Source organism: Cryptomeria japonica, chromosome 10, assembly GCF_030272615.1.
Source record: "Cryptomeria japonica chromosome 10, Sugi_1.0, whole genome shotgun sequence".
NCBI lineage: Eukaryota > Viridiplantae > Streptophyta > Pinopsida > Cupressales > Cupressaceae > Cryptomeria > Cryptomeria japonica.
In genome coordinates this window covers 880,001,178-880,145,356 of record NC_081414.1, presented here as the reverse complement: position 1 = coordinate 880,145,356, position 144,179 = coordinate 880,001,178, and the positions used below count along the sequence as shown (strand labels likewise).

The 144,179-nt window shown below is 36.7% G+C and overlaps 1 protein-coding gene across 1 annotated transcript; it reads left to right on the top strand.

The window, feature by feature from the left end:
• Positions 1-29,183: 29,183 nt before the first annotated feature.
• LOC131026716 (protein PLANT CADMIUM RESISTANCE 10) lies at positions 29,184-126,285 on the top strand. The gene is made up of 4 exons (XM_057956648.2): positions 29,184-29,509; positions 61,522-61,702; positions 84,654-84,880; positions 125,814-126,285. Exons 2-4 carry the CDS (start codon positions 61,543-61,545, stop codon positions 125,967-125,969), a joined length of 543 nt encoding a protein of 180 aa, XP_057812631.1. The 5' UTR covers positions 29,184-29,509; positions 61,522-61,542; the 3' UTR covers positions 125,970-126,285.
• The last annotated feature ends 17,894 nt before the right edge of the window (positions 126,286-144,179 follow it).

Genomic DNA, 144,179 nt, shown 5'->3' with positions numbered 1-144,179 from the left:
AATAGTAACTTTACCAAATGAATGTCCAAACTTCGGGTTGAGACTTCATTTAAAGTTATTATTATTATTGTTGGAGTAGACATTTTTTGTGTCGTTGTCGAGGATTGTGTCAAACTAAGAACCTCTTATGGTTATTACTCTTTTCAATTTTTAGTTAATTGTTTTGGTATACCTAATCATTTGAAAAAAATTCATGAATCTGCATGCATAGAAGAAGAAGAGATGCCATAGGTAGATTCCTGCCCACTCATTCTAATCATGTAGAAGATAATTTCCTAGGTGTAAATCCTTTTTCTGAAGTTTACCAAGCCCCACAGAATTTGAACCACCCTGAATCTGAATTTCTGGAAGATAGTCTTCAGTTCCTTTTTGGTCTTCAAGAATAAGAATTTCCTACAATAACAACCCCCACAAGTCCAATGCAAGGGAACCCACCTCCTGGTGAGAATAATCCACCACCACCACCAGGTCCAATGTTTGAGTTTCCCATATCTGATCAAAATGATAATGCTAATCTCAAGAACATTCCAGCATCTTCACTCCCTAAATTCTATGGATTGGTGACAGAGGATCTGGACACATTTTTGTTTGAGTTTGATGTTCTCTGTAAGAGTTTTGACTATACTACATATGCCCATAGACTCAAAATTTTTCCTGCCACTTTGAAGGAGTCATCCTTGAGATGGTTTATGAGCTTGGGTAGTAGCACAATCAATACATGGGATGAGATGAAATGGTTGTTTCTTGCAAAATACAAAGATTATTGTAGAGGTATTGATCATCATGGTGATGATATCTTTAGAATGACACAAACTGAAGATGAGAGTCTTGAAGATTATCTGGAAAGGTTCCTGTTTAGTGTCAAAAAGTCCAAGCATAGTAATCTCAATGAAGATTCCCTCAAGTTGATATTTTTGAGGGGAATCAGTGATGAATGCACTGATTCTTTGGATCTTATGGGAGGAGGTGATATTACACAATCCACTTGGGCTGAAATAGGATAAATTTGCAAGTATTCCAGATCTGCTTCTAAGAAGAATAGGAGATTTAAACCAGGAGTACCATTATCAGCATCTGGAACTGGAGTTTCTAGATTAAAACTTAGTAATCTATTAAAGGACTTCAAGGAGGGCATTATAAACAATATGGCTACCCAGTTGGATACACTGGCAGCTAAGAAGAAGCATGAGGAAGCTGATGCATTTCTTGCAGAATTATGTCCTCATTGTAAACAACGAAAGAAGGATTGTAGATGTAAAATGGTTGCAAATGTGGAGGTACCTAACTTCAAGCCAATTCAAGGTGAGGATGAGCAAGTCTTCTATGTTTCTCAAAGAAGACCAAATTTCCAATGACAAGGTATGCCTCTAGATCCACTTTCTTTTTTTGGTTATAGTGGAAATTCTTATGCACCGAATAACCAATGGCAATCACCATATTCTCAAAATTTTGGTAATTATCAAAATTGGTATGGTTCTCAAGGCCAAGGGCAGCATTTTGGTAATCAAATGCCACAGTGGCAGTAGCCACAAGGGAACTGGTACCCATCTCAGGGCCAAGGAAACCAATTTCAAGGGAATTGGCAACCTACTTCTCAATGGAGGGGGAGCCAGTCATGGAATGCCCAATCTTCTAGTTATCAGCCACCTATCCAGCAGCCACAACCTCCTACGCTAATGCCTCCTCCTGCAACCACTGATGTGCCTCCTAAACCAACGCAGTTGCCTACTCAATCATTGCTAAATCTTAATATTAAGTCTCAGCAACAACCACAAGCTTATTCAGCTAATCTGAATCAATACCTAGCCTATTCTTTATCTCTAAATGATATTCACCTCTGATCTGGGACAACGCTGCCTAATCCCTCTCATCCAGTTATCACTGAGGTACAAGAGGAGCAAGAAATCTCTCATCCAATAGATACAATACCTCAGAACCAAATATTGCCACCATTCCCCCACAGATTGTAAGAAAAGGAAGTTCCCACAGAACAATAGCAAAGCTTTGATATTATTGATCAACTGAAGCATATTTGTGTTAAAATTTCATTGTTGCAAGCAATAAAAGATGTTCCCATATATGGTAAGGCACCGAGAGAAGCATGTCTAAAAAAACTTGTCAGGAAGAAAAAGGATCCACAAACAGTGCATGTTATGGGTCAACTGGCAGATATTATGTTAGGCAAAATTGCCATTCCAAAGTATTCTGATCCAGGTAGTCCTGTTGTGAGTATAGTCATTAATGGCAGTCAAATAAAAAATGTTTTGATTGATTTAAGGGCAACCGTTAATGTAATGACAAGGGAAGTAATGAAACAACTTGAGATCAATAGTTTAAGGCCTACACCCACAGTTCTACAGCTTGCTGATAGCTCTACAGTGAGACCTAATGGTATCATTGAAGATGTAGTAGTTATTTTGGATTCTTGGGAATATCCTACAGACTTTATGATTTTATCTCCAAAAGCAACATCGAGAGGATGTCCAGTGATTTTGGGTAGACCTTGGCTTGCCACAGCTGATGCATATATTGGATGTAGATCGAGGGATATGACTATTTCAGATGGGAGTTCTACAAAAACATTAGCCTTGTATTCTCCAGCATGACCCCAACTTGAACAACAAGAAGTCATTTGGCCTATTTTGGGAGAAGAATATGAGGAAGTTGACCCTATTAATGATGATTAATCGAGGGCCATTCATGCAATTACACAATGAGGACTCAATTCTTTATAAAATTCTGATAAATGAATTAATAGAAGAACAAGAATTGCAAGAATTGGTTCTGAATGTTGCAGGTTTGGACTTTCCTGTAGCCACTGATATACTGCATACTCTGTTGTCACAAGAATTATCTTCTTCTCATTTTTTTGAGATGAACCAGATTGATCTTACTATTAAGATAGAAGTGGAGTTGAATAAATGTTTGAATATCAATAGAGATCTATCAGATACTCAAAAAGAGGCCCTTGTGGACTTGCTGAAAATTCATAAAAATGCTTTTGCATGGGATTACAAGGATATGCATGGGATAGATCCAGCATGCACCCACCGTATTTATATAAAGGAAGAGTGTTGCCCACTCAAACAGTCTTAAAGAAGAATCAATCTTGCCTTGAAAGAGATAGTTAAAGAAGAATTACAGAAGTTATTAAAAGTTGGGTTTATCTATCCTATCTCTGATAGCCAATGGGTATCACCTCTAATCATAGTCCCTAAAAAAGGAGAAAAATGGAGGGTATGTGAACTTAGCAACAAGAAAAGATCATTTTCCATTACCATTTGTGGATTAGGTATTGGATTCTCTAGCTAGTAAAAGATATTTTTCATTCTTTGATGGATTCAGTGGCTACAATCAAATCCAGATAGCCCTCGAGGATCAAGAGAAGACAACATTTACTTGTCCATGGGGCACGTATGCATATTCTGTTCTTCCTTTTGGGTTGTGTAATGCTCCAGCCACTTTTCAAAGAGCAGTAATCAATATCTTTTATGATATTTCTCAAGACATTATGGAAATTTATATGGATGACTTTACAACTTATAGTTCTGAATTTGAGCAAGCATTGGGTAATCTAAAAAAAGTTTTGCAACGATGTGAAGACTACAATTTGTCATTAAATAGTGAGAAATGTTTCATCATGATGGAAGAAGGAATAGTCCTTGGTCATCATATTTCTGTAGAAGGCATCCAGGTGGATCCAGCAAAAATTGAGGTCATTCAGCATATCAATGACCCTGTGAAACAAAAAGATGTAAGAAGTTTTCTTGGTCATGCCGGATACTACAGACGGTTTATCAAAGATTTCAGTAAAATTGCAAGTCCCTTATATTCACTGCTTACTAAAGATATGGAATTTAAATGGACCCCAGCATGCAATGAAACTTTTTTAAAGCTTAAGCATGCTTTGACTCAAGCACCAGTTCTTAAAGGCCCAAATTGGTCTCTACCATTCCCAATCCATATAGATGCATCTGATTATGCAATAGGAGCAGTGTTAGGACAAAAAATTGACAAATTGGAAAATGCAATATATTATATTAGCAAGAACTTGCAGGGACCTGAGTTGAATTACACAGTCACTGAAAAGGAAATGCTAGCTGTCATATATGCACTTAACAAATTTAGACATTATATCATAGGATATCCCATATTTGTGCATACAAATCATACTACAATTAGATATCTCATGAATAAGCCATCAATCACTGGTAGATTAGCTCGCTGGTTATTGTTGATGCAAGAATTTGATATCACAGTTGTTGATAAACCAGGGAAGTCTAATGTGGCTGCAGATTATCTTTCAAGACTTTAATTACAAGAAGATTCTACAGTGATAAATGACGCTTTTTCAGATAAACATTTGTTTCTCATTCAAGCTCACAGTCCTTGGTATGCTGATATTGCCAACTATTTAGCCACTACTAAGATGCCAATTTATTTCTCTCCTAAGGAAAGAAGGTTGCTAGTTGAAAAAAAGTTTTAACTTCTCATGGATTGCTGATTGTCTATTTTACATTGGACCTATCCAAGTCATGAGAAGATGAGTTAGAGAAGAAGAAACATATGACATCCTGCATGCATGTCATGATGAGCCATGTGGAGGTCATTTTGCTGCCAAAAGAACAACACTGAAAATACTCAATACAGGATACTATTGGCCCACATTACATAAGGATGCATCACAGTACACACGGAAATGTGACAGATGTCAGCAAATGGGAAAACCTACAAAATCTGATGACATGTCACTATATCCACAAATATCACTTGCACCATTTGATAAGTGGGGATTAAATTTTGTTGGCTCAATTGATCCACCTTCTAATGGGAGATCATATATTTTGGTATGTATAGACTATGTAAAAAAATGGGTAGAAGCTCGTTCCATGACACATGCAAGAGATAATAAGGTAGCTGAGTTTCTTTATGAAGAGATATTTACAAGATATGGAGTACCAAGGGAAATTGTCTCAGACCAGGGACCTCAATTTACTTCAACATTGATAACAACTTTGGTCAATGAATACAATATAAGGCATAAAAAATCTACTCCATATCATCCACAAGCTAATTGACAAGTAGAAGTTACAAATAAAGAGCTTGAGGCTATTCTTACAAAAATAGTATATGTTCATAAAAAAGACTGGTCTCATAGGCTTTCAGAAGCAATTTGGGCATACATGACAACTTGGAAGACACCAATTGGTTTTACACCTTTTGAGATGGTTTACGGCAAAACAACAATGATGCCTATTGAATTTGAGCATAAAAATTTGAGGACAACTTTGCAATTAAATATGACATTATCTGTAGCATAGAAAGAACGCATTCAACAATTAAATGCTCTAGATGAATGAGGAAAATAGATGTTCAACAGACAGAATTGATTCAAAATCAAATAGCAAAGTGGCATGATAAATATATCAAGGACAAGAAATTCAAAGCTGGTGACTGGGCACTACTGTATGATTTCAGATATAAAGATGCTATGGGAAAACTTCAAATCAGGTGGTTAGGTCCGTATGAGATAGAAGAAGTTTTCCATAATGGAGCTGTTCGTTTGTCCACAATTGATCTATTTGATTCAAACTCTTAGTAAATGGTCACCAACTGCATCTATATCATAAGCCGACCACTAAACAAGAGTTCCTGCAGTAATTTGCTCGACAGGATGAAACAAAGGTTCCTGCAGCAATAGACAAGGTTCCTGCAGCAACTGATAATGATCTTGCAGCAACTCATTAGCTTCCTGCTGCAGTTGAGCAAGGTAATAAAGGTAAAGTTCCTGTAGCCTCTGCAGTGAACATGTTTGCCGCTTCATAATAAAATATTTCCATATCTTATGGGAATATTCTTCTCCATAAAGAAAATTCCATCCATGTCATTCCATCCCACACTCTTACCTGTCATTTCACTATCATTTTTCGTACAACTGCAGGTATGTGTATATTGTGTTTTGTTTTAATTATGCATTTATTAGTTCATTATGATTACATCCTTTTTAAATCCGCTTCACTCCTCGAAATCTCGTTAGCTTGTGTGGACACGTGCTAGGTTAAATTGGGGGGGTGCTTTATGGTTTAGTTTCAAAGTGATTGATTATCCGTCCTTTTTGGTACTCTGAATTGATTTCTTTCCATCATTGCTTATCATGCTATTATTTCACGCAAGGGAATAATAAATTCTATTGCCAAAATTGAGATATGTATGGGAATTTCAATTTAGCAAGTCTGTCAGATATTCTGGTCTTTTGTTTCTCAGTTGCAGAGTAAAAGATGGGTGGTGATCCAATTCGCCATGAACCAACGGTTCATGAAGTGTTGTTGCAAGATGCTCTTTGTGAGCATTATTTTAGACACCATGGTTGGCTGGATTACTTCTTGAAAATTAGAGATTATAATGAAGAAATTGCTCTAGAATTTATGCATTCCTTTAATGAAGGAGAAGCTATAGTTAAAGGCTTGAGAGTTATTGCTACGGAGCAGCGAATAGCAGAAGTAACATGGTTGCCGTAGGAAGGAGAACTATTTCCAGAATCAAAAGATGCAAGGAGCGCCAGGGTAGAGTTCACAATTCCCACAGATGGACCCCTAATGGTGGACAAATAAGGAACTAGAAGGGTTTCTCTACCAGCAGAGTGGCCTCGGGTAGCTTTGTATGTTATGAAATACATCACATGTGAGGGGCGATATTCAAATCTGCATTCACCTCATTTTTACAAGTGCTAAGGAGACACGAAAAAATGGAAATCGCTTCGTTAGCCATCATGGATTGGTTAAGCTACTTGTACAATGGTCCCTAAGAGACATTTCACAAATGGAATGGGACGTATTTGAGGATATACTGCAATTTAGGGTTCAAGTTGCCCCTGTTGCAGAGAATCCATTGGTTGAAGAAGAAAATGTTGCGAAATCCTCTTCCCCTGTAGTTGTTGAAGACGAGGATTTGCTTGTTGCTGAAGGAGCCGTGGTTATTATGGAGGAAGAGACTACGGAGGCAAATGTGGAACAACCCTCTACTTCTCTTCAAAGAGATTCATCAGTTTCTCGAAGAAAAGGGAAGGAGTTGGAAAGGGATGAAACAGATGAAGAACCCATGGCCCAGTCGCAGGTAACTCAGATTCCTCCTGCAGCCAAGAGGTGTAGGACAAAAAGAAAAACTCCTGCAGCCACTCCAAAGGTTTATGTGAGAAGAACACATAGTAAGACACGAAAGGCTCATCCTGAGGGTAATCCGACATAGGTTATTACAATGGAAACTTCAAAAGAAGGAAGCCCTGCAGATATTGAAATTCAAGAAGAAGGAAGCCCTGCGAATGATGAAATCAAAGTAAAAGTTGATGAGGATAGACTAGCAAATCTTGCTTTTGTGGCACATCAACTTGATGAAACTGTTGGAAATATTTCTCAGTAGCCTAAAGAAATTGTTGGAGATATTCATGAGCAGTTTGAAGAGATTGTTAGAGACATTCTTCAGCAACATGAGGAAAATATTAGAGAGATGCCAGCATAGATTGAGGAGTTTATTGAGGAAATCCCACGGTCTAAGGTAGCACCTATTAGACCTCCTTCATCCCTAAGTAGTTTATCCATTGCTTTAACATTTTATAGACAATGGGAAATAGAGAGGGCTAGGTTGCAAGGGATTATTGATAAACAACAAAAAGAAATTGAAAAGAGAGATAATAGAATTGAGGAATTAGAGGCTAAGGTAGAAATAATTGCTGGTATGGTTCTTGAGTTGATGCAGTGTAGGTCACCTCCAAGGGTTTATGCAGTGCACTTGAAGGAGCGGTATTTGAACTTCAAATTGAACCGCATTATTAGGGACCTTAGCCCCTCCTTAGAAACACCTGAAGAATTCTTTTATGTTTACCAAACCTCTCCACCAGCTGTGAAGAATTTGCTATGCGAATTGTACTTACATAACTATGTTGTACCCTCAAACAGTGAGTGGAACCCTTTATTGTATATTGGGGATATCCATATCAAAGCTTTAATGTCATGGATCCAAAATGAGATCATCATGGGGGCACAAGCCAAGGAATATGAAAAATTAGAGTTTGACTATCCATTACCATTAAGGAGAGAATCAAAAGCACCAAGAGTTCTTTATTATAAGTGACAGAAATTACTGGTAAGAGATGATGTTAGAAAATTAGTGCTTCCAATGAGAGAAAAAATCTATCAGGCATATGAGCATTTAGTTCAGACTGATAGGACAACTGCAATAGAAGGGTTAACTCAGCGCTAGAATAATTTACCAAAACAGTTAAAGCAAGGAGAACCTTATCCACTACATAATTTTCAAGGAGCCATGCAAAGAGCCTCCAGATATATACAGTTAGGTAGGGAGAAAGCCAACAATTTGCTACCATTGATCTTTCAGCCCCAATCCTTATGTGGCCGCTTTTGACATGTTAGCCTACAGAATAGAACTATGATGCAGTCACAGAAGAATCAACTAGATGCTCCAGTCTGGAAAAAATGAAAGGATTTTATTGGAACTTGGCTTCAGGGGGGATAGGTCAGGGCACCATTGGTGATTTGAGAGTTACTGCAAGAGTCAGAAATTTTCCTTTTTCTATAGGATCATCAAGCTCTTAAAGTTGGGGGGCATGATAAGTTGAGACTTTGTCATATTTTTATCATCAAAACTCTTAGGTTTTTTACATCTTTTGGTTTGCATAGTAGCAGTGATGTATTGTAAATTGACTATATGTATTCTATGTGTTAAACCCGAACTTATGAAATTATGTTTGAACTTTGCTAGTCTATTCCTTTAGCCATGTGATTTGTTCATGTTGCTATGCAGATTATTTAGGGTAATATCATATGTGAATTAATAGATGTGTTAATTAAATAAAATGTGTATGTATGCCCTTGTATGTTTTTTATTAAGAAAAAATAGGTTTCAAGGGACCTGAAACCCGCTTACATTACGAAAGATGAGCATTAAAGAAACAAGACAAAACAGCTGCAAAAGACCAGCACAAAAACCAGCAGCAAAGACAAAAAGACAGCAAGGAGCCAACAAGAAATTGGTCTCCCAAACCCAGCATTACATATCAATTGAATACTTTTATAGACTCCTCAACATTCTGAACCAGAAGCATCATCACCTTGGTCGCTTCCCTCGAGTCATTGCTCTCCTGTCTCAGCTGGATATCTTTTGATTTGGTCTCCATCTCAATAGTGTTCTGCCTAGTCCTTCGCTTGGAAATCTGATGAGTGGAGCTGGAAGTTGGTACATTTTCAATGATTACCAAATTCTTATCTTGATTTTTCCTCTCCAAGTGATCCACTAGAGCATTCATATTATGTGACGAAACTTTTAGGACCTGAAGACTGTGGTTCATGAAACTTTTCAGAGCCTTTTCAGTGCGGGCAACCCGGGTATTGATATTGTATTTATCCTCCTTAGTTTGTTCTTTAAAAATTCTGATAACATCCTCCACATGTTTCAGATCCCCTTTGATAAGGTCTTTTTCCATCCAATCCTCCATCTCGATTTCCTCCTCGGCTTCACTGGTTTCTATCTCCTCATTCTTTTTCCCAGAATTTGTATCCTTAATCAAATTATTTATCTTATTTATGTATGCCCTTGTATGTTGTTTTTGTTGTAGTGCAGGTAATAAATGATGTCACGGTGGATATTCTCCTTTTGCACCTGAAGAAGGAAAGATCACGTAAGAGATAATTGAAGATCAAACTGAAGAGGAGTTGAGCGAGAGCAAGGTACGACATAGGTGGAGCAACCAAGAAACACTACTGAAGTCCAACTTTAGTGGGCATTGAATTTGCAAAACACCACCACACCATGCAAAGACTGTGGTTCGGTTTAGATCCACGTTTCCTGTAGCCAAGCTCTAGTTATCTTTTTTATCAGTCAATCATCTGCCTCTTCTTATGGGCATGATTTGTGTTGTCTATTGTAGTTTATCTTCTCTTTATTAATAAGCTCTTCCTTTTTCTTGGAGTTTAGACAAAAGAGAAAGGAATAGAGCAGAGGATTTTTAATAAGCATTCTTAAGTTTCTTTTCAAAATATGTAATCATTTTCAAGAAGCAATGAATAAAACTTATGTTGTTTTGATATATTAAAAGTAGTTTTCTGGAAGCTTGATATCACTCATCCAAGGGGGCCCACTTGGTGAGTGATCCTGTGTGTGCTCATTGAAATTAGTTTTTCTTTAGTTGCAGTAGAAGTTCTTGCTTTGACTGTTCCTGCAGCCACTGGAAACAGATCCACTGACTGTTCTTGCAGCCAAGCCAAAACAGAGTAATTTTTGTTATCTATATTAAATCTTTCCAGCATTATTTTTATAAGTTTTTCCTGTAGCATTTCATAATTTCCATTCTTGCCTTTCCTTTTTGCATAATGTTAGTTGTTGCAGTAATGCATGATAGCCATTGAAGGAACTTAGTGCATATATAGTGCAAACCCATTCAAAGTACTACGCCCCTGGGTTGATAACTAAATGAGCACTAGCCATGAAAATAGTAACTTTACCAGATGAATGTCCAAACTTCGGGTTGAGAATTCAATTAGAGTTATTATTATTATTGTTGGAGTAGACAACCATTAACGAAGCAACTCATGAAAATTAAATTTTATAAGCCTTGAATGTGATTGACTAGTTTTTCAAGATTTGTCTCTAGTATTTACAAACTATTCAGGTATTTGATGGAGTTTGGTAAGAACACTAAAAAATCCCCATAAGAATTAAGGACAAACTAAACTAACAATTTTTTGACAATAATATATCAACTAGTTTCATCATGAGATTATAGACACCACCAATATCATTGGACTACTTCTTTTTGCAAGTGGAAGGATGCAATAGGAACATTGTTTGTTGTATAAGTATTATGGATGTTAAAATATTGTTATTCTCTTTTAAGCCAACTAGTAGGACTAATCTTATCAAATCTAGGAAATTATAATTTTGGACCACATGGTACATATCTAGATGAAGTGCTACTCAAAGAGTTGCTTAATATTGCATTTGTTGGAGTGTTGAATTATGAGCATTAAGACCATGAATTTGTATAAAATCTAAAATTTAGGTTGAACCAAGGGAAAACTAGGTTGAAGATAAATGGTACATTTAAGCATAAATAAACATGAAACACTTAATAAAATACCATTATACCTTCATAGTCCTCATTTGTTCCTCTGATTGAGCATGATGCGGTTGGAATAGTGCCCTTCTCCAACCTGATTGGATTTTCTCTTTGGTTAGATGTGGTTGGCTCTCCAAATGTGCACAAGATGATTGATGGGAGGATGAAATGGATGGATAAATGGATAAGTGATAGATGAGTATGGATTTGGCTATAGTTTGGGTGTTTTGGATGATTTTCTAAACTCAAATGGGCAACATGAACTTACTTGATTTGGAGATGGATAATGAAGGAGTGGAGTATCCAATTTATAGAAAAAGGAGAGGAAATGGAGGGCTAGGATTGATTCAATATGGAGGGTCAAGATTGCATGTGAGCCCACACGTGGATCAAGTGGAGTTGACAAGACAAGTGTGGAGTCCAAGAGATATGCCATAAAGACATTTCTTGTCTCCACACTCCTCAAAGTTCATTGGGAAGGCTTCCCAATGCACCTAGGGAAGACACAAGGAATAAAAATATTCCTTGGATGATGAGAAGGAGAATTAAAAATTCTCCAAAAAGGGAGCATGGGGATTGGAGAAATAAAAAGGAATTAAAAATTCCTTGGGTGAAGGGATACCTAGAGGGATGTGAGATTTTCAAAAATCTCACATTCACCTAGGAAAAGAGCATTTAAGGAAGGTGGTTGAGTGAAGGGACAAGGAGTTGACTTTGTGGCTAATCATGAGGATTAGCCACTAGCAACACATTAGAAGAGAGATTAGAAGAATGATTAGGTGAGATTAGGGCAAGTGGGATTTGTAGGAAGATTTGACTAGGAGAGATAATGAGTGGAGACAATTAAAAATTAGAGAAATAATAGTAAGTGGGATCATGAGGACTTCTAGAAGAATTAATTAGGTTAATGATGGATTAGGAAAAGGTGATTTGTAGGAATCACCTGGGTTAATTAATTAATTTGGATTAATTAATTAAAGGGGAGATTTAAGAAGAATTAATTTTGAATACCTTAGGAGAATGGGGGAGAATTGATTTATTAAATAAATCAATTATTGGACTATAGTGATAATGTTAGTTAAATTAAATTCAATTAATATTGGGAAGAATAAAGATTAACATAATTAAATAAATTAACTATGTGGGGGAGTTAAATTAATTAAAATAATTAATTTAAGTGTCTACATAGGTCTCTAGAGTGTTCAAATATGTGTTTCATGTCATGGGTTTTAGAGCAAATCAATGTAATCGCGAGAAGGGTGGCAACAAAAGTGATTTGGAATTGTACCTCAAAATGATTATCATGGTAATATAGTTTCAATAGAACAATTAGTTGGATACAATTTTTTCCTGAAGTTTTTATTTTATTTTATTTAGGTTTTTATTCTGGATCCATTCAAAGAAATTCTTTAGATCAATTTCTTATGTGGTTCTTGGATTGAGAAATACTAGTTACATCTTGTTTATATTGTTCAAACCTTACTAAATATATTATCATTGCAACTCATTCTCTACTATTTTTTAAGATAATAACCATTGGTAGTGGTTTTCTTTTGTTTCTAAATATACTACTGTAGGGTCAGAGACAACAAGTGAAAATGAGTGTATCGATAAAAAAAAGAAGTGAAAATGAGTGTTTGTCAAAGGGAGTATTTGATTTATGAGTCTCAATACACACACACACACACACACACACACACACACACATAGACACATTCCGATGGATCTAATACAATGTGAGTACCTTCTTGGCGCTAAGTATCTATTGATGCATCACAAGTGATTGACTAATGAATTCTTAGGTCCATGTTTCAAAAATGCCTATCAGGTATTTTGATACACCTAAAGGTACGTGGAAACATAATACTATATATAAATATTATGTCATGGTGTGTTGTGAAAGGGTAATCGCTTGACCTTCATTATAACTTATATGGGGAATCTAGTTTTGTCTAGAACTAGCTTTTCTATGATATTTAAAACCTTAAAATATTAAAAAAATATTAGCATAAAAAATGACAATCTTTTAGATAAAATCTGTGTCGTTACTTTTTATAAACACTTCTTTATCACCAAGATTTGGGGAAGGTGAGAACATATGATGGATAATTTAATAAGACCCTAAATATGAAAAAAACAAAAAATTATAGGACTTGAACATAAAAAGAGATTTGATACTAAATAATATGAACCTTCTTCTAGAAGATTAGTATAATAATAATGTAAAAATTATATGATGCAAACAAAAACACAAGAATTATATTAGATTAAAAATTACAAATTTATACTATAATAAATTATTAACTTCTTCAAGGGGACAATCTCTCATAGCAATGCTTTTCCAAAAGTTTATACATCATATTTTTACTAGTTCTAGTCAAGCTAACTACTAATTTTGAAGCACACGAAATCATTCTTAATAGCTTTTTGAATGACTTAAAAATACATGCATCCAAAGTCATTATTGTAATATTAATTATAAGGAAAGAGTTAGGGTGAAGACCACTCTATAGGAGCATATATAAATCAAGAAGGAATTTATATGAGTTATTTAAAGCTATGTTCACATTAAGAAGAATACCCATAGTTTGCTTTAATTCCAATGTATTTGCAAAAGGAAAATAAACTTTCCTTAAGGTCAATATATAAGATCTAAGCAGATGGGTATATATATATATGAAATAATAAATGTTAAAGTATGAAAAATAAAGGTAATATAAAAGTAAGGTTTGTGATGAAATAATGAGTATAATTTGATACAATATAAAATTTGAATGTCTTGGAATTAAGGAAGGATCATGTTAGTCTATAACTCACCTCAAAATCGAAATATTCTATCTACACTCTAGAGGGTCAAGTCCATAATTGTGGAAATGTTTTGGACTCATGGACTTGATCTAGTATATGCACAAGCATACTTTTTCTTTTACTCAATTCACCTCCAATCCTTACACCTTTTCCAATACTTGAGGATTGGTGGTATTTAAGAATAATATTAGAGGATTGTCATTAGTGTCTCAAGGAGACATGTTCTCTTATACCAATCCTTGGAAAACTTGAGTAAATGATAAAAAATAACACTCTCCAATCATGCACATGGACCTTATAATTACGTAGATCTATGTTCTTTTTATTGTGCCAAATTTAAATCTACAACTTTTTAATATGAGATTGGATGAGAAGATACTTGAGGATTCTTAGTTAATTAGAATAAATACACTAATTTTAAATACTAGCACATACCATCAAATTTAGAAAAGTGTACTCAAACAATTTTGGGTGAGGAAATAAAAGAAAACAATCAATTAAATTCTAAATTTGGTCAAGTCTATGATCATAGGGGTCAATCTCCAACTGAAGAAATGATCAAAGACATAAATATAATCAAATATAGACCTCTAATAACATAAAATGGGTGTACAAATAAATGTCATAATGTAAGAATTAACTGAATTTATTAGAGTATGTGTATTTAAAGATAAAATAAAGACTAAATGTACATAATTAGCCGATAGGCTTTGTTTTAAGTGGACTTGTATGTCCATATCTGTCTAGCAAACCTGTCTCATGCCTGAAAACAAGCTTAACCCATCGTTTAACCATCTTTCGGTCATCGAAAAAGTTGAGACTGCACGTCTTAGGCTTGAGTTTTCTTGTCAGAATTTTTCGGCTGTCAAATTTTATCGGATAGCAGTTGGCTGTTGTCCCCATTCAAACACGACGTGAGGGTGTTTTCCGTTTCATTGCAAAATTTCACGAGTATATTCGTAGCGGCCTGAAAATTTGTGACCTTTTCCAATGTTCGAAAGTTTGAACGAAAGAAAAAGCCTTACCCAAAAAATTATAAATGTAGTTTGACATTTTTATGTTTGCCCATTCTCGAAGTTCGTGCATATTGAGTTTATGAAGTTTCAGAGTAATATTTGAAGTGTAAAGAGATTTTAATGAATGGTGAAAAGACATTTTGCATTCAATTATTATTTTATTAGTATTGATATATGTATATTCAGTACTGTAAAGAACATAAAAGTTTTAGAATCTATAATATTATTTTAAATGTTTTATAATTTGATTATATTTTTAAAAAAAATTTAGAGTTTGTGATATATTTTTAAATATTTTTTGATTTAATTTTTTCTAAAATAGTAATATAATAATAATAATTTTATACTAATTTTAAAATACTATAATAATAATAATAAAAATATGTGATATATTAAAAATAATTTAATATCAATAGAAAAATAATATAAGATGGTATAATAATATTGTAATTTTAATTATTATAGTATTTTTTATTATTATATTATTTTATATAATGTATTTTTGTTATTATTTCGAAATAATTTATAATTTTAATTTTAAAAAAGGTATTACAATTCTATTTAATATTTTTTTAACGAATACTTCAATTTTAATTTTTGGGACAAGGAGGAAAGCTTATTATATAAATTAAAATAAAAGATTATATATGATAAAATGTGATAAAATTAAAAAAATTTAATTCTTATATAAACAACCTTTTTATTTATTAAATATTTATTTCATTGAAGGGCGATCTACAATGGGATCAATGTTGTCTGTAAACAAAAAGTCTTTTTGAAAAAAATTTGACATGCTGATTTGACAGTACAGTGAAGCTGACGAAAGAATGGGTAGAAACGTTACACATTCCTAACAGAACAACCACATGGTACATGAAAAAAAAATTGCACATTCTTTACAAACATCCGATTTATTCACAATGATCACAATATTGTATTTTGAATTTAAAATCTGCCAATATTGCGCCAAAAATTTGTCCCCAGATTAGCTCCGCTCTACATTTAATTAGCATTCATAATTTCAAAGTTCGAATATGCGGATGAAGGAATTTGAAATATTTGAAAATCAGAATATTGATTATCACGTCCATGCACTACACGACTCTTCGTTGGCATTAATTATTGTCTGGAATTATAGCCTACGGTGAAGAGCCTAAGCTTGCCCTATTTAAGATAATAAATTCAATTGTAAACAACGCCAAAATAATTAAAAGTAAGGAAAGTCCTTAATAAAGTTGGTAGATGTGTCAAATAGCTCTATTATAGAGAAGAGGGTTTAAGTAGCCTATTAATAGTCCACCACTACCAATGCTCAGAGTTGAATTTCAGTCTACAGAGGGGTCACCAAATATTTAAAAAAAACATGTTTACAGACATTGCAGAGACTCTAATTTCTTATCCGTCGGTTATAAGTTACAAATATTGACTATGCATGTTTGCCAATAAAGCAAAGGTGATAGCAGTGAGTTGGCAGAGTAATGCTTGTCTAACAATAAATGAAATACGCAAGGTGAGTAAGGCATAAGGTGAGTTGGCAGGGTACAATGGCACTGGTGAAAGAGAGAATAAATCTGTCAAAACCGTTACAGAAGAGTGCACATTAATATGTCAGAAAAGTGGATGCCAAGGAAAGAGTTGTGGTATTGCATCTTTAAAAGCAAACAGAATGGAGCTTACAACATTTCTCTAAAAAAATTATATTTGGCATCATTGAGAGAAAGGCACCGCTGTATAGAATCTTCAGGTATGTAAACACAGTAGATTTTGAAGCTTCCATATAGCAATTTTAACATAAAATTTTTTTCTGTATATCTCTGTGGCCATGATATGTTGTGAGAGAAAGAAAGTTTATTTGAGGCCCTCAATTGAATACTGTATTGACCTCTGCATCCTTAAAATCCTTATTGCTGGAATCAAAATCAAAATTATCTGATTTTGCCTTTGGCCTTTGATTCAACCCAATTCAAATTTGTTTCAGAGCAATATCCAATTTGAAAAAATGTCCATTCAATATAGGACTAGATTTTGACTTGCATGAAAATCATTCATGATCACAAGTTTTCTTTAATATGACGTTCTCTACCGACGAACATGACTTTTGAGCAATACTTGCCTAATGCAGGGTGGAGAAAGAGTACGTAGGCTACAATTTCCTTTTGGTTTGTATGGACTAAATCACAAGCTTCAACTGCATATTCTTGTTACTTACAGGTATGTTCTTATAAAAATAATTGATCTTTAGTAGAGTTGTATTTGAAAATTAAAGAAATGTACTGTATGGAAAGACAGTGGTGTGCCAGACTGTTATGACGGGGAAGTTTTGGAAGTGATGATTCACGTAAAGCTTTGGAGTGATTAGCAAATAACAAAATATTTTTATGAACTTAAAGATTTTTAGGAGCGGCCGGTGCAATTCAACAACCCATAGGAAGGGCTTCGACGTCCTTCTCAAACAAACATAAAATGATAACACAGGCAAATTGAAAAAAGCATAAATAAGAGCTGAATTCATGCAGTTTTTAAACGATAATATATTGAATAACAACCATTTTCTCCATGCATGGGTTCAGAGCCGTTGGCGTGTGCTTCCCTCTGGGATGAGGTCAAAATTTGAAAAAAAAAGCATACGCGCACCTCCTCTTTCAAAAATTTATTCAGAATACTAATTTAATAATTAAAATGCATAGATTTGAATAATATGATATTTAATTTAATTCCTAAATTGACATGACTATTTCCAAAAATTAAAAGAATCCGAATATCCACACTGCTAGAGAAAACATGTAAAGGGCTTAACCATTTGTCATTAAAGGAACTCTATTAAATTTTGCCCTCTTGAAATGAAAAACTCGATTTTTGCAAAAAATTAAATTTATCTAACAACAGTGGCAATATCCAGCATAGAGTACTGAATAAAACAATAACATTTAGAGTAAAGATGATCAATTTGTGTTACATTTATTTTTAACAGCATTTAAGCTAGTTTATACAAGAGAATGATAAGTAAAAGTGTAGACAGGCAAGAATAGTGATTCAAGAAGAATGTGGGCTTAGCTTGATGGGAACCATACACGAGTGAACTTGTGTAAATCAGTCATTTAGCACTTTATGAAGAATCAAAATGAACTCAACACATAAAGAGCCAGATAGTTTGTGGATTAGATTGAAATATGCCAACAAAACCTAAGAAGCCAAGTCATTTCATAGAAAAAAGAAGAGAAAATTAGTGATCAATGGACAACACAAATTGAAAAGCATGGAAGGATAATGATATCTTCCCACAACTGAAAACTGTAACCAATAGTGCAGTTGTTAGCTACGAAGGTCTGATTAGAACAGTAACCACAATTAACAATTCCAATTTCATGGAGGTAGCAGCAAAATCGTTCAAGAAAAATGTCATGGGGAGTGGAAACACCAATTTGGTGAAGGAGACCCTGAGCTTAAAAGGGGACATTTTTGCCATCTATTTCATACATTGTTGAATTCAAAGTGCAGATAAATAAACTCAGAATTAAGCAGGGAAAAAATATTATATTATAATATTTTATTACATATAATATCTAGAAATTCTGTTTTTTAATAAATTATGGACCATTAGAAAGTTAAAATCAAACTGTAAAGCTATAAATTTTAGAAAGTTGCATATCATAGAATATATTTAGAATAATATATTTAGAATTTTAATTTAAAAAAAAATAGAAATCATGAAAAAATTAGAAATTTTTGTTTGAAATGTTAATTTAGAAAAAATCTGTTCAAAATAGAAACTTTCATTTTGTTTCATATTTTACATTCTAAATTTACTATTAGTTGATACTTTTTTCTTTCAAATTTGAAGATAAATATTATATTTCAAATAAAAAATAGAATATTATCCTAACATGAAACTCTAAAACTATAAGGTGCACTTTATAGGAAATATAATATTTTTTCAAATTCGAAAGTTGCATATCATAGAATATATTTTTGGGGAGAGGCGATCTATAGTGGAATCAATACTATTCGTAAACAAAAATACATTAAAAAAAAAAATTGACATGCTGACTTGGCCATATAGTGGCAGTGGCATAAACGTTACACAAATCTGACAAGGTAGTGGAGATGAAATGAATCCACATGAAACTGTGGTATTGGAGGTAATACATTCCCTTCAAGAGCGTGGGCGGCTACTGTTGTTGATATTAGCTTCCACATTTATGCAGCAACAGGGAAATCTTGGCTATTGAAAGCATTATGTTGTCTATTGATAGTACTTTTGTGCAAAAGTCATTTAAAGAACATGCAAATTCTTAATGAGGTGGTAATGGAGCTGAATTAAAATGTCTCCCGAAATGGCTGGATTGACTGCTCACTTTCTCTAGATAGAAAATTGTTAGCTACTGGTATAAATTTTCATTGCCTCCAACTCAAATTTGTTAGAAGAAAACCGAAGGCAATACATGCAACATTTAGTCAAGTAAATGGTGAAACTAAAAATAGAAAATAAAAGAGCATGCACCATAAAGGCCAGTAACAAAATGTTTTTCGAGGAAGATTCAAATAAGCTATATTGTAGTTGCATGTATTTCAAAAAAAAATTGAAATCTTTGAGCAATTTGTCTAACCCCAAATTTGTAGCTTGGCTTTGGAAGAGATAGAGTTGTTCGCAGTTTAGGTGTCTTAACCAATTCTTCAGTGACATTCAAGGTTGTTATCATCTATAGTTCAATCATTTAAATCTTGCATTTACATTTGCATGAGTTCTTTTGTATCCACTTGAATTTGTTCTTAAGCTTACCTATCTGAAGATGAACTGTATATTCTTGACTCTGCAATTGATTATGCTAGTCTGGTTGTGAATTTACGGGAAAGGAGAGCAACTGAGGTGAAAAGAAGGACAAGGGATGTTGGAAAGGTTGTGGTTACATTGGCAAGGGGAAAATCTGCAGGCTCGTTTTGTTTATTTATTGTTATATTGAGCCGATTTCAAGATTCTTTTGGAGTACTTAAATATACAACGATACCATGGATGTAGGAGCATTGATTGTTATATTGATTGAATGTACAATACATAAATGTATTGAGACTAGCATTAATAACACGACTGATAACTTACCTCCATGGATGGAGAAGCATAGGATTGAAATACATGCAATCAGGAAAACATTCATCTGCCCATCGAAAACTTCCCAACGCAAAGGTGATACAAGGAAAAACATGGGGCAAAGTTCTTATATAAGGAGCTTGATGAGTCTACCAGGACTGGTTCAACAATCAAATTATAGATTACATCTAGGGTCTTTAGACGGAAAGGAGATATGAAGAGACACTTGGGAGTTTAATGAGTTTATCCATATTTCCATTAGGTAGACTTCTTATGCTCGGTGTGTTTTTATTCTTGTGATTTTAAGCATTAATATCTAAATGATTCTAATTATCGAACCTACTTTTGGGTGGCGGTCCTTCCTATGACATCCATTGACATAGGTTTGTCCCTTCAATTTAAGAATTTTGCATTCAAGATATGCTGAATTTCTCCGCAAGTGTCAACTATCAGATCATAAGCATGTGAAGATTTTTGTCCATCACTTAATTGCATATTCATCCTTTAACTATTGAATCTCATGCTATCATTTTAGACAATTAAGTGTTTTCTTATTCTAATTGTTTCAGTGACTGGTAATTTCAATGATAGGTGATCTACAATGGAATCAATGTTGCCCGTAAACCAAAAATAAAAAATAAAAAAAAATTGATGTGCATTCTTTGGTCATAAGTCTCACCCAATAGAGTAGTGGCCTACATTGGTATTTAATTTTATCAGAATCCCCGAGCAAGTAGTGGAAGAGGACAACGCACTATGAGCAACTGACATGAAGTAACGTAAATATTTAAAGCATGGCATGTTGTAGTGTGAAGCTGCTTATAGAAATGAACTTGGGAAAGCTAAATGGTATGGCCCAAACCCTCCCTGAGTTTTGCATGGGAGAATGATGGCAATGGAGGAAGGATTGGAAGAACATGCGATGTTGCTACCCCCAAATCCTCTACACCACCAACACCAGCAATAGCAAGGGGTACCCACGAGATGATATGCATTTTGCATCAAATTGTAACGTTCCATATTGAAGTGATTTTATCATTTTTTCCTTTAAAACTTTTTTCCTAGCTTTTGAATTTTTGTCATTGTTTTCTAAGGCATCCCTAATGCCAAAATGTGCAACACTATATTTCTTTGCAACACCCAAGGCAACGCGAGACTTTGTTGGAGCCTTATCATTTGTTACTAGAAATTGGCCAAAAAAGATTTGGCAAGCAAAGCGCAACCAATCAACATTAATGTTTTGCTCCATATTCATAGGAAGAGGTTTGCACCATTAGTTGCAGACAAAATATCCTACTCCATGTCAAAGTGAGCATAATCTGATCTGTTTGCCTGAGCATTGTTGTGTTTTGAAATGCCCACCAGCAAGGTTTCTGCAAAATTTATGTCATTTTATTTCATTTATGATCTCTTTATTTGGACTTCATTTTTAAATTTTACTCATTTACATGTTTGTAATGCACCTACTTTGATCTTGTTAATGCACTCTAATATCAGCTGATCTATACTTATCTTTTTTATAATTTTTTCATTCATTTACAAATTTTAGGGCTTTTATTGTAACTTCAAAATTTTGTTGTTTTCATGCCTGCCATCTTTAACTTTTTGCTCTAATCTAGAGTTAGGCAAAACTGTTGAGCATCCTTTAAAACAAGGTGCTCTTTATAGGTTCATATAAACTTATTGTTGGGATTTCCTCCTGCAAGAGCATGCATCCAATATTTGAAGATTTTGTATTTAAAACATGGATAAATATTGAACATTCATCTTTTACAAGCATTGGAAACTTTTACAAAATTGCTATGGACAATGTTGCTGAAATTTATGCTTCTCATTTTATTTTAGTTATTTCCAAGTTTATAAAAAGAACATTCAATCTCGGGATTTCTTTGGAGTTGTGGTTGTTGTCTGTTTCAGGTAATAAAGGAGTAGTTTGAACACCACTTCACTGAGAAACGAGATCTTGCATTGCATTTCTGCATCTAGCAGGGGAATGGAGGGCGATTATGGATGCAGTCTAGGAAAAAATGTACAGGATTCGAACAAAGAAAGAAATAGAGTCACAAGAGGAGACAAGGTGCTAAATAGGGGGTTTGAAAGGACTAACTCAGGGGGTACTGGTTACATGGAAAGATGCCAACTGGAGAGGGAGGTGGGACGACATTGCCAATGCTTGATAGCATGGTGTCTCCATGCCAATCTCCAAATATTTTTCATTACTAAGCTTTATTATTATTTATTATTTTTCCCTTTTCAGATAGATCTCTTTAAATTTAGAAATGAATTTCAAATCTTCACGTTTAGTGGTATGTGCTTCTGTATTTGTGAATTGAATAGAGAAAATTCAACATCTTATATTTTAATATATAATTAATAAATATGTTTAATTTTAACTCAATTTTCAGGACTTAGATATAGTAAAAAAAAAAAAAACCTACATCGTATGAATAATGAAAGGAAAGATGGTGGTATTTTTTTGTTTTCTTTATATTCTGACTATTGCCTTAAAAATGTCCATGAACTTGCATATTGACTCTTACATTTGATAGTTATAAATAAACTAGATCATGAGAAATTACGGACAACATCATTTTGGCGGCAAAAACGATCCACTCAATGTATTCTTCCAAGTTCCAAGGTATGGTCGTTAAACTAGACGTTTCCAAAGCTTATGATCGAGTGAAATGGGGCTTTCTATTGGAGGTTCTTAGAAAGTTCGAATTTGACACTAAATGGCTTAGGTGTTTTGTCTATTGTATTACCTCTATTAATTTATCAATATTGGTCAATGGGTCTGCATGTGGTTTTTTTCAAGCTTCTAATGGGCTTCAACAAGGAGATCCTTTGTCGCCTTTTCTTTTTGTTCTTATGGCAGAAGTTCTTGGTAGGCTTATCAAGAACAAGGTTGGGCTAGGTTCCTGGAAAGGATTTCTTATAGATGACAGACTACCACTGATCTCCCATTCACAATTTACAAACGAAACAATTCTTTTTGGTGCAGCATCAGAACGAGAAGCTCTCATCATCCGGAAGGTGTTAGAAGATTATGAAACAGATTCAGGTCAAAGTATGAACAGACAAAAGTTAAGGATTTATTTCCTCAATACAAACAAGAGAAATCAGGAAAAGATAATAAGGGTATTGCAATTTGGCTAGGGTTCCTTTCCTATTCAGTATCTGGGGGTCCCTCTATTCGCAGACATATTGGATAATAGACTTTGGGAGGAAGTAGTCAACAAATGCAAAATTAAAACTGCCCTTTGGAAGAATAAGTGGCTCTCATAGGCGGGTCGTATCCAGATGATTAAATCGGTGTTAGTTGCGGTGCCCATTTATTATATGTCATGCTATAGGGCTCCACACAAGGCCTTGTCGGCATTGGAAGACTTACTAAGAAGCTTCATTTGGGAAGGCTCGCAAGAGGAAAGAAAAATCCCTTTGATAAGCTGGGACACAACTTGCTTGCTCAAGGTGGATGGAGGAATAGGTCTTAGGAAGATGAATCTACAGAACCTGGCTCTTGGTGCGAAACTAGCATGGAAGATGTACATCGACCCACAAAAAGGATGGTGTAAGTTGATGTCACTTTGTTGTCCTTGATTTTAGCGTGGCTAAAATCGTGAGGCAACCCTACGAAATTGGTTCGTTTCGTGCCTCGCGTCCTCCGAGAAAGGTTGATTGACTCCGTCAGTTAGCCTCTTTTTCTTTTCATCTTTTATTTTTCTCGTTTTTTAAGTTTTTTAGATTTTGCAGTTTTGCCTGTAGGTTGGACTTTAAAGTCCGACCTGCAGGGTGTTTCTTAAATAGAAATGCACATTAGACTTTAAAGTTCGATGTGCAATGTTTTGGCAATCTTCTCTGCAGATCGGACTTTAAAGTTTGACCTGCAAGTTTTTTCTTTGTTAGAATTGCACATCAGACTTTAAAGTCCGATGTGCAATGTTTTGGTTCTTTCCCTGCAGATCAGACTTTAAAGTCCGACCTACAGGCAGTTCTTTTCCTGCAGAGCGGACTTTAAAGTCCGACCTGCAAGGACTTTTCCCTTGCAAAGTCCGATGTGCAGTTTAGCAAGAAGGAAGTTGCATGTCGGACTTTAAAGTCCGACTTGCAAGGAGTCTTTTCCTGCATGATTATTTTTGTTTCAATTTGCCAAAATCCATGTGCAGGTCGGAGAATTTTTCCCGACCTGCCAATCCATGTGCAGGTCGGAGAATTTTTCCTGACCTGCCAATCCATATGCAGGTCGGGGAATTTTTCCCGACCTGCCAATCCATGTGCAAGTCGGGGAATTTTTCCCGACCTGTAGGTCTATGTGCAGGTCAGGGAATTTTTCCTGACTTGCAAGTTTGCCTATGTGCAGGTCCGGGAATTTTTCTCGACCTGCAAGTTAAGTTTTGCCCTTCTCGCATATCAAACTTTAAAGTCCGATATGCAATCTTTGCTTGATTTTCCTTGCACATCGGACTTTAAATTCCGATGTGCGAATTTTGAGTTTCCTTCCCAGGTTGCAGATCGGACTTTAAAGTCTGACATGCAGTTGCTTGTCAAGTTTTTCCCTTGCAGATCGGACTTTAAAGTCCAACCAGCGTATGATGTTGTTTGAACTTGCAGTTCGGACTTTAAAGTCTGACCTGCAAGTTTTTCCATTTTTGTCTCCTAAGTCATTTCTGACTCCTGTTTCTTGTTCTGATTGATGAAATTTGTTGGTCTGATGGTGATCATTTTCAAAACACTAGTGATCCATGTTGAAATGTCTGAGCCCTCTCCCAACAAATCAACAGAGAAAAGAAGATGCGCTGATGAGATTGTTGATATGGCGCTAGAAAAAGCTAAAAATGCAAGTTGCTTTAGCTCGATTTGCAGAATTTTAGAAAACCAATGAGGAGGAGAAAGATGAATAACGTGTCCTCTTTTTGACACTTTCTTTTCATGTAGTTGCATTGTTAGATGTTGCAAGTTTTCTCACAGCTGCATATTTTCTTTCTGCTGAAGTTGTAGTAAAGTGGGACTGTGCAGTTGAATTAGTCAACTATGCCCACATTTTTCTCCAACATTTTCCTATATAAGGAGGACCCTCATTTGTAAATAAGGATCTTTTTGGCAATGCAACAAAATTCTACCAATTTGTATGTGCACTCTAAGACTTTGAGTTTAGATGTAAATCAAATTGTTTTCAATAAAAGAGGCAAGTTGTGTTGAGACTTTGTGCCAATTCAAGTTTTTATGTGACGACATTTTCTAGAGTTGATTGTGAGTTTTGTTCTATTGTGAAAGAGGGATTTAAATTCAATCTTGCAGACTTTGAGCTGCTAATTGTATTTAGAGTTATATGTTTGGTTTTCAGATTTGGTCTTGTAGACTTTGAGTTGCTTATCATATCTGAAACTAGTGTGGAAAGCTAAAGTGGGAAGATAGCTTGTAGACTTTGTGTTGCTTCTATTTTTAAGACTTGTGCATGTGAGTTGAAGTGCATCATGTAGTTAGACTTTGAGTTGCTACATATTGTGTTTAGTTAGCAGAAAATCATCTAAAAAGGTTGATAGGAGAATAGATAGTTGAAGACTTTGAGTTTTCTTTCTGTTTTCTCGTCCCGGGGAAGTGATAGAGGTCTTTGTGCCTTCATGGAAACTTTGCTTCCCTTTATGTTCCAAAAATCCTACAAAGAATTCTCGTTTCTGTATTTGTTGTTATTTATTTCCAATTGCTATTACTTTTATGAGAAGAGAAAAGAGTATAGTTTTTCTTGAAAGAAGAAGAAAGACTGTTGTCCCACCATATTAGATTAGTTTAGTTTGTAGATAGGGGGAGCCTTCCCTTAACTAGGAGAGTTTTACTCACACACTGTGGTTGAAGCCATAATTTTGTATATTTCCCCAAGTATACAAAATTTTCAACCAACACACTTAAATATATGGATTCGAACGAGCCAGAAAGGATCTTCACCTTGGCTAACTCGACTGGTGGATCTCCTATTTGGAAGTTCATTTGGGAGAGCTGGAGGATCATAACAGAGCACCTGTCATGGAATTTAGGTGATGGCCGCAAGGCTAAATTCTGGAGGGATTCATGGAACGGAGATAAGGCTCTGGAGGAAGAGTTCGATGATCAAGATTGGATTAATGAAGTGGAAGCTTCTATGGGTGTCTTGGTGGTAGACTATGTTGAGGAGGGCAGCCCACATAAACCAATCAATTGGAAAAGGGTTGGTGAAAGTCAGAACACAAATAGTATGAAGTTGGTTGAAATACTAAAAAGTAGGGTAGTACATTTGGCAGGCGGTAAAGACACCCTCATCTGGATAGCGGCAAAATCAGGTTCATATAAGGTAAACCTAGGATACGAGTTACAAAGGAACATGCAGGAAGATAGAAGTTGGCCGACTCTTTTATGCTAGGACAAATGGGTGTTACCGAAGGCAGGGGCGTTCCTTTCGATTGCTCTGCATGGAAGAATCTTGATGAGCGACAGGTTGAAAATAGTAGGCATTGCAGGGCCTAGTAGATGCTACCTATGTAAAGGTGAGGAAGAAACAACGGATCACCTTTTATTCAATTGTTCTTATGCAAGAAAGTGTTGGGAATGGCTGAATAGGAAGCTTCAGAATTATATGGCTTATAACCATACATTCAAAGATTTCATTTCAACTTGGCCGACGAGGGGTAAGCATTCGAAGTGGGGAAGCTTATGGATCACTAGCCCTTCACTGATAGTTTGGCACGTGTGGAAGGAGAGGAATAAGAGGATTTTTAGGGAGGAAGAGATGGATGTCGATATCCTGCTCAATAAAATTCAAGTGGCTATAGAAGAAATAATTAACGGCAAGATCTTCGGTAACAAATTCAAATTTTATTCCAAATGGGATAAGGACATGGAATTAGTATAGATTTTTAAACAAAGCAGTAGTTATTCACAAGGAGGAAAGTCCATTGATAGAAGCAAGGTCAAGTGGAACCCCCCCCCCCCCCCCCAAGCGGTTGGAACAAACTGAATTTTGATGGTGCAAGTAAGGGTAACCCAGGTGAGTCTGGGTACAGAGCGATTGTAAGGGATGAGGAAGGCTCACTAGTGGGGGCAGTAAGTGGCCACACAGGGATAGTCTCTAATAACATACCAGAGATCACAACCTTAGATGAAGGTCTAAAATGGACATCAACAAATGGCATCCAAAAGGTGGTGATAGAAGGAGATTCCAAAGTCATTTTAAATGGGATCATCAATAAACGATTCACAAATTGGCGTCTCAACAATTGGGTTCCTAGAATATACGGGCACCTTCAAAAGCTCACGGATTATAAAACACAACACACATACCATGAAGGAAACCAAGTGGCGGACCTACTAGCTAATCACAGGGTAGCTAATTCTCTACCAGCAGTCATATCGCTTGCAAATGTAGGGAACAAAGATATCCAACAAAGATTGCTTGAGGACAGAGCCCACATTCCTAGGACCAGAATAGGATGAAATCAAGGGCCACTGTTTGTTATCGGGATAGGAGAGGCATGCTCTTATCCTTTTTCACGTGGGCGGACAATCATTTACGACATCCTTCCCCTGGTTTTAAATCCAGTGTAGGTTGAATTTGGAAAGGATAGGATCGGGAGTCCAACAAACTTAGGCCTATTTATATCAAGAGAGGGAAACATAGTGTGTGGTTTTTCGATCTAGCAAAATGGTGCACAGATTTGGGCTTAGTTGCCTCTGTCGTGAGGAGACATTGGAAGCACAATGCGAGTGCCTATTTGATATAGACATTGAGGGGCAAAGAGCTGTTCAGGGTGTGCTCGACGATGCCTTCAGTGAAGACAGACATTGGTGCGATGGATATATCTATGAGATCATATTGTGTCTGCTGGTTGACATCCTCCCATTGAAGGAAGCCTGTGTGGAGAAATTGGAAGGCTTTGTGCGGGAAGAGGATGTGGAAGCGGTGGCAGGTGCGGTGCTCGAAGTGGAGGAGGAGTGGGCCAGCATACTCGGCCCTTATTTCAACCCAACAGCCACTCTCTCGGATGTCGAGTGTTCAGACCCAGAAGATGAAATCCGACTAGCAGCTGGAGCTCTCAAAATGAGGAAAGCCGAATTTATGGTAGAAGCATGGGAGGTTTTCAGGGTTGGAGTTAGGAATGCAAACATGGGGTCGTTCAGAAGGATGATGTCACAGGAGTATGGGTGGCTGTCTGTAGGTAGTATCGACAAGGTGGAGACCATAGGTTTGCGGACGACCACCATACTTAGGCTCATGTAGCCTGAGAATATGTATCTATTTAAGTTTGTTAGTTTGGACTGTTTTTTGGATGAAAATATGTAAGCACTATTTCAGATGAATATAGGGTGCTATCCCCATCTTGATAGTACTTGTTGATAAAAAAAAATAAAAATAAAATATTAAATTTAGGAAAAGATATTCTTGAAATTCTTATATTCTCACACATTAAAGTTGAATAAGTGCTTAGAGAAAGATATCTTTCGACGAATTATATATATATATATTATTAAATTAAATATATATAGACTAGTCTTATTTTAGTTTTGAATTTTTAAAATTATTTAAGATTTTTATTATAGATGTTTCATTTGCTAAAGAGTTAGTTTAGTAAATAATTTCTTTTTTAAAGAAAATAAAATAAAATAATTTTTAAGTGAGTAAAATAACTATAAATAATAGTAATTTTTGACTAAACAATGTAAATAAATTAAAATTATTTTTCAAAAATTGTAAAGTAAAAACATTAAATCCAAGTAAAGTAAAATATATCTATTCTATAATTAAAAGAACTTTCAATGAATAAATAATTATTTGTTAACATGGACAAAGTTGATTTAAAAAACAGTCTAGGAGTAAAAAAAAACAAGACTAAAATTTGGATTACATTTAGAATTAGGGCTAGACTAAAATTAAACTTTAGAGTTAGGGTTAGAATTAGGATTAGTGTTAGAATTAGCATTATAATTTTAATTAGGGTTAAAGTTTTAATTGGGTATAGTTAGAACTAGGGCTAAGATGAAGGTTATTTAGGGTTGAATTAGAGAAAAAAGAGAGTTGAAACCAATCAATTAGTTCTATCTATATTTTTAATAATCAATGTAACAACTTCTTTATCTCAATTTTACTATGGCTTAACCTTCCTTCCACCGATTTTGATGCAAGTGCTAGTAATATATGAATGAATGAATAAAGATTAGGAAAACTAACCCAAATTCAACCATGTTATCAGTTGAATAAATATTTATCTGAATATGTGCATATATTAAAAAAAAATAGCATGGATATCTAAATTTCCCGATTACACCATCCAGGGATAAAATAAAAGCTTTTAAAACATTAACTATATGCTCAGCTGGATTTAAAATAGAAAGCGAATGTCCTCGGTCTCCGCGATCGAAATTTTCGTTGTTAAAATTGGATTCCAGTTATTTGCCAGGAAAACTTCGGTCCCTGTCAGATTTTTCTGCTCCTGCGATTTGTGGGTAAGTAACTTTGATCTCAGCTTACTTTCGTTATATAAGATGTAATATACTTAAAACACTCAATTTAAGCTGAAGCTGTAGAGGGTTTGAAAAGTACCGTGGCTACTCTCTTGTTTCTATATTTCGCTGGGGAGGGTTTGAGTTTCTTTAATTTTATCTTTTAGGCTTCCACACCTTTTAAGCTAATTTTTTTTCAATGTTTCATAAGGAATGACTAAAATTTGTTCTAAAATATCGGCCAGAAGAAATGTTTATGCAATACCTCCATTTTTGTAGCGCGACATTTTAGGGAAACTGCCTTTGGTCAAGACGTGCGACTAGAGATGTTGGATTAAAATAGCAAATGCATTTATTCATAAGCATCGAAGATTTGTATTAGTTAATTTGTTTCTAGAAATGATGGGTGCCCTGTATTGTGGTGTTAAATAAGGGCAGGTCACAAAGGTTTGTAAACACGGTTAACACTACATTGTATTTTATATATGCAGCATCGCAACATATGTTTGCTGAGGTTCTGGGCCACATTATTGCGGCTGGGAGATTTGAACCTCGGTCTCATTATAAGGAATGCTGCTGTTTCCATAATTTGACAACCGTTTGATTTTTTTTGAATTTTTTTATTTTAATATAAGATACTTTTGCCCTTAAATCCCATGGTTTTTTAGTATTAATTTTAATTTAAAATACCATATGAATATCTTTATTATTATAATTTCAGAACTCCTTGGATTTTGTAAATATTTTTTTAAGCTTAAGGTACAGTAATCAGACTGCATGGATGCTTCCTGTAGACAGGGTTTTTAGGAAGGCACCTCCTTTCCACTGCACCGGAAACCTTGTTGTTTATAAGACAGGTTCAAAAATTCAGTGGGGTCGCAAATAGAGGCCCCAGTTTCCCCGGTGTGTAGGTCGTGTTAACACGAAGGACTTATAAAGCCGTGTGCTTATAGTGTCCCGTGGGCTGTAGGCAGACGCAATGCTGTGTGGGGATTCGAACTTAGTTCCTCTGTGTACAGTATACCCTTCTAGTCGTTACACAACAACACTTTGGACTTGAGATGATTAATAGTGAACAAGTACTTCCAATTATTAACTTGATCATTGAGTTTTGGGCACCAGTTCAATAATTCTCACTGTTGACATAACCTTTTATATTTTCAACACACGATCCAAGTCTCTGTTTAGGAAGGTGCTTTTAACATCTATTTGGTACACCTTTCGACCAAACTGAGTAGCTATGGAGAGAAACAATTGAAATTTAACCATGTTTTTAGTGGGAGCAATAGTTCTTTTATAGTCTATCCTGGCATGTCGCAAAAATCCCTTAGCAATAAGATGTGTTTTCTATTTGTCCAAGGAATCATCAACTTTGCACTTTACCTCATAAACCCATTTGCACTCAATGGACATTTTCCTTGGAGGCGATTTTACAATATCCAAACTATGATTTTTCAACAATGCATCATACTCAACCTTTATAGTAGCTTCCTATTCTGGGTTTCTTTAGGTGTTAGAGATTTTTTGTGGTTCAATAACAAGAAAAAGATTAGAAGAAAGAGAAAAACCAATAGGCTCAATAGTTGAACTGGAACTTGATTGTATTTTTCTGAGGTTTGTCATCTAGTTGAGGGAGTTCATTTTCATGTGCTTCTTCCAAAGTGGAATGGTACCATTTAGGCCTCTTACGCGCTTCAAGCAAATGCTGTGAAGTAAAGGATCATTTGGAACCTTACGTGACGTGGAAATTGTCATTGATATACAAGTGGAGAAGTTCACACGCTGACCTAATGAATTGGGAAATTCAACCTTCAACAGTAATTTAAGACTAGATTTAGGAATCGGCTGACCTGTTGTTGAACTCAAGAAAAATATGACTATATTTCATTTATATCAACATCTCAACTAACAATGATTTTGTTAGTAGAAATATCAATAAGCCTGTGTGCCTTAGATAGTTGACTAGCCAACAAAGAAATAATCGACACATTAGGAATCTAGCTTATATCATTTCTATTTGAGAATCAATGTGTAAGTAGTTGAAAAACATGAAAAAATGTAGCTTTGGTTTGTGATCGGACCAAGCCTCCTTAGGTGTGATGTTTTGCAAGGCTTTGCAAGGACTTTTGTTGAGGAGAAAATCCACTATGAACATAACAAAACAAAAAAAGTTACAAATTTAAAACTTATGAAAAAAAATTGAAAATAAATGAAAAATGTTGAAAAAATTATAAGATTCACTCACTTTTCATAGATAGTCTTCACACATTTGGGAGTCTTTATGTTTCTAAAAATGTAAAAAAAATGTTAAAAGTTTTTTATTTTTTCGACAGGCAGGACTGAGTTGTAGACTCTGGGCAACCGTAGAGCCGTCCTATTCCTCAATCCAGCCCTGAACCAGACCCATATAGGTACCGGTAGGTGGGTGGGGAGGGGGGCGTGGTTGGTAGAACCTGATAACATAGTCCCAATTGATACTCAAAACATCAATGAATTTCTTAACATATTATTGTAAATCATTTTTGCAATATTTTTATGGTTTTCCTTTATAAAAATGTCTAATCACTAATTTGAATGCTCATAAGATATATGAATATGGAGATAATCAATGCAATATTGCTGCCACATCAACTATACATGAAGGAAATAGATCAACTATATTTGAATGCATTGTGGGCCAAGATCAAGTTTACTGATACCAAACAGTATGGAATGTGATGCGCAACAGAAGAATAAGCACTGACTATGAGAATAAAATGATGAAAACTTACACTCCAGTAATCAATGCTGCATATTGTTACAAATGGCAGTGATCCAAAAATCTTTTATGAAAATCCCTATGTGAATTGAATGCATGCCAATGTTGAAAGTCACCATGATAATGTTGAGAATTAAGAGCAAGAAATACAAAATCAGATATAAACAAACAATTGTTGCATAGAAACTAAACACACAACACTGTAATTAGGTGGTTCACCATTAATGGCTACATCCACAAGAAAAACAGGGCAATCTCTGTTTTTATTATGTTAGCTTCATCAGCTTATAAAACTCCATACATATTACAGTGTCCAGTTATTTTGAAGTCTTCAAAATATGAAGAGACAAGAATTGAAGAGGCAGAGAAGAGTAATGGTACAAGACCATTGGATTTCACACTCAACAATCTCCCACTTGAAGTCCAATGACTGCTGCAAGTAATTATGCTCAGAGATATCCCCACTTTTCCAGGCTTATTGTCACATCTTGACGAGGCTAAGAGAAGCTCTGCAAAACTCAAGCTGCTCCTTTCTGACTATCTTCGTAATTACATCAGCAGGATTCACACTAATACGTACCTTTTCCAACTTCAGCTTGCCCTCTTTATGAACACTCTGGATGAAATGATGTCTCAGTTTATGTGCTTTGTTCTATTGTGAAAAGTGGCATTTATGGCCAGATTTATATCACTATTGCTGTCACCAGTGAAGACTTGTCGTTTGCTCCCTAATTCACCTAATAAATGCTTCAATCATAACATTTCCTTAGCACCTTTGGTGAGAACAATGTATTCTGCTTTGGCAGTAGAGAACAACAAACTATATTTCTTCTTAGAGCAAATGCCTCTTACTCATTATTATTTCTCAGTGTTCCAAAGGTTAAACATAGTATAACTTAACATAGGCATCAGGAACATAGACTTAAGCCATAGTCTCTGTTTGTTAACAGAGATATCATAGGCATCAAGCTCAGGACAATAATCTTAGATTATCTGATGAATCACAATGTCATACAGAAGTCTCAATTCAGAACAGAGAGGGCACATAAATACTGATTATTACAAAATGCTCCAATATTCAGGTGATGGGAGTTTGTGAGAACTCAATGACTCATTTTAGACTCAGGATTCTGATATGATCAGAGTTCCTCCAACTTCCAACATGGCGTCCTGAGGGTTCTGGGAACGAAATCTTTATGCCGTGTGGAAACCTATTCTGTAATGTAATGTCCCTTTCCTGAAATAGGATTTAATAATTAAATAATAATAATAAAATTAAATATAATAAATAAATAATTATAATATAATATAATTACAAGTTAATTAAGTTTAATGAAAGGTCAAGAGGCATGTCATGAAGAGTAATGACTCCCTCAAGCATGAGATAAAAATGGGGAAGAATTCATTTAAGAAAAGGATAAGGAGGAAGTGAAAAAAGAGTGGAGCATAGGAATTAAGGAAAGATAAATGGAAGGAGGAATAGGAAGGAAATGAGGAAATGACTCTCTCAAAGGGCAGAAATGATTAAGGGTTATGACTCATTTGAAGGGTGATAAATATGAAAGGTTGTGACTCTTTCGAAGAGTGATAATTATGAAAGATTGTGACCCTTGCAAAGGGTGGACATGATGAAGAGATGTGACTCTCTCTCACATTGGAAGTTATAAAGGGGAGAAGGTTTCATTTGAGGAGGACATCCAAGGGAGATTAACTTGGGGAAAGATTTATTATTCTCAAAGGTATCAATGAAAGGTGGCATCTCAATTCTAATGAAGGGTGGTGACTCAATTCTTATGAAAGGTGGTGACCCTTTCACCAATGAAGTATAAAGAGATCATTTTAAATCATTCAAGGATCACTTATCAACCATCATTTCAATCAAGAAAATAATTAATCAACAAATTACTCTATCAGATAAGCATTCATTCAATCACCATTCTCCAATTTATCAAAACAGCACATCATTACATTATTACTCACCAGTACCTGAAATCATCAATCCAAGGAATTCATTCAATCGATCTGACTCTGGATATATTGGATAATGAATTGAGTATACAGCAGAGAAATTAACGAAAACAGTGTGGTATGGGTTCTCTATGCATACATATTGAGCAATGTGACTGTGTATTTATATTTTTGCTTATTTGTTGTTATTATTGATATACTGCTGTCATAATCGATTATACATACTTGTGTGATTTACATAAATCCGCAATCTATAAGAGAAGAGTTGCCCACACCTTTTTATAAGTTTGTCTCAATCTATAGAAACCTACAATCCTCGCTTAGACTGCAGCAAGACTTGTTGACAAACACCATAGCTGCGCGAGAAAAAATTGAGCCGACGCATAGGACAAACCATTGCGATTTTCACAAAAAATCAGCGTGATTTCAAACTCTTAGCATGCAAAAACCAACCGGATTCAAAAAATGCAAAAAAAACAAGCGATTTTGAAGAAACTCTTCTACAATTTCCAAAAAAAAAAATATCATTCGATTTTAAAAAAAAATCGAACAAAAAATCTTCTGAAAAAAATCTTCACAAAATTTTCCAAGAAAAACCATGATTTTTCATAAAAAATCATTTAAAAAACTTTTGGAAATAAATTCTAGGTAATGAAACCTAGAATTAGAAATTCGTGAAACAATTATGTTGTGACCTTTTCACACATCACCCCATTGCAAATGGGGCCCCCCTCTTTTTGCCAGTAGTTTTAGGTCTTACCATCTCAGGCAGTTCAGCAGTAGTCAAGTCTCTCTTTAGGTTAGATTGAAATCATTTTAGCTCTCAATGCTTAAGTAATGAATAGAGCTCAAGATGATCATTAAGTGACGCTTCACAGAAACATCTTTAGGTCAAGTCAAGGTATAGGTCATAAGTGTGATGAGCAATCAAGCAAACAAGTAGACTTCCTCAGGTTAGACAATGGAGGCAAGAAACGATCAAGAAGTGATGATCAAATGAATAAGATGAAGTGTTGGATGAAGATCGATCAAGGTCTAGGTGATGTTGAAAGGAAAGAAAACACCAAGTCAACCCTTTGAGCGAATCATTGTACACTTGGTGAAAGCATTGAAGTGATCAACTTAGGCAAGTAGCAAAGTGGTTAACTCAAAGTGCAAGTCATGATTTTTCCTTCACTTTCTCAAATCCTGGACCTAGGTCATGAAATGATGATTGTGTCCTTGACTTGCTAAAATCCACGACTTGTGGAGGCTCAAAGATTGAAGAAATTGAAAGCAATGAGTGAGCAATGCTAACCCAATGCCTTGATGAATGATGATGAAGTTGCCTTGATGAATTGAATGAAGAGATTTTAATGTTGAAAGTGATGACGACGTTAACCCATGACGAGCATTTCCTTGACTTGCCAAAGTCCACGCCTCAAGCATGAAGGTAGCAAGATAAATCCATGAAGTGAAGAAGAAGGATGAGCTCATTCAATTCTTGCTTGGAGAGTAAAGATTAGCATCATATTGAGGGCGAAGTAATTGGCTAAGTGTTGGAGTTGGCGAAATTGAGTCGTGATCAAATCCTCCTTCACTTGCCCAAATCCATGATCAAGGAAGAAATCTTCCTTCAGTTGCCAAAATCCACGATCAAGGTGAGATCTTTCCTTTTCTTGCCAAAATCCACAATCAAGGAAGATTCTTCCCTCGCTTAAATCCCTGATCTTGATCATGATCTTTCCCTTGCTTGCTAAAATCCACGACAATGATCAATTTTCCTTTACCTGATAGGATCCGTGATCAAGGAAAGGCTTTTCCTTGGGTTGCTAAAATCTGCGACCCAAGGTGATGAGGTAGCATGTTAGGTGCCAAAGCAAGGATAGGTCAGCATTTAGAAAATAACCGTTGTAATTCGAATTTGAAAGACAAAAAACATGACGGCTATGCATAAGAATTTGAAAAGTTGCAAAATATTAAATGTGAAGTGTTGGCCTTCATGGGGAGTTGAATTGCCAAAGGACATGTCCCAAAGCAGCTATAAGAGGAAGTTGATGATCATTGCATTTGATCATCAACTTAAAGTGATTTCTCCTTCTTCAAGTAGTTTTCTCTTTCAAACAATAGCGAATTTCCTTCTTCAGTTAGTGGCTTTGATCCTGCAATCAGCAATCACCAAGCTCAAAATAGCAAGGAAAGGTGAGTTTAATATCATTGGGCAGCGATTTTGATCTACATCACAAAGAGGCTTCAGTGAACTTCTTTATATCTGCAAATTTTGTGTTGTCACAGCAACCAATAATCAGCATCCAAGCAAATTTAGCAGCATTGAAAGACAAATTTTGAGTATCAGCATTATTTAAACATCAATTAATGCTCATACCAGTTCCGATCTTAGTGATTTTGAAGCATTTTATTTGAATTAGGTCTGATTTTGGGTTGGCACAGTCCCAAATCAGGGTTATAAGGGGTCTTAAAATTTTGAAATTCCTTGAACATCATTTATTTTCAAACCATTGATTGTTGATTTTTTGCTTAATCGAATATCAAAGCATTTTATGATCCTTTTAAGGTGAATTTCAGTCAAGTAGAGGGTTAGGGTTTGAATTGAAGCCAGGGTTATAGCAATTCATTAGGGTTTTTTAATTGATTTTCAAGTTCTATACTTTAATATCCTTTCAAAACCTTAACTTAGACAATTCTCACAGGTGAAAGCTGTAAGCCCCGAAGGCCGAAGGAGTTTCAAGGGAAACTCTCATCAAGGAAGATTTGAAAGGAGTGCTACTAGAGTCTAAGATTGTATCACTATGGGCTAATGTTGGAGATACCAATCTAGGCAAGATTGACATGAGGAAATTCCAAGGACCTCTCTACAAGAGCAAACCCTCTAGAGTGTCAAAGAAGATGATTGAGAGCGGAATTGTGCGAGCAGATGGCTTTGCTCCGACCATTCGATGCAACGAGCTAATATTTGATTATGCCAAGCACTACGATGGCAACACTAGATGAATAGTGGCACCTGATGGTAAGGTGCTAGCATTCGTATTAGAAGCCACCATCCGTGAAGCATTCAACGCACTTGATCACAAGGACATGATATATAAGAATAAGGAAGGAGCACAAGCAATCTTTGATGACGACCCTGAGAAATCCTTGGGCATCATCAATAAATACTGGATGTAGGCTAGACCTCACCTCTAAAAAGTGCTTAATAGATTTCACCAATTCGACTTCAAAGACGAGTACAGTGACTTGATTGCCTTGCTCAATTGGATCATGGGAAGTCCTCAAGCCTCCCCATTTGAGAATTGGATGTTTTACTACATGCAGGCAGTGACAATAGGTGGAGATGTTGGTGTGTGTTTTATGACATACCAAACACAGAATAAAGACGCCTAAAAGACACTCTTTCCTCTCTTGAATAAAATCACCACGTATGCTAAGATTGCAAAGAAGATCATATGGCGATTCCAATGTTTTTACTGCGAACTAGCGACTTTAACATTGGATATAGCTCGTTTGGTGATGTATGTTGGTAATCCAAGGGGGACTTGCAAATTTCATTCATAATGAAAACTTTCAGCTTTATTTTTGGGATTTTTGATTTTTGATTTCAAAAAAAGGAAAAAAGGAAAAGGATTAAGGAATTCTATACTATTTCGAGGAATTTAAGAGACAATAGTGATTGGGTGAAATTAAACCATGCTTTGGTTCGCCAACTTAAACAACTAAACAAAGTGGGTGCAATCTTCAAGGGTTGTGTTTAAAATTTTCATACCATGAATAGTACCGTCAGAATGAACAATACTTATTCGAAAATAGAAGTTAAACATCCATAAAATATGCTCATGCTAATTTTGCACAATGAACAAAAATCATCTGTTCATCAAAAGTATGAGCAATGATTTCACCAACCAATACTATAAAATCTTGCATTCATTTAACAACTTTTATAAAGCAAATTCTATTCTCTGTTGAAGAAAATATGAAACCAATCAACTATGAGATAACATTGAAATTCAAAGCAATGCAAATGAACTTTATTATCATAATAGTGTTTAGCAACAATTTCACCAATCTCTTCAATACAAATGAGAGAAGAGGGGTTTATATAGTGTTTTCAAAATGAACTAAAGGCCCAAATCAAACAGAGATCAATGGCCAAGATCAAAACACAGATACCCTGAATAGGGGTTACAAGAGTTATCCAACAAGAGCAAATAAAAGAAAGACAAGTGTCATAGGAATCTTTCTTCTAGAAGAATGCTTCCTTATCCCCTTTCCGTGGCAGCATATTCGATGAACCTGGACACAAGAGGATTAACCTCTTCCATTGTGACATGTGGCAGCATGTTTATCTCGAATTCAATCACGTCCAAGTCATCAACATAGGTGGCAAAAGTATTCTCCCAATCCAATTCCTGTTTTTGAATGGCATCCCTGATGGAAAAGAAGGTGGATGCCTTAGTCAAATTTTGCTTAAAGATCGATCCTGTGAAAGTGAAGAAATTCTCTTGAGTTTTGACCTTCAGATTTTCCATGTTCATTTCATTTTCTCGAATTGCTTCCTTTCCAACTACATTAGCGGCCACAAGGAAAACCTTATTTTGAATTTCTTTAATCATCTCTTCAATTTTGACACCATCAACCGTTACCTTCTCCAAAACTTCATTTCTTGCTATCAATGCCCAATACCATGTGTTGAAATCATAGATATCCCTAGCTGCAGTTACTTGCCCATCTATTAATTCCTACTTGGGAATTCCTTTCAAAACCTTCAAGCATGGGATTACTTTATCTTGAATATTTTGAAGATCCTCCCACACTTATGCCATGTCTTGAATTTTAGATAGTGATGATGAAGTTTGCGCATATGCTAACATCAATCCTTCCTCGAATGTGACAACTTCTTTATTGATGTCTACCATCCATTCCTTAGTTTCTTTAGCTATCACCTTTATTTCTTCAAAGTGTCTGACTGTTTCCCGTGGAAGAGCCAAGAGCGGAGGGGTTGCTGTATCTCCTTGAGCAATAGGATTGATCAAGTGCTGGATATAACTTCTTAGCTGGTCAACCTCTATTTTTAATTCCTCTTTTTTGTCTACTTCTTTCTTCGATCTATCCTTGATTGTCTTAACTAAATCATTCAGTTCTTGAACTTCTTGCTCTTTAGTGGTTGGGCCCAAGTTGATAGCTTTTACTTCATACTCTTTGTGAGTAATATCTTCTTTTGCCTTATCAACTTTTGGCACAACTACTTGAACTGAACGAAATCCTGCATCGTTCTTTTGGATCAAGGAATACTTTTTGGCTGTTTTCTTTATCGTCACCTTTTCTAATCTGGCCAGGAAATCTGCTGTATCATCTTCTTGCTGATTTTTCACAGGTGCCTTTACTTTCGTTTTCTCCTTTAGCCAATTAGGAATTGTGTGCTGCTCAATATCTTTGTCTTCTTGATTGTTCTCATGACATGGATTATTCTCAACTCCTCGAAAAGTGAAAATCATTCCCTCTTGAAATTCTCCATCTAGGATATCCATCTCATCATTTTCCAATTCTATTATTTCTGTGTTTGAAGCAGATGGTTGCTCTTGAACTTCCTGTTGAATAGATTCCACATTTCTTTCTTCATGGATTGGAGAAGGGATTTTAATCTCACCTAGTGGTTCGTTCTTAGGAATTGATATATTATTCAAACTTCTGGATGTAGCGCTGATGGAGGAATGAGATTGACTTGACTTTTGCTTCTTTCCAATAGCTCCTCCATTTACAATTTTCTTTCCTTTTGATTTTGCAGAACTTTTAGCTGTTTCCTTTCTCTTCCTTGATTTTATACTTTCTGGTGGCTCAACAATTTGAGATGCTTCATCATTATTGGAAGAATATGACTTCATAATGCCCATCAAATTGTAAGTAAGAGGCATATTTCTTCGTTTCATCTCTTGGACTTGTTGATCAACCCACCATTGTGTATATTTAACAACTTGCCTCATTAGGGTAGCCAAATCTGCGAGTTCAGGATCAGACCATCTTATTGTGGAAAGAGGTTTGTTCTCATCATATCGTGGTTGTGTATATTCTCCATCATCTTCTAACTAGTCAGTTGTTCAGTTGTCTTGATCAAATTCATAGGTAATCTTGACCACATTCTTTTTTTGATGTCAAATTCATCTGTTGCATTGGCCCAAAAGTTTTCGATATCCATACTATGTTTGTATTTTTCTCCATTCACTTATCCAATATGGTTATGAGGATCAAAGTTAGCTCTAAATCGGTGGAAGATAAAAGGATACCATTGCATCTCTACCCTTGCACCTTTAGTTGCTTGTGCTGTTGAACAAGATTCTAGCATTTTTGAAAAGAAATTCCAGCCTTGTGTTTTGTTCTCTGGAAGCTTTCATATGTCTCTAACTGTCTTAAAACTTCAAGCAGTATCATTCTGTTGGTGGGATAAATTGGAAGTCTGTAAGGACATCCAATAAATCCCTGAATTCTTAAATATGTGAATCTTGGATACTGAATAAACTAGGATCCAAATTTGTTTATCAAGTCCTTAGCTTCTTGAGTTAGTCTCTGATGAGTTCCTTCTTGTAATATTCTAGTGATATACATCAAGAATGCATCATTTACTTGCTTGAAATGAGATTTCTCATGAAATTATAGTTGCAGGTAACAATCATGCACATTGATTTCATTTTCACCATTAACCACTCTACCTCTACAAATTAATCCTCTATACTTATAATATCTATCAAGTAGGTCAATAACATAAGAACTTGTGTAGAAATGTTTTGTTCTTTCCAAGTTTTTTAATTGTTCATCTATAGCATTGCTAATTATTCTTGCCCAATTGAACATTTTAACTCTTGTAGTAATTTCATCAACGAAATAATACATCTAGGCTTCAAATGGTGCACCTTGAGGGCTGCCCATTGTTGATTACTCTATTGAGTAGCAAGATGATATCACCATAATCCTCTTTAAAATCTGTGTGAAGAAGTTTCTTTGGCATCTTTTTGTAGGTAGGCCTTGGTTTCTCCAACCCTAGCTTGTTGATAGTTGTTGCACAAGGTTCAAGTTGTGCTTCATAAAGCCTTGTGGTTTCTTCTTTGGTTTTGAATGTGTTTGTGTGGTAGTTGGGAATCCTGAATGCGTTTTGGATAGCAAGTTCTCCAAGATATACCAATACTCTTCCATCAGGTGCAATATCTGCCTTTCCTAGTTATTGAAGTGTATGGCACATTCTACAATTAATTCACTACACTCTACTGCCGGTGGAAATCCAGCTGCTTGGACAATACCATTTCCCATCATCCTTTGAGTGATTGTTGTAGGAAGATACCCGTCTTGTCCGTACATCCTTCTGTTTAAGTCTTTGAAATCAACATGGCCAAAGTTGGTGTCTCCAACTTTCCTCCATTTCGAAGTGATTTTAGATTCTGGCTGTGTTCCCTTGCTGGCAAACTTCATTTGAACTTTCCTTGAAAGTCCTCCTTGAGTGGTCATCTATTGCCTGAAAAAGACAAAGAAATTAAATTAATATCACTTTCAATATGCGAATTCCAAGTCTAATGGGATTTTATTCCTGATTTCGAACTTTGTTGTCTCAACTTTTCACCTTCAACCTGTCATAAAGTTGAAACTCTGAAAAAATCAGACTGTGTATGAAAAGATTCTGTTCAACACTTTAGTAAAATTTGTGAAATTTAGCCTTTGAGACAGAAAAATGATGAAAAAAAATCAGTCTACAACTCAAATTCTGGACTGAAAATTATACTTTTAACTCTCAATTTGATGGAAAATCTGTCTTCACTTCTGAAAGAAGATGCAATCCTTTGACCAATTCTTTCACAAAACTCATAAATTCTCTTGTTGCTCTTCAAAATTTTTCTTTCTTCATGAATTTGGGAGAGAGAGAGAGCTCTTCAATTTCGAACTTGAGATGGAATGAAAGTGAAATGAAATATCGAATTGAATATAAGGCTAAGAAGTTCGAACTTCTTTAGCATCTTCTTGTTTTTTTTGGATTCAATGAACTTGGTCTCTTTCTCATCTCTCCTTGTTTTTCTCTCCTGAAGATGGCGACTTTATCCTTCTAGAAGATTCATAAAGAATATCCCATCCTTCTTCCTTAGCGTGACTTCACACTTAGCCAATTTTATCTTAATCTTGTCCATGTAATTATCTTTACGTTGTCCATGTAAGTTGATGTGTTGGCAAGGAATCTTCCCTAGATTCTCTCTTCTTGGGCAAACTTGGCATGTGTTGAGAAATTTTCCTAATTTTTGGGTGGAGTTAATGTTTTGTCAAGACATTTTTGCTAAGTGTTGGTTGGAGTTCATGTGTTGCTAAGACATTTTCCAAACTTTCCTAGGTGGACTTGGATGAATCCAAGAAATTTATGCCATGCTAGAGGGCAGACTTCACTAGCACTTGGGAAACATTTCATTTAACTTGGGGGACTTGAGCATGGTTCAAGACATTTATTCACGAGGCTTGGCGGATTTCACTTTGATTCAAGACATTTCTTCACATGCCTTGGCAGACTTTGCCTTCTTCCAGGATTTTCTTTCTCATGCCTTGGCGGACTTTGCCTTGGTTTAGGTGGTTTTTTTACCTTGATGGGCAGAGTTCACCATGCTTCAAGACATTTTCTCAAGGCTTGAGCGGACTTGATGTTGTTCAAAGACATTTTATCTTTGCCATGAACACTTAGTGAATTTTCTTGCTCATCACCATGTTTATCTGGAACTTTCTGGATCAATGCCTTGTCTAGAGAATTTTCTCTTAATTTTTCACCTTGGAGATACAAACTTTTCATTTGAAGACAAGAACCTCATTGTCTTAACCTGAATGACCTAATCCTAGGTCAATTTTCAAAAAAGTTGAAAAAAGCAAAAAGCAAAAAGCAAAAAAGCAGGCAAAAAAATTGCTTCCCTAATGGGTCCCAAAGTGCCAAAAATGAAAAAGCAAAAAACAAAAAAGCGAAATTCCACAAAAATAGGAAGTTGTTAGAATTGACCCTAAGCAGTTGCGTTTTTCATCCTTTAGCTTGCCTTAACATTTTTGAGATGTCAAAATGCCCATCTATTCATGATTGGTCCAATTGGCCCGAGGCCTTAGAAAAACTCTTTGGAAACCCCTAACTCTAGACTTGTGAAGATTGGCAACCCAAAAACCCTAAAGAAAAAATTTGGGGGTCCCCATTTGCAATGGGTCGATGTGTGGAAAAGGTCACAACAGGAGAGAAGGTCAATTGGGCGAGGATCATAAGCAATAACATTGATTTGCAGTTGAGAAGACTTGAGCGCATTAAGCAATTCTACATGAGTTCCTACAACATCTACTCACTTGCAAAGAGCTTATGAATATAAAGGACTAACATATAGAGGCCCAATTGGAAACGAAGGAGAGACAAGGGTGTGTGAGTGCTACACGTACCTGCACTTCCACAACAAGGCACACTTCAAGAGGGTGAATGGTGCCTTCTCCATGCATATAGCGAGAACATTGCAAGGTGGCATCCATCAAAGGCTATCCTTGCAAGCGAAGGTTAGTGAAGAGATATGGAGCTTGGTTCATTCAATACCCCAAGTTCACCTACATAAGAGCTCAAGTATGCTCATCTCCACCATACAAGCTTCCATGGTATCCTACAAACAAAATGGTATTATTAGAATTTTTGAGGCAGTCGGTCGCTTATGACAAGATTCAAAAGAACATGCATAAGGCTGGAATTTCCTTTCCTATCTTAGTTCGACAGTTAGTGGAAGTATGCCCATCAATACAAGCAGTCGAGAGGTCAGAAGAGGAGATGAAATTCTATGATCCCCTTGTTGAATATCCTACATGAACCAACTTCAATCCATATGGTAACAAAGGAAGATAAATGGTAGCAGGCACAAGCACAAGCCACATATAGAAGACTATTGGATGAATGCCAAGGATGACTTTGAGATTAGAAAGAAGATGTTCTCCAAGCTATTGATAGAGATCATTGGGATGTGTAAAGTATTCCCCATCCCCAACCAAGTGTAGGATGATGGAAGGCGCCTCCAGTGTGCCTATGCACAAGAAAAAGACAAAGAGATAGAAGTTAATTGGATTGATATTGAGATAACCAAGTTAGAAGAGCTAATGAGGCCTGCCATAGCCCACACACAAAGATGAGTAGATGTCCAAACCAACAAATTGAAGAATCAGAATGCACGATTGACATATGATATGATAGGAGATCCAGATTCATCCGATGAAGAGACAAAGAACATAAGCATGAGTGAGAATGCAACTTAGTCATCTCAACCTATGGGTTCCAAGAGGAAAGAGAGTCACAAAGAGGGATCAAGACAAAAGAAGCACAAGACAAATTCAAATCATCCTTCTACAAGCACCTCATCCATTTATGAAGTCACAATGAACCGAGTAGCCACCAATGAAGGTCAATCACTCAAGAGAAGCATAGATCAAGGCATGAATGAGTTCTTGGAGTCTACAATATAGGACAATCAATGTGAGAAGACAGATAAGGGAAAATAGCTTCACGTTCAGGATCCTCCAACAGTGCAGGAGCAAGCTATAGACAACACAATGGCTAAGGATGAATATGTGGAAATAACGGATGAAGATGATAATGAGGAAACAACTTCTCCACCTCGGGTAGATCAACAATTCAAGGAATTACAAGTAGAAAAAGAGTGATTTGCTATCCCAACATGGCTTAAGGAAAGTCTGACTAAGGAAGTGATAGTAGCAGAAGAAGAGACAATAGATGACTTGGATAGCTTCTTGGAGAGGATTGGTAAGTTAATTGAGAAGAAGAAAGTTACTAAGCTCTCTAAGATTACGAAAGATAATATAGGGTCCCGAATTATAGAGATATTTACCCCAAGAGTCTACAAGCCGGAAGATGAGATCACTGCTGATGACTATGCCTTGACAACAATTGAGTTAGGTCCTACTGCTAAGCAAGAGATGGAAGATCTAAGTGAGTTAGTGAAGACAGTCCAAGATAGTTTGAAGCTTGTGTTGTCACAAAAGTTTGCACCCTTGTTGAGCTATCAACATAGCAACCTTGTGAAACATGGAAACAATCCCGAAGTGTGGGACCTTGCACAATGGGGTTGAATCTCTGGAGAAGGCCAACTTCCTTCTCAATCCAAGTGCAGGTGTTGAACCAACTCAACACTCCAAATTCTACTTCTAAACCTATCCTAACAACTTGCGGAGGAAAAGGGAAGAAAGGAATGCTAAAATGAAAGGAGGTGATGCACCAAGATAAGAGATGTTTCTGCCCCCACCCAAAAATGGCACAAAGAATGAATCAAAATACCCAGGAGATGCACAAACTTTAGTTGCATGAATGACCCCAAACACATGTATGGAGGTTAGAATTTGCTGAATGTCAAAAGGGGAAAAGGTTTCTCACAAGTCACACCCCAAAACAAGTTAACATAGCATGTACGTGAGAGAAAGCCGCAAAACATACACTTAAAATGAAGGTAAGAAAACATACACAACATGTGTAAGTTGAAGGAAGGCAACAATGATAATTTCAATTCATTCTAAAGCCAATGGCCAAACTTACAGTTGTAGAAATGTAAGAAAATATACAAGTCTTCAAGAGAAGTGAAAGAGCAAAGAATAGCTCAAGCCAACAAGGAGAGAACCCTTTACAATGAGGTTTAAAAGCCTATATATAGCAAAGTGGTTGCAGAGGAAAGACCAATGATCAAGGAGGGGAAGCCTTGACCCTAGCATGCACAAAGGAAAGACAGTTAGGGAAGTGTTGATGTGTTTTTTATGCACAAAACATTTCAGAATAAAGTACCAAAGTAATCTACCCTCTCTTGAACAAAATCACCTCAGATGCTAAGAATGAGATCAACTAAAATGATTCCAAGGTTTCTACATGTCAGGTCTTCACGAGTGGGTAAGTTCAGTGGTTGATGTGAATTGCTGTGTTTCACTTGGGGCCTTACGCAAATTTTTGGATTAGCATGAATGATGCGGAATAGGTGTGCTGACAACTTAAGATTTATCAATATGGCTCTGGATTTACTTCTTACTAAAAAATGGACAAAAGGAATAGGGTTCAGGAGATCTATTCTAAGCCTAGTAATGTAGGAAATGATGAATGGATCTAGTGGAATCAAACTAGGCAAGGTCTCACAATTAGGTATTGACACAAGCTTAGTGCAATCGTCTAAGGTATACTTAAAGATTTTGAGGCTGTCACCATCAAACGTAGACATCATACAAGTTGATGCTTGTCAACGGACGCGTAATAGTTGAAGTTATGCTTACTCAAATTCCATTTGACCACACAAGGCGCACTTACCAATGACAAAAGGCTAGTGGTATGGATTAAGGATTCCACACAAATAAATTCAACAAATCTTCCACTCAATCTAACATACATGAAAATAAATTCTAATCTAAATTCTAATCTAACTTGGAGGAATTGAGAACCATGAATGCAAATACAACACTTGAAGAGCAAAATCAGCAACAATTGAACAATGATTAGGATTCAAATAGCTACAACATATACCAACAATTCTACAAAAACTCTCTCTTACAAATGAGAGACAAGGGGGCATATATAGAGTCTCTTACAAAATGGATGGCCCAGATTGATCTAAGATCAACGATCGAGATCATGCCAACAAAACTCTAGAATTGCCCTATTTAGGGTTACATAAAAAATGGTGCCACCAACATATGGCCCAATGAAAAGATACCTAGTCATCAAATAGGGAATCTTCCAGAAGATTCCTCCCTGCATCTCTCTCTCTCCTAGCATACTCCAAGAATCTAGCCAATACTGAATCTAACTCCTCCATGGAAATGCTAGGCAAGGTATCCTGTTGTAAATGAATCACGTCCAATGAATCCGAGCAAGCATTCAAAGTGTTCTCCCATTCTGGCACGAGCTTCTGCGAACTATGAACATGAATCAACAAAGAGACCAAGTCATCTATCTGACTCTTCTTCAAAGAGTCCAACTGGCAAAAATACATAAATTTCATCTTGTCTCTTAATTCGGCTAAGTGTAAACCACTAGCATCACTAACATCAACACCCAATAATTCCTCAATCAAGGCAAGGATCTTCATTTGAATGTCCTGAATCAATCCCTCCATCTCCATGCAACTCAACTGGGCGTTCTCATAAGTTGATTTCTTCATGGCTAGTGAACAATACCAGCCATGGAAATCGTATCTGTTTCCACTGTGCACAATGTTCTCGCTGACCAAGGTGGAATTAGGAATCTTCTTCAATGCTTGGAGGCGTGGAATAGTCTTGTATTGAATAGGCCGAAATTCTTCCCAAGCTCCCTCCAAATACTGGATTTTGAATACAAGCCTTGTTGTCCTATCATATGCATGAACAAACTGAGTAAGGAAATCTTTTGCCTGCTTTCTTGTGCTTTCAATCCATTTTTCCACCTCTGAGTGTGTATCTCTCGCTACCTCATAGTGTGAATGTATTCCATGGTCAACTGCAATAGGGAAATAAGGGTGGGATCTCCACGCCTTGTCCCTGCAATATATTCTCTGAGTCTAATATTTTCTTCTCTGTACCTTTCATTCTCTGCAACCGCTCTGTCTAACCTTGCATTGATTGCCTGGAGGTTTTCACTAATCTCCTAGAATTCCTGTTTTCTGGATGTACGACCAAGGGCAATTGAAGTGATCTGGAAATCCATAGGAGTAGTAGTGTCCGCTGTCATGCTTGCAATAGGAACAACAATCTGCGCAATCCGCATTCCTGTCTCATCTCTAGCTATGTGCGATAAAATCTCTGCTCTCTTGGGCTCCTTCTCCTTAGCACTCCTAGCTAGGTAGTCATCAATATCATCAATAGGCTGCACCGCTATCATTTGTTTACTTTTTTCCATACTTCTCGTCAGCCATTTAAGAATAGCGGCCATCTCCATACCATCATCGAGACATATTTCTCAATCAAGCTCTTTCAATGCCGAGATAACATCCTCATTGTCATTAGGATTATCCCTAGTCCAATCATATACCTCATTTCCCAAGCTAACTTCCAAAAGGACAGTAGGGGAGTCCGGTTGATCATTATTCTCATCAGGAGGTGCAGATGTTGCTGTGGCATGGAACTCCTAAATATTCTCTGGTAGTATCACTGTGTTGGAACACTACTGAGTCTCCTTATTTTGTTCTGTTACTTCAATCACTTCGATTGATGAGACACTAGGAGGGGGCGAAGGAATGATAGTCTTCTGTTTCTTCTTCACATCCTCAATCTTCTTCCCTCTGGCCTTGACTTCTCCTGACGTGTTCTTCCTTCTCTTGGGAGCTTCACTCTCTTCGTCTGCATGAATCCTGACATCACTGACAGTCCTTTGATCATCCTCGAAAGTAGACTCTTCCGGCTTCATCTTTTCATAAGTGAAGGGAACACCCATGTCAACTAACTTATTCATTTGTATATCCACCCATAGGCAGGGGAAATTCAAGACCTCTCTCATCAATATATTCAAGTCAATCTCTTCTGACTCTGACCAATTAGGCAATAGGATTGCCTTCTTCATTTCACTCTCATACTGTGGATGTTTATGATCTCTATCATCTAATACTTGATCAAGAATGAGGAAAAGTCCACACTTCCTCATGAAATCCACTGACATTCTGGATCACATTCTTCTCTTCACTGCTTGCTCGTCCATTAGGTTAGCCGAATAATCTTCCATGTCAATCTTATGAGTGAACTTCTCTCCTTTGATCCTTCCGACCTTCTTGTTTGGATCAAATCTTTCTCTCTTTTTGTATGTAGCAAATCGATAGAATGCAAGCTCCTCACTCGCAGTGCTGGCGGCTATGGCGGATTGGCAAACCTCTGACGTCTTCCTAATTGAAATAGGGAACGTCATTTCTGTCCCGTGCTTCTCTCTCCGGATAACATCGAACTCTAGAAGCTGTCTCACCACTTCCAACAATATCATTCTGTCGGTAGGATACCTAGGAAGTCTGTAGGGTTTAGTTTGAAACCCATGAATCTTGAGGTATGTGAAAGTGGGAAACTGTATATACCATGATCCATACTTTTCTATCAACTCTGTTGCCTCCTTGGACAATCTTCTGTGGATTCCGCCTTGCAACATCCGTGTGATGTTCATAGTGAATGCATCATTCACTCTCTTATAGTCTTCAATTTTATGCATGCCTAGCTGGGGGTAGCATTCATAACTCTTGAATTGTCCTTGCCCATTCCCGACTTCACCTTTGCATATCAATCCTCTGTATGAAACAAATCGTGCAAGCAGGTACACCAAGTAAGAAGTCATGGCGAATGACTTGGACCGCTCTACATTCCTCAGCTGAAAATCCAGGTTGGCACTTATAATCTTGGACCGATTCACTAGTGTTCCTCTAAGACAATCTGAATGAAGTAGAACATCCATCCATCAAATATTGCTCCCTGCGGCATCCCCATCACTCTGTTGAGTAGGAATATCAGATCACTATATTCTTCCTTAAAATCTATGCACATGAGTGTCTTGGGAGCCTTGGAATGATGAGACCTAGGCTCAATCATCCACTCTTTGTTAATTAAATTCTTGCATACACCCATCTTCTTCGTGTATCTTTCTGCATAATCCTCCTTGGTCACATCCTTCATGTCTGTTCCGCATGGAATTCCGAACACCTTAGCAATGGCATCCTCAGCAAGGTAGGCGATGACAACGCCCTTAGGACTCTTAATCATTCTTGTGAGCAGATCGTAACATCGTGCACATTCCAGGATAAGCTCACTGCACTGTATGGACTGTGGAAATCCAGCGGCATGGAAAATGCCACTCTTCATAATATTCGCATATGCTGGGGAAGGAACCTGATCTTTGACTCCAAACATCTGATGCTGCATCTGGTTGAAGTCCACGAAATACATGTTTGTATCAGTGATCTCCTTCCATCTGGATGAAATCTTAAACTCTGGATAAAATCTAGTCTCCAGCGTCTTCAATAGTTCTTTACTTTCCTTATATCCCAACTTTGACATCGCATGAAGCTCGAAGTTAGACTTAGGAAAATAATATTCGTAATAAAATTCCTGACTTTTTAAAGATTTTAGCTAATTAGAGCATGGAGCCAGGAAAATAATCCATACACTTGGTAAATTTTAGCAAGTTGAAAGTGTGACAACACTAAGGCATGGAAGCCTTCCATAAAATTCATTGATACCTCCTTACGCTTAGAAAATATGCAAACTAAAATGTAAAGGAGTATATTGGACAAATGATGACTAAGGAAAGGTGTGAAAGGTTGTGTTTTCACACAATGAATGTCTGAAGACACCTTCCGCAGTCAACAATGGAGGTCAACAATTCTGAAGACAACCTGAAAATCAGACTTTTAAAACATGTTGCAATCTTCAAAATGTGCATAATCTTGATAAAAATCAGTTCTAATAATCAAAACAATCATATTCTGGAATGTAAGTATGGCTGGTAAAAAATTGATTTCTGAGGACAAGTCTGAAAATCGCATACTTCAGACTTACCAGCACCTTGCAAAGTGATTTAAATCCCTGAAAATGATGGAAAATGGCTAAGGAATCATCTCCAAGCGAAATCACCAAAATGGTTAGGTGGCTGGAAATGAAATTTTTTGAAGACAACCGCCTAATAATGCAGTTTTCAGACCTGTAACAGTGATAAAATGGTCTAAAAAATGCACAAAAAACTCCACAAAATACCTCCACATGCAAAATGCCTAAGTTGAAATTGGCTGGGCAATTAAAACTTAAGTTTGAAAATTAATGACAGCCATTAATGGAGGTCAAAATCTGAAGCAAACCTCAGATCTGAAGCAAATCAGTAGGCTGGAAATGATGGCAGCCACCAAGAATGCATGAAAATCATCAAAATGTGGCACCAAATCACCTCCCAAGCAAAATCGAAATTTTCCAACTATGGCGCCAAAATGGAATTCTGAAAATTGTTGTTAATGGCAGCCCTGATCTGCAATAATGAAGGTTTGAACATCAAGCAAAAATGGTGGAGGAAAAATCGCCTAAGTCTCCAAACATGAAATTGCCAATTTTCACCAAAAAATGCTAAAGTTTGAAAAAATCGCCAAACTTATCAAAAATCGAAATTCTGAAACTGGTCTTTAATGGCAGCCAAGGGGAATAGATCAGCAAGCTGGAAAAAATGGAGGAAAATAAATCCTCAATTCCACACTTCACAAAAACGCCTTGCTAAAAATTCGCCCAATTTGGAGAAAAATCGCTTTCATGGAGACACCTGGCAGAAATAATAATAAAATAATGCTAAATCTCCTCTCATATACTCACTTTCACCTCTCACTTTCACCACACAAGCAATGTGGGATAAAACACTTGTATAAATACTTGCTTGGGGAAAACCTAACTTGCTTCTAGAAGGTTCAAATACTAAATGATTATTTGCAAGTTATTAAATTTTGCTTTTAAATTTTAAATAATCATTTAAAAGCAATTAAATGTGGGGTTTATTTATTAAAATATTACAATTTAAATCCAAATAAACCTCTAGGGGAAAATCGATTTGGGTTGGGATTGAAAAATCTATTCAAAAATCATTCAAGTGTCAAAATTTGCCCCATAAGGGAAATTCGACCCATGCTTGGACAAAAATCCATGCATAACTTCATCAAAATGCACACAAAAACCTCCTAGGGGAAAATCGATTTGGGTTTGGACAAAAATCCAGACAAAAATTCACTCTTATTTGCAAAAAAATCACCCCCAAGGGAAATTCGATATTAGTCTGGACATCCACACTCCATAGTCACTTAACTTGGAAAAAACCTCCTTGGTGGAATTTCGACCTCAGTCTGGATGAAAATCTGGACTCAAAACTCTTCAAAATATTCCTAGTGGAAAATCGATCCCTGTCTAGATGAAAATGCAGACACAAATTCTTACAAATGCTCTCAGGGGAAAATCGACCTCTGTCTGGATGGAAATCCGGACAAAAATCCTCACTTAGTTGTCACAAAAATCTTGGTGGAAAATCGATGGCAGTCTGGATAAATCCTGACACTTAGCCAAGTTTTAGCACTTCTAGGGGAAATTTGACCTAGGTATAGATAAACAGTGGGGGAAAATAGTAGCCCGTATGGATTTCAGGGGAAACCCATGTGTAGTGTGGATTTTGAGTGGGGGAATGGGTTGGGTAGTCTGGAATGTGAGGGGAAAAGCACCTCTAGCATGGAATTTGACCCTTTAGCCCTTGGAATATGAATTTCTTTTAGGATTTTATCATTTTAACCACTCAAAATGATTTAGAAACTTTAAATTTGACTGGACTTAGGCTAATTTTCCAAAAATATGAGTGAAACGCTAGGAAAATATTGGAATAAAGTGCGAAATCAATTTAATTATTTAAATAATACCTTAGGAGCGAGAAAACAACTCCGAAAGGTCTGTTAATATCTTGGCACTTTAATGTCAATGATGTGCATGTTTAAAAAGACGTTAACGCTCAATATGTCTACACTTAGACAAAACTTAGGATCCTTAAAATATCAACGTTTTACAACTTGATCCTATAACTTCAAAAACCCTAGACGACACTAGGCATGATCAAAACTCTAAGACTCGGGCACGAGAAATGCAAAATTGCCCACTAAGCAGCCAAAACCCTAACCTAACAATGCAGAAAGCCGGCAAAGAGGGGGTCCCCGTTAGCAATGGGGCGATGTGTGAAAAGGTCACAACAGGAAGGCAGGGAAGTGCACAAACCTGACATGGTTGTGCCTGCAAGCAACCTGGCCATACCTTGACAAGGCAATACCAAGAAGAGATTACCAGACATTCCAAAGTCAAATAATGCAGACTTGACATGAAGGCCATCAAGTAACCATAAATAAGCATGGCCCTGTACTCCACTTGATGGCCATTCTGCAAAAACATTAAACGTGCCCCTGTAGCTCTATGGATGAAAGTGTACAAGTCGCAAGAGTTGGTGGAGCATTAAGAGCTTTGAGTGTTGATCCAGCCATCTAGAAGTGTCTCAAGTCATCGAAAGTTAGAAGTCGAAAACCTGGTATTCTGGGTTTCCAGGTTCATGAAGGGAAGAATTGGGAAACTTGGGATTCCGGGTTTCTAGGCTCATGAAGGGAAGAATTGGGAAACTTGGGATTCTGGGTTCATGAAGGGAAGAATTGGGAAACCTAGGATTTCGGGTTTTCGGGTTCATGAAGGGAAGAATTGGGAAACTGGGGATTTTGGGGTCATGAAGGAAAAGGCTTGGAACTTGGGGTTCCAGGATTCTGGGGGCATGAAGGAAAAGGCTTGGAACTTGGCTCGTGACAATACAACACTTAACACTTAATGACCATTGGCCTTGTCCTTGATAAATTGGGGTACGTTGGTCCATGGAACATATCTCATTGATTGTCACTGATGGACCAATGATGTCATAAAATGACAACAACTGGTGCAAGAAGATAAGAGGAAGATAGAAAAAAAATTGAATGTGTTGATAAGCCGTGTCCAACAACTCAAGAACTTGATAAGACAAGCTGACCCTTCCTGCATTCCTTCGTCATTGCTTCCATCGGATTTAGTTGATGATTTTGAAGAAATGACGATCACCTTTCACATGGTGAAGAGTTGGATTGATAGTTCCTTCACCAAGACAAATGAGTTCATGGGAGAGTTAGCACATATATTTGATAGAGTTTCGGCTATCCTTAATAGGACTCGAGTTCTCATGGCTTCCTATGATGTCTTTGCTTACACTATGGAGTTAACCTTTCTGCGGCTACAATTATTGATGGATATCCCCGGGCAAACCTTGGTGAACACTGGAGTGGTGAAGTATGGACAATCATATGACTTCCATAGATGGTATAGCATACTTAGGATGAGGAGGGATATGTTTGAAGATATCAACGATGGTTGCACCCAAGTTGAAGAGATGACCAAGGTGATACATGATAAAATGGTAACAACAGCTGAAACAATACTTGGAAAAGAGATGAAGGAAGAGCTAGACATAGCAGTTGACATATTGACAGAAAGAGTAAGATATATCTTCTTTGGGATAGTTGGATCACTTTTAGGGAAGTAGTTGGAAGACATTCAGTCATTCATGACGCTTGTGGGCAAAATCCAAGACTTGGGGCCTGAGTGGGAGAAGTTTTTCACTTCATCCTTAGCCAAGTTAGCCTTCATGGAGGATCAATTGAAGATCATGCCAAGTGTTCCAGTGGATGAGCTTGATTGCATCATGTCCAAATTCATTGAATTTGCTTGTAGGGAAAGAGATAAGGGGGATAAACTTCTAGATGAAAGTTTGTTATGATCCCATGTGGCATTGATTTTTCTCATTGGAGGATTCTTCCTCGTAGTTTGTACCAGAAAGTTGTTACTTTCCTATTGGCTGATATTTAATGATATGCAAAAATTAGGTATTTTGTTGTAGCAAACCCTAATTATGGTTTAGGTGGCATAATCATGGCGCTTGGTTTTAGGTTGATCTTGGCCATTCATTTGTATTGAGAGCTCTATATAAACTCAACTCTTGCTTTGATGTAGTCAAAGATAATAAAATCATTGAAGTGTTTGTGACTTATTGTGTTTGGAGTATTTGTATGTTTCTTCATCCTTCCAAGAAAATAAAAAAAGATAAGTGTTTTAGATGAATGAAAGATCATTGTGGATGATTAATGTGAAATTCACATGTTCATACTAGTATCTTGCTGTTTGCCGAATACTTTGCGTGGTCGACTGAACTCTTTAACAAGTTTAACTTTGATTGCTACTCACCCATTGATATGCATCACATTCATGGTGTCAATGTTGTTGTTGGTGTTCTGAATATCATTAGCTTACCTTGGAAGACTGCACTAGCTTTGTGGAGTTGTTCTTTGTATGTCAAAGCAAAGCCTAGTAGAGTCTCACCAAGTCATTCATTACATCGTACATTCTTAGTCTTAGTTTAGTATCTCTCAACCCTTAATCCTTTTACACTTTTTTATCAAACATCCATTAGTAATGGTAAGCCAAGCCTCATTGTATATCATTCGAAAGTATAAATTAGACTCATAGGGTGTCCTTGCTTTCAATGATCATCTTCCTAGAACAATTGTGTAAGTCCCCTTTTTGATACCAGCAATCACATCAACCATTGAGCTTATCTACACAAAGAACTAACATTTGAAACCTTGGTCACTTAGTTCAGTATTTGAGGAGATTTTGTTCAAGAGAGGCTAAGATACCTTGGTATTTTATTTTGTGTATGAAGTGTATAAAAACACATCAAAAAGTTATCTCTGCTCTGATAGCGTGAAATAATAATTGATTGTTTGATATTTACAGAGGAGAGGAATACTCCTTTTATAAGCAATTACAAAAGGTCTTTCCATAACGGAAACGATTGAGAACTAAAGACACAAACAAAAGTTACTAAAACTGACTAACTAACATATAGAATAGAAAGTTACTAACTAAACTATGTAAATGCCTTAAATAACCATTATAAGCTAAATATTACAATATTACTTTAATCTCCCCTATAGCCGAATACCAAAGCCTCTCCGAATATGGCACCTTGATGTTTTTTTCTCATGTCTTTGTTGAGAAGAGTTGCAGCAACATCATCAAACTTCAACATGCCTTCTTTTTTATTGAATCCTTTTCTTCCTGATACCAAGTTACTAATTGTCATAACAACTCCTTCCCAACTCTTAAGGAAGTAAACACAAAAGCAAAATGGCTCTGATTTATTCTTCAAAATTAATATCAACCAATCCTCATCGGACTTTTTTTTAGGCTTCCTCGACTTTCCCTCTAATGCAATTGAGAGATCTTTTTGAATTAGGAGAGCTTGTAATTGTAGCTTCCATACCCCAAAATTTTGCCCCAAGATTTTTCCAATTCTCCACTTATTTGCCTCTGACATCTTTGCTCAAAAAACCTCCACGGCTTTGATACCAATTGTTGAGAATTTAGAGCAGATAAAGAAATACAAAATCAGATTTTAACAAACAACTGTTGGGCAGAAAATAAACACAACACCGTAATTACGTTTTTCACTATTAATGGCTACATCCATAAGAAAAGAAGTGCAACATCTGTTTATATTATCATAGCTTCAGCAGCTTAGAAAACTCCATACATATTACATTATACAAAAGTTATTTTTAAGTCCTCAAATTTGAGGAGACAACCGGATCAATTGAAGAGGCAAAAGAATAGTAATGGTCCAAGACTGTTGGGGCTTCACACTCAACAGACAGTGCATGTTAAGAAATTTTGTGGACAACTTCTACTGACTCTACCATATTAAATATTCTCTAATGTGAATGATTTATTATTGTTGAATTTTAGATTGTAGAAGGTACATATTTTATGCAACATGCTTCCTGATTAATCAGATGGACCCCAAACCAATGCGATCTCATAATATGAAGTGTTATGAATTTTGTTTCTATTTCACATAAAGATTGCTTAGAATAGTTTAGTTTGTTGGCACTTAGCAGCCTTTTGATAAAATCAGCACCACATGGAAACAACCTTTTAGATGGATCAGGTACTAGCTCCATCATTACTCAAATCAGATAGAGATTTGCATGTTGCAGTTACTATCAACATATATGGATTAAACCACCTTGCCAAAGCCATTGGGGCCTTCCAAAGTCTTAATCTTGCTAGGCGACATAACTTCAAACATTTTTGGATTGAGGGTGATTCTAAAAACATTATACATTATCTCAAAGGTATCTCTAGACCATCTTGGAATGTGGACGTAGGATAAATAAAGCTAGGGAAATCATCAATTCTTTTGATAATTGTATTATTTCTCATATTTATAGCGAGTCCAATGTACCTTGCTAACAAAGGGGTCAATAGCGCTAGTCAAGTGATGTGGACCAATGAAGACAGGGTGGATACCGAGCTCTACATGCTTATGCTTCATGACAAAATTCGAGGCAGTAAGGACAATGAGTAATACTGCTTTTATTACTAATGGTGATTCTAGAAAGATCGCCCTCTTTCTCCTTTTGGCATGTGTTGGCTGTAGGCGATGTAATTATTGTGCTATTATTTCACATGCTTTGTGGGTTGATATCTCTTCTACTTGGACCTCTCTTCTCAGATTAATTGCTGTGATTTCTCTGAGCATCATGGGGGGAGCTAGGAAGCGGGTTGAGCATCCGAGTTGTGAGCAGCTGAAGAAGAACCATAAAATCTAGAGGCTTCTTGTGAAAGGGGGTGTTACTCCCTTCATTGAGAAAATGCAGGGGGTTAACTAGGATGTTATTGCTTATTTTGATAAGCATTGGAAGGATGACACCATTATTCTTCATGGGCGCAAGGTAACGGTGGATGAGAATTTGATAGCTGAAGTTATAGGTCTTTCCTTTCACGACATGAAATACTACAGAGATAGGAATTACACGGAGATTGCGGTGCATAATTTCCCGAAATCTGAGAAGGAAAGGGGGAAGCTGGTGAAGAAGATTGCTGGCTACTATGACATCAGTGTTCTTAAGGACATTTGGGCCCAACTCTTTAAGGTACTAATGGATTACTTTACTCTTGATGGGTGTTTTACCAGGGGTTATGGCCACCATTTTGTTCTGTTACACCATTTCCGCCATAATGTTAGGGTTTCTTTTCTTTTTTTCTTGATGTCCTCGCTTCGGACTAGCTTCAGAGCTCATAGGAAGAATCTGGCCAAGCACCCTATCCTTCATGAAGGGTTGATTGTGTTAATTGATAATCATTTTTTGGCCCTTCCTGCCCCTTCTTATATCCCCACTTCTTTGAATGATAATACTAGTGCTGGGGAGTCTAGGGACGAGGAATCCATTTTGGATTCAGAGGATGAGACTTTCTCTCCTCCTAAAAAAGCTAAAATTGAGAATACACTTAAAGCCAAACCTATTCTGGGCAAGGGTAAGAAGGGTTTGAAGCAGGTTGTTGTCTCCTCTTCTACCTCTGTTGGTAAGGAGGCCTTTGCTTCCAATGGCCATAAAGGGGAATTCTGAGGACAATGCAGTCAATAAGAGAGTCACCTCGGAGCCTGGGAGTCAGAATTATGAGATACCCCCTTCATCTCTTCATCAGGAGACTAATAAAACTACTGGGGTTGCAGTTCAAAAGGACTTTCATGCCAAGAGTGTTGAGCTTAATGATAAAAGGACGACTATGTGGACATCCTGGGTATGGCAAGAGACCATGCCATTGATACTTTGAGTCTTTTTAAATGGCTCTTCCATGAAATCAAAGAGGTTAAACTTAACCAGAGGGCTATGAGTAGTAAGTTGGAAGCAATGCCCAGATCTATTAGTCAGGATAGACAAAATGGTGACGGTCAGTGGACTAAGGATTATTCAATAGAGCTGTTGAAGGTATTCATCATATGAAGAAAGGTTTTGAAGATAGATTCACCCATGTTGAGGAGAATTACAAGAAAATTCAGGCCACCCTCATTACCATTATGTCCAACAGTCATAGAATTGTCAAGTAGACGGCCGATGCTATCAATATTATGGTGAATAATCTTGACAGTGTTCAATAGGACAAGATGCTGATCAATTTGGATGATGATAAAGACAAGATTTAGGGGGATTCTGGCCCTTGTAAGTGGACTAGGGGGAATTTGAAAAAGAAAGCTGCCAACCAAAGTCTGGACTACAAGGAGCTAAGGTTTGTTGCTGATAAAATGAGTCTCCTGGAGGATGAGGTTGCTGAGATTCTTAAGAGCCTTACGTAGTTTCTGTTCTCTGTTTCTTTGGTGCTGTCTCTTTCTTTTTGCTGGTCAGTGGGTCGTTGCTGGTTTTTTGTTGCTCGTCTAGTCTTTTGTTGGTTCTGTTGCTGCCATATGTATTGTTCTTTCTTCTGCAACCTGTTTTGTTTTAATTTTTTGATTCTAAACCTTTTAGAATCTTCTTTGTAAAGGGTTTCAGGGCCCCTTCAAAACCTGTTTTTGCCTTAATCCAAAACATATATGGATTAAACTTTGGCATACTTAGCTTGGAGATGCTTTAGGTCCAGCAATTCATCATTGTATCTTTATGAGGTCATACCTATAAGCTATGTCAAAGGGTTCACTGAATTTAATCTGTGAAGTCCAAAATTTGGTGAATTTAGAAGAAAACCTAAAACATTGTTGCAGTTCACCTTAAAATTCGTATGGAAAAACAGCTTATGTGTTTTATTAAATATATAAAAAAATAAGTTTTTGTTATCTTCATAGTCTGTGGGTGTTACAATCTGCACAAACTGTGTTGAATACATTGGTCAACATGGTGGCCACTTCAGGTTGTAGATTCAGACTATTCCATGACTAAACATCTGCATTATTGTTGATTTGTGGAAGGTGGAAGGAGGCGTCGGTGTAAAATGATTTGTGAGAGCTCAGAAGTCTGCAAGTCTGATTCGTATTGAGGTTTTGTGGCTTGAACCCGGATGCCTGCAGTTTTCCATATTTGTAGATACAGTTAAGTGATGATTGTCGTGGATGAAGTTTCCTGTCCATGCATGGATGCATGCAATTTTCCATACCCACTCTCTTGAAGACTTGTTTGGATTGGCAGCATATTAGGATGAAAAGCTCTATCTATAGCTGGAAGACTTGTGTGGATTGGCAGCATATTAGGATGCAGCATATTAGGATGAAAGGCTTTATCTATAGCTGGCTTTGAATGACATTTTTCTTGTTTATTTATTTGCTTTGTTGCATTACTTTTGCCTTTGCTTTAATTTTTAAAATTTATATTTTATGTTTTTTGACAAATTTTAGTGGTGCCCAACTTAATCTGAATTTTGTTTGTATTGAACGCAGCACAAAGCTTATAACATAGCCCATAAGAGAAGCCTTACCTTTCATAGTTAGCCGCCACTTAATACTGCTTTTTAAGCCCCCAGACTTTTTGTGCATGCATAACGGTAAACCTTTGTGTCAAAAACTATACCTACCATATGGACTGGATGCTCCTAAGCATTATTGGATGAAAAGATCCGTAAGCTATAGAGTCTTGAACATATTCCTTGTCACAAGTTTCTTTGCTATAATACATCAGTAGGCCTCAAAGCATAGGAGATACTTTCTCCGCCTTTGTGCCTGTTCAATGCTTTGGAGATTCAATTATCCTTTTCTAGAACGGCAATTTCTGTTTGAAGACTTTGTATCCAATACAGTGATCCCATTTTATCCAATGCCTACCAACTGGCCAAAGAAAGTCCTTGTAATTTCTGAGAATTTTGGGACCTCCCTGCTAAAGAAAAGAAATTGTTACACTTTTTAGGAGTTTGCTGTCAATTTGGTATAAAACCAGATTATATTTTATTAAGGGAGTTTTCAAATGCACAGGGATATTCGAAATATCTTATGATCTTACAAGGCCCACCCGATTGCCATCCCATGGTAGCATGACAAACAAAGGGGATTTCATTCCAACTAGTTGCTACAGACTTTGTGCAATCAATTTTAGTACCATAGGTTTTACATTAGATGTTCAGATTTCAACTTTATTCATCATTTTTTAATATCATTTTAAAAAAAAAAAATTGGTTTATTCCTGGATTCATGCGATTTTGTCATTTTCATTTCTCTATCTATTATATTCTGGTCTTGTTTGAAAGCATTTCGGTTTCAAAATAGATGCCTTAGATATCCTTTACCATTTCTCATGTAATGCGTAAATGTATTTTTTGCCACAATTTTGCTGAGCTTTGGTCTTGAAGTAAAACAACACAACATTAACATTATGGGATGAACATTGGGTATGTTTCGAGTTCTTGTCATCTGTTAGAATGATTGAACAGATAATTGGAAATGTCTAATCAGATAAACAGCTAATTGGGTTACATGTGTGTTGCAAAAACAAATGAGCTGTTTGCAGAAACCAGGTAGCTCTGTATGTACATTCTGTGGCTTGTTTTATTACTGACACTGAATGTGCTTGTCTTGACCTTCCTTGGGAGTTACAGGAACTCTGTAGCTCTATTGCTTGTTTTATATTTTTGACCTTGAAGTTATATTTGTGATTGTAAAGACCTTTTTTCTGTTTTACTACAATTGTATCTGTGTGTATTGTGTATGAGATATTAAGCTTCAAGTTTGAGGATAAAATTCCCTTCAAGGTTGTCTATTTCTTGTAATTAGGCAGTACATGTTGATTTCAGATGTACTTTAGATTAGAGGTATGCTAGATAGATATGGGTGCAAGAAACAGAATTTGTGGGTGCAATAAATATAATAGACAGTGTAGCTTTTGGCATCTTTGAATTTTCTTAATATGTCAGATACTTTGACAGTAAACTTTCTTGATGGCAGACGCAATCCTATTGAAATACCATGAAGGAACAAGACAGTTATACTCCCCCAGATTACGTTCTTGCACCACAGTCAGATGATGACATCCTTGAAGCTCTAACTACATCTACTTATCAAACCCAACATCATCCATCACCGTGGTCTTCAGGAATCTGTGCTTGCTGTGACGACATGCAAAGCTGTATGATCTTTCTTTTCTTCTATGGAAGTAGTAAGGAATTAATATGGGAGGTTAAGATAAAACATTATAATGAGAGAGACTATGGTCAACAACCTAAGATCTCTAAAGATTTTGTTCACTTGCATTAACATGACAAAGCAGTCCAACTTCTGAAACCTGCTGTTATTTTTGATATAGAGCATGCCAAAAAGAAATAGACTGCAGTTCCTATAAATATTCTGCTGATTAAGACTATATAAGAAGAAGATAATCTTACCTTGAATTGATCATTATGGTATTGCTCAATCCTTACGGTTTTTCTTGCATAATAATACTGGCACCACTTTTCAAACAAATGGTCCTGACTATTTAAATGTGCACTTTTCAGTAAAGACATCAGATTGGAATGAAAATATTATTAACTGCTAATTATTTGATCAGGTGGATCAATTCAATTGATGGTCATTGCTGGTGCTGGAGGTGATAGGAGTTGGATTGGATTCCTATGATGAAATGACTATTTACTGAAGTAAAATCTACAATTTTTTAAACAACAGTGCGGTTTCAGATTTCTTTTTTTTGAGAGTAATTTGAATGTTCAGGTCATAACATTGACTATTTTTGATGAGTAGTCAATTTTTTTAATGACCTTGTACTCACCTACATTGGTAATAGGTATACAGCAAATGAACCCACATAATATACACAAATTTCTAAGCATTTGTTTGTAAGGAAGAGGAATGAGTATTATTAAAAATCTACTGTTTTGAACTTTTCATCCTTCAGTCTCTTTCTGATTTGACAAAGCTTTTGGGCAATACAATACCTTATAAGCCTTCTGTAACATAAAACTATTATCAATGTAAAACAATTCTATATTCAAATTTATAACCAAAACATTGTTTTTAAGTCATTGAAACTTTTTAAATATGGTATTAGTAATATATTTCTATGTTTGTGGGACTTTTATTCGAGAGATAATTTCCAATATTTAAGTCATCACTTCAGTGATTATTTTTAATGAGTAATTATTTCTTATATTACATTTTGTTTATGTATAGTGGTCATAATTATAAGATAGAAGGATTCGCAAAACACACAAACTGTTATTATTATGAGATAAGAATAAAGATTATTAAAATATTTACCACTATAAAACTTTTCACCTTGTAACCTTATTTTAGCTTTTCTTGTATAAGATATATTCTTGGTCTTTGTAAAATTGTGCTTCCTCACAGATTTGTGATCATTCCTTATTATGAAGTCTTCACATTACAGAAGTCATGTTTTCGTTCATTTTAGCTGAAGAACCAGTTATGATCTTTAGAATTGAAAACCAGAATCTATAAATTGCATCAAAAATGTTATTGGCCCATTTTGCTTATAGTTAAGTGTCATGTAGGTTAATCATATTGCTGCTGCACACTTTTATTTGGTTTGAGTCAGTTGTTTTACTGGATCCACAAAGTGGAGTCTAGTCCTCGAGCATGCTAAAGCATTTAGTACATGTTATCTGGTCCATTTTGTTTTTCAATTAACTGGTCTAAATGTAACAATTTTGAGTCACTATGAGCTTGTGTCTCCCTTAGAAGTCAAGTTTGTTGAATCATCTTTCGAAAATTATTAAAGTCTTCAAACATGACATTTTGACATTCATGGACTTTGTCAAAAGGTCTATGTAAGCCTCATGCCCTTGCTTAAGTAATTTGATTCTCTTGTTAGAAATGAAGAATTTGCGAGCTTTAAAATGGACAATTTGCGAGCATTAAAATATCTAGCTGTCCCCTATGTCCCCAACCACTCTCATAGCCATCCTAAAAATGTTCACAGAATTCTACAGTGATTGGGGATGGGCAGGGTATTTCTAAATGGCGTCGCTGGGTCCCAGTACCGTCCCCAATATGGGAACGGGGGTACTAGCATAGGGGACATGTCCCCGTGGAGCATAGATTGGAACGGAATTGAGATTTCTACATTTCAAGGATGTTTATAGGCAAAAAATAAGAATTTAGGGGTAATGGGGGGATATTTCCTAGGCATCTTCAGTACAAGAACAACGGAAGAATTTTCAAGGATGTGATGGAATAAAACATTATAATTTGGCATAAATTTGATTGCCCCTTTTGTGTCACATGTGCTTTATTTGTCCAATTTAATCATTAATCATCTTCAACATTAATGGTTCTTTTCTTGCCGTTATGAACCTAATTTTGGTAGTGCCTAAATTTATCAATTAGTTCGTTCAACACTTCCATTTATAGGCCCCCTTCAAAGGAGATTGCGTAGAGTAGATGACATGAAGAGGTGGAGAATGAGTCTTCTACATAGGAGACCGTTGATGAGGAGGAGAAGGGGTTTCTTGTACTAATGGGGGCCATTCGGGAGAAGAAGCAGGTTTCTCTTGAGGAAACAGGGGTTTCTAAGGATGAGGTGGAGATATTTTGATGGAAGTGAAGAAGAGGACATTCGATTCTCTGCAACTTCACCCTATTGAGTGCTGCCAAAAAACTTGATAATAATTTTGGGTTTCCTCTTCTTTCTTACCAACTTCTCTATATGTCATCTAAAGTTTCTTGCCCCATTCATCAACATTTGCTTTCTTATCTAAAACTATTTGCGTGGGTTGAGATGCAAAAGTCGAAGAAGCTTTCGTATGCTTTCGTGACCCCTCAACTATTTTCTTCTTTGGTGACCCTTCTTTAGTTTTTATCAACTCTTTAACTTCAATTATGACAATCTTTTTTCAGCACATTTCGAGTCCTCATTTACTTGTATTCTTGAATAGACCAGTCAAGTTTGGGAATTAGTTTATTAAACATCTACTAATCTTTGTATGAAGGGTCTAACACGTTTCCATTATCCAGTATCTCCTTGGGTATGCCCTTTATTCCAAAAGCCTGAATTTGGAATGTTGTCAACTTCGAGTAATCTCTTTTTTGCTCCTCGTGCTTATTGTTGCAATCTACCCAATAGTCTTCCATGCTTGGTTTGTGGGCATATAGTCTTGCTTGTTCTCCATGAACCCTTGAGATAAAATACTACTTTCCTTTCAAAGGGGTGAATTGTTATAATAGCTAATTCAAGAATTTTTTACCTCACAATAGGCCACCAGTCATCATCAAGGATCTTTTGTTTGATTGCTTTTCATTCAACTATGTTTGTACTAGGCCATCTACTCCACTCTAAATTAACCATCACTAATTATAGAGCTGCTTGCACCTCAAGCATCCCTCTAACAAAATGAAATAATTGGCATACGTAGTCTCCACATGTTTCAAGAATTCCTTTTCGAAAAAGTCGTAAAGAGAGCAAGGTGTGGTGGTTGCAAATGAACATCTAAATATCTCTACCTTTTTCCAACATTTTTATAACCTAATCTATCTTCCGCATGTCTTTCATTGTGCTGTTCAACACGTTGAACACGTGGGGTCCAAAATATGTGCTTGTAAGTGTCCACCATCATCCAACTAATTTACACACATGTATCAAATCAAATGACCATTTGTACAACATTTGAGGCCTCAACCTCCAAAATGACCTATCTTAAAATATGAAATTGGAAGACGCATCCTTGTGTTTCCTTGAACAATCAATAGCTCTAAGAAGTCAGTTGTACATTTGACTATGAAGTTGATAAGTGGTTGATTATTAATATCGGTCCACCCATCCATGGCAATAGAGCAGCCCATTCTAATCTAAATTTACCTCATGTCTTGCATCACCAAACACACCTTATAATATTCTTTATCAAGGAGGCTACTATGTAGTTTATGTTCTCTTGAGGGGGGTGAATGATGAACCAATAGAAGCTACATTTTTAAACATCTATTCAAAGTAAGGAAATCTTCACATGAAATGAGCGGAATGGGCATAGAAAAATTTGGCAATAGAATACTCTGACACATCTTGTGCTTGCATATTGAACATACCTACAAATCTTCGTGAATCCTTACTAGCACTAGTCTTTCTCTTTCCTCTTGTGGAGATGTCACTATTGCTATTAACAACCATGGGTGGCATAGGCATAGCTGATTGTGCAAATTGTGTTGGCATTTGCATAGCCTTAGACCTTTCTTCTGCTTCTTCATCATCATTAGTAACATGTTTTGACAAAAGTGGCTCCTCAAGTTGGAGAAATGAACAATTTTGAAAGAACAACTTGTTAGGGCTTTGGTTGAAATGATCTTATGTTGGGTTTGGAAAGTATTTCTTCCATATTCACCTTTGGTATTCTTTGGAAATCTCTATAGAATAGTTTCCCAATTTCATGTCCTCATATGTTCGTTGACAAGGATTCTTGTGTTCTTTTAGCGTCTAGCTTCTTTTCCTTGTTGACCTCTTGGCCATTGCTTGATAACTACTTCTAAACTAGTGAGCATTGGAGAACTTGGTATCCATATTTCTCTCCTTGGTATTGGAAAGTGTATAGGCTCAACGTTCTTAGGTGGGACTAACAAGGCTTCATTGTATTGCTTGGTATTTATTAGCTTTTTATAGTTTTGAGGTGGCCCGTATTATTATACCAGGTATTGGTGTTCGGGGGTGTCCAACATACTCGTGTTTGCCTTGTGTATGTTAGAGTTTAGAGAAATTCCATACTCCCCATTGTTGGTAGACTTTGACTTGACAAAAAGTCAACAAACCCAAAATTTGTGACTCGGAAAAACTCATACAACTTAAAAAATTGCTTAATTTCTTTAGAGACAATTTTTTTGCAAAATTCAATGATTAAATGTATCTAGTGAGTCCATAATGAATACAAAAGTGTTTTCTATAAATTTGATTAATTTGAGTACAAATTGAGTAGAAAATTGCATAATCATGCCGAATGTAGAACAATAGATAGCTGACAACTGTTACAAATTTATGATGATTGTCTTTGAAAATCATTATCATAATTCATAAATTATATATTACAAAATACAACATTTTACGTCATCCTATTCCCTAATCTAGTGAAAACTTGGGGAGAGGTTGAGGTGCTAATACTTGAAGTGCGTTGCAGCTCCTTGGTTGGCATAGAAGGCTGTGCTTGTGGCTCTAGCCTCAACCTCCATCTTGCCAGTAGATGGCAATGACTCCTCTACCACATCAGTGCCATCCAATCTTGTAGCTCCTTTTGCTATAGTCACATCCTCCATTGCTTGCTTTTCAAGTCAAGAATCTCATCTTCAATAAACAATGGAGGTTGCTAATCCTACCCTATCCAATCGCTCTAAGGATCAATGTCATCCAAATCGATAACCTCCTTTGATTTGCTCCTTTGCTCTTCTTGTGCCAAGCTGAAGATTTGCTCATAGACAAGGTCATTGAGCTGTTGTTTGAGTTAATTTGTTCCTCTTCTTTGTGTGGATGGCCTCAAACTACTATTTGAAGGGAATCAGCTTGTTAGAGTACGACCCCTATCCCCACAAAATTGTAGGGGAAGGGAATCAGCCCATAGCATTGTAGGGCCATGGAAAAACTGATGAAATAGCTCTAATTCTGGGTAGACAATTGAGGTGGGGGGGTGTGAATCAGTTGTCTCAAAAACTTACACAATTTAAACTTATTCTCAGATCTGATAATTAAGCATGAAAGCATAAATCAGCAACACATCAAGAACACACATAACACCAAGATTTTTGACATGGAAAACCCAGTCAAGGGAAAAACCACGGTGGGAACCTACCCACAATATGATGATACTCTGTTAGAAGTATTAGAAATATTACAACAGGGAATGCACATGCATTTAGACACACTACCTAGAGCTCACTGCTAAAAAACAACAAGGGCTACAACCCAGGGAAGATTCATTGTTTTACAAACAGATTCAGATCACATCTGGAAAATCATGAACTGAAAAAATAGCATCTTCTTAATGCCTGGTAATAGTTCTGGTTAAGCACATAACAACTTTCTTCTTCTCACACTTCTTCTCTGCCTCCGAAAAATGTTTACATTCAACGCACATACATTCTGATTCTCATCCACACACTTACACAAATACAAAAATATTACATTTATTTATACATGACATCAACCTTGTGAAGATCATCAAGGTCGACTTAGCACTCATCGCTTAATTACAAAAATATAACCACACATGCTACAATATCACATTCAGACCAAGCAATGTCGGCTAAGACATAGCACGGACCCAAATCTACCACCTCGAACCTGCTACACCTCCAAGAATTATGCATCGAATGTCCGCAACACACTACAAGCGTTTGGTCAGCCAAAAACATGAAGAACACCAACATAGCAAAAAAAATCATCAATTACGAGCTCAACGATCAATGCGGACCACCAACATAAAAGGCACACGATCTAGAAACATCCACAAGCATCATGAATTACCACAGAAACATCCACACCAACTCGAATTACTAGAATCATCATTATCTCTATATCGGACCTTAGGAACAAAAACTGCAATGACTGTCAACCTGGAAAAATTACTTGTGGAGCTCCAAACTGTGAACTAACTGAATTGAAGATACACCTCAATGTCCCAAACATATTTCTAAATCCGCAGATCAAGATATTACAATGCAGAGCAATGTAGATTGAAATATTGACCACTGTCATCACTGAACAATAGAAAAACCACCCACAACACAAATATTCATGCGAACCTTTGAAAATTGCATTGAATCATCTATACACAACCTTCTACAAACCCTTTAATCCGCAAACTTTGATCATCATCATGCCAAACAAACCAACTCACTGAACCTCACTGCATCATTGTCTCAGACAGAGAAATATGTTGACATCAATGACAACACATCTCTCAGATATCTCTCAAGCACATATTTGTAGCATACTTCCAACAATCTCCAACAAAAAGTCCAATTGCATTGACAACTAGATGCACTTCAAGGTTGGCACAAAATGCAGAGGGCTAATCTTTGAAGATTTGGGGTATTTGCACTGCAATCTATCCATAAAGAATCTATAAAATAAAATATTAAAGAGTAAGCAAACTATATTTTATCGAATTATTAATAGTTGCAAATTTGAAATTTATAACTTGTAAGATTCATGTGATGTAAACAGTCCAATTTTTTGTTACCTGATGACTAGGTGGTTCTTCCTCGAATAGCTAGTTTAAAAAAAAGGGCTTACCCCTACTGATTTTGTAATTGTGCAATTCTTGAGTAATGAGATCTGTCACCTCTACTTGGGGTGTCATCCTTTGGATGCATGTCATGAGGTCCTCCATAAACTCTCCATTAGGGTCTGAGAAGCTATCCAAATAGGAAAAATGGGGCTGAGGAAGTACTCTTCTACATGGATGGGTTGGTGGAGTCGATTGTTACAACTCCAATCAATTATCTCCCAAATGGGATCAAATATAAGGTTGTCCCCTTTGTAATAGTATTGGATGGACTCTTTGGCCCTATCCATGGCCTTATAAATGTACCCCATTGGCCATTCATCCCCATCTTGCCAAATAGAGAACTCTAACCAAGGGCTCTAACACCTACAATTTACAAATACTAAAAAGGTTAATTCAAAATTGAAGTTTTGAGGTTAATTCACGATCTCTGTGGATCTTTGTGCAAAAAGATTATTTGTAATGTCCCCGATTTTGGCTTGGAATTGTTTGTGTTAGATTTTGGAGAGATAAGGGGAAATTATTTAATTTAATATTATATAAGTTGTCTCATTATATTTATTTTAATAACATACGTGAGATGACTTTATATTTTATTAAATTAATAAAGTGACTTAAGTATAAAATAAAAATAATTAGAAAGTTACTTAAAAAAATAATAAAGTGTACCTACCTTCTTCTAGAAGGAATCTTATGATGGGTTATGAAAAGAATAAATAGAAGAGGGGGATTCATGGTCAATCATCAATTGTTTTGTTATTTCCTCTTGTGTTCAATTGTGGAACCCAAGGGTTGTCCGCAGAATTGATCCTAGGGAACGATACCTCCCTTTGATCAGCATAACTGAGGAGGTGAAAGATCCTTTGAAGTGTTGCATAGAGGGTGAGGAACATTCAGTTCTTCACATTGAGCTTATTGAGGTTTTATGTCAGATTTTGTGGTGGTTGCTTCAGACTTTCAGACTTCTATGATTTACTCATTGATGATGGTGAATGCATCCTCTTTTGTGTTTTGAAGACAACGATTTCTCTTTAGGAAGAGGGTGATATTATTTGTTGTATTTTGAAGGTGAATCGAATCAAGTTGCTGCTGGCTATCAGACTGAAGCAGACCTAACCTCCCCACGATTTTGATTCATTCATCATCAATTGGCATCGAATTCTACATCGGAGGACAGCGATATTATTTGGGAAGCAAGGCGATCTCTTTGTGATATTTTTGGAGAGCTTGGTGATGGGATTCAGCCATATTTCAGTATTGTGATCAGAACGGACCTGTGCATCTAGACGCCTTCGATTTGGATCATAACTTCATTATTTAGCAGTGAGACACACCATTGTGTGAAGCGCTTTCCTCTAGGAGTAAGGCCGACCAGTTTGGGAGGTGATTTGGAGCCCTTGTATGCAGTCCCTGTGACATATCAGACCTACCACTTGCAGCAGTAAGGGGGTGGCATTGCATATGGTTCGATTTTGCACTTGGGAGGCTTATTGTCAGTTGATATTGCTTGCTTCTTCACTGCAGTTATACCAGGTTCTAAGTTATCATATCTCCATTGCATTTTCAGTTTGAATGTGTGAGTTTATAACAGTCATATGTCCTCAGACAATCTGAAAGTGTCCATGTCTATTGGTCTATGTATTTGTTGTAAATCAGCTAATGTAATGAGCCTATTTTGATTCATTAATGAAGGAGTTATAAGGCTGTCCCTCATTTATTGATGCTTGCCAATTGTTTGACTTAATGACAGTCTGCTGTACCCATTATTTTCTGCATACCATTTAATGTCAATGAATCCAACTTTAGTAAATATGATTGCACTATCATTCTAGATTGTAGTTTTATGTTTAGCAAGTCACCAAATTGTTTGAACAAGGGTTTATAATGTCAAGACATGTCTGAAGTATCTTGAAACAGTCATATGCCAAGTGTTTGACGAAATTCTATTAAGGGCCAAAGACTGAAAATTGATATCAGAATTGGTGAGGGACATTACATTATTAAAAACTTTCCTTGCAATCCTTTCTCCTTCAGGCTTCTTTGACGATGATGAGTTTAGCCATTCTAGACTCACAAACATCTGTTTCAAGGAAGTCAACGAACCCATAATGCTCTGCAACATTAGGAAATCTTTGGAAACCTTGTGACACCTGATTACACTAGCTCTTTCCCTTTGGTGTGATATCTCATCAAAGTAAGAACCCAAGGGTGATTATAAATAAATTTGTAATGCTTTTTGCATCATCTACAATTGGTTTCACCCAATCAAGTTTGCCTACGTCCTCCAAAAGAAGGTCAAGGAAATGTGTTGTTCAAAGGGTCCGAAATGGTGACCAGTGCATCTCTTTGAGTAAACTCCTAGCTCCTACATGCTACTGCATTTTCAGTTCTGATTTAAATTACATTCTTTATGGTCACTTCCAAGACAACTTCCTCCAAGATTAGATTCAATGTTTATGCATTCAATACTTTATTAGAGGCATCAACTGACTTAAAAAAAATTATATCACCATTTGAAGCTACCAAAAAGTTGATAATAGTGCAGTTCTTTTCGTCGGTCCACACATTTGAAAGAATAGTGAAGCCATATTTTGGTTATTGCTTTTTTTGTTTGTCTACTTTTAACTTTACCTCTTCAATTGCATCCTTAAGCAACTTCCCACTTGAGTCTTTTCGAAAAGTTTCTTTTTAGTCATCTCTTACTAATGTCAATGTAGTTACCAAATTTTCCCATTAATGACTACTTGCCTCATTGAAGGTAAGGTTGTTGAAGTACAAAAAATTGGCACATGCCTTGCTTCTCGATGCACCTCCTTGTTTCACTCTGTACCTTCCAATGATAGTTGTGCTCCAGATATGTTTTTGGGTACGAAAAAACCATGTAGTGTGCATGTAGGTGCTCTACTTGAAGTAGATGAAGTGGATGTTGATGTGTTTCATATGTGTGGACCACAAAGGAAGTACACTATGCCTTCAAATGCCGTATTTTCATTTGTTTTTGCTTGCATTTGAGGACCATGACCACTAGCTATGGATGTTGCTATGGTCTCCCTTGTCTTCTTCCTTTGTAATTTTTTCTCTTGTCAATGCAAGGTGTGCATTCATCTATCATTTATCTCCTCTGTGATGTTGATACAGGGCTTGGCATCACGATGAGAATGCTTGCAAGATGGTATTTGAGGCAAATTATGCCTCCATGGTATAGGGTCTAGCATCTCGTGTAAACAACTATTCTAGGTGTCGATTCCTGTATGGCATATCTCCAGGTAGGGTCTTGTTGACGTGTATTTTATACACAATCATACACAGAATAAAATACCAATAGGCATCTTATCCTCTCTTGAGAAAATAGTCTCTAACTGCTGAAGATCTGCATAAAGGATCAGTTAGGTAGACTCCAAGGTTCTTTTAGTAGGGTCTCTACGTGTGGACAAGCTTTTTAGTGGTATGATGTGATTTGCTGTTTCCTCCAAGGGGCCTTACGTATTCCAAAAGTTCAAAATTTTTCTAAACTAAAGAAACTTTCAAAAAATAGCAAAAGGAGTAGGGTTTAAAAGAGGTCTAATCTAGCCTAACCCTATGAATGACTTAGTATGGACGAGATTTGGCAAGATTCAACCAACTTCAATTTTGCCATAAGATAACAACTCAATTGAAATTAGTGCGATCTTCTAAGGTAATAAAATGATACTCAATGCATCAAAGATCAAGGACACTACTACGAAGATACATATCCAAGACACAATAATGATTGAAGATTAAAGGACTCAAAGTATTTTCCAGTCGACCACGCAAGGCGTTCCTACAATCAGCAAGAAGCTAGTGGTTTGGATTACGAATCCTACCAAATATCAAATCTCACACTTTGTCCTTCAAATTAACAAATTACTTTGATTGAGCACGATTCAAGTAGATCAAACAACCATGAAGATAACTCAAGAAATTTGCAACAAAACACCATAACTTCAATATTTTATTGATTTCCAAGTCATCATATACAACAATTGCTTGAATTTCTCTCTTCAAAACTCAATCTTGCCACAAAATAAAATTGCTTCTAACTCTAATCTCTCTTACATCAACTATTGACTATTACTCTATTCCTCTTACACTATTACCCAATGAAATGAAAAATGGGGGTATAAATAGCATCCCCAGTTACAATGAAAGGACCAGATTGAAAGTAAATCAACGGACAAGATCATGACACCTAAACCCTAATTAGGGTTTGTTACAAATGACCTCCTTTTTACTGAACAATATTAAATACATAGCCAAATATTAAATTCGGCACAAAAATCTAGGAGGTATCAACCAATGAGAAATAAGATGTCATGTCATCTGTAACAACCTTTCATCTAGAATCTTATTCCCTTTCCAATTCTCTTTCTTAGCATATGCAATGAATTTTGTCACGATTCCTTCGATTTCTGTGATTGGAATCTCGGGAAGATTCTTCATACTCTCCTCTAAGTGGATGACCTGATCAAATGCATCTAGAAGAGCTGCGTCCCATGAAGGTTCAAGTTCCTTCATTCTATCAATCAGGAGCAGGGTGGCAAACATCTGATCATACTGCTCATCTGTAACATCTGCGTCCTTGCAAAAGATGATCTTGATTCTATCCTCAAATTCCTGCATATCCACATCTGTCTCGACCTCGATCCTTCTGCCAAGAATGGTACGAAGTACCTCAAATACTCTGTCTTGGATTGGATTGATCACCTCCTCAACTTGGCCACATCTAACACTGATGTCTTCGAAGAAAACATTCTTCATATGGAGTAAGGTTGACCATTGAAACAAACTGTGAGAATCACCTTCCAAGATCTTCTCCTGCGCTAAAATTCTCCTCGATGTATGTCTTATAACTTTCAAGACAGGAATGATAACGTCCTTGGTATGGGCAAATGCAGCTACTGTTATCATCAATTTGTGGATTATCTCAAGAACTTGGATAGCCTGATGAATGATCTTCATCATCCTTATAACAAACTCTATGGCCACTGTATGAGATCTATCCATCCAACTACATGTACGTTGAACCAGGTTCCTGAATCTTTCTGCTTCATTGATTGATTGAAGTGGCAATGCTTGCACTGGTGATCTAACTGGATCCTGACGTCCCAAAGGTTCATTGATGTGACTGAAATATGTCCTCCATGCACCGACCTCTCTCTCAAGCTTTCTATTCTTTTCCACTTCTTCTCTAAGCTTGTCTTTCAATGCCTCAAATGTGTCGGTGGCATCATCCATTGTCTGCTCTGTAGTGGATGGTCCTAACTCAATTGTCTGAATATCATAATCCTCTGCTAGGATCTCACCCTCATATTTATCTGCTGCCGGTGTAGCTATCTGCAGTTTTCTGGATCCAGTCTCATCTCGAATCATCTTGGACATCTTTGTAGCCTTCTTCTTCTCTGTTACTTCGTGTGAACGTCCAACAAGGCTCTCTAAATCAATTGCATTGTCCTCGTCCTCTACTACGATCACCTTAGTCAATCTTTCCTTCAACCAATCTGGGATATTCGATCTTGTCTCTTGAACTTGAATCTCTTTATGCACTATTTCTTCTTCTCTGGGAGGAGATGTCATTTCATTATCTTCTTCTAACTCATAGTCCTGGAGAGATCCATCGGACGAACCATGCTGTGCCTGTCCTTCCTCCGGCCTGTCATTCTGTACCATAGACTCCATGGACTCTTCCACTTGAATTGTTCTATTCTCTGGTCTAGAAGAAGTACCTGGTGTTCGATCTTTGTTGGCACTTTGCTTTTTCTTGGAAGACTCTTTCTTTTCTGACCTTTCTTTTCTCTTCGAACCTCTTGGATGGAGATTGCCCTCACTGGCACATCGAAGGTTACCTTCACCTGAATTCCTAGGATTAGGATTGCCTTCACTCACACTGGCTCCACCTTCGGCTGATTTCTCTTCCAAAGTGAAAGACATAGCTATGCCTTGTTCTCTCAACTTCTGATGCTGAACGTCTACCCATCTGCGAGTACAAGACAAGACTGGTGCCATCAAAGCATCTAAATCCACGACCTCAGGCTCATTCCAATCCAACCTTATTGTTTTGCTTTCTCTATCATAGGAAGACTGGATATGCCTGCCATTGTCCTGAGCTTGGTCGGCCACTCTGTAAATCCTGCATTTCCTGATGAAATCCAAAGGTAATCTAGAATGCATTTTTCGTTTCACTTCAAGATCATCTAGGAGGTTCATCATAAAATCTTCAATTTGGTGCTCATGTCTAAATCTTCTACCGACTGTCTCCTCTAAATGTCCATATGGATCAAAGCTTTCTCTCCAAGCAAAAGATGAAAAAGAATACAAGGCTAACTCCTTCTCTGCGTCATCCATGGCTAAGACATTAGGACATACCTCAACTGAATTACCCAAAATAATAGGTACTTGGACTCCATTCTGATGTCTGTGTCTGAATGCCTTCACATATGCTGCCAACTGCCTTGTTACTTCAAGTAACACAATTCTATCTGTCGGATATCTCGGCAACATGTATGGAGGTAAAGGACATCCATGCACTCTAATGTAAGTGAACTTGGGAAACTGAATGAACCAAGCACCGTACCTCTTGATGAATTCCTGGGCATCCTAAGATAATCTGTTGTGAATCCCTCCTTGCAACGTCCTCGTGATGTTCATCGTGAAGGTATCATTAACTAACTTGTAGTTTTTCCCTGGCGGATGATGCAAGTAGGCATAGGAATCACAAGCTCTGACCTCGCCGGGTCCTCTTCCAATCACTCCTCTGTGAGGTAGTCCTGCGTACTCAACACTCCTGATCAAAGCATAGATGACATATGAACTCATGTGGAAGGACTTAGTAGCCCTGAGTCTCCTCAACTGTACGTCCAAGCAATGGCTAATAATCCTAGCCCAATGTATCGTACCTTTACCTTGAACAATCACCTGGATGAAGTAAAACATCCACTTCTCAAAATAGAAGGCATGAGGTGCTCCTGTAACTCGGTTGAGCATGGTAATCAAATCTCTGTACTCCTCCTGGAAATCAATCCTGTGCGGTGTGTTCGGGATCTTGCTTAGACGGGGACGACTCTTGAGTAACCAGTTCTTGTTAATTATGCTTAAGCAATCATCTGGATCATCATCGTACATTGATCTGGCTCCTTCTATGCCCTTGTATATCATGTCCCTGTGCTCTGGAAGATGGAAAGCTTCACTTATAGCTTCCTCTGAAAGGTACGCCAAAGTGTTTCCCTCATTGGACACTATCGTTCTGGACTGTGGATTATAGTGACGGGCACACTCGATCATCAACTCGTGGCACTGAATAGCTGGAGGAAAACTGGCCGCCTTAATGATGCCACTCTCTATTATTCTCCGGGCGACAGGTGATGGCTTGCCAATGTAAGGGACCTCTCGAAACTTCTTCGTGCTAAAGTTCCCCAAGTTTGTATCTCCAATGTTGCTCCACTTCGACACGATCTTGGTCTCCACTTCTTCGGTCTTCTGATCTTCTTTCATGAGAGCGGAACGACTGGTGGATGCTCCCGCCTTCGGGGTCGCCATACCTACACAACATTTCATAATGAGAACTAGATTTTGCAATAAATAACGTAGATTAGAGAGAGAGAAATTTTTAGGAAACCTCATGATAAGTCTCTAGAGTTATCATTTCCTAAAAATAACGATTGAGCTAGAAATTCAAAATTCAAAATTCAAAACTTAAAATATGACGATGAATAAATAAAGCAATAAAAATCAAATCGCCATACCTCAATAGAGAGCTAACTCTAGAATGCAAAAAGACAAAATTCGCCTAGGCAAAATTGACGATATGAATGATCTTCAATGTTATCTCCTCAAGAAATCAATTTCACCACCTTTGTCTTCAACGTGATCTTCAAGTTCGCCTTTGGCGTGACCCTCAAGTCTTGGCAAATTCGCTCAAATGAAGATCTTCAAATACCGCATCACCTTGGAAGTATTAGCGCCACCTTTGGATGAAATTCGCACCACCTCAAACACACTTCGCACTTCCTTCGATTGGATGAAAGCTCGCAGTTTGAATGATAAAATAATGATGTAAAAATAATAGTTTTCACCCCCCTTATATAGCGCTTGCACCTCACAATTCACCCTCAAGGCCGACTTGATAAAATATAGCAATTTTAAACGATTTTTAATTAAATAACAAGGCCGACTTACATATCAAAGCGTCCCAATCGATTTTTAAATGATTAATTAATTAATTATTAATTAAATGCCTCGTGTTTTTAATTAATAAACTTCGATTTTTAAACCAAGGCAAAATAATTAATAAATGCCTAACGCCATATTAAATGCTAATTTAATAGGATTTTAAATTTTATCGAACTTTAGCATTAAAGTGAATTCAAAGAGGTTAATTTGGCGCCAAAATTTTGAAAATGAAGTGGACGTACCTCATCGCCCTGGTCCCTTGGAGAGGGACAGGAGCGATTCACCATTTTTGTCATGATTCTTGCGTTTTCAATGTTCAACTCCTTCATTTCCACGTTCAAAATCGATCATCTTGTTGGGTTCTTCGAATTAGATTGTCTTGCATGCGTGCATGAGTGCCTTTAGATGTATCATCGCCCTGGTCCCTTGGAGAGGGACAGGAGCGATCCTAAGGTTTTCGCTTGAAATTCTCCATTTTGATACGATCCTTTCCTTGTATCATCTTCCAAATGCTATTTAAAACCTTGTGCGTCTTTGTCTTAACGTGATTTACAAAGAATATCATGTGTTTTGTCTAACATCGCCCTGGTCCCTTGGAGAGGGACAGGAGCGATCTCCATGTTTTCACGTTCATCTTGCATCTTTGATCTTCGAACTTCCATTGTTAGGCGAATAACATCATTGCTAGTCCATTCCACGCACGTCCCACTTGCTTTCATGAGGTGTTTGGATGTTATAAGGATCATCGCCCTTGTCCCTTGGAGAGGGACAGGAGCGATCCATGTTTTTTTCTCCGTTTTGAGCTCAAGTTGGTAACATTTAACCTTGGTTCATCGTTTATTGCCTTCGAAATAACGTCCTTTACCTCGTCCATCCTCGCCTTGCCTTGACTTTGAAGGAGTATGAGTGTTGTTGATGAAATCGCTTTGGTCCCTGTCCAAAGGATAGGAGCGATATGGACTCCTTAGCTTGATTGATAGCGTTTGGACGTTCAAAACTCTTGCATGTCATCTTCAAAAGACACCTTGAACCTCACATGACGTTGAAAAACTCTGACTTAGCATGCATTTGAAGCAAAATGAAGAGTCCTAAGTAAATCGCCCTGGTCCCTTGGAGAGGGACAGGAGCGAAGTTCAACATTGTGAGCTTGTTCTTGTTTTTACCAACTTGCAATTATCTTCAATGTGTAAAATGATATCCTTTCGATCCTCTTGGTCGCTTGAAACTTGCTTGTCTTTTGAAATCTATGCCTTAATGGAAATATCGCTCTGGTCCCTTCCCAAGGGACTGGAGCGATCTGGGGTCTTAGAGTGCAAATCCTTCCAACGTGACGACCTTGATGCTTGTGTTCGATTGAAAATGCCTTGAAACGTCCTTTGCCTCCTTGTCTTGAAACGTCCTTTGCCTCCTTGTCTTGATCTTGGCCTGGATTTTGCCCAATGAAGAATATCGCTCTGGTCGCTTGGAGAGGGACAGGAGCTACAACATGCTTCGCTCTGGTCCCTTCCTAAGGGACAGGAGCGAACTTTGCATTCTGGACCATTCTTCTTCATATTTGCACTTCAAATTATATTCATCTGATAAAACATCTTCCTTTGGACCTCTTCAAGTCGTCAAGTCGTCAAAATCTCGCAAGGACAAAGCAAAATTTGATTTGTAGCTCCGGTCCTTCACTGAGGGACAGGAGCGATTTTTCTCTTGGAGGCATTTCTGTGTTCATGAAAATCTTCAATTTATATTCAATGGAAAGATCTCGCCTTTCTCCATCACTTCCAATTCGTAATTCATCTGGACTCTGCAGGAATAGTAAGATATTTGAAAACGAGCTCCCGTCCTTCACTGAGGGACAGGAGCGATTTTGCTCCTACAGGCTAAAATAACATGATTTTTCACATTTTAACACTTCACAAGGCGAAAACAAATCATTTGAAATGCCTAGGATCAAAATCAAAAAAAGTCAAAATTTGGTCAAAATATTCAATCGGACAAAAATTCACATTTCTACTTCAACATTTAGACAAATTTAAGCTCTGCATCAACATTCCAATTGAAAATTAGACCATTCTGGCGAATTTATTGCATTCAAAATTAGCATCCTAGAAAAGGAAGCTAAAAAGCTCTCAAAACGACTGGATTTTGGCCTGAAAAGACAGAAATTAAAACCCTAAGGCTTGACCCTAAATCCAGACGACTGACTGACTAACAAAATCCTAAAAACGAAAGCGAAAACGAACGAAAAACAAGCAAAAAGAGGGGGTCCCCATTTGCGATGGGGCGATGTGTGAAATGGTCACAACAGGTCTTTAGCTCTAGGGGAACTAGCATCGATTAGGGTGAGCCTGAGATCGAGCATGAGCCTGATTGTGAGGCTTCTCTATTTACCATTGTATATAACCTACAAGTACAAAGTACAACATTTTAATTTTTAAATACAAAAAAAGTAGACTAAATTCAACATAAATTACTATAAATCAGCATAAATTTAGAGTATAAATCAACATAAATTTGATATAACTTATCTTTTTATTCCCCAAAAAAGGTTTAAATCAGAAAAATAATTTGTGTATACAAAAAAGCAGCGAATTCATTAAAAAAATCTGTATAAATGAACAAAAACTGTTCATAAATCCAATTGTTTGGAAGTAAATTTCAAAATACTACTAAGTTTTAGGAAATTATGAATTGTTCTTAACCCAATTGCGTTGAAAGTGAAAATATGTTCTACGACTCGACATAACTAAGGAATGAATGGAGGATCTATTGCTCAAAGGTTTGGAAACAATTTATTATGCCTTGAAATCCTACAGCAAAATTCCCTTGAAGCGTGTGATAATCAATGATAACAAGGCTTTCTTCTTTTGGGAAATTGAGTTTTAGACAATATTTGTGCCAGATTTGTTTCAAATGGTTGAAGTCAATGTCGATGTTTTCAAGGATAAAGGTTAAAATGCCTCCTACAAATATTTGGAGGTTGCTGTGCTCAAAATTGAAAAAATGGAAAAAGGTTTGGAAGCCTTTTGGTGACTTAAAAGGCATTTATGAAAAATATTTGTTTGTGCCTTTTCTAGCAAGATCAAATTTCTTTGCGACTCTATTTCCGATTTTGTGAAATTGATTGGATACATTGCACACATGATGAGAGGGAAAATAGTTTTCAAGTGAAGCAGCATAGGAAAAATGCTTTGATGAAATAAAGGAACCTGTTGCAAGAGCCCCTATGTTGGTGTGTCCATATTTAAGAAGAGTTTCATAATACCTGTTATGCATTAGAGCATGCCTTTGTTTGCCATCCTTGTATAGAAACGTCATGAAGGAATTGAGCAACCAATTTCTTTTCTGAGCTACAAATTAAGAAAGCAAGAATTGAACTTTTTATGGATTGAAAAACATACCTATGTTGTTGTAAAGGCAATCAATCAATTCTAGTTCTATATACTCAATTCATGTACAATGGTGAAATGATGGAAATGTAATCTAGCCTAAGAATGCAAACTTGGAACCATTTCCAAACTGTTTCATTGGGGAACAACCAATTAGGTTTAACTTCAGTCCTATAGGAGAGCTGAGCACTATGACTGATTGTTCCCTTTTGAATGTTGATTGATTATGATTAGATATGATTAAATTGAAGATGCAAGAATTGGGTTAAAATTGACAATATTTAGCATAAACAAAATGATATAAAACTGAAATGTAATGTCCTCTTCTCATTGATGACCTTCCAGTGGTCCATTAGCCTATCCCTGAGACCCGTAGGCTAGGTGGAATGAAGAATGAGGGGTCCAACATTGATGAAACAAGGACTTACTATTTTTAGTAAGTCAAGGAATGGCTATTCTGGTGATACTGTCCTAGTGAGCTCTCCATGCTCTGTCTCTGAGCGGGAAGATCATGCTTTTCGGAGCATTAGTTTTTGACTTACTATTTTTAGTGGCAGTGTGGCATAATTCTATTTTTGGCAGTGGACAGGGTCCTGATTCTACAGCAGTACAATGGTCTTCCTGATTCAGTTTCATCTTGGTTGTGATAATAATCAGTACGGGAGTCTTATGTGACACGATTAAATATTATTTCCTTATCCTAAGGTTTAATATTTAATTCATCTAATTATTGGTTGCTGATTATTGAATTTGGGATTAATGTCTATTTTTTTCTAAGTATTTGGCAAATTTCATGTTAAATAAAGAGATGTCGAAATTATTGGAGGAGATATTATTTTATGACTTATCTCTAATGTGCCAAGTGAAGTTTGTGGACCCATGCCTTTTTGGCGTGAGGGTTGTGTTGAGGATATGGCGCCACTCTTGGGGTCCACGTAGAGTGGAATGAAAGGCAAATGAGAGAAGTGAATTTGAGGGAATTTGCATTTGGATTTGAGGGTGTGAAGTTATAAATATGAGACTTGGGCTCCCATTTGCAGTATCTTGAAAAAATTGTAATGTTATGTTGCCGGTTTGGTGACAGAACCTAAGGCTTCGGAGTGCGTCTCCCTAGTGCTTCCTGGTTTCGTACTTGAAATACAGTACGTAGCTGTGCGTTGTATTCTTCTACATTTTCAGAGCTTGCCATAAACATTTTTGGTGTTGGAGTGATTCTGGAGACTTGCTGGTTTGCCTGTGGCTGAAGTACCTTTTCATTCATATCTCTCTACTGGAGCGACGGACGATTATGGGTATCATCTCCTTCTTTCTTCCTAGCATTGGCGATAAACTTTGTGAGTTTACAGCTTGTTTGATTGAGTTTTGAATTTATTATGCAAAAATCGATATTCCTAGGTATGGCGTAGGTTTCTATTTTTGCATTGGGATGCGTGCAAAATAAATAAGGGGTTGTTTGAGTTGTAGTTTTGATTGGTTGCTGTTGTGAGTGATATATTGTGGGTTTGGGACTGGTTTGAATTGATTCGGATGTATAATGAGGGAGTTATGAGCATTTTGACATTTTCATAGGCTGCTGATTTGTCATTTCAGCCTGCAGATTGGTTGTAACAGAAATTTATGTTCTTATTGTGGAAATCTGCATTACTCTCCTTCTCTCATCTCTATTATTGTAAGGTTATGTAGTAGTACTACTAACCAGTTCTATTTTTGTAACTCTCGTCCCACTGAATAAGTGGAAGAGGCTGGCTTGCCGTCTAATATTCAACAACTTTGTAATTTTCAGTCCTCCCATTGAATAAGTGGTCGAGTGATAGCTTGTGTAATGGTCCTCCCGCTGCATAAGCGGTCGAGTTGAGGTTATTATGTAATTGCAGTCCTCCCGTTGAAATATTGCGGTTGAGTGATTCTTATTTTGTGTATCTCACTTGGCTGGTTTACCGCCAAGTTTCCTTGTTCTCCCGTTGGATAAGCGGAAGGGGCTGGCTTGCCGCCCAAGCATTGCATTATGTTTTAGTTTTCTTATGCTAATGATCCCCTCAACACCGTATGCTCTCACCTTCCCACATTGGGCACTTGGTGATCAGAAAGTGTAAGGGTTACTTTCTAGTATGGTTTCAGTTTATGATTTCTAACCTTAACGGGTTAATTCTTGTTGATGTTATTGTTGGCCTTAAAAAACCAAAAAAAAAATTACTGGGATATTACATGAAAGTCAACTCAGAAGTATATATTTGGAAATGAGATACAAAGGTGCACCTGTGACAACAAATAGAGCTCAAAACTACTTGTCAGAAGAGCTAGGCACCATAGTCCAACAAGTGTCTGAATCATGGGAGATAATCAGATTTGGTATCAAAGCCTTAAAACTACTTTCCCTCCAAGTTTTAGGTCAAACTGGTAGGACTTTGGAGCTAGGCGCCATAGTCTGGGTGTTTCACCTTTTCAAAATCTAAAACTGTGCGCCTCAGTCTGCTCTCTGCAAATCTGTAGTCCTCTATTGTTGGATTTGTAACCTACGCACAAGAAAGAGGAAAAACATTGTGCTGTATAGGGGTTTGCCTAAGTCAAAGCTTGGGTGGGAATCAACTTCCTCTACAACTATGCTTAATTAGAAAGAGAGCTAACCTACAACAGGGTAGAGGCTAAATTTGATGTAAAATGCTGAATTGACAAGATTATACCTCAAGATTGATAATGGTGGTGATGAAATGCTCTTTGGATAAGTCCAAGTATTGGTGCAATAACATGATAAATCATAAGAAAATCATTATGGAAACATAGTAAGACAACTTGCTGTAGCTTGATGCTCCTTGTACTCAGATTTGCTCTTGAATGAAGAAATTAGGACTTGGAATGGAATTGCTAGATGATGGAAAAATGTTCAAATGAATTAGAAATAATTCCTTTATATAGGTTTCTCAAGGTATTTTCACATTTAGGCCAACTTCCAACAGTAATATCAAAATATCAGGATTAGATCACAAATGGTGTGAATTGGCACATCGATACATTTGAATTTGGGCTCCTTCTGGAAGGACTATGGTGCTAGCCGCTCTAGTCCACTAGGGCCATAGTCCACTTAGAAAAGGGCATATTATGGGTGGTTCAAGAGTGCAGAGGTCCAAGACATTGGATCAGGTCACCTAATGAGCATATGATGACAATTTGGATGAGATAAGGTCAAAATAGGCTGAAAATGATCTAGAAGGAGGCTCACTAAAACAAGGGCCCAAAAAGGAGTGTGAATTTGTATGGGTTTACAATTTACGTCTTTACAAATGGTAATAGTACCTAAGGTGGCTGTAGAGTTGATTCTTACTCAACAAAAATGGGGATAAAAAAGAGTAGCAAAAGTACAAAGGGTTTTGATTTACATATCAAACCGCAAAAGTGGTCAGAAGAAGAAGGTTGTGCCAAATTGTTGTTGAAAAGAAGATGAGATTGATGGATAGTTAGAAGAAGGAAGATGAGGAAGAAATTCCCTATGTTTTCTTTGGAGAGAACAGTGATAAATGGTATGGACATCGTCAACTATTCGACAGATGGAATAAGTTGTCATTTGGATGCCAAGCAGAAAAGAATTCACAATCTGAGAACTGCCAAATTTGTGATTTGGAACAATGTTGTTCTAATGAAGGTTTTGGATGGCACCATGGTGCGTTGATAAAGTATAATAGTAAGACACACTTCAAGCCACCCGCAATAGGACTTGTGAAGGCCATTATTCATTTCAAGTGATTGCTTTCAAGATCCTTCAAGCTTGCTATTACTGGTTCACTCTTCTTCTAAAAAAGTATTATTAGAAGGAAATCTTATAAAAATTGTGCTATTTTGAAGGAAATTTTATAAAAATATATCAAATACCTGTTTGGCTATAAGTTTTAACACTAATTTGCCTTTTGTTGAGGATATTGTTTTTTCATAGACGTCATATTGTAGGTGAACAATTTGAGAATTGCATTCAAGTAATCCTCTGATTCGAAAGCTGGGCCATTTGTATCAATTGAGCCAGAGTCTTGCATGCTTACCTTGGCCACAATTTTGGTATTTATGTTCACCTGGTTGCAATTTTCGACATGAAATTATATGCTATTTTTGCCTAAATTTGAATACTTTCTATTTAGGAATAAAGCACGCTCTTATGTAATGGATTTTTAAAGTTCACATATTTTCCTTTGGCATTCTGACTCAATGCTTATAGACTGCTTAAAATTTTCCTCATTCGACATTTAGATTGCTATGCCTGTTTTTTTCTGTCAAACAAGTATATCAAAAATCTTTCTTTTCCTCTGTACAGGTTGCATAGGTCTATTTTGTCCATGTATTCTGTTTGGGAAAAATGTGGAATTTTTGGAAGGACGACCTTGGACTGGACCCTGCTTTGTTCATTTCCTGTTGTGGGGTGTTATTACTGGAATTTGCTGTTCATTGACAGAAGGCACTCTGTTGGGCTTGCTGGGTTCATTTGTTTCATGCTATGCATGTGGCTATAGAAGAGCTATTCGTGCCAAGTATAATCTGGAGGTATAATTGTGTATAACTTGCTATTTGTTTCCGCAGATTTACTGAAATATCTATAATTCATGTTTGCTTCCTTGTCATTTCTTGTAGTTCTACCACCATAAATCTAGCCTAACAAGTTGAAAAACCTTGGGAAGCCCATAAATTTATTCTTTTCTATTGTAAATAAGAATAATAACTTTTAAGTGCAGATCCATTTGAGCCAAGAATGCGAGCATGATCATATTGTATCTTTGAGCTTAACTAAATAAAGTATGTGTTGATTGGTCCTATTGCACTATGAAAGACCTTTATCTGCATGGTCAAATTTTGTTGATACTGAAGTTCAAGTATGTTTTCTAGGAACAATAAACTAAACAAAGTTAAAGAGTTATATCTCTAAAACATAAAATAGACTTGCTTTTTTTACCAACTTTGCTGGTTTGTTGAATCAAAGTAGTAGATGAGCGGGAAAGAAAGCTGATTGATGCAGACATGGAGGCTGATTGAGCATATTTCTAGATGGATGTGTGTGCATTCTGGACTGAGAAGACAACTTATAGACACATAAGTTTGATTGCTACAATGGAGGCTGATTGAGCATATTTCTAGATGGATATGCGTGAATTCTGGACTGAGAAGACAACTTATAGACACATAAGTTTGATTGCTACACATATTAGGTGGAATTACTTATATGCTCAATTTGATGTGAAGGTTATCAAACTGTTAGTCTGGATTGCTGGTAAATAAAACTCAAAATTTGTAATAATGGTTAGAAACAGATATAGGGGATTGTAATAAATGTGGCTTTAATTAGATTGAACCGTGCATTATGGACTGTGATGCCAACTTATAGGCACACAAGTTTGATTGCTGCATATCTCAGGTAAAATTACTTATACGCTCAATTTGATCTCAAGGTTATCAAAGTGTTATTCTGGATTGTTGGAAAATAAAACAAGACTTTGTAATAGTGGTTAGAAACATAGCTGGACTACTTGCGACTCGGCTCGACTCGCCAAGTCCCTGGGAAAAAAACTCGGGAAAAACTCGGCAAAAAACTCGCAACTTAAAAACATGCTTAAATTTAATAAAAAATGCATTTTTTTTGCAAAATTTAATGAGAAGATGCATCGAATGAGTCAATAAATGATAACACAAAATAAACAAGCTGATTCTAGATATATTTAAATGCGCAGAGTCTACAAAATCGCATCCTCATGAGGAATGCTGATGGCTGGAAGCCTGAAAGCAATATAGTAAATAGTTTTTGTAAAACCAAAAGTAAATACATCATTACAAATTACAATTACAACTTCCTCTTTCCAGCTCTAGCAAAAACTTGGGGAGAGGTAGAACTAGAGGGTCTAGTCCTATAAGTCTGTTGTGGGTGTGATTGTGCCTCCTCGCTTGGTATGGCTGGCTCATCCTCCATCCTAGATGAAGCTATGTCTCCACCTGCTTATGGCACTGGCAATGAATCCTCATCCTCCTCAGTGTCATCCAGCGTGAAACCAAATCCATCCCCCTCCTCCTCCATAGCTGGCCTCTCCAAATCAGTGAGGTCAGTGTCAGAAAACAATGGAGGCTATATCATCCAAGTCAGTTGGACCACCTTCTAGTTCCTCTACCTTCCTTACACGCAATCGAAGATTATATTGCACGAAGACAAGATCATTGAGCCATTTCTGCGCTAACTTTCTCCTCTTCTTATTGTGGATTGCTTCAAACAAGCTCCAATTGTGTTCACAATTGGATGAACTACAAGGGTGACATAAGACTCTGAGGGCAAATTGTTTGAGATGTGGGGTGTTTCCACCCCAATTTTGCCACCAAGCATCTGCAAAATAAATAAAATGGAAAAGTTAGAAAGCAAAGAGAAAAGAGAAAACATAATTTATCAATCATTTTAGATCCCAAAATCCAAATGGCAAATGTTATACCTGGGGTTTGAGTGGTTCTTCCTCTCCTAGCCAGCTCTGAAGAGAATAGCTTACCCCTTCCTCCCTCATAATTTTGGAGCTCACTCACAATGAGGTCTCTCTCCTCAACATCGGGTACCATCCTCTCAATGCATGTACTGAGGCCCTCCATGACCTCTCCATTCAGATTTGAATAAGAACCCCCAAACCTAAAACGAGGGTTGAGGAAGTACCCTACTGCATGAATGGGTTGGTGGAGCTGATTGTTCCACCTCCTATCAACAATTTCCCAAATGGGATCAAATTTGAGTCTATCCCCCTTGTAGTAATTTTTGATAGACTCCTTGGCCCTATCCATGGCCTCATAAAGATATCCCATTGGGGTTTTATCCCCATCCACCAAGCGAAGAACTCGAACCAAGGGGGCTCTGACACCTACAATTGAAAAATACAAATTACAAAAAGATTAAATAATGAAGTCACAAATTAGTAATGAGAGACTTGAATCAAGAATAATTAAAATTTAAAAATTAAAGTTTTGAAGTAACAACCTTCACAATCTCTGCAACCCTTTGTGCAAGTTGGCTGTCGAAGACTATGCATGCGACAACCTCTCCTTCAGGCTTCTTTGAATAGGGTGAGTTAAGCCATTCTCCACTCACAAACATTTGTTTCAAAGAAGTTAATGCAGCAAGAAGGCTTTGCAACGTCAAGAAAATCGTTGCAAAACTTGTGACACCAGCTCTCACCAAATCTTTCCCTTGGGTGTGCTGTCTCATCTAATTTAGGACCCAAGGGTGATTGTAAATATATTTGGTGATCCTCCTTGCATCTTCCACAACTGGAGTCACCCACTCAAGTTTTCCTATGCCCTCCAAAAGGAGGTCAAGGACATGTGCTGCACAAGGTGTCCAAAAAAGAGTGGGGTGCCTCTCTTGGAGGATTCTTCCTGCAAAAGAAGAATTTATTCTTAAAAAATATGCAACCAAGTAAAACAAAGCCACAACAAATGAAAATATTGCTAATGCCTAAAGGTGATAATTTAAAAGGATTTTACCTGCTGACACAGATGCTGCTGCATTATCTGTGATGATTTGCACCACATTCTCTACCCCCACCTCCATGACGACATGCTCCAACATTCCAGCCAATGTTTCTGCATTTTTCACCTTGCTGCAGGCATCGACATATTTCAAGAACACTACATTGTCCTTGCAAGCAACCAAAAAATTGATGATGGTGCAGTTCTTGCCATCTGTCCACCCATTAGAAAGAATGGTGCAGCCATAATTTGCCCATTCAATTTTTTGATCCTTCATCACTTCTCTTGCCCTAGCAACTGCATTTGTGCGCAACTTGTAAGAGCAAAGTGAAATTAGGTCTTAGTACACAATTTTTAATGAACAAGAAATCTAAAAAATAATTAAAAATGAAATCAAGTGGACTATGTAGTAATTTACTAACCTTCCACTCAAATCCTTGCGAGAAGGGGCCTTGTACCCCTTTCCTGAAATTGTCATAGCAGTCACCAAATTCAGCCAATAAGGATTGTCTGCCACATTGAATGGAATGTTGTTGAAGTATCAAAAATCAGCTGCTGCAATGTCAGTTTTCTCATGTACCTCCTTATTCCATCCAGTGGTCTCTAATGATGGTTGTGCTCTAGGTGTGTTCTTGGGCACAAAATAATCACCTATGGACCCTGATCATGATGACAGAACAATGCCAGGTACTCTACTAGAGGAAGCATAAGTGATGGGCGAGGTGGTGGTGGGTTTGCGGATACATGGGCCACGTAGAGAGCCCACTATGCCCTCAAGTGCTTCTTGTTCCTCTTCAATGTCAACAAAAACACCTTGAGATTCAGCTATGGCTGATTTCATGGCTAGCTTTGCCCTCTCCCTTTGCAATTTCTTCTCTTCCCTAGCTGCAAGTAGGGCATTCATTTGTTTTTTTATTTCTTCATTGGTCCCAGGGCATGCTCTAGCATCATGCCTGTCTATTCCTACAAGGTGGTATTTAAGGCAGTTGATGCCTCCATGAAGTATTTTCTCACAGTTTATGCATATAACTGACCCAGGATCGGGTCCCTCATAGGCATACCTCCATGCCCCATCTCTAGCACCTCTAGGATGGGTGCCTATATATCCAGATGGGCATGGATCTAGTGGCCATTGCTCCCTTGCCATGATTAATGCTTACTTAACCTACACATACAAAGTGAAAAAAAAAAATTAACATTTTAGGTAAACAATTTAGCAAACCATCTACATTAGTTTAAATAAATTTAGACATCATTCAAAGTTTAAAAAAAATAAAATATTAGGGTTTGACTTAAAAAAAAAAACTGTATTCTTCAAAAAAAATTGTGATAAATTCAACAAAACTTGTCAAATCTAGTATTAAATCTTGTGCAAATAACTTAGAAAGGATTTAGACTACCTAGGAATCATTTCTAATCCATCTAAATGCAACAAAAAATAAACAATTTTTTTAAAAAAGCATAGAAAAAAAATTAAAAAACTAACCTGGGAATCTGATTTTTCTTCAAAATCCCCTTCAAATCCACTTGGAATCACTCAAAAATCACTCCAAATCACCTTGCAAGTCACTCCAAGTCAACTTCCCCCTTCTCAGCCCAAAACCCAATCAAAAAGCACAAAATGAATTGTCTTTCTGCCGTTTTCGGCTATGAGGCACAGGCGGGCGAGTTTTTAACTCGAACTCGCCGAGTTTTAGAAGTCAAATCTACTCGCCTGGCCCAAAAACTCTTGGCGAGTTTTTGCTACTCGCCGAGTTTACAGCGAGTAGTCCATAAACCCTAGAAACTGGTATTGGTGAATGTAGTAAATGTGGCTCTAATTAGAATGCTTATGCTTTATCCTAAATATCATTTGACCATTTCAATTTACATGGTCACAATTAGAACTTGCAATGTCATAGCCTGCCCAAGCCATTGTAATAGCCATCCATTCTTAGTAATATACTTTGTTCTTAGTCTTCTATACTTAATGTTCTTATGCAAATCTTCCAAAATTCACATTATGTGGTTCTTAGTTTGGCATCCCTTCTATTTGTGGGCAAAAGTTTACTTGCTGCCCCACGTGCCTTTAAATTTCAGTCCAGCCAAATTGCCAGCCCTCATTGTCTCCTAAAGAAGAATCATATGTATTTGTTTGATTGTCATATGCTTTTTAGAAGTTGTAGTTTGTAGCATAGTTCATAGACTCAGACTCAGAGAGTACTCAGCAAGCCCAAAATTTTTCGACTCGGCATGTAGTCAACAAAAACTCGGCAAAAATTTGACAACTTAAACCATGAGGAAGGGCTGGCAGATTTTGAAGAATCTTGAAGATGGGGGGGAGGAGGGGTTGAAAAGAGAAAATCATGGTTTATATCAAAAGAAAAGTGTGAAAAACATGCTTTAACCAATGTTTTACCCACATTGATGTTTTTACCTTTGTTTTTCTTGATTTTCTAAACACTCGCGAGTTCAACTTGTGAAAGCTTGTGGAGCAAAAAAAAAGAGTACTCAGCAACTCGGTGAGTACTCAGAGTATGCAATCTATGGTTTGTGGGGGCTCTATCTCCTTACATTTTAAAAGAGAATATATATTAGGGTACAATATAAGGTGGGGTGCTCATTCTCTGTAGAGCTATCCAAAATAGAGATCTCGGGGATCTAGATTTATGGCTTTGTTGCCTTGCTTCCTATTGAGTGTTCTTCATGGCAGCTGGCCTTCTCTTTCCTGCTTGTTACCACTAGAGTCTTTTATCTCCCAATGAGGTGTTTTGTGGTATTGGTTACATAGTTTTGGCATCTTTCTTAAGAGAAACATATTTAGTTTTTATTTTACTTGGGGAGGATTGGCCTGGGTAGCATACTTAGTTTCCTTGGAATTTATTGCCGTTGTTGATTCTATAACCATGGTATTTATGTTGTCCTTGTATCTTTTAGGTCTTCAAAGGGGTTGGACATTATATATGAGTTGATTGTATTGCTATGTCCTTCAATTTTCTTATATAAGCTTTGGAATTTGCTTTATATTGATGATTTTGAGTTATGTTCACTTGTTAGTCAAAATCATTGCTTTCCTTATCTTGTTATGTTGGTTTAGGTTTGATTTTCCCTTCCTTGAGACACACTCTTGCTAGATATCCATGCACATGAGAAATCTTGCATCTAAAGGGAATCCTTTTGTAATCTATTGGTTGTTTGCATTTGATTCTTGCCGATTCTAGAGTATGTTTGTTGGGGAGTCGCTTATTATATCAATGTTGACACATATTTGCACATGGTTTAGGATTATTGAGGACGTGGTGATTTCGAAAGCTATTATTTACTCCCAAGTGGCTCCTTCAATTTTTTGAGTTTTGCATCTTGCTAATATTTAGTTGGCAATAAAAGCAACTTGATCTAGAGTGGCATTGTACTTGGAAGGTTATTTTATGGGTTGAAGGTTGGAAAACATGCTTTATTAGTACAACTGCCTATGACTCTATATGCCATAGTGCTCACTATATCCCAAAAAAGGTATTCAGATTTAAGAATCTAGTTTACTCTTTTTTTTTGTTAGGAACCAAAACATATGCAGCTGAGCTGAAAACATGAAAATGTGTTACGTTTGGTTTGAGCCTAGAATATGATTATATAGGGATCACATCATATGGGAATGGCTTAAATCACACACACTAAGCTTACACTTCTAGGCTTAAAAGTGTTAAACATTCAGAGTTGACTGACATTTTCTAGGCTTAATATGTTGCTTAAGGTGTGTGGTCACACTTAGAATACACTTCTAGGAGTGAAAGTGTTAAACATAGAGTTCACTAACATTTTCTAGACTTAATATATTGCTTAGTGTGTGTGGTTTAAGGCTGGCCCATCATATGGGGCTTTGCATGGACTTTTGTTTAGGAGATACACTACTACGCTAATTGCTTCACCCTTATATCTATATGACATGCTTTTCTTGTGCATCATGCATTGGGCCATCTCCAAGAGTGTCCTCTAGACTAACTTTCCTTAGGATTCACATCTTGCAAATCTTTGCATGGGCATGCGTTTAGGAGATACAATGTTGTATTTATTGTTTCACCTTAATAATTTATGACACCTCTTTGATGTGAATCATGCATTGGGTCACTCCATGATTGCCTTGTTTCTTCTCTCAACCACGCCATTCTATTAAGTGTTGTATTGGCAACTATCTTTATGTAACGTTCTTCTCATAGTATTCTTCAAATTGCTTGGAATTGAGCTCAAACCCATTATTCAACCTTAGTTTTTTGTTCTATTTGCTTTTTCAATTATCAACCAATGCTTCAAACTTGACAAAGGTTTCAAAGCAATTGATATTTTTGGATGCATACCCATATTTTCTTCGAAAAGTCATCTACCATCAACAAAAAATACCTCACACCAAGAATGGTGAATGATTTTCAAGATAATTTACATATATTTGCATGAATGTGATCTAAATTCTCTTGTGCGCACCATGCCCTTTAGTAGGAAACTACATCAGTTTTTGTTTACTCATAAAATACTTTGCACATATATCTTGCTTCTCTTGGATAGAGAACAATTTGTGAACCATTGTAGTTTTGTTCAGATTGGCCATATCTCTTATGTTACAAAATGCTACTATTGTCCTTAATAGCCAATGTATGCAAATTAACTATGATAAGATCAATTAGCCTTTAGTAACCATCATATTCATTTCTCAAGGCAACTATTATATGTTGCTTGATCTCAATCACAACTTGGTTCTTCTCACAAAAAATGATAGCAATGTTAGGATTTATATAAGTTGACACATAGATAATGGACTTCAAAAAATGATAGCAATGTTAGGATTTATATAAGTTGACACATAGATAATGGACTTCTGTTTATATTTAGAATAAACCTAACTTCCTTGACCAAGAATTGTTTTTCACCGCTTGAAACAATTGACACCTTGGAGGCTGCTTGCACCCTTGAGTACTAGCATCCCTTGATTGCATGCATGGGGAGTTTTTTCTTTGGAATGAAGATTTGGTCCCTTGGAAAGCTTAAAAAAAGGCTTAAAGGATGCACGTTAATTGATATCATCAACAAAAATGTATTAGGAACGTGTTGTGACTTAATCACACATCACTCCATTCCAAATGGGGACCCCCTAGTTTTTTGTCCGCTTGGTCTTTTGGTTGTAGTCTTTTGGGCAGTTTTGGAACAATTTCTTCAATCTCCTTAGGTCCTCAAGTGTTTTGGTAAATTTTGGTTAAGTTTGCAAGTGTTTTGAGGAATTTTGGCTAAGTTTGGAAGCTTGTATTGTCTATTTTAGGGTTTTTATCCATTAGGCTTAGAAAGGGGGTTAGTAACCTAGGGTTTTGTGAAATCTGTGTGAAGCATCGAAATGAGAACCCTTCGGGAAAGCTACTAGTGAAATTTGAGCGAATTGAGAACTAACTATTTTTAGTAAGTGTACTTTTAGTAAGTTTCATTGCGGCCTGGATTGGCCTAATTTTGCGTTTTAACAAACTTACTATTTTTAGCAATGTCTATTTCTGTAAAATTCCTGAACTATGATTGGTTTCAGAAAGATTCAAATACAGAATACATGCCTTAAGTTCAACTCAGCAGATGGAATACTTTAAACAGTTATTGTTTTATTACACAAATCTCAATTGTTGTTTAATAAAATATTTACCAGCAGGAAATTGAAACATCTTTATTCAAAGCATTTGATAACATTTGATGAAATATTCCATCAACAAAATGAGTGAGGAATTTCTTTTGGTGCACCTGATAAATACGCAGTGAATGCTGTAGTTCTTCTGCGTGGTGCCAAACATATTGCAAATTGTTTGTTGGGAGTCTTCAAACATGATAAACTCTTCGTCCTTCAATTACTGGAAGTCCCACAGTTCTTCCTCAGCAATGCCGCAGTATAATGTTCATCTTCTTCCATGTAAAAGACCTCCTTGCACGGCGTCGCGTCCTTGTTGAATGGTCACAACCTTGCTGAACACCCTCACGGGTTATGGATCACGGAGAGTGGAAAACGCGTCTGTTACATGCCTTCGCAGGTTACGGCACTGAATGTAGGAGATGCGGATTTCACATAGCATCTGGTGGTGTTTGGGAGGAAGGAAACGCCCTCGATAGTCTGTCGTTTCAACGTGGTTTGGGGTCTACACTACGTGCAACTCTGATAAGCTTGTTTTAGAATCCCAACTCCGCTCTCCTCAAAAACTCTTGCAACCAATAGGCCAGTGGTTAGCTGGCGAAAGCTATCAATCCACTGTGCAATTCCGCACTAAGGCAAATCATTTTCTATTCCCCTCCATGTTTCCTACGCTGCCATCTTTTTATTCGAAATAAGTTGGTTAATTTCCCGTAGGAAACTACTTTCAATAGTTAAAGAGTAATCTCGGTGTTTGTCACTTTATTCACAAAAGTATTAATAATATTAATTATTTATATTAATCTATAGTTAAGATATTAATATAAAGTAATTAATATTGTTTCAAGTTTACTTTTTGTAACTCAATTAATAGGGAACATTACAATTTCTTTAGTAAGTCTATTTTTAGTGTCATTGTGTCCCGGTTTGCCCTAATTTGATGTTTTGTAGAACTTACTATTTTTAGTAAGTCTATTTTTGGAAAGTCTACCTCTCAAAATTTTGGTTAAGTCTGGAATTCTTTCCCGAAATGACAAAGGCACGAAAAGTCTATTCTTGGGCATGAAGGAATTTATCCTTAACTAAAAATTCCTCCTTCATCCCATTGTGAGGTATTCACACATCGCCCCATTGCAAATGGGGACCCCCACTTTTTGCTTTCTGGGGTTAACCCTTTTGGTTTTGTTGTTAGTCATTTTAGTGTCTTAGCCTTTGGATTGAAGGGATTGAGTCAGGCGGATCTCCTCAAGAGGTCAGGTCAATTGAGTGATTAGGGATTATTTAGATCATTCCTAGGGTGTTTTTTGTGTACTATCCGATTGCACTTCAAATTGCTAAATCAAACCTTGGTTGAATGCATAATGTCCTCCTAGGTCCCATCCCTTACATCAAGGACAGAGCGAATTCGCCTTGAGAAGTCTGGAATGTCATCCTGATCCTCAAATGTCCTGAAATTTGGCTGTCTGGAAAATTGAAGAATCCTCCAAAAACTAGATTTTGCATTATAACTCCTGGAGGTCCAAAATCACTCTCAAACATCTTGACAGTATATATGGAATATAACTTAAAGTATAAGTGACATTTCCTTATATCACTTATACTTAAATGTTATATTCCATATATGAATCTTGACGGAGAGACTAATATTTCAAATTTCACTCTTGACCCTTCGAAAGGGTCCAGAGCGAATTTCAATTTCGCTCCTAACCCTTCCAAAGGGTCCAGAGCGAAATTTTACAAGGACCTAAGATTTCACCTAAGCCATTGGTTGGTTGGATTGATTTGCAAGGATATGGAAGGAAATGCATCAAAAGGTTGAGTCTAAGGTGAAGTCAAGTCAATTTCAAGGTGAATTAAGCTTAGAATAGGAATTTCGCTCCTGACCCTTCCAAAGGGTCCAGAGCGAATTCCTCTATAAGACACTCTACATTTGCCCAAAGCTATGAACTAATCCATGTCCCAGGTATTATTGAAGGCAATTCACTTGTTTGAATGAAGAAATGTGGGAAATGGAGTCAGAAATCAACCCAAAATGCAAATTTCGCTCCTGACCCTTCCAAAGGGTCTAGAGCGAAATTCACATAACTTCATTTTCTTCCTTGTCATGGCCAAGTTTTGGACTTGTAAGGCATGGTTGGAGTGACCTTGAGGTGTTCTAGCCTTTGAAAGAAGGTTTGAGGTGATGAAATGGTGAAAATCAACCTAGACTGAGAATTTCGCTCCTGACCCTTCTGAAGGGTCCAGAGCGAAATTCTCCATAAACCTTATTTTCTTCCTTGTTTAGGCCAATATTTTAGTTCCTTGGGCATATTTGGAAGTGGATTAACATGTCTTTGCCTTTTGAAGTGATGGGATGTGAAGGAGTGAAGGATTTTGTCCTAAAACTTGAATTTCGTTCCTGACCCTTCCAAAGGGTCCAGAGCGAAATTCTTGAAAACACCTATATTCCCCTTGAGAGGAGGTCAAGTCCTTGGTTTTTATGGTGTGGATGGAAGTGGAGGATGTGTCCTTGCCTTTTGAGGTAGATTGGAGTTGAAAAAATGAAGAAATGAGCTCAAGACATGAATTTCACTCTTGACCCTTCCAAAGGGTCCAGAGCGAAATTCCCAAAATCTCCTTTTTCTCCCAATTTTGTGTCAAGCCAAGTGTGGATCAGGGTGAATTAAGATTGAAGATGTCCTTAAGGATGCCTTTGAATGGCTTGTGATCACCAAATGTGAAGGAATTGAGCTAAAACTTGAATTTCGCTCCTGACCCTTCCAAAGGGTCCAGAGCGAAATTCTAAATAGGTCCTGTCCCTGGCCATGGTTTTGAGCAAATTTCTCCTTTCAAGCCATTTTGAGGTCAAGCAAGTGTTGTCTTCATGAGAGAGGGATCCTAAGTTGAGTGTCAAAGAAAAACAAGGTATGAAGAATGAATCTAGGTGAAGGAAAACAAGGAAATCTTGAAATTTCACTCCTGACCCTTCCAAAGGGTCCAAAGCGAAATTCTCAAAATCACCTAGTTTGCTCATGATGAAGACTAAGATATGGATTCCTAGGCCTTGGTGGAGAGAAGGCTAGCATGTACTTGTCTTGGGAGGCAATTTGGAGCAAGCAAATGATAGAATTTGAGCCTAAGGAAGAATTTCGCTCTTGACCCTTCCAGAGGGTCCATAACAAAATCCTTAAAACCTCTATTTTGCTCCCAATTTTGCATCAAACCTAGTGTTCATTGAGATTAGAGGCATCCTTAGGCATGCATTTGATCAAGTTGTGGTCACGAAATGTGAAGATTTTGTCCTAGAATACAAATTTCGCTCTTGACCCTTCCAAAGGTTCCAGAGCAAAATTCCCAAAATCACCTAGTTTGCTCATGATAGAAGCTAAAATATGAATTCCTAGGCCTTGGAAGAGAGTAGACTAGTGCATACTTGCCTTGGGGAGCAATTTGGGGTAAAGAAATGATGCAATTTGGACCTAATCATGAATTTCGCTCCTGACCCTTCCAGAGGGTCTAGAGCGAAATCCTTTGGAACTCCTATTTTTCACCTTGTTTGAGCTAGGTGAAGGACTAATTTTGAGATCATGATGAGAAGAGGTTTGAGGGCAAGGCCTAAGATTGTGAAATGGTGAAATGAGGTCTAAATTGAGCAAAGTAGCAAATTTCGCTCCTGACCCTTCCAAAGGGTCCTGAGCGAATTTTATTATAGGGTCTATCCTTGGAGAGGATCTTGAGCGAATTTCATTCTAATGCCTTCTTGTTGATGATTTAAGGTAATAAATCTTATGTTAAGATAAATATATCATGTGTACTTAATCATGTTTTGGTTTGTTTTGCAGGTGGAAGAAAATCAGGCCAAGACAAGGATGACTTATTCTAGTCCATCATCAACAAGGACATTTCAAATGCATAAAGGAGGACTCAAGGTGTTTTGAAGTGTTGGAAGACTACAAGTGTTCAAGGAGTTGCAAGCTATCTCCAAAACCTTCACTTGGCCACACAAAGAAACCACATGATGGCAGAGAAGAATGACCTTACAAGGAGAGGTATGCTACCAGAGAAAGAACACTTGACAGTGAGGAAGCCTCATCAAGCACATGGAAGTCAAGGAGGTACATCGTTCTTCGCATCAAGGACAGAGGAGGATCAACCAAGATACAAACGTTAGACAAGGTGGCATCCGAGTCACTTTTCCTCCAGTCGGATTGGTCCACTTCAACATGTCCAGATTCAATGTACCTAATTTATCAAGGACGACACAAACTTCGGTGTACCTACCCTTGCTTCCTATTGGTCCACACTCATTGAATGTAATTTTCTCATTGGCTAAAGAAGTTTGTTATAACAAACCCTCATTAGGGTTTCTATCTTGTAATCCTAGCCATTGATTCTAAGTCAATCAAAGCCATCAATTTGTAAAGGGCTCTCTATATAAAGCCTTGGCTCCTCATTTGTAAAGGTTAATAGTCAAAGATTAGTTAGTAGTTAGGAGTTAGCAAAAGAGAGATAGTCAATAATTAGTAGCTCAATAGTAGATAGCATTTTAGAGTAGAGTAGAAAGAGAAGGCAAAGATTGTTGTCAAGACATTGTTGCAAAAGACATGTAAACTTCATTGAAGGAATGGTGAATTCTATGTGTCGATTCTACAATTTGTATGGTCTCTATACTCCTCAAATTTAATTTCATGTTATTAGATGAATAGAAGAAATTTGTATGATCAATGGTGAAATTTGTATATCCATACTACTAGTGGTTTGTTGATTGCAAACTTGCCTTGCGTAGTCAACTGGAATCATTCAACTTAAGCTTAACTTCAATTATCGCTTCTTCATTGATATGCATCAACCTGACGGTGTCTATGCTTGTAGCGGTGATCTGAACATCATAAAGCTATCCTTAGAAGATCGCACTAACCTTGTGGAGATGATCATAGCATGTCAAAACAAGACTTAGTTAGAGTTTCATCAAAGGTCATCCATTGTTCCTACATTCTTAGTGTTAGAATTAAATTCCTCTCCAACCCTTATCCTTTTTTCCCTTTTTAAAAAATCAAGGATCAGTAAAGATCCCCGTTCCAGTGATATCCGAAGTAAATCAGACGCTCAGGTCATCAAATGTAAGTCCCCTTGTGATTCTAGCAAAATCACATCATATCGCAAGAGCTTATCCACATGTAGAGACCCTACATATAAGAACCTTGGAGTTGCCTTGATTGATCCTTAGGCGAAATCTTCAACATTTGGGGAAACTTTGTTCAAGAGAGGATAAGATACCTTGGTATTTTATTTTGTGTTCGCATGTGCATAAAAAACACATCAACACATCCCCAAATGGTGCATAGACTCAAGGGTGGGTGCATTTCACTAGGCAAGGAGGTTTCTCCAAAATCCTTAAAATTCCTTCACTCCCACCAAAATGCACACTGGGAAGGCATCAAGGCGTCAAAACCATGTCAAGGAGGATTCTTCCCTGAGGAAGAAATTGCTCCACTATCTCTCAAATGCACTCCAAGCCAGGTGCAGGGTGCAAAACACATGCAAGGAAGGATTTTTCGGTTTCCAAGAAAATCCTCCACTTCACCCCAAATGCGCTCAAGGACCAGAGGAGAGCACATTTCCTTGGTCAAGGAGGATTTTTCTTCCCCACCAAAATTCCTCCTCCACCTAAATTTGTGCCTAGGTTAGGGAAGGGAGCGTGTTTCACTAGCAGTGAAGGATTTTTCAAAATGCTAAAATTCCTCCTTCACCTCGAAATTGCACCCAGGGCAGGCATCTGGGCGCAAATCTACAGCGGTGGAGGAATTTTCCAAAGTGTCCAAATTCCTCCTTCCATGCCAAAATGCGCCCAAGTGTGCAGAATTCCAAGAAAGTGAAAAAATTACCGTGTTGAAAATCCTCTTGCTTCAAAATCCAAATCGGACAAAATTCTTGGAAAATGGAAAAAGTGGTTTAATGTCAGAAAATTCTTCCTTCAAGATAGATCACATGAGTATTCACAAAACGTGAAATGGCAAAATTTCACAAGGGAAGGAATTTTCCTTCTCCAAGATTGTTAGGCACTCGCGAATCCTTTAGAAATGGAAAAGATCGTGAAAATTCTTCAAAGGCAAGAAAATCCTCCAAAATGCAAAAAGGAATATGCAAAGAGGAATATTTCACATTAATGAACCATAACTTGGGAAATTATGGAAGTTCCTATTTTTGAACTCAAGAATGACAACAGGGTCCACCATAATGGTGAGTTGTCTCCTCATTAAGGAAACATGACGCATGATTGGAATGAATTAATGAAGTTGCTAAAATTATCTCATTGCCAACTTAGCAGCTTGGTGGACAATTTCTATTTAAACAAGGTTTTGGAATTCATTTTTCACAACACGTTTTGGAGAAATTGAAGCAATAACAAAGTGAAGAACAAGCTAGGGCATGATTTTTATCCAGAAGTCATTATTTTGGAGGAATGGTAGAATCTAGCAAGGCAGCAAATACTTCTCGGCAAGCACATATCAAGAACGAACAGAGAGGATTCCTCCTGGAGGCAAAAATCATTTCAAAATGGAGAGAAGTCAGCGATACCAACTTGGGAACTTTCAAGTTGGGAGAATTCACAAAGAGAGTATTTGGAACAGATGGACATCCTCCATCAGCCATCGCCAATAAGATTGTCAAAAGAGGAATTGTAGTAGCTGCCCGCTTCCCACCTGCCATCCAGTGCCCAGACCTGATCATGGAATGTGCAAAGCATCATGACGCTGAAAGAAGGGCAATTTTGGCACCTGATGGCAAGGTTTTGGCAAATCCTATCGCTCAATCAATTGGTGAAGCTTTTGGGATCCCACCATTCCAGCCCACGATGTATAAGACCAAGGAAAGAGCGACTTTGATTTATGATTCTAGCTTTGAGATGTGTGCTGGAATCATCAATAGAACATGGATGCAGAAGTTGAAGCGTCACATTCAAAGTTGCCCAAGTAGTTCACCACCATAGACTTCAAGGAGGAATATGTCGATCTTGTGCTGATGATGAACTGAGTTATGGAATGTCTACAAGCCTACATCTTCGAATCTTGGATGTTTTGCTTCATTGGCGAAGTAATGGAATGCATAAAGGTGGTAGACTGGGCAAGAATAATTAGGAACAACTTGGACGAGCAGCTAAGGAATTTAAATCAGTCTCAATCTTTCTACATGAGCTTGTATATTGTCTACTTGTTGGCTAGATTGGGCATGTTCAATGAATTACTAAGCAAAGGACCCATGGCATGCGGTCCGGGACAGCTAAAGGCTCATGAGTGCTATCCACAATTGCACTTATATGATCCTACTTCTTTCAAGAAAGCAAGCGACACCTTCACTATGCATATTACCAAATCTTTGCAAGGAGTTCACACAAGGTTGTCGCAAGAGGTAAGGAAGTTAGTAAAGAAGTATGGGGTCTGGTACATTCAATTTCCAAAATTTACTTACATCCGGGTCCAAGGATTTTCTGCCCAGCCATATAAACTTTCAAGACAATTACCAGAAGTTACTCCTATGACAAAGTTTAGAAGAAGAAGAAGTTGGGGCGCGAATCTCCAATCGTCATGGGAGATTATGAGGAAATGTGTCCATCGTTGGAGGTAGCAGAGAAGTCAGTGGATGAATTAATATTGTAGCACCTAGCACCTCATACCGCAAGGACATTCTTTGATCCGTATGATAAAATAAGGATGGTAGTTGGCATAAAACATGAGCACCAGATTCATTTGGAGGATTATTGGGCTAATGCCAAAGATGACTATGAAATCAGGAAGAGGATGTTTTCAAGCTTGCCTCTTAAGTTGATAAGAATCTATGAAATCATATAAGTGCTGGATCAAATAGAGGAAGATGTGAATATTGTTCAGCTGGAGTATGAAAAAGAGAAGGGTAAGCCAATTTAGGCGCCTAACTGGTCAAAACCAGAAGTTGATGATTTAGGTGTCCAAAACAGGTCTATTTTGAAGTTCACTAGGCATTGGGTTGAACATCACATCACAAAGTTGAAAGCAAAGAATACCCACCTGACTTACAATTTGATGGGAGACTTGGAATCCCATGATGAGGCAATTGGATGGTCATCAGGAGCGCAGGATGGTGAAGAAGCAATTCCACAGGAAAGGATAGAGCGTGGGAAGGAGAAAAGTGTTCTTGGGAATTGTTGTGACGTTTTCACACATCGCCCCATTGCAAATGGGGACCCTTGCTTTTTTGCTTTTTAGGGTTTGTCTTTTTAGGTTTTTTAGGGTTTTATCAGTTAGCCTTTGTATTTTGAGTGTCACCCGGGGGATCACATGGATAAGCAAGTCCGGCTTGAGTGAGGTCCTGATCCTGAAATTTGGCTAAGTCTGGAATGTCCTAAAATTTGGCTAAGTCTGGAATGTCCTGATCCTGAAATTTGACTAAGTCTGGAAACTGAAAAACCTCAAAAAACTAGATTTTGCAATATAACTCCTGGAGGTCTGAAACCACTCTCAAACATCCTGAAAGTATATATGGAATATAACTTAAAGTATAAGAAAGAATTCTATGTTTCTTCTTTCTTATACTTAAATGTTATATTCCATAAAAATTATCCTGATAGAGAGTTCAAAAAGTCAAATTTCGCTCCTGTCCTTCACTGAGGATCCAGAGCGAATTTCGCTCCTGTCCCTCACCAAGGGTCCAGGGCGAAAAGTCTTATTTGAGCCATTCCTGACTTTGTTTGGACGAATTGAGACATCAAAGGCATGGTGAAGGACAAAATGAACGTGATAGAGCATCCAGACTTGATCAAAAACAATGAAATGATGAAGTTTTTGCCTAGAAGGTCAAATTCGCTCCTGTCCCTCACTGAAGGACCAGAGCGATTTTCTTTATATGCACAATTTTAGACCTTTTTTGGACATTAACTTTTATTCATAGCATGAAGTAAGATGATATCTTCCTTAGCCAAGACATTTTTTGATGAAAATTGTAACGATTTGGCCTAGAGAGCAAAATTCGCTCCTGTCCCTCACTGAAGGACCGGAGCTTGAATCCCCAAATTTGCATTATCCTCACAAGACTTAAATAATTTTGCGATTGGAAGAGGCCAAGGGGAGTGTGCTCTGTTTGTTGAATATAATTTAAGTGGGCCACAAAGGAGAAAACCAACCTAAATGACAAGTTCGCTCCGGTCCCTCACCCAGGGACCAGGGCTATTTTCAAAGGGCGCTCCTATCCCTCTCCAAGGGACCAGAGCGATTTTCCCTCAAGGCAAGTTTTTGGCAAAAGGAAAGCAAGTTTCGCGTTTGAGGTGGGTGGAGGAAGACACAATCGATCCGTTGAAGATAATTTTCGAAGCTAGCAAAGGACGAATTGGCTTGTAATTGCAAAAGTGCTCCCGTCCCTCACTGAAGGACTGGAGCTTGAATTTCAAATTTGCACTGTTCTTGCAAGATCAAGACAATTTTATGATTTGAAGAGACCAAGGAAAACATGATTTATCCATTGAATATAATTTGGAAGGCTAACAAAGGACGGATAAGCTTGGATTTGCAAAATAGCTCCTGTCCCTCTCCAAGGGACCAGGGCGAAAAACTTAATATCCAGTCCTTCTCGCCAAGTTTGGACAAATCTAAGCCAAGGTGCGAATTTGAAATGATGTTTAAAATGCCTCGAGGTGGAAAGGAGTTACAAGGACCACGAATTTTGATGACAATTGGCAAAGGGCGCTCCTGTCCTTCACTCAAGGACCAGGGCGAAAATCTTGGGAAAGCACGTTTTTGCCTTGAAGAAGCGGGTTGAACATACATAGAAGAGATGAACGAAGGTCATTGCTTACCTCCAAACTTGATTTGGCGATCTAAAGGACAAAGACCAAGGACAAAAGATGAAATCGCTCCTGTCCCTCACCAAGGGACCAGGGCAAAAATGCTTTAAAGTGCACTCATTTCAAAGATCGAATAAATTGAACTCAAAATTCTAAGTAAAAATGCCATCTTGGACGTCAAAAATGAGGTCTTGGACGTAAAAAACAAGAAGTGTGAGGTCCAAAAGGTATAGGCGCTCCTGTCCCTCTCCAAGGGACCAGAGCGATCTTGTTGATATCTATTATTTTCCCATGCTTGGGCGCCAATATCCTTCAAATTGCAAATTCGATAAAACCTTGAAATATTTTGAAATTAAATTGACATTTAATGATGGCGCATGGCATTTAATAATTAATTTTGAGCCTTAAAATCAAAATTTTTTAATTATAAAGGCATTTGAAATTAATTATTATTAATTTAAAATCAAAAGAAAGATTGCTTGGGGTATTATCTATTATTTTTTATAAAGTCGGCCTCTTCTTTTATTTAATTTTTATTTTTCGCTTATTTTCAAAGTCGGCCTATGGGAAATTAAAATGGTGAGTGCTTTATATATTTGAGGTGTGTTTTCATTATTCAAATCATTCACTCATTGTTTCAAGTGCGATTTGGAAAAGGCAAAGAAAGAAGTGCGAAATCTTGCTAGATTGGAGGATAATTTCCAGATTTTTGAAGGCATTTGAAGGTGAATTTCCAGATCTTGAAGAAGCTAGCTAAAGGGGGCGCAAGTTGTTCAAGAGAAGGCTTTGATTTATGCTTTGCCTAGCGAAATCTATTTTTACATCATTTCTTAGAGTTAATTCTCAAGAAGAGGTATGGCAAAATCATCTTGACACCCTTATTCAAGGTTTGATTTTTTTTTTAGACATTTGTTTTGGAAAATCTAAGTATTGCGTAGTTAATTAGGAAATGATAATTCAAAGATTTATCATAAGGTTTCCTAATTAAAATCTTGAATCTTCCTTTTAAAGTTTAATTTTTAGATTTCAAGATATATTACTAATTTTGAAATGTTGTGTAGGTATCAAGATGGCGACTCCAAGCTCGAAAGATCTACAAGTCGGAAGACTCTCCTCAAGGAAAATCAAGCCAGATCAAGAACGATCAAGCAAGGACAAGGACGACCTTCTCCTCCTCCAGCCTAGCATTGACAAGGACGACCTTCTTTGGACTAATGTCATCAAGGGCGACTTCTCCAATCCAGTATTCCAAGGCGAGGTACACCAATCATCCTACAAATCAAGGACACAAGAAGTCAGAGCAAGGGTTCATTGAAGAAGCAGATAGTTCCAGAAGAATTAATTAAAGCTAGCTTCTCAACAACATCAAGTTGAATATTTACCAAGTTACAAGTGTCAGACGAGGTGGCATCCTAGTCATCACTTCTCCAGTCAGTGTGGTCCACCTTAGCATGTCCAGATTCAATGTACCTAACTCATGGAAGGTGGCACAAACTTCGATGTACCTACCCTGGCTATCCATTTGTCGATTTTTCTAGAGAGGACATGTGTCCAAGCAATACAATTTTATCACTGGTCAAGCATTAAATGTTATGTAATGGTTGTAACAAACCCTAATTAGGGTTTTCATTGTTGAATCTTGGCCATTGATCTCGAATTGATCTAAGCCATCGAATTGTATTGAGGGCACTATATAAGCCCTGGCATTTCATTTTGTAAAGGCAGTTAGGAAGGAGTTGGAAAGCGGTTAGAAGACAAAGAGAGAGTAGTTAGCTAGTTGACAGAATAGTAATTAGAGTAGAGTAGAGAGAGAAGGCAAAGATTGTTGCCAAGATGTTGTTATAAAAGACTTGTAACTTCATTGAAGAAATGGTGAAATTTATGGGTCGATTCGACAATTTGCATGGTCTTTATACTTCTCATATTTGATTTCATGTTATTAGACGAGTGGAAGAAATATGCTTGATTGATGGTGAAATTCGCATATCCATACTACTAGCAGTTTGTTGATTGCAGACTTGCCTTGTGTAGTCAACTGGAATCGTTCAGCTTAAGCTTAACTTCAATTGTCGCTTCTTCGTTGATATGCATCAACCTGATGGTGTCTATGCCTGCAGTGATGATTTGAACATCATAAAGCTTCCCTTCGAAGATCGCACTAGCCTTGTGGAGATGGTCCTGCGATGTCAAAACAAGACCTAGTTAGAGTTTCATCAAAGATCAATCATTGCTCCTACATTCTTAGTATTAGGATTAGATCCTCTCTTCGCCCTCATCTTTTTTTCCATTTTTTCAAATCTAAGGCAGTAAGATCCTGTGTTCCAGCAATATTCAAAGGCAAATCAGAAGTTCAATCATCAAATGTAAGTCCCCTTGTGATTCGAGCAAATCACATCATACCACAGAGAGCTTATCCACACGTAGAGACCCTACATACAAGAACCTTGAAGTCATCTCGATTGATCCTTTTCGCGACATCTTCAGCATTCGGAGGCTTTACTCAAGAGAGGATAAGGTACCCTTGGGTATTTTATTCTGTGTTTGATAGTGTACAAAATACACGTCAATAGAAATCCATAGGCAAAGAAAAGGAAGGAAGGTCAATAGGAAGAATCAAGGTAGAAGAGGCCAAGGTTGGAAGAAGCACAGTTGCCTGTTATCTTCTTGAACGTGCATGAAGTTGATGTGTTCACATGAGAAGTAGCAGGAAATCAGTGAGAAGAGGATGATTAGGACATTTCACAAGTGCAAGATATTCTCAGTATTAGTGCCTCCCAGAGGCTTATTCAACAAAAGAATCAAAGATAGGAACTCCCTCCGAATGCAAATCAATAGGTCTAGAATTGTTTCAGGGAAACAAACATGGGAGACTTAGGACCTTTTGAGGAAGTTTCAGAAGAACAGGTACAACTGGGGATGCAAGATTAGCAAGCATCCGCCCCAGATTGGTTGAAGGAGAGAATGAGGAAGGAACTAGATGAAGAGATGGATCTTGCGTTGGAGCTTGAAGAACTGTTGAACAGGATAAACAAGGTAGCAAGGAAGAAAGTGGCGAAGAAATTCTCCAAAGTTACGAAAGATGAATCAGGATCCAGGACTTTACACATAGCTGTGCCCAGAGTCGATAAGGACATGAATGAGATTGCTCCAGATGAGTGTGATGTTACTACAATCGAGCTGGGGCATGCCTCCTAGGCACAAGTGATGGAAGAGTTTGATGAGTCTTCCTTAGCATTAAAAGAGCAGATGAAGAGAGTAGAAGAGAAAAACAAGAATTTGAAGAGTGAAAACAAAGCCTTGCGTGAGTATGTGTGGTGCTTTATGTGTCCATTCAAAGAGGAAGATCAAACTTTTGTTCCTCCCTCTTCTCTTCTGAAGGAATCCGTGGATGAGCTTGAAGAGATAAGGAAAATGGAACAATGTTCTAAGGAATGGGTAGAGGACGTCTTCACTTTAGCTTGTAAATTCATTGAGGACTTGGCTCATTTCTATTGGAGGATCCTGGCTATCCTAGGCAAGTTGGAAAGCGCAGACAATTCATGGGAGGATGCACACATTTATCAAGATTTGACAATTCCATGCCTTGAAGCATTAATGGAAACTTCTAGGCAAACATTGATAGATGGAAAGGTCATAAGGGAAAATGAGGCATATGATTTCTCTCGATGGTTTTATGCTGTAAGCACTGGAAAGGAATTCTTTGAAAGATCCAACATGGGTCATAATTATTGAGGACATCAATCAAGAAGGCTCAGGAGGAAATCCTCAATGCTGTCGAGGCTTTGTTTTCAAGAAGATTAACTAATGAGGAGCTAATAGTGGACAACCCGAAGGATAGGTTGCATGAATTCTTCTTTGTCGAATCCTTCTTGGAGGAACATTTGGAAAATGTTTCCTTGTTCTCAAGCATAATGCGAAAGACTCAGGAGGTTGTACCAAGATGGGAGAAGCTTTTCTCCAAGTGTGAAAAGGATACTGCCATGCTAGAATTCAAATTGGAGACTATGCCAAGTGTCTCCGTAGGAGACCTGGAGGCCATCATAACTAGATTTATCACATTTGCCATCAATGATAAGGATAATGGTCATCCTATTTTAGACGAGAATCTATTAAATACATGATGACATGATGGGTCATTTATTGCATGGTGGACGTGTTGACCAAGTGGTGGGTCATTCATTGCATGGTGGACACGATATTTAGGAGTTAGTGGCCATTTAATGCTAAGTGGGCAAGATTCTTAATTTATGACTATGCCCACTACTTGGCACTATTTTTAGTCTTTCTTGGTCAAACCCTAATTAGGGTTTTGCACGGGCGAATCTTAGCCATTGATCTTTTTGTAATCTGGGCCGTCCATTTTCTTTTTGGGCCCTATAAAAGGGGTTCACCCCTTCATTTGTAAAAGGAGGGAAGAATTTGTAAGAAAATGTTGCTTAAGGCTTTCAAGATGATAAGAGTGATTCATTGATTTTGGTGATTACTTGAGTTATCTTGAAGTTTCATTGGTTTCGCTTCCTCACTTAGATTAGGTTTGCTCTCAAGTACTTAGATGAATGAGATCGATAGCATTGCCTTATGGTGAAATCATACGCTTATACCTTTTGTAAGTAGATGATTTCTACTTTTAGTGTAAGGTTGGACTGAGCCTTTTTGAATGTGTATGTTTAACTTCAATCCTCTAATGATTATTGTTCGTCTTGATGGTATTCATTGGCGATTTGAAAATCTTATGCACAACCTTTAAAGATTGCATCTCTCTTTGCGTAGTTGTCTAATGTTGGCAAAACAAAGGGGTGGTCGATTTCACTTGAGCCTTTGTTGTCTTTTGAGTTCCTTAGATTAAATTAGAACCTTTCTTAACCTTTTTACCATTTACTTTTTGCATCTTATTGAAAACATTTCAAAAAAGAGCTATTTATTGCTAAATCATTCATAAAATCTCCTTGAAGTTCCAAATTTGTTTAAGTATTCTTCAGTGCACGTAAGTCCCCTTGGATTACTAGCAAACATCAAAGCCAAACGAGCCTATATCCATCACAAAGACACAAGTCCACAGTTGGAACCTTGGAATCATTGTATGATCTTTCACAATCTTAGCATACATAGGATTTTGCTCAAGAGAGGATAGAGTGATCGTTGGAAACTTTAATTTGTGTCGGTGTGGTCATAAAACACACGTCAATAGAATTGGCGCTAGAAGGAGGGCTTCCAACAGTTCAAGAAGTCATTTTCAAGGAGAATTATCTAGATGAACCAAGATGGTGTTGCGGCCTAGAAGAGATACAACCCCTGTCTTACAACCAAACTTGGGATTTAACAATGATCAAGAAGACATCATCTCGAGATTGAACAATCTTACCTGGAAGTTGAAAAGGAGTGCAATTGAGTACATGCGAGTGTCCTTGGTGTTGGAAGAAGAAGAAGAGAAGTCTATTGAAATCGAAGTAGCAATCGAGAGAAGACTCCTTAATCAAAGATCTCCACTCTCTCCACATCCTCAATAGTTTGAAGAGCTGAATCTAAACTATACACGTTGGATTGTATCAACTCATTCTAACCAGAGAGACATCAAAGAATTTTGAGATCCACTTTGGGAACAAAGGAACTGCAAGAGTTAAAGTTTGCTCCAATATTGGTGTTGGAAATAAGCCACACTCAGACCGACAATGGACTGGTCCAACAGGGGCCAGTAGGTCAGTGGTAGAGCACTCCAACAACGTTATGGAAGGTCCTAGGTTCGAGTCCTAGCTGGTCCATGTCTCAACATGGTATCAGAGCTAGGTCCAGGCTAGGAGCCCCAAGCACACGAGAGGTGTGGCTTAAGGGAGGGTGTTGCTGTTGGAAATAAGCCACACCTAGACCGACAATGGACTGGTCCAAGAGGGGCCAGTAGCTCAGTGGTAGAGCACTCCAGTAGCGTTATGGAAGGTCCTCAACGACTTGTACAAGGAGCCACTCAAGCAAGCAATCAGCAAGGACTTGTTCAAGTAGCAGCACCAACAATTGTTCAGCAACAACTAGTTCAAGCAATGTCTGGTTTGTGTCCTCAAAATGCTTCTCCTCTCACGGTATTCATTGCCTATCATGATATGCCCAAGAATCCGGAACATTTCTGTTCCAAGTTTCATGTTAATGATGTCAATCGCACTGTAAATGAGCATATTAATATATTTGAATTTTGTCCCAACCTTGTAGTGATTTTGGCTGTGAGCACAACTGGAGTTTGCTTGATGCCATGCACATGAAGAAGCATAATAAGTTGAGTGAAGAACGCTTAAATGATATTGTTTTTGTGCAATATAACCTTAGGCATTGTATAGGAAAGGTGCAGGACCAGCCAAACGAACTCATTGATTTGAATGACATTGATCCTCGTGCAAGATGATGATGAGGCCGGGTGAACCCACAATATTGGGTTACACTTTTTTGCCGACTTTGACACTACAATGTTCATTTTCAGAATAAACTTCTTATTCAGACACCTATTACTACTAAACCATAAGGAATTTGTAGATGATGTGAACTAGTGATTTGTGGCATTTTGTATGTAGATTCTAAATATATATTTTTGAAATTTTTTGGTAATCAATTTGTTTCCATTTTTCTGTCCTTTGAAAACTAGTTTTTTTTATAAAAAACAACATTTTTAAAGAGTGATACTCATTTGATATGGCATAACTTTTTTTCTAAAATAGATATGAATGTGATTTTTTCGAATTTAGTTTTGTAACATCCATATCTAATGTTTGCAATTGGTTTCATAACATTATCTTCAATATTTCATATTTTATGAAGTTTTGAAGTTGAGTTCATTGTAATTTTTACAAATGTTCATTTGGTTGCTTGTAACTTGTTGTGTATGTATCAATTTTTTGTTGTTGTTGTTGTTGGAAAGAGGACTTCAATACCTATTGCATAGATATTTTTAAGAAACTTTTTTCACTTGCTTACTATTTTTCCATAAGCGTTGAACTCAGAAGTTGATGTTTGGTGTGAAACCTTTGTTTACTTAATCGAAAAAAAGAAATCATAATAAACTCAATATATATTAAAATGATAATCATTGGAAAGCTCACTTCAAGTGCTACTATCATGCATTTGGGTTTGTCAAAATTCATCCATTTGAGCTTCGAAGGCCATAAATTTGCAGAAACCAGGAGAGTTTTGGTGGGAGATCTCTAACATGGAGGTTTGATAGAGCATATTTTCTATCGAAAGGGGTTTGATCGAACCCCCTTTATACAATTTTTGTATTGAACACTTTTTTGGATTCGATCGAAAGGGGATTTTCAATCAAACGCTTTTTTGCATTGGATCGAAAGGGGTTTTCGATAGAACGTGGCTAAAATTGAGTTTTGGACAAAAGAGTTGATTTATTTCGTCCAAAAAATTGTAACCCACTATTGTGGGTTCACCTGGCCTCCTTGTTTTCAAAGGATGATATTGCTGATTTTGATAGGCAAGCTATTGAGGATTTGGCTGCAGGAAAAGCGAGGAGATTGGATTGGATGTCATTGATATGGTGGAGGAGGAGCCATTGTCATCTACCACCTAGTGGAGCCACTTCCACCTACCAGCATGGTTGAACCATAGGCACACAATCTTCTATGCCGAGCAAGGAGCCAAAATCGAGTGCGAGCACCATACCCTCTAGCTCACAATTTTTCTGTAGGGTGAGAAAGAAGATGTAAAAACATGTAATGTCCAAGTTGCCTCGATATGTGTAATATCCCTTGGCTAATCTGACCCTGTTTCGCTTATTTGAACCCCAAGGAATATTGTGAAACACTTGGCATACAATGTTTGAAGCCGCTGTAGTGAATTCTTTATTTGTTTTCTTTGGGTTTGTACGCTGCAAATGAAGTTATGGAAAGCTTCTAACAATGCAAAGTTGTTATAGAAATGATATGCTAGCTGTTTTAGACCTTACACACACATGGAATGACTAAAATTAACTAGTACAGCTAGTAGACATTAAGACAAACACTTGTCATGCATCCCAAAGTACACCTACAGCCATTAGGCATTTAAGCAAACCGTTGGCATGAAAGCTAAGTGGCTGATCAATGTTGAATGTCACCTGGAATATCAATCGACCCCAATCTGTAGGTGATGAAGGCGGCTACAGGGGTTTGCAGAATGTAGAAGAAGCAGCCAAAGACTCCTTATTCAATCTTCATCATAAATCTGAACAAACATCTCCAATTTGGTCTCCACAAAGACCACAAAGACCACAAAATTGGCAAGGTACTGTAGCGTTTACTGTAGCGCAGTACTGTAGTGTTTACTATTCACGGGTACTGTAGCGCAGTACGGTAGTGTTTACTATTCATGGGTACTGTAGCGCACTGTTCATCCACACTGTTCACGCGCACTGTTCACGACTCTGTAGCAGCAAATAAACCCTCTGTATGATGTTCTCAGTCTGCCATATACATATGCCCTCAGCTAATAAATCTGAAAATAAATCCCCAATCAGCACAATGTCAACTTCTGGATGAGGCCAACCCTAGGAGCAACTTCAGATGAATATCTCACACCCTCAGATTGCTGATGCAATGAAGTCTTCACGTTCTCCAATGTCGATACTCTGGACAAGCTGCGGAAACCCCAACTTCTTCTCCAAAGCCAAGAGACAAGTCTTCTCATAAAAAATAACAATGATCAATCCCCCTTCTCTTCTTTTCAAAAGCCTTGTATATATTTCCCATGAAGGTTCGATTTCTCCAATAAGGCATTAAATCAATTAATGATATTAAATGACATTTAATGATATAATATTTTCACTTTGTCATTTAATATTTCACCTTGGTAAAAGAGCCACAATTAATTAATTAAATGGTCCCCTTTAATGATACTTGGACCCTTATTTAAGTTATAATATAAAATTATATTATAACTTAATAATATAAGCTCAAAACATTAATGTTTATTTAAACTAAATAAATATTAATATCTCCATTAATACTCAACATTTTTAAACACCGTCTGAGCTAGGCGCTGACATGATGAAGCTGCATATGACCATACCCCTTTACTAAAAATAGAAGGGGTCCATCTCTAACATCTCAAACTTACTATAAATAGTAAGTATAGCAAATGAAGTCCAAATGATACCAAACGAAAGCCAGATCGAAACACACTGAACTCTGGAGACGATACAAGCCTCGGGAGACCCTCTATCCATACTCATTAGCCTATGAGGGTCAGAATGATAGGCTAATCACCAAAAAACCGTGTCTGCTAAAATGGGGACATTACAATATGAAATTTATGATGATGATTTTCAAATACAATCATTATAAATTCATAATAGTTATTAGTTAGTAGCTAGCTATTGTATCTAGTTCCACTTTTGCGGCTTCATATGATGATGCCATTTTGTAATCCATATGTATTCAATAATAAATTCAATAAAAATACTTCCTCATGGTTTTTAATCTCATTTGGTACGTCTTGTAATTGAGTTTAGCAAAAACAAAAAGTGCTTTTAAAAGAAATCCAAGTAATTTTTAAGTTGTCAAGTTTTTGCCGAGTTAAAAAATTTGGGCTTGCCAAGTACTCTATGATGAGTCCAAGTTTGTGATCTATGGAACTTGTACCACACATATACACAATCATTCGAGCATTTCTTAGTCAACCTATTGCCTTTTTTGTGTGAATGGTCTCAGAAACACTCTAATTGCGCTCACAACCAAAAGCACTACAAGGCTAGGATAAAATGTGGATGGGAAGCTTTTCACAATTAGGCATTGTGGTACCATAACCTTCCCACCACAAATTTGCAAGGATAACAATTGCCCTTTATAACTTAGTAAGGATTGTAATATAGTTAACAATTAAAACAAATAATAAATAAAGTTAAACACATGTTTTATTTACCTTGTTGTAGAGTGGCTCTCCTATGAATGCAAAAATTTGAAGAAAACAAATGGCCCCTTAGTCTTCTTATAACTTTGAATCCTATCAATTATGAGGTCTCGAAGTTCCTCATCATTGACCGATATCTCAGAAGAACCTCAGCATTTGCTTTGAAAGTAGAGAAGAAACAAACTTGGGGTTCGCAACAACATGAATATGTTGGTGGAGTTATTGGTTCCACCTTCGATCGATTTTTCGCCATTTGGGTTCATATTTGGTCTTATTTGACCCATACAAATGCTGGATTGCCTCTTTGGCCTTATCCATGGCCTCATATGGATAAACCCATGGGGTTTTGATCCCCATCCATCAATCCTAGAACTCTAACCAACAGTTTTAAGTTTTTAACATCTAAATACCATAATTTAACAAAATCAACAAATTTTAATATAAAAAAATAAAAAAGTAAAAAATAATTAGAGTTTGAAAACTTACTTTGATGATCTCCTTCATGACTTTGGCAAGTCTTTCATGAAAAAATGGTCTTCACGACCTTCTCTACTTCAGCCTTCCTACAATAAGGACTTTCCAACCATCTTTCACTCACAAACATGTGCTTAATGTTGGGCATTGTAGCTAATATTGTTTGCAAGGTGAGGAAATTAGTAGCAATGGGTATGGCTCTTGATTGCACAAGATCCTTACCATCAATGTTCTCTCTCTTAAGATTTAGGATCCATGTGTGGTTGTAGATGCACCTTGTGATATTCCTTGCATCTTCAACTAGATTTTTCACCCCTCTTAGTTTCCCTATGTCCTCAAGGAGTAGGTCAAGACAATAGGTAACACAAGGGATTCAAAATAATGTTGGGTGCCATGCCTCTAGAAGTATATCAACTGCCACATATGTATTTGCATTGTTGATCATAATTTGAATGACATATTTCACTCGCACCTCCATCACCACCTCATCCAACATGTTGTACAAGGTCTCTATATTTTTTTATTTATTGGAGGCATCAATTGATTTTAAAACAACTAGCTCTCCTCTTGAAGTCACTAAATGTTGATTAGCCTCCTATTTTTGCTATCCATCCACCCTTTAGATAAAATGGTGGTATTTCTTTTCCCAATATTTCTTTTGTTCTTTTGCTAGTTGGCATGTATTTTGGACCTCATCCTGCAATAATGGTCCACTCAACTCGTGACGACTTGGGGTCTTGAACTCCTTACCTGCCAATGTTAATGCATTGACCAGTTGTTCCCAATAAGGAATAGAACCAACATTGAATGAAATATTATTGTAGTACCAAAATCTTGGACATACAGACTTTGCCTCGTTGCAATTCTCTATTCCATGCAGTACCTTCCAAAGAAGGTTACACATCTGGAGTGATATGGGGAACACACACCAGAACTATGACTGCCCACACTACCTGATCCTCTTATTTGTGGCCCAATGGAAGAAGAGTTTCCATTTTCTCTCCATGACCTTGTAGAACTGAAAACTAGGATTGGGGCTGCCATTCCCTTCGTTCATTATGCTTTCTTTTGCTGATATGCTGCAAGGAGTGCTTTTGCCTCCTTCCCAACCTCAAGACCAGCTGGTGTACATGGCATAACATCTTGGCAAGGGATGTGTGCAAGTTGATATTTGAGTCGATTTAAGCCACTGTTCATAGGTTCAGTGCAATGGATACAGATAATCTCTCCTCACTTTTCATCTAGTGTCCCATATTTCTAGCAAGGAACCCTTGGTTTGCTACTAGTTCTTTTATTTGCAGAAGCCATTTTCTTTTAGAAAAATACAAATGAAACCTAGCAAAAGGGAGACAACATTAAAAATTTATATCAAGGTCATCCATTAAAATTTTAAACCTTTTGTCATAATGGATTTTAATAAAGAGATAACTACAATATTCATATCTATTAACACAATTGGTTATTCGTAATGAACCTTACAAGAAATTAAACAAGAAAATCAATGCTGTTTTTGAATGCCTATTGCACTGCATAAGAAATGCTTCCCCTTCCTAATAAGTTACTCAACAACATGCAGATTGCACCTCAAATTGGCTCAAAAATAAACCATTCCAAATTGTCATAAAGGCACAAACAATATAAAATATCAAAATTTGATTGTCATTACCATAAAGGGAATATAGCATGATCATACACTAGGAATCACCGGCTTTGCTTGCACATAATAGCTTGGATCTGCTATGTGTAGATCTGCAAATACCTAAGGGTGGTCTGTGAGTGGCCAGATGTGAAACTCTTATCTCTAGGACAACTGTTGGACAAGGTTTGTACTTGTAGATACTTGAGCTTCGTCCAGCTGGGAGGTGTTGGTTGCTCTAGAAATGGAGTTCTGTGGCAGTTGGATTGGGGTTACCTCTATTCTGTTTGTTCCTTGTGGATATTTTGACTTTGCTACATATGGGACAGATCTGGGTATGAATTACCTGGGTGGTGCTGATCCATGGAAGCTCAAGTTGTGGCTCATTAATGTAAATCTCACTAAATAGGCACACATGTCTGTAGCCTGCTCTTCCCTTCCTCTGATCTGAAGGAAAATCACATGGAATAACTGAATTTTAGCGCTGGTGTAACAAGTGAGTGAATTTGTATTAAGGAAAACCAATGATGAGTGTTTGCATCCTCACCAAGGGTTTTGCTATTGAGGGTTTTTCGTCCTCATAGGAAGGGTTGACTGTGAAAATGTATGGCGAATCTTACGCAGATGGTGCTCCCAAAAGAAAACAATGCCTGCCTTTATACCTTTTGTCTTTTGGCACCAAAGACCCAAGGGCAGCCCCAGAAAAAAGAAAATTTCAAATTTTAATTCTAGGTCAGCTCCAAAATTCAAATTCAAATTTTAATTTTAAATTCATAATATTAACATTTATATTATCTCATTAATATTTTAATTTATTTGTAGGATAGTGTTAATAAACGCATTGTATATGGATTTATTCTGCCCTAGTTGACTGACTGGTAGGGGACATAACAATTCTCCCCCTCCCAAATTTTTCTTGTCCTCAAGCAATTGTAATGTCCCCTTCTCGCACTTAGTCAGTATGGCTTGCTTTTAGCCTATTCCTTGGGTTTCCGTAGGCTAAGTGGAGTTGGTTAGGAGATTTAGTGTTTTGTGGAGAGCTCGAGCCTGTGACTTCAGTGTGTCTATTTTTAGTAAGTGCTATTTTGGGCACTTGGTTTCAATTTCAGTTCCCTCCTATTAGCTTCAGAGTGGAGTGTTCTCGATTTCAGTGCCTTGGCAAGTTTCCTAAGGTGAAGGGAATACTATTTTATAGTTTTCACTTAAATGATAAAAAAGGTAACTTAAATAAGTGATTAAAGTGCTTCTAAAGTGGCCCCAAAAGTGGACGCCTAGGTAAGAGGGGAAGATTTAAAAGATTAAAGTGCCTATAATGTGGCCACAAAAGTGGATGCCTAGGTAAGGGGGGGGGATACTTAATTGAAGTTTTAAGTTATGTTGAGACTTTTTGAGGGAAAATTATTTTTTCAAATTTGTTTTGCCCCAACTTTCCCCTCCAACTCTATAAATATGAGTTGTGGCTCTCATTTTTGCATTCTGAAATTGCATACATAAGGAAATGCTGCTGGAATGAACTGAGCGTTCTATTGGTGATTGTTGAGGACGAAAACCCTCTTCAATTGTGCTGGTTTTGGTGGTGAAATATCCAATCTAGCTGGTTGTAGCTTACAGTTTGAGTTTTAGTGGTTTTGGCTTGAAGTTTGGAGACAAGGATTTGATAAGAATGAAGATTTATAAATTTTTTTGATGTGGGTATTCAGATTTTGGTGTGTTGAGCTCATTTTGGGATTGTTGTTTGAGTTTGGTGTAATTTGAGCAATTTTCTTGGTGTTGGTTATATCCTTTTCAAAGCTTCAGGGAACTATAGTTTGGCTTACATCTCATTGGGTGGATTTGATATCATTCTGAGTATTGTTCCATTGGATTGCTTGCAGTTGGGTTCCCCATTTCTAGATATCATATGCCAAGTTTTTTGAAGGACCGATTTTACAAACGAAATCGCCCCTCTAAGGAGGAGTGTCCAACCTCACCTTGGCATATGGGAGCTGGTTATGGTATTTTCTGTCCTTTTGGGTCTGCAAATCAACATCGTTTGAGGCGTCTAAGCCTTCTAAGCATTTCTTGAAGAGCTCATTACATTTGGTGATCAAGGGGGGTGTTTATCTTCATTTTGGTGAATCTCCCCTGTGGTTTCTTTGCACTGAGTTTTCTGTAGCAGACTTCTGAGTCTCATTTTCTGAGTATTTTAGGTTTGGTTTGTGAATCTTGGTTGGTGATATGTCTGAAAATCACATGGCAGACCTGTAGTATCTTTGAATGAGCATGTTGGTGATGATTTTGAAGGCTTATCAGACCTAAGACAGCAAGTAGACTTACTTTCTTAAAGTTTTTCATGTTTAGAATATTTTGTCAAGGGTATACTTGTTTGTAATGCTAAGTTGAATTACAAAGAATTCAGATTTTGTGAACAACAGTTTGTTGAGTTCATGTATTAAAGTTTGGATGATGTTAAAGTTGCTTTTCCATAGATATGTGTTTGCTATGAATGTTTGAAAACAAACATATCAGATTATTGCTTATATTTCCTTTGCATTGGCAAACATTGTACGCCAAAACTCTACATCAAAAGAGACAGAAAAAATCAGGGGTATACATTACAGCAAAATCAAATTTGGGTGATCGAAGATCTCAGTTCCTTCCCACGTGGTGTCTTCAAGGGGTAGATTCTTCCACTTGACCAAATATTCTGGAATGACCTTATGTCAAAGCCTCTTTTCCCTCATGTTGATTGTAGCCTCCAGTTCCAAAATCGATTTTCTTTCATCATCTAGTGGTGGCAACTCTGAAGGAATAATCTATTGTCCACATGACACATGAAAAGTGTTGTCCACATGAGAGAGTTTTAATTGTACTAGGTGGTGGTATTACCGGACAAAATTGAAGAGGGTCTTCAGAAGCTTCCACATACATGATCGGGCAAAGATCGACTACCAAGAAGAGAAAAGAAAAATAAAAACATTTACAAATTACAAAGGCAAAAGTCTTTCTTCTCACATATAATACTCATCTTTGAGTTAATTGTTTTAGGGGATTTGGCTTATATATTTCAGTGTTACATTTCTATGTACTATTGATCATTTTTTGCATGCACTCTTGAGCATGTTGTATCCAAATCATATTGCATTTAAGGTTTTCCAAAATCTGGTGTGTTTGTAATCATAGGCACATACCTACCCATGCAAAGTAGGTTGTAACTGTTACCTATTTTTTGCTTCTAGCTGAAAAATAGGTTAAGATATGCTAGTTTTACAAAATAAAACAAGTGTGTACTGCTTCTCTGTTTTTGTGTTTACAACTGCACTAAGAGATGAGCTAAAGATGGTATTTTTAAATACTTCTAGTCTGTAACAACAAAGGAAAGAGACATCTCATCAAAAGGAGAAGTATTTTATTAATATTCAAACGTGCGTCCCACACAATGAGCCGTGAGACTAGCTACATGCAACAAGTGCAGAAAAGAAATATACAGATATGTATACACAAGTACCAAAAAAATGAAGGAGGCATGTTGAGAATGGAACCAGTAATTGCCTGAATGACTGGAACAGTTGAAGTGGACTCGACGTTGCCTTTGTCTTGCTGCTTCACCCTGGTCCGTATCTGCTTTCCTTCCGATACCTACAAAAGAGTTAAAATATGCAATGCGTTAGAACATTTTGTTCTAAGCAATGGCTGATTAAATTTCTAACATGTGTACTAATGCACGCATATATATATATGATCCCTACATGCATCAAATGCATATAACTAGCATCACAGATCATCTCGAAAGGCAAATATCGGATCAAAGGAAAATCACCATACATATGCATATTTTTGCTAATATGTTTGTTTCATGTGCAGAACAAAGAAAAAAGGAAAGCTTGCTGGTCATAAAATTCTCAAAAATGAGTGGAGATGAATGAGGCTCCCACAAGGGTTGAGCCCAACTCATGTGAAACGATAGCAAGGTCTCATACAATCAAATTATATTAGATCTGGTGATAAAAGAAAAAAGAGTAACAAAACGCAAGTATGCAATCACATGATCAGCCAATAAGCATGATAAGACTTCCCTTTTAAAGAACGTGGACAAGGTATTTATGCATGCTAATGAGATATGCAGTGCATACAGAAAGCTGTACACTAAGTATAGAAAATGCATATTCAGTTTTTTAGACTCAGTGGGCAGCGAATAGTAAGGAATACAATGCATTTTCAGAATCATAGCGAAGACATTTTCTAACACAATGCAAGATACCATTAAACACAATTATAGAAGGGATGTATATAATCAAAGATACGATCACAGTGATCGATTCACAAAGGCATGCAGTCATATTCCAGAAAGTGATACAAACAAGATATAAAGTCAGTATGGGCAGCAATCATTCATGCCACAGGCTACATATCTTCCATGACAGTAGGTGCACAAGTCTTCAAACAACATTTAATACGCCTTTCCAAAAGGTATAAGGGAAAATGCATGCAAGGAGCAGGAACAAGATGTGCAAATATTTACAAATGATCATTAAGAGGACATTTTATGCATCAAGCCTGAAATTTTTTTATGATAAACTGGAAGAGGCGTTATTGATCAGACATTTCAACAATTTCAAGACAGCTACGTCCTTGCAAATAATATTCAGATTCAAGAGTAGTTTAAGTATGCAGCTACAGTTTTCATAAAATACATATTTTAATGCACAGCATAATGGCAGATGACAAAAAGGAGGGTTTATAATGTTTTCCACCATTTTCAATCCTTACAGTCATTCAGAGATGCACAACAGTATTGTTTTCACTTTTTTAGTCTTTTTTACTTAAAAAATCTGATTAAAACCATCATTTTCGGAAGGCTGCAGCTAATCATGCAAAGTTGCCAAAGAAACATTTGCATAACGTGCATGATCTGTTTCGTAATGACTCATTACAGGTGGTTGTCGCAACAGTTGCTTTTGGCATGGGAATTGACAAGTCAAATGTTCGGCAAGTCATTCATTATGGTTGGCCATAGAGCTTGGGGGCTTATTATCAAGGGGCTGGTAGAGCTGGAAGAGATGGATTACTAGCAGATTGTACTTTATATGCTGACATGACAAGGCTTCCATCACTGTTACCTAATAGAAGAGATGCGGAACAAACTCAAAATACACCTACTATGCTGTCAGACGGTTTCAGATATGGGATTTCAGCAACATGTTGCAGAGCGAAAGCACTGGTTCAGTACTTTGAGGAGGATTTGATTGCAATGAAATATGGAATGTATACTGCCTACCAATTGCCTATTTTACAATACATAGATGTGATATTTGCATAAAAGGACCACCCAAATGTGAGAACCTCATCAAAGCAGGGATATTACTTAGGGTTTTGGTGGAACTGCAGAGCAGTGTAAATAATGGACAATCAGACCTTAATAATAAAAGAACTGGAGATCATCATTTTGGAAGATGCTCAGAAATGGTTTCCCTCAAGGAGGTCATTGAAAGAGAAACATAAAAGCATAAGGGATAAAGAGCAAAAGATAGCTCACTTCTAAAGTCTTAAGGGTTTCATTGGCATGTTATGTGGCAGAGCCTTCATGTTAGTAGATCATACTGTGGAATATCTATCTCAATTACAGATCATTTGGAGTAACAATAATCAGTTTGAAGGAACAATGTTAACAGTGTGGACTGTAAGAGATTACCATTCTTAAATTAAGTTATTTTCCTCTAAAAATTTTGTGGAAATCGAAAATGAATGTCAGTAATTTCATATACGTGGAGATTAAAACCCTTATTTTTTGGTAAGTTATTCTCAGAAAATCAGAACCTGAACAGAAGATTTCAAAGGGGGTAAGCAGTGGCAGCCATTAATGGCGAAAATACTTGCAATTCTTTCTAAAACCTAGCTGGTGACCTGTATGTGTTTCTTAAATATACAGGAAATGCAAGGGATTGAAAGGGATGGCGTCAACCTTCGTTCTAAGTTACTATCAACTACACAGAGGCAATACTGGGAACAATGTTAAAGGTGGAGATTGTGGAGGAATTCAACATATATTTTTCTGTTTAGCTGTTTCTTCTACGTGTTTAGAGAGATTCAGGGTAAATTGAAAAGCCATGCGAGATTCATAAAATGCAAATATTCCTTCCAGACTTAGTGAAAAATAGTGAACCTGTAAGCAACAGAGATAAGTGTCGAATGCCAAGGAATGAAGAAATTCGCAAAAAATCGCGCCCAACATGCACAGAAAGTCATCAAATTGCACTTGGTTTTTGCAGTTGATTGTTTCCAGCAGAGCCCAAACCCCAGCTCGTGGCGGCGCCCAGAGGTTACGTTTCAGCAAAGGGATGAATATCGCCTAGGAAATACACAGAAATACAAGAGAATCTCCACGGCGGCTCCCTAAAATAGGCCTAGCACTCACAATGACACCCAACAACAGCAAAAAAAGCTGATATTTTCCTCCTTCAAACCCTAGCGGCGCCCAGCTTCAAAGAGAAGTTTCCAGATATCAAATGAAAACTTTAGGTTTTCATTTTGCCTTTGTTCTTTTTCATTTCCTCTCTCTTTCTCCTCATGAAATACCTAAGAGGAGGGGAGCGATTTTTGTAACCCTTACATTACTTCTTAAGTGATTTAATATCACTTAGTTTTTATTTTATTTTTCCCCATATCTTATTAAGTGATTTTAAATCACTTAAGAAGTATGTCCTTCAAATACATGCAAATGAATGAATGTTTTTTAAAAGTATTTTAAAAAGAAAATTATTGCCTAATTAAACGTGTGTTTTTTTTCATTTTATTTTATATTCATAGTAAAAATATAATAAATATAATAAAAAATAAAATTATTTACTAAAGTGTAAATTAAAACACTTTAATTAAATATTTTTTTATTACATTTATTATTTAATAAATAAAGATAATAAAATTATCTTATTAAAGTGATTTAGTTTTATTTATCACTTTAAATAAAATAATCTTATTATTTTTATATTATTAAAACCTTTACTTTAAATATAAATAAAATAAAATCAAACAAATGTCCAATTAGGTAATGATAATTTTTAAAATCACGTTATCAGATATTTGTTTTCATTTATTTGGAGGTCAGGGAGAGATATTTTTGCATTTATGAGGGCTTGCAGGCCTGTCAGAGATATTTCAAAGTCATTTATGATGCATTTAAGGGGTTTTATGGTTGCAGAATGGGTGGCTTGACTTTTTGGCTCAAGTACATTCCTTTTCAGACATGTTTGGGGCCCTAAAGGTGGGTTTTTTGAATTTGCTCGACCTAAAATGAGGAGGTGGAGTCTTTTATTGCCTTGGAAAAAAGCATATATCCTAGAAGCCTTATTTTTGGTTAGCCTTCTTCTTCATTCATCTTTTAGCAGACTGTAATTTCTGAATTCTCTCTGCAGGAAGGAATGTTTTTGTAACACATTTTCAGGAATTATAAAGTTTGGTGATACCTTTTTGGCAGGGATAATAGCTTGGCATACATCTCTACTTCTCATCTTTTCTGTTATTGTGTCTTTAGTGTTAGTCAGTTTTTTGTGGTTGGCTTTTTGCCCCCCTTAAAATTGTACTTTCTGTTGATGCCTTATACAGAAATACATATGTTCTTGCAGGTCATAAGCTGTTTTTTTTTTTTAGTAATTACCAGTCTTAGGTTGTGAAAAGGGTTTTTTTCTCTTAGGACTGTGATTATCCAGCCTTCTTATGAACTATTGATGCAAAGATCATGGGTTGTTGGTTAGTGTAAAAGAGGTTTATTATCACTGTTATACTGTGTATCTTTTGCTTAGTTAGATTTCAAAATATCATCTGGTGCAAATCACCTTAGATTTAGATTTCAGCTTTACATGTTTTTTTTTTTCTCCTTGCTCTTTTCCTTGAAGAAGCTGTTAGTTTAGGTGCAGATTTTGAAAAGAACCAGCTTACTCTGGAGGTTCACTCCATTTTTTAGGCAACCCACAGGGCTAGGAGGGTTCCCATGTGTCACAAGCCTGCTGAGTTGATAGCTTAGCAAACAGGGGTGCAGGTTCTAGTGATAACAGTAACAATATGAAATGTTATGAAAGAAAGTGAGTGATAATGAATGTAAAAGAACATATTATCTAAGGACTTCAAAGTCGAGTAGTAATGCTTGTCTAGCATGCTATGCCCAAAGTTATGTTCCACAGAGTCTTTAGACGGGGGATGCAGGGACAAGGTGAACAAGGGTCTAATTTTGGGGATGGTGGTGGACAGCAATGGGACAGTGATGGGGTGGAGGTTCGAGGGTGGAGCCCTTAGCAAGGTCAATGGGGTAGTTCCTCTCATGAGGGTTTGGGGGCAGAGCATCCAGTAGGGTTTGAGGAGCAGTGTCCTTTGTGGGGGTTTGGGGGTATGCCCCCTATGGAGTTTGTAGTTAGCACCCTGCATTGCATTACTCGTCATGATACAGGGCAGGGTCAAGGGGTGGAGCCCTCATCACCAAGTGCAAATTAAGGCCTTCAAAACTAGAGAAACATTCATGGTGCACGCCCCTTTTACAATTTTATCAATGTGTTTTCTTCAACACCAAATTCTTAATATTTTTGAAACTTGGAAGTGATTTGCAACAAGGATTAGATGCCTATTTATAAGTTTTTTGTGATTGCTTAGGGTGTGGGTGGGGTCTATGGACCATAAGGGTTAGAGTTTGTGGTACGAATATCCTTTTGTTTTAAATTTTAATTTAAAACATTGACTTTTTCACTGCTCTATCATGGGGCATGCCTGGGAATCTTGGGTGTGGTCAGGAGATGCTTGGGAGTCTCCTGAAAATCTCAGGGACATCCTAGAATCTTGATGGCATCTCCAAACCAGAGAGACATTCGGAAATGTCTCCAAAATGTCCATCCTGAAAATCCCTGGTTTTGGGGGGCACACATCCTTGTAGAACAAGGGTCCAAAGTCATGCATTACAGGTCATGGTAGACGAGGACTTCAAAGCCAATCACCAATGTCAGTTTGATTGAATTTAACGTTTATTAAAATATTGCATATCAAAGAGTAGTGATAGATTGTCATACATCTGAAATAGGTATTCAATCTACCAAACCTGGCTACACAATCAAATTCCCCAAATAGATGTCCTTTATGTGATAAAGAAATTTTTCCTCAAGGACAGGAGTATGACAGTCGTTTGACCCAAAGGCATGCATTTACATGACATGGTTAAAAAGGGGAAATTCTGATTTCTTACTCCCGAGAGAGCACATAAAAATATACTTAAGCTATTTTGAAAAAATGTGTGCTTGATTTCAAGGATGATAAATGCACAGAATTCCTCAAAAGTGGCTAGAAGATATGCTCATTAATGATGTTTCAGTTTGGTTAAAGATGAAATTTAAAAATGATGACTCCTTTCTCATGTTTCTGAGGTTGCTCCTCTACTCTGTACCATCATGCTATAATATATTGTGGTAGTACCAAATGGTATCATGTTTTATGATAAAAAATATAACCTAGAAGATGTGGCCTATTTAGAATTTTAGAGACGAATTGCATTTTGCAATAACTTCTAGGTGATATCTTTTGGTAAATTTTGTTACATTTTTTATTATTTTAAATACCAGAAAGTATCTTACATAAATCATAACAGGCTTTGCATGTTCATTAATGTTCGCAATATGAGATAATGTGCATTCATCTAGTTTTAATGGGTAATGTTCTCATCTTGAAGATGCGTTTCGAAGGGAAGCAGATTGTCAAAGCTTCTTGACTAATGCGACAGTTTTATTGCTTATAAGTTTTATACGATCCCTCTACGCGTAAATCAAATATGAAGTACAAATAGAATAATTGGGCTTCTAAGTAAACAGTTCACAGGGAAGAGAACTTTGAGTTTGATATACGATATATTTACTTAATTTGAATTACATGTGAACTGTTTTATGCAATTTTATTTCCAAAGTTTATTCTTGATCTTGAAAATATAAACGGCAAATTTCACAAACTAAAGTTTAATATTGTCTCCGAGTTACACAATTTAAGCCCATAACGACCATGTTAATTGAGTTGTTATCATTGCTTAGCATTCATTTATCTACCAAATGTCATGAAAATTTCACTCAGGCAAAGGAAATCTAGGCTGCTTATACCATCCTTACTACTTGCTGTTTTTGGTGCATTGGATTAAGTATCTCAAGATTCGATGTAATTTGTTTCTTAAAACTAGATAACGGAGGAGTTATCTTTTGACGGCAACTTTTTATTTTGTGATATATATTCATATCAAAATTCTTGAGATTTTCCGAAGTTTTAACAAGAAAAAATATGTTTACCCAAAGCGAATGATATACGGCGATTATACAAATTTCAAAAACATTCATGCTAATAATATATATTGGTTTACTTTGGAACTCAGTAATGAAGAGATGTTTCATTGATTTTAGCATTTTAAAAATATGTTTCCGTAAGAAGAAAGCTCATGGCATGAGCGCGGTGTATGAGGTTTTAGTTGGTGCTAAAGAAAACAGTTATCTATAGTCATAAATTGCTTTATGTTAAATTGTGACTACTTCGATGCTCCAACTTATTTTATTGTTAATGTTTGCTTCTTCCTCCTAATTGTGATTTTTTCTTGTAGGAGGCACCGTGCGGAGATTTTGTTACACATCTATTCTGCCATATCTGTGCAATTTGTCAGGAGTATAGGGAAATTCGTGAGCATTCAGACGGATTTAGTCTGTCCACTTTAAATGCACCACCTGTTCAGACTATGAGTGCTTTTCCTGAAGGTTGAGAAACTTTGACAAATGTTGAAGATTGTTCAATTTTCCTCCAGTATTTTTTTCTGGCTGGAATGCAAGTGTATATTTAATGTTAGTTATCTTGTAAAAGACATTTGGTTCATCTAGTTATTTTAAACGGGACTCTTGTTTCTCTTACGCTGGGTTCAGCGTCTTTTATACAAGGCAATTTGTGGATGTAAATTATGTTGTTGACTTGAGGAGAAACATTTTCTCTGAGTCTCAAACTACCCTGACTTTGAATTGATCATTTGTTGAGACTTTTTTTCGTTTTTTGTTAGTTGAATTTTGTTGTTTTGTTCAGCTCTATTGTTTGTCTTCCTTCTTATATAAGAGACTAGACCCTTAAAAAATTCCATTTTATCTTAAAAAGATTTTCATCAGTTTCAAACTTTCAAAGTGGCCAGTTTTTTCAAACAGGGATCGTGCTTATTGTATAAGCTAGAATACGCCTCCAATTGTCTCTCTCCATATGGAATGATTCTCAAAAGTTAAAATCTAATCAGTAGAAATGCGTTGAATAAAATTGCAGTCCGACTCTAGGCAAAGAATTAATTGCTTCGCAATGCAGATTTTGGGACTAGATGCATTGTTTTGATCAGTTAGAAAGTTAAAATACACAATCTTAAAAATCTTGCACAATCAAATCCAGAAGCCCTTTCCTTATAGTTCAATTTTTTTCGTTTTTTTTTGATAAATTTGGGTAGAATTGATGACGCTGTAGCAATGATATAACCCATTATGCTGGTTGACGAACAGTCAAGCTACATATTGTCATTCAAAGGACAGGGCACACAAAATAAAGATTAAAAGACTACATATTGTTAGTCATTATTACTATGCTTTCATCTGTGAAATAATTACATATTGTTAGTCATTATTACTATGCTTTCATTTGTGAAATAATTACATATTGTTAGTCATTACTACGCTTTCATTACTCGTAAGGGAGCGCTAAAAGCATATTGAAAGTCTATATAGACATGAATGTGCAATTTTCCATGTCCATTTGGTCCAGGCATTTATATTTATGAAAAAACATATGATAGTTGCTACAAGTTAAATTTGAACTGTAAAATTTGTATCTTTTGTTTACGAGTCGCTTTTGGAATAGTCAAATGGTATTATCAATATAAGCTTAACATTTTAAGGCTTTAAGAGATAATTTTTGAGGCATGGTAGATGACATGGATGCATTTATTGAGATATAAAGGCAGGCAATAGAGTGCGAAGACGTCAGACATTTTGTTATGAAAGGAAGGTACCCAAGAGTAATTTGAAGTTGGAAAAAGCATGGAAGAGAGTCAAAAATCATTATAAAAAGTCTTCAAAAAAGTTTGGTGCATTTGTATGATTGTAATATAATGTTGCAAAGACAAAAATAAAAAGTATAATTAAGTGGTTAAGCTTGTCAATGTCTAGGTGTAAGAAGTTGAGTTCTTTTAAAAATATAAAAGTGAAAGTGTTTTCTTGATTTTCAATTTTTTTTAAATATGAAGCATTTAAAACATTATTTTTTTTTTTAAAATTAGCAGTAAAAAATGTATTATTCCAACTCCATTTTTTAAATATGTAATTTATTTTAATACCCGAACGAATATGCATAAAAATTATTATTTGAGAGTCACTTTTTTGGGACTACCATATTTTGATTTTTTTTTTTCAATAAAAGTGGATTATTCCACTACTATCATATTTTGATTTGAATAAGTGTGTTTTTTAAATTTATTTTGGGAACAAGATGTGTTTAAGGCATTAAAGATTGATAGAGAATTTTAATTTTTTAATTAACATTTTATTGGCCTTGATTGCTATTTTGAAACCTTTCGTGAATGGCCATTATAATTAGACTTCAACTTACCATTTTTAATTTATTTTTTCATTTTGAAAAGAATTGTGTAGACTGATGTCATATAATGTTTTTTCAAAATAAGTTAAAATTTAAAAGTTATTAAAAGAAAAAAGAAAATCTATTTTTAAAGTCTGAATTATTAAGAATTAATTGAAAAATAGAAAAATAATAAATCTTAAAAAATTAACATATTTGAATCTTGACATTGTCATATATAATGAGTTTTATTTCCATAAAAAAATTCTATAGAAAAATTCATTAAACATGTCCAAAGTCCCTCTTTTTTTATTGAAGTTGACATGATCTTATACTTGCATGTCTAAGGCTAAAAGTTAGCTCACTAGACCTTTCCTAAGGCGAAACCCAAAGCAAAATGCGGGTTTGAGATCTCAAATTTTTAGTAATAGGTACTTGTTCCTAAAATGGGTACTTGTTATTAAAACATAACAGGTACTTGTTTTAAAATTTTCTATTATAGTCATTTTTATTTTTTATTTTTGGTAAAAACGACTTAGGAATGTTTTTCTATAACTTGCTCTTTGAATTTGTATGATTGATGACTATTTTTGCAATTTTTTGTTGATAGTTGTCTTTTGCAATCTTTTGGCATACCATGTTCTATTTCGTTTTAGGAGTCAACCACTGGAACAATTCTAAAGTGGAATCAATTAAATCATGGATTATTTTAAAGAGCAATAAAAAATGAGGGTTTTTTATTATTCACATGTAGTTGTACAATTCTAAAGTGGAATCAATTAAATCATGGATTATTTTAAAGAGCAATAAAAAATGAGGGTTTTTTATTATTCACATGTAGTTGTACTTTAGAATTTATGAAAGATCAAGTGTGAAATAATTTTGTACTTAAAATCTTAAAGAGTTATCAATTGTACAATAGATTAAATATCATTTTTTTTAATCAAGATGCTTAGGTAATCATGGGATGAAAACGTTAAAAAAAACATAGGAAGCTCATGATACTTGACATAATTGAAGCAAATAGAGAGGATATAAAATGACAGAGATAAAAGAACAATGATTTGACAAATGAAAAATATTGAAGCATCTAGTTTCATGACTATTGAAGTAAAGAACATTCAAGAGACCATGAACAATGTGATGGATGTAGATGATACAAACTTGGAAGAAAATATAATTCTATAAATAACTCTAGGAATGTCTTCAAATCCACCTTTCAATAAATTGAAAAATGTGACTATATGTACAAATCTAGCCATGTCTTCAAATCCACCTTTCAATGATATAAAAAATGTGATTATAGAAACAAATTCAGATATGGTTTCAAAATCTACGTTTTGCTTATATTGATATTGCTTGTTTTAAAAAAAATTGAGTACTATATTGGATAATCTTCTTGGAAACAAATAAGAACTCATGCAAATAGTATATATAAATAATATTTTTAATAGAAAAGCTAGCATTTCAATGTCAACTTATAATAAAAATGATGAAAATGTGAAAAGTAATATAAAAATTAGGTATGTTTGTGAAACAAAAAATGATAGATAAACCACTTAAAATAAGTTTTATCTATTGTTGCAAGTGCTATTAATTCTATTGGAAAAAAGAGATTACCGAAAGATACGAAAGTGACATGACAAGCAATAACAACTGTTCTAGTTAATAAAACAACTTCAAATAAAATAATGCTAAGCAACATTAGTGCAATTCTAAATGTATGTCATACAATTTTGATAAGAGTGACAAAAAGAAGAAAGAATATTGAAAATGATCCAATCAACCAATATTGGATATGTAAATAATGAAATCAAATCTTTGATTGGCAAATATTGGCATGATAATACAAGGGTATCATCCAATATTAGAGATGTTTTGAAATTAAGAGTGGTCAAAATTCACGATTCTCATCCGAAACCTCTATTAGACTTGAATCAAACCAAATTTTATGTTTTTTTTTAGATAGATTCAGTATTACCAAATATTACCACAAGACAAAGATCATTTGAGAAATGTAAACTTTGTTATGTGAAAATTAATAAGCAACGAATCTCTTATTTTTATAAAATTATTCATGCACTTTCGTTAATATTATGACGTTTTTCAATATATACATTGTACTTTGCATATTAATGAAATAATGTAGGAGTGTTATTGACATACCACCTCAAAAAATCAGGGAGTTTATAACAAGTTTGTTTTGTGAAACATCTAATGGACAATAAATTTATTTAAGCGCACACATTTGTAGACAATGCAATAGATGTGACAACCTTTCATTATTAGGAGAATGAATGCATGAAAGTATTTACCATGATTTTAGACAACAATTAATTGATGTCAAAATATTCAAGAACGTTGAATAGTCTTTAAAGGATGAAAAAATTGGAAAGTGTTGCAATTTAATCACAAAAAAATAAAACAAAAATAGTATGGATGCATTCATCACAAAATTTAAGAGAGTAAGATTGTACCCAAATAGGTAAAATGTTGCTAACATGATCGATGACTTGATGAATAATTTCACACATGTAAAAACACATTTCCAATTGAAACTATATTATTAATGTTTGACTTTGAAGAAAACCATATTCTTGCTCCACATGAGGTAATTCAATCTCAGTATTATAATTCAATGCAAGTGGCCATATTTGTTCTTATTGTATACAAACATGCAGATGATAGTACAAAATATGTTAGAAAATATTAAGTGCCATTTCTGTTTGAGTGATAATTGTTTAGACTCATTGGAATTTGTCCATTATTGTTTCAATCTATTTTAAAAAAAATTAAAGGAAGAGAAATCCAGATGACAAAACATCTCATATGGTTAGATAATTGTACATGACAATTAAAAAATACTTGAATATTTTATAAAAAAGTAGGGCTTACAAGGAAAATTACATCCAACATATGTAGAGATTTTTTGAAAATAGACACGGTAAAGGAGCATGATAGAGTTGGTGCATGCGTTAAAAGAGCTCTTGCTAGAGAGAAAATGAAATTTGAGGATGCCGTAAAATCTAAAGATGCAAGTACAATTGTTAATTGATGTAATACATCTCATATGGTTAGATAATTGTACATGACAATTAAAAAATACTTGAATATTTTATAAAAAAGTAGGGCTTACAAGGAAAATTACATCCAACATATGTAGAGATTTTTTGAAAATAGACACGGTAAAGGAGCATGATAGAGTTGGTGCATGTGTTAAAAGAGCTCTTGCTAGAGAGAAAATGAAATTTGAGGATGCTGTAAAATTTAAAGATGCAAGTACAATTGTTAATTGATGTGATACAAAATTATCTACAAGATCAAGTGACAACCCTACAATTGAATGATTCTTTTGGTTAGTTGAAGAAGAGAATATTCTTACTCGATATGATTATGATACAATTAATGGATTGACAAAATGACATTCATTTAAGAGTTCAAATGCAAGCACATGGACTATATGGAGAAGATAGCTTACATGTTTTTATCAATTTTGTATTGCAAGTGATTGAGAAGTATGTGAAAATATAGTATTGAGTTGAAGATGGAAGCAAAGATCATTGATATCTACATAAATACATGATCAACATAAAACAATAATAAAGATGATAATCAAGTGTTTGCATTAGATGACTATGATTGTGTTTTAGACCTTGTACAAAAACATAATTTATTTCAGTTTATCTCACTTTATTAAATTATTTTGTAATATATTTAATGATATATGAATCCATGCATGAATGTGAGTTATATGCCACACTATTGAATTAAATTTTATTTGCAAGACGTGTGTATGCTGTTGTTGAACCTAAAGAGAATGAAAAGGAAATAGAGTATTGGTTGGCTTGATGTGTTGAGATGGAACATAAATTAAGTCATCCCTGAGTAGATGATGATAACTATGACTTTCAAGAACAAGTATTTTCAAGCATCAAGGTAACATTTCATTCCGCCATATTCTTTAAGCATCCTTCAAGATCTAGACATCATGAAGGAGAGAAATTACATTAATCTTCATGCAAGCGTATTTTTGTGATTAGGTCATTCATTTTTTGTCAAGTCATGTCATGTTATTGCATCAACACTAGTGATCACATTCAAACAACATTGCATCATCAACCTTTGATTATCTACAATAGATTTGAGCTATAATATTTAGCATTCTAATTTAATTTCAAGGGTTAATTCCAAAATTGGGGTTTGAACTAGGCAAAATCCTATTCTCAACATATTTCTTTGTTTTATCACATGGCACATACAAACCCCTGTTCCCAACATTACAAATATAAAAACTAATTTTATCAAATGACACATCCCTTTACTGGAGGCTCTTATTTCTCCCCTCGAACCATCTTCTTAGTTCCCCTTAAGGAATTCTCTTACCTACCCTGAAATCATCCCCCAATTAAATACATAAATTAATTTGATCACATGACATATACTTTGAGTGAAGTCTCTTGTTTCTCCCCTTAAGCCATCCTCTTAGAACCCCTTAAGCCATCCTCTCACCTATGCTTAAAACATATACTAACTACATCTAACTAATTTTACCACATGACACATACTTTGAGTGAAGGATTTTTTTTCTCCCCTTAAGTCATTCTCTTAGGACTAATTAAACTATCATCTTACCTACCTTTAGCCATCTCCTAATTATATCTAACTAATTTTATCACATGACACATACTTTGAGTGAAGGATTTTGTCTCTCCCCTTAAGCCCTCCTCTTACCTACCCCTAAACCATCTACTTATTAAATATAGAAACTAATTATATCACATGGCACATACTTTGAGTGAAGGCTCTAGTTCTCTTCTTAAGCCATTCTCCTAGGACCCCTTAAGACATTCTCTTAAGTCACCTTAAGTCATCATCTTACCCACCCTTAAACCATCTCCTAAGTATAGCCACTAATTTGCTTACGACACATCCTCTTATATCACCTTAAGTCATCTCCTAGTTATAGCTAATCATTTTTGTTTGAGGTATCCCATAGCTAGATGACATTGATGACTATTATTTGTGCATTCAACTCATGACAAATAATAGATAATTTTCGTAGTATGTTAAGCATCACATGAATGTAATGAATTTATAAGATACAAATGTCTAGCTTTATATATTGTAATTTTCTTGCACGATTTGGAGTTATGACCCGTGTATGATATAATTAATTTACTTACAATCATTGATTTTGTAGGTCTCCTAAAGCAAATCCACCATGATTGTCACTACTATTGCCACCATGCAAATGGATTAGATCAATTTTGTATTCTTAACTATTTAAAGTGGACACAAATTAGCTAATTGTATATATGCATATGTGTTGGGAAAATGGCGTCTCAACCTTGCATTTACATAAGGTTACTATTTATAGTAATTTTTTGTTTGAGCATGAATTGGTTCAAAATTATCTCCAAAGCTTCATATTGGCTAGATAAGCATGCTAATAAGTATTTGTTGCAATATCATAACTAGATTAGAATATATTAAAGTTTCTATTTTTGAAAGTTGTGATGAAAGTTGTCCAAGGGGTTGCGTTCTATTGGTTAAAACATTGAGTTATCATTGTGGAGATCAAAGTTAAAATCCCAAAGGGACATCTAATATGAACTTCAAAGTTGTGACTCTTAGTCTTCTACAATTGGCTTCTAGGTGGTTAATATTAGTGTCATGTAATGATCCCAAGTTGATGCTCGTATGAGAAAATATTTGTAAACGATCTAGAATATATTAAAAACTGCTGTGATGAAAGTTTCAAAGTTAATTTTGAGGGCTTTAGAGGCTCCAAAATAGCCTAAGAAGTGCCAGTAACTGATGTAGCAGGTCATGAGATGATAGATCACATCGCAAGCTTTTCAGTGCTTCAAATGGTTCATCAATCGAACACCTAGTTCAAAAGTTATGGCCTCCAAAAGTTGGATCTCCTAAAATAGGAAATATAAAAATGTGTTAGACACATAAATGAGCTATAAAAGGGAGGTACACTTGTTGATGTGTGTTTTGTCACATCATAGGGCATTTAGGATTGGAGATAAGATCAGTTCCACTTAATTGGGTGGTTTTAGCCCATGGATTTGTAATATCATTTGACGATTTCATGTATTGTATCTCCTATATATGAGGTGTGTGAGATGGAGGTTGTGTAAAAGAGTTATATCTATTGACTTACCTCTGAATCTTTGGCTGGTGATACTCCTATGAAGAGATTGCTTTGCAAGTATATTATTTTTTAATTGATTTCTAAATAATATATTGGCCAGCTTTTGGAGTGTAAGGTTTTTATCACGAAAGGGTTTTCCCCATGTAAATTATAATGTTGTGGTATGCATGCTATTTATGTTTATTTTTGTAACTGTTGTAATGATCTGTATAAGTTTTTGCATTACCTCCTTTGAAGGTTAGTGTATGAAGTTGTTCCTCTACTTAACTTCCTTACATAAATATCATATGTATCATATAATCCAACACATATAATGATCATATAGAAAGATAAGAATCATTAAAAATGCATATAGACTCATGAACACATCATATAGTCACCACCAAAATCATGTATCTCATATATATCTCAAAAAATAGTGTCAGAGTACAAAATTAGAATGTCTATTAAAAAATGGAGCTCATAGGCTTAATCAAAATGAATAAGTGTCTGATACAAAGATGAATCATTTTTGCCATCACTCTTTGATTAAGATGGTCCTGGCCTAGATGGTCCTATCCCTCACTATCCTAACTATGATCTATGTGGTGGTTGATGTGGTCTCATTGGGCCTTGTACCTTTTCACTACTAGCTGTCCTTCAAAAATGAGTATGATCATGTATCTGAGTATCCGTATAGGTAGGCACCCTCTGATCGACTAACATTGGACCCTTGTAGAGATACCTCCAATATTCAATTTGCATAGGTTTGCAACTAGTAGTTGAGCAACAAACTCTTTGGGATTTGCCTCCTCTCTGGTAGAAATGAAACCCCTAACAACCTCATATACTGTCTATGCCATGAATAGTGTTGTATCTCAATTAGCTACCAAAATACCCTTCTCAGCCTGCAGTGCAATCACCTAAGCCTCCAACTCTAATATTTGTGCTATTTAAGTTTAGATCAATGCTTTGGTGAGTCTAGGATCAAGAATATCCTCAACATTCTCTCCAATGCCTATGTCTACATATCCACATCCTACATATCAACATCCTAGGAACAAGAATGCACCAATGTCACCTCCAACACCTTCCCTATCAGTAGCCCATCATCTCCCTCATCACCCTATTTGTCACCTCTTCCTCAACCTCTACCTCTACCTCTACCTCTACCCCTACCTCTACCCAACCCCTCAACCTCCTCTGTATCCCTCTCCTCATCACCTCCCTAGGGATGGGAACACTTGGATATGTTAATGATATAAGTCTATGCGTAGCAAAACATGTGTCGTACTGAGGTGTAGTACCTGCATTTGAAACTTCAGGGTTATCTCCCCACTATGTAGGTTCAAGACTATTAAACTCTGCATACGATACCTATGGACTTATTAATGGCCCCACTATCCCACCTCCCATGATGATCTAGTAAAATAAGTTATTTTAAAGAAAACACCTTGGTGCTCTCTAAACTTTCACAAGATCCTATCCAACAATTGAATGCCAAGGATTTGTTTGTGTCAAAATGGTCGTGCAAATCAAGTATTTCTGTTGCCAATAGTAAGGAGGATGGTCTCCATCTTCCTCCCAACTTGGACAATCTTTGTAATGCCTCTAGCTAAAGTATCTAACTAAGTCAATCTCATTCATCTAGTATAGAGTATGACCTAACCGAGTCTATGTCATGGCATTGAAATAACTATAGACATAAGTTAATACAAGCTCAACCTATCTCTTTGCAATAGGTTTGCACACTGTGATGTTCTCCTGAGCCCAAACCTATATGAGTTTGAACCCACATCTAATTAAGAAATCTCCTTTGCAGGTAACATCGTTAAGCAACAAGTATATCATGGCTATGACATAGGACCCCCAATCATACACTGTCCCCTCAAGTATTATGGCCTCTAACACTCGACCCCATCCATTCGAGAACCCATGACTATGTTTGTCTAGCATCAAAACTCCTACTATAACTAATCATATAATGACAGTCAATCTATCATATCTATCTAATAAGATATCCCATCAGATCTCATTGTCGTTGATCCCTAAGTACTAGGCATCACAATCATTAAATAGTCTAACCCAAATAGCTACACCTGTGGCCCTCTCATACATAACTCTCTACTCGTGGATAGGGACCCAAAAAATGTGCCAGACATCCTCTAATGTTATTGAATCCTCCTTGGTAATAAAATTAAATGAACTTGTCTCTAAATTCCATCACTCAAGAAGTTTAGTAATTAACGTCTGGTTAGCCCTAATCTCAGGCATGAAACAAATATGGTATATCCCTAAGGCATGTAAGATCGCTCACTTTCCTGATCTAGCTAATGTCACAATGGCATATAAGTGGGCCTATTCTCCTGTATATACAAAGGTGGCAATACCTCATGTGGTCAATCAACATCCTACATTAATGGTGATTCTTAATTTGACCTATTGGACTTAGTGATTTTACCATAAACATGTAATTTATACGTAAATAGCTAAATGCATTACACTTAAAAGGAAATTGTAGTTCAAGTACATAGATGCATCAAAATTAATGACATTTGTGATGCAATTAGTGCCTAATCCTATATATATGTTTGCTGTAAATTCATAAAAGCTAAACATTTGAGTCAAATGCAACACATTTTAAAAATGCATCTCTATACTATTATACTCTTCTCAGAGTGGTGTAGGAGCACTTGAGAAATTTTGTTGTGTAGGTTCCAAGAGTTTGGAATCATGTGATTTTGGTTTTTAATAAGGTTAATAGGATTTTGAATAAGTGCTCAGATGATGTAGGGGCCCTAAGAGTTATTGTTTGGCCAATGTTGGCCTATTGGCTCTTAAGGGTGCCAGATAAAGCATTTGGTAGAATAAGTTGGTATTGTGTTAGAATAGGTTGGTTTGATTAATTTTAGGAGGTTTTAAGGTAATTTGAACCTTTAGAAGTGACCTAGGTTTGATTTGGGAAAAAGTTGCTCAACTATGTGAAAGTTGTAAAAAGTTGCTCATAGCAACTTTGCAACATTTGCATTTTCCAAACACCAATGGCTAGTTGGTTGTCTTTTTTAGTTAAAGAAATTTTTAACCAACCCAAGTCCGATATAAGGCTTGGGACAATCGATGAGAATGTTGGTTGAAGATTTGAAGGAAGAAAAGCAAGTTTAGCCTTTCAAAAATTGTGTTTTCAATAAGTAGTAGTTGAGTTTAACTGATTTTGTATGATCTGTACGGATTTAAAAGCCCAGAACAAGGCATGGATTGTTAGAGAAGAGACATAAATTTCATTTCATGGTGATTTGAGGTTTTTAAGTGTTATAGTTTGTAAGTTTTGTCATTTTTGTTGTAGGCGGGTCCTAAAGACCTTAAAACAAGGGTTTTGAAGACTGTATGGCTCATACCTAGCATTCCATGGTGGAACTCCATACTGAAACCTTGTGGAATGCTAGGAGGACTTGTAAAGTATGCTTTCAATTTTTTTTTAAGAAAAGGGAGGCTAAACTCCAAATTTGCCACCATACCCTTGGCTTGGCACGTTGAGTTGGCAAGCAATGGGGATCATGGACAACATGCCCTAGATGGGTAAATCCATTGGATGGATTTGATTCCAGGTTGGATTGGAAATCCTCATGGGTATAAAGACTTGATACAATCATCATAATTCTTGGCCATTTGGATTGGTGAAGGCATTTGAGCAAAACCCTATTTTATAGGCTTAAAAGGAGGGAATTAGGCCTAAAAAGGGTTAGGATGGATAGTGACCAAACCCATGTCCAATTTTGTGATATTGTATGAAGCTACGCAAAGGGTATCTAAAAAGATAAAGATTTCATACCGGTGTTCAAGACTTTAGGAAGATAAGTGCAAAATACCTCACCGATAGGGCTACTTGGACTAGGTCTCCTAGTAGGCCTAAAAAAGCAAATTGGTCCTAAAGCTTGAAACTGGTAAACACCAAAGTCTATAAATGAAGGGTTAGGGTTGGAAAACTAAGGAAAATCATCCCTAAGTGTGTTGGAAAGGTGTAATGAAGATCCTATGGTAGAGAGGGTTGGCTCTTGGTTAAAGTGTTGAGTAGGAAGGTCTGTAATAAGGAGTGTTGGACACTCAATAAAAAAGAGGAGGTCACCTTAGTCTAAGGACCTTGGGAAGGTCAGTAAAGGTGGGCTCTACAACCTTTGGAAGGTTGGAAAGAGTGGAACCATTGGATGGTTCAAGAGACAACCTTAGGAGACATCAAGAATAAGCAAACCTAGTAGGAGTGAGCATCCCCTCTACATCAGATTGGTATCAGAGCTAGGTTGAGTAAAAAAGTGGTGTATGTCAGACCAAGATGTCAAACCCAGAGGTAGAATAAGAAGCCGACAACATGCCACCTAAGGCAATGAGTCAAGAGGGCATTAGGAAGTTGGTCCAAGACATGCTTAGTGAATCCCAGGAGCAAGACACCAAGAAAGGTAAGGGCAAGATCACAAAGTGGGGTGATGAAATTGATGATGAAGATGCATATGTGATAGGAGTGGTGACAAAAAAGGAGTTGGAGAAAGATCAACAAATCTTCTTGGATGCTCTTAAATCACTTAACAAAGATAGCCTAGTGTTGGATATGATAGCATATGATGAACCGGTATGTTGATATGATGATAATGTATGTTGTCATTGGTGTGAATAAAGTTAGTGAACCGGTATGAAGAAGCATGAAGAGATGTAGTGAACCAGTGTTAGGGTTTCACTTAGTGTGACTACCGGTTGGTAGTCTCAGCTCTATGGTTATCGGTTTGGCGATCTAGCTTGTGCAATGCAACCGATGATACTCTGTGATGAGTTAGCAAAGAGATGTGATCGAGGTGCCACGTTAGCTTTGTGCATGTGAAGGAGTTTCTTGAGGATCTTGCATGAGAAGATTGACCGCGTTTGTAGTCTACCTCGGGAATGATCATTCTTCTTAATGGTATGAGAAGAAAGCGTGATGGGTTATGATTTCCATGAGCGGTGATGAATGAACGATGCAGATTATCTTGTGATCTGTTTAAAATTGTAATTCTCTATGCAATATGTTTGGACGGTCAGGATTGGACCGCCTGTGTTGTAAACCTAAGATGTTTAGGGTTTAGGGTTTATGTTACCGACCTAAATGTTGTCTATAAGGTCAATGATGTTTGTTATTGTAAAGTTGTTGGCAAATGTTGTGTGTATGTATCCGAGTAAAGAGATACTTGATACTTGCCAGACTAGTAAGAGGGAAACTGCAAAGTGTGACTGTAGAGTAGAGGCTATGAAAAGGATCTGTGTTGGCATGTAGTGCTGTTATCAGATTAGGAGTTTTACCTATTGTCTTCTAATCATTTCAATAGTTTAGAAATCCCTTTACCGGGTAGCTTTAACAAGCTTATTGTAAAACCTGTAACCAGGTGACTCAAGATCATTGAGTTCTTTAATCCTCTAGTGAGGCAACCTTTAACAAGGTATATAGCCATCCCTTAACTGGGTGATCTCTAACAAGATTGGTTCCTAGAAAAACCTTATTGTAAAGTCTCTAACCGAACTAGGCTCCTAACAGGGTGAGCTTCAAAAGAGTTCAAAACAAGCTTGTGGGTATTCATTCCCATCGGGGTTTTTCTCGTTTGGGTTTCCATGTGAAAAATCTGTGTGTTATGTGTTATGCATTTTTCATGTGATGTTTATGAAGTATTTGATTGAAAGACTATGCATGCATAATTTATAAGTTATGGTATTTCTAGTATACCACATGCATATGTTTATGGGTGAAATTGAAGTCGAGTAATGATCGCATTTGAAGTGTTCAAACTTATCAGTTTATGGTGTTTGGTGTCTTACTGTGTTTAACCGGTATTGCCATGGTTAAGTCCAGTAATAATGATAATCAATTGATATTGTTTTAGCTAGATAAAATGGTTGAGGAGAGTTTTTATTTTTACTGATTCACCCCCACCTCTCAGTACTGGTTGGGGTATCTGCTATTCATCATTATACATCACCTAGATGGTTTACCAGTCTATAGTGGAAGCCTAAATGAGGAAGAGCTATTGGATTGGATAGAAGCTTTGAAAAATCATTTTGAATGCAAGGAGGTTGCAGAAGAAAAGAGGGTCAATCTGGCTATGACAAAGTTGAAAGGATCAATTCTAGTGTGGTGGAACATGATGCAAGAAGAAAGGGAACAAACCGGTAAAAAGAAGATCAACTCTTGGGAGAGAATGAAGATCAGAATCAAAACTCAATTCCTACCTCTAGATTATGAGGTGCAGATACACAAGAGGTTGATAAGTTTGAAGCAAAGAGAAATGGATGTGAGTGCCTACATAGTGGAGTTCAACAAATTAACTCTAAGAGAAATGAAACAAGAGGAAGAAGTGGAGAAGGTAGCAAGATACCTAAATGGCCTTAGACAAAACATTCAAGATGAAATTAGCATGATGGCACTTGAGACAATTCATGAGAGTTTTGAGTTGGTCTTGAGAGTAGAGGACAATATCAAGAGGAAAAGTGAATTCAATCAAAGAGGCAGAGGTGGTAGAGGATTCAGAAGAAGAGGCACCTTTGGAAGGGGACATAACTCTGGAAAGAATGAAGAAAACAATCAATCTAAACATAGTGGGGATAAATTTAGCAAGGGTGGTCCATTTAGAGGCAACTCTAGAGGAAGAAACAATTTTAGGGGTAGATTTGGTACCCCAGGAAGAGGACCCACATTCTTCACAGGTAAATGCTTTCATTGTCATCAAGTGGGCCACACAATGAACCGGTGTCCTGAAAAGACTTGAAGTTCTTATGTAGGTGAAAGGAGAACTCAGTTGGTGTAGGAGGAAGACAATCAAAGTGTTACCTCACCAATCAGGAAAGCTGGACTAGTTCTAGATGGAGAGAACCTAATGTTAAGGATGACCTTGTTGAAGGTATCGCAGGCCAAAGAACCTACTCAAAGAAAGACACTCTTTAAAACCACTTGCATATCATATGGTAAGATTTGTAGGGTCATAGTGGATTCAAGATATACTGAGAACATTGTAGTAGTTGAGATGGTTGACAAACTCAAGTTGAAAAGGTTGCCACATACGAATCCTTATAAGTTATCATGGTTGAGTAAAGGACAACATGTGTTAGTTGATGAGAAAGCTTGGATAGACTTTGAAATTGGAGAGTATACGGACAAAGTACTATGTGATATACTACCCATGGATGCATGCCATTTGTTGCTTGGACGCCCTTGGAAATATGATGTCAAAGCCATACATGATGGAGAGAGGAACTCTTATGTTATCACCAAGGAAGGGAGGAAGTTGCAAATGGATCCTTTGGTTGTTCAGGGAGAAGAAAGACATGTAGGTTCAAGTGTTATGTTACTTAGTGGGAAGGAGTTCCTAAAAGAGTTGAAGCATGAAGGGAACCAAGGATATGCCATCATAGTGAAACCAAAAGAAGAGGCAAAGACTAAGCCCAAATTGGTATTACCTCAAGAAGTCAAGCCCTTGTCAGACCGGTACAAAGACATTTTTGTAAATGAGATACCAGATTCTTTACCCCCATACCAAGATGTGAACCATCAGATAGACCTCATACCCAGAGCTACCTTGCCAAACAAAGTTGTTTACAAAATGACACCTACTCAAAATGAAGAAATAGCAAGACAAGTGCAGGAGTTGCTAGATAAGGGGTTGATAAAGAAGAGTTTAAGCCCATGTGCATTACCTACTGTTTTGGTACCTAAGAAAGATAGAAAATGGAGAATGTGCACCAACTCAAGAGCCGTCAACAAGATTACCATCAGATACCATTTTTCAATGCCAAGAATTGAGGACCTCATGGACTACCTAGGAGGAGCTTGCTACTTTACAAAGGTGGATTTGAAATCAGGTTATCATCAAATAAGGATTAGACCTGGAGATGAGTGGAAAAAAATGTTTAAGACCAATGAGGGGCTCTATGAATGGTTGGTGATGCCCTTTGGGCTCACAAATGCACCTAGAACCTTCATGAGACTCATGAATGAAGTGATTGCAGAGTTTATTGGTAAATTTGGGATTGTTTATCTTGATGACATTCTGATTTTTAGTAGGTTAAGGGAGGAGTATATCAGACATTTGGATCAGGTCTTGAGGAAGCTACATCAAGAAAAGTTGATGATCAACTTAGACAAGTGTGAGTTCTTCAAAACTGAACTAGTATATCTTGGTTTTTGTAGTTTCTCAAGGTTGGTTGAAAATGGATCCAACAAAGGTAGATGCAATAGTTAGTTGGCCTACTCCTAAGTCAATAGGATATGTGAGAAGTTTTCATGGGTTAGCTTCATTCTATATGAAGTTCTTTAGATGGTTTAGCCATGTATGTGCACCCATATTGAACACCATTAAAGGAGAAATGAAATGTTAGTTTAAGTGGACTAGTGCAATAAACAAGGGGTTTGAGTTGTTGAAACAAAAAGTAGCAGAACTACCTCATCTTAGGCTCAATGATTTCGATCAACTCTTTACAGTCGAGTGTGATGCTAGCAAGTTGGCAATAGGAGCAATTTTGAGCCAAGAAGGTCATCCAGTAGTATTTTTCTCTGAGAAGCTCAATGAGGCAAAGTATTCTACCTATGAACTAGAGTTGTATGCCATGGTACAAGCCCTTAAGAAATGACAACATTATCTACTTCCCAAGGAATTCATAGTTTATACTGACAACCACGCACTTAGCTTCTTGAATGGACAAGAGAAGTTACATCAAAGACACATCAAATGGGTTGAGCACTTGTAGGCCTATACCTTTTTCATCAAACACAAGAAATGAGTCACCAATAAGGTAGTTGATGCCTTAAGTAGAAGAGTTCTTTCCATCCAAGAGGTGCAGCTCCAAAGTGTGGGATTACATGATCTCAAAGACCTATACCAAGGTGACAAGGATTTTGGTGAAGCATATGATGTTTGCACCAAGTTTACTAACGTTTGTCATGTTGCATATTCTGATTTCATGTTGCAGGAAGGCCTTTTGTTTAAAGGACACTTACTTTTCATACCTCAGTGCTCTATGAGGGACAATATCATTAAGGAGAAGCATCAAGGTAGCTGAGGAGGACATTTTGGTCTTGACAAGACCTTAGAGCAGGTTGGACGGTTTTATCTTTGGCCTAAACTTCAGTCAGATGTTAGAAGGTTTGTGGAGTAATGTTCCATATGTCAGAGAGCTAAGGGAACCTCCAACAATGTAGGTTTATATCAGCCATTGGCCATACCAACTAGACCATGGGAATGTTTGAGCATGGACTTTGTACTTGGTTTGCCTAGGACTCCAAGAGGGTATGATAGTGTTTTTGTCATAGTGGAAAGATTCAGCAAGATGGCACACTTTGTGCCTTGCAAATGCACACATGATGCCTCTTACATAGCAGGGCTATTCTTCAAGGAAGTTGTGAGGATTCATGGCTTACCACTTAGCATTGTGAGTGACAGAGACACTAAATTTGTAAGTCACTTTTGGCGAACCTTATGGAAGAAAATAGGCACAAAAATTTCCTTTTCATTAGCATACCATCCACAATCAAATGCTCAAACTAAAATGGTTAACAGATCCTTAGGTAACTTGTTGAGATGTCTCACCAAACAACATGGACAAGCTTGGGATCTAGTATTTGGTCAACCAAAGTATGCCTACAATGACTAAGTTAATAGAAGCACATGATATAGTCCCTTTGAAATTATTTATGGATGTCATCTTAGGGGAATCTTGGAACTTAGAGACCTCAGTCCTATGGACCATAGAAGTGCACGAGAAAACTTTGCAAAGAATATAAAAGAGATACATGAGCAAGTCAAGAAGACATTACAACAACACAATGAGAAGTACAAGGCAATAGAAGATAAGAAAAGAAGAGAAGTACACTATAAGGTTGGTGATCTATTGTTGGCCTACTTGAGGAAGGAGAGGCTACCCAAGGGGCAACCTAGTAAGCTATGCATGAAGACGATTGGACCTCTTAAGGTGATGCATAAATTTGGTAACAATGCATATGAGTTAGAGTTACCTCCAAATTTAGGTATATCCCCAATATTCAATGTATGTGATTTGTATCCATACAAAGGGTCTCAAACAACAACAAATCAAGAAGAACCTACTGCTATAGAAGATGTTGACTAGTTACAAGATTTACCTCCAAGCCAACCAGTCACATTGGAATGCATTTTGGATTCTAAGGTTGTGAAAAAGACTAGGAGAGGAGTCTATAGAGACTATTTGATC

What these genes read in the sequence shown, in the direction of transcription:
- LOC131026716 (XM_057956648.2), top strand. Translation starts at nt 61,543, where the DNA reads ATGAAGGAACAAGACAGTTATACTCCCCCAGATTACGTTCTTGCACCA. An exon ending in CTGTGACGACATGCAAAGCT is followed by an intron (nt 61,703 to 84,653) that starts GTATGATCTTTC and finishes TCCTCTGTACAG; the next exon opens with GTTGCATAGGTCTATTTTGT. An exon ending in GTGCCAAGTATAATCTGGAG is followed by an intron (nt 84,881 to 125,813) that starts GTATAATTGTGT and finishes TTTTTCTTGTAG; the next exon opens with GAGGCACCGTGCGGAGATTT.